We start from the raw sequence: 136066 nt of genomic DNA on the forward strand, positions 1-136066 counted from the left end.
GCCGATTCTTAACAGTGCTTGAGTACCTTTCTTACCAAACAACTAAAATTGAACTCTGTTTACATTTATTCATGTGCATCTACAATGTCCAAAGAAATCACAACTGGTGTGAAGGAACGGGACCAAGAATCGAAGGAACTAAGCTACATTGGTGTATATCACCTAATGCAATTCTTATTCAGAAAGTATTTTAATGTTTAATAAACACATTGATCTGAGCAAAATTACTGATCTAAGCACTCCTGTTGGTGACAAATGTACTGTCAAGTTTTTGATTGATTTTTATAACACCTCATGCCAGATGCAGTGGTCTACTCTGGTGTTAATGGAGGTGATAAATGTTTTCTATGATGCTGGAGGACTGGTATAGTGATTGACTGTATGCATATTGGCTCATGTCCCGGTTTCAGATTAGCTGTTGCTCACTGTAGGTGCACTGACTTACTGTGGGGGCAATCAACTGTTTGTCAGCCACCATGGCAGTTCTTCATATTACTCCAAACCACTTAGGCAATCCTCACATCTTCACTGCTCACCTGCCCTTCAATCTCCTCTTTCTTCGTAGCCCTGTTGCTACCCACTGAGATGTGCAACCTCTATCATCGCACTGCTAATTCTTTCCCCTTTGATTGCTCTCATTGCCAGCCTTAAGTCCACTTTCTTCTCTCCCTTACACACAGCCCTTGCACAATTATGCAAACATACTAACTGTTCTTGGTTAGAAAGGGAGTCCATTGAAGGAATGGATTAAGAATGATCAAAGGGCATGTGTGCTGAAATGTTTGACACAATTGTATTTAATATGAGACTTCTCAGAAGACAGCACTAACAATTTGCCTAGACTTAGTTAAACATCCTAAAACACTTCACAGAATTGCTATTGAACAAAATTTTCAGGAAGAGTTTTTGAGACAGATGGCCCCAAGCTTGTTGAGAGGGCTGGATTTTAAAGGCACCTTATTAAAGGAGAGGGAGGTAGAGAGATCTTGATGATTCAGGTGGTTTTTGCTGAGTTTAAGGACCTTGCAGGACTGGGTGATTACGAGTGTAAAGTACAGAGGAGGGCCAGGAGTTAATAGAATATAAACAGGAGAATTTTCTACAGCAGTTTGTTTCCACTTCAATGAGAAAGGAGAACTTGCTTGACCTAATTCTTGGAAGTGGGTTTAGCAAGTGAATAGCATCATTATGGGAACACTGATCATTGCATAATAAGATTTAGCTTGGCTATGGAAAAAGATAAAGTACACTCTAGAGCAAGAGTAATTAAGTGGGGGAAAGCCAACTTCAATGGCATAAGGAATAGAACTGGTCTAGATGCAAGTACCTCAGTTCTCCCTTTGCCTTCTAATTAACTTAATGCTTATATCTTTAAGCTGTTGATGGACCAATCTTGTACAAATTCAAACACTCCCTTGCCTACACCTGAAATCTCATTTTGTCAATTTCGTAATGATCTCAGACTCTGGTGTTTATATCTCTGTTGTTCCAAACTATTAAATATCTTTACGTAGATATTTCACTTTCTTTTTCCAAAGGAGTGAGCCACCACTCACTAAATTAATCCTTGATGTTAAGTAAATGTTTGCATTCTTCCACACAGTTTGTCATGCCTCCCACCATCAACCCATCCTGCATTTCTGTGCCTTGATCCAAATCTTTTCTAACAATACAAAATAAAAGAAGTTTCAGCCCAATGTAATGATGTTGCTCCTCTAACAAGGATAGGCTGTCCTTAGTTTTTTTTTCAGGAGATTGTAAAGACACAGTCTCTGAAATGTTTGGGGTTGATCAACTTGAGAATGCTTTCAAGTTTAAAAAAAACTTGTACAATGAAAAGGAGCGACCAGTTCTCAGATTTTCTCTCGTTTGGCTTTCGCAGTCTGGCTGTCCACTGAAAGCAGTCAGTTCAGTTTGAGGCTGCTGATCCAAGAGGGTGTGCCATGTTGCCATCTCTCTCTCTCTCCTGTAAGACTCTGTGTTTAATTTTACCTTTTGTGCCAAGGGGTGTTTACGGAGATTGTTGCAAGTATTTGGAACAGCATCATTAGGTTGGGATAATCTGTTGGGTTTTCAGGTATGTTAAGTTATTCAGTATCCTGTTTCTTTTGTTTGTGTTTCATTCAGCAATCTTGTAAATAAATTCTGTTTTGTTTAAAACTAAGTGGTCTGACCAGCTGCATCTCTCCTGGAATATCCACAATACACCTGCTTTAAAACAACAAGCAAAGTTAGGGTCTGGGTGACTTTCTTGAAATGTTTTGAGGGGGTCTGGCTTGGTCCATAACACCAATCTTTGGAAAATTCACTATCCATATCCATCCCATCTGATAAAGTTTCAACTTCTCCCCATCCATCTGTGTTGTCAAGCAATGATTTCCTCTCTAATGTTGCATGGCTGAACTATGATGAATTTCTTTTAAGAAATAGCTGTCGGAGTAGATCATATGATCCTTTGCCCTTCTCCCCTAGACAATACACTTTTCTGCCTCACTTGTCTACCCACTTTCCATATCTCTCGAATCCCTGAGAGATTATAAATTTGTCCATCTCCCCTTTAAATACATTCAGTAATGCAACATTCACAACCCCTCTTTGATAGAAATTTCAAAAAGTCATAAAGTTCTGACTGAAGTGAATTTCTCTTCATCTTAGTCCTAAATGATTGAGATTCCTTATTCGGAACAAATTCTGAAGAAGAGTGATGATGGACATTAAATTTCTCATTCTCTTTCCATTGATAGTACTGAACCTGCAGAGGTTTTCCTGTACTTTCTGTGTTTGCTTTCAGCATTTTCTGTGTTTGGCAATTCTTACTTTATTCTGAGACTGTTCTCGTTATGTTTTCTAAGCACAGACAACGTTCTTTCAGTATCTCCCCTGTGGCACCTACATTTACGTCTTCTGAAAATCGAGCCTGAAATCAACCATATTTATTTTAATGGTGTAAAGCTCATTTCCAATTCCCCATCCTTTCATTTCTGAACACCTTTTTTACAGAAATATTTAATATTCAGTCTTTTTTTTCAAAGAAAGGTTTGAGTCCTACCTGGCACATAGGAAGATGGTTGTGGTTATTGGAAGTCAACCATCTCAGCTCCAGGGTATCTCTGCAAGAGTTCCTCAGGGTAGTGTCCTAGGCCTGATCATCGCCAGCTGCTTCACCAGTGACCCTCCTGCCATCATAAGGTCAGACATGCAGACGTTCACTGGTGAATGCATAGTCTTCAGTACCATTTGTGACTCCTCAGAGACTGAAACAGTCCATGTCCAAATGCAGCAAGAACTGGCCAATATCCAGATTTGTGTTGACAAGTGGCAAACAACATTCATGCCATGCAAATGCCAATCAATTTCCACTTCCAACAAGACTGAGTCTAACCACTGGCCCTTGACATTCAATGTCACTACCATCAACATCCTGGAGGTCACCATTGACCAGAAACTGAACTCGACTAGCCATATAAATAAAGTAGCTACAAGAGCAGGGCAGATGTTAGGAATGCTGCAGTGAGGAACACATTTCCTGAATTCCCAAATCATGTGCACTATCTATAAGGCACAAGTCAGGAGTGTGAATAGAATACTTCCCACTTGCCCGGATGGGTGCAGTTCGAGAATCTTGGCACTATCCGCTAAACAAATACCAGAAGGAAAGAGAGAGAATGAGACGAGATTAGAAACTAATATTACAAAATCCATCATATAAATAATAAAAAGGTAATCAGACGAAGGTTGGAACTGATTACAGACTAAAACTCATGGTGGGGAATAGGAAGCAGAGGGGTGATGTTGATTGGCTGTGATACATAGAAATGTAGAAATTAGGTGCAGGAGTAGGTCTTCAAGCCTGCACCACCATTCAATATGATCATGGCTGATCGTGCACTCTTAGTATCCCATTCCTGCTTTGTCTCCATACCCCTTGATCCCTTTAGCCACAAGGGCCACATTCACCTCTTGAATATATCTAATGAACTGGCCCCAACAGCTTCCTGAGGAAGAGAATTCTACAGGTTCACAATTATCCAAGTCGAGAAATTATTCCTCACCTCAGTCCTGAATGGCTTATCCTTATTGTTAGACTGTGACTTCTGAGTCTGAACTTCCTCAAATTTGGGAACTCTATTCCCATATCTAGCCTATCCAGTTCCATCAGGATTTTCATAGAATCATAGAATCCCTACAGTGTGGAAACAGGCTCTTAGACCCAACAAGTCCACACTACCCTCTGAAGAGTAACCCATCCAGACCCATTTCCCTATCCTATTGCTCTATTTTCCCCTGACTAATGCACCTAACCTACACTTCCCTGAACACTATGAGCAATTTAGCATGACCAACTCACCTAACCTGTTCTTTCGACAGTGGGAGGAAACTGGAGCACCCGGAGGAAACTCACACAGAAACAGAGCTCATCATTCTTTTAAATTACAATGAGCACAAGCCCAGTTGATCCAATATGTCAGTCTTACCATACTTTGTATCTGGGAGAAAGTGAGGACTGCAAATGCTGGAGATCAGAGTCGAGAGTATGGTTCTGGAAAAGCACAGTAGGTCGGGCAGCATCCGAGGAGCAGGAGAGTCAATGTTCGAGCATAAGCTCCTCATCAGGAAGACCTTGTATCTGTCTTTGCCAAGACTTTACCAAATCTGGTGAGGCGGTTTTTAGAAACTATAAGTTGACACAAATGTAATAATCACATTGGCAAATGCGAGTTTTTGTTAAGGAAAGCCAGTTTGGATTTGTTAAGAAAACATTGTGTTTAACTTGTTTGAAATTTTTAATGAAGTAATAGAGGGGTCGATAATGTTATTATTGTGCAGGACGTGGACTTTCAAAAGGCATTTTGAAAAGGTATGCCACACGCTGACTTATTAGCAAAGTTAGATTTTATAGAATAAAAGGATATTCTATGGATATGAAAGTGGCTGAGTATCAGGAAACTGGGTATCGTGGTCCAAAGTTGTCTTTTCAGGCTGGAAGAAATTTTATCTGGGAGCTTCCCAGGAACTGGTGGTCAGACCTCTGCTATTCCTGACACATATCAAAGAGCTATTTCCCGGTGTTATTGGTGCAATTTAAGAATTTGTAGATGATATGAAACTTGAAGGTATCATGAGCCGTGAGGAAGATAAAGAAGAAATTCAAAAGGGCATAGGCAGGTTGTTGAAATAGGCAAAAATGTGGAAGATGAGATTTAAAGTTTAAATGGTTCATTTTTGTATGAAAGTTGTGGAGAGACAATATAAAACAGCGTGTACAATTCTAAACTGATTAGAGAAGCAAACCTGGGTTTGTGCATAAGTCTTTGAAGATGATAGAACAGTTTGAGAGACTGGTTGATAATAGTCAGATTCATCAGTAAGGGGCATAAAGTATAAAAGCAAAGATATTCAGCTCAGACCTTTAAATACAGGAGTTGGGGTTGTGCAGGACATTGGTGAGGCCTCTTCTGGCGTGCCATGTTCAGTTCTGTTATAGGAAAGATATTAAACTGGAGAGCAGTCTGAAAAGATTTACCAGGGTATTGCCAGAAATGGATGGTTTGAGGTATAAGAAGAGGCTAGGATAGGCTAGGACACTTTTCACTGGAGTGTTGGAATTTGAGGGCTGACCTTAAGAGGTTTGTAAAACCATAGATCAATAGAAAAGGAGAATTGAAGGTGTTTTGTCCTTGGAATTTCAAGACTGGAGGGCAATTTTAAGATAAAAGGATAAAGATTTAAAAAAGACAAGAGGGACCTTTTTTTTACACAGTGAGTGGCTCATGAACAGAATGAAATACCAGAGAAAATGTTGGATGCAGGTGCAGTTCCAGTGTTTAAAAGACATTTGAATAATCACATGAATAGGAAAGGTTTGGAGTGATGTGGACCAAGCCCAAGTGGATGGGACTGATTAGTTTGGGATTATGGTCAACATGGACAGGTTGAGCCCAAGGGTTTGTTTCTGTGCTGTATGACTCTATGACTCCAGGTGATGTTAAATTTGTATACAACAGTTGTTTGGCCTCAGTTGGAATATTACATCTAATTCTAGGCACCACATTTTAAGATGGATGTGAAGGCATTAGAGAGGGTGCAGAGAAGATTCATAAGAATTGTTCCAGGGATGAGGAAATTTAGTTACGTAGAAAGATCAGAAAATCTGGTCTCCTTGGAAAACAAAAAGGTCGGGAAATTTGTTTGAGGTGCTCAGAGTCATAAGGGTAGAGTGAATATGGAAAAACTACTTCTATTGTGGAAGAATTGAGAATTTGGACATTAAATTAAGAGATTTGGCCAAAGGCATATTGGTGACATGAGGATCTGCTCTTTCATGCAGTGAGTTGTCAGGATTTGGACTACACAACTGGGATCATTGAGGCCTTCAAAAGGGGATTGGATCAGTATCTGAAAAGGAAAAATAATTGCATGCCTATGAGCAAAAGGCAGGAAGTGTCACTAGATGAAGTGCTCTTTCAATGGGCCAGCATAGTAATGACAGGTTGAATGGCCTCTTTCTGTGCTGTAAACATTGTACAATGCTTTATTTCTGTAACATTCTCATTGCTGCATGACCCCTAATGGCAGAGATCAGCACCACCGAAGTCTATTCAATAACTGGTGTTTGTGAAAAGATATTTCAGTAACGGCATTGCTTATCTTGCCAACAGAAGGTGTCTTACATTTTCTTTTCACAGGAACATATGAGAAATCACCATGTCCTTTGAAGTCCAGATTGATACTTGATTACTGATTATTCTTTGCAACTTTCATGCACCATATTATTTCAATCATTTACCAGAATCACTGAATCACAGATGTAATACACCTCAGAAAGCTACTCAGTCCATAATGTATTTAAAGGCAAAGGTAAAGTCACCATATTCCTACCGGATAGAGGGTTGCTCTCTTGATAGAAAGAGAGAGAGAGAGAGAGAGAGAGGGGGCTGGTGGTGGTTTAACCTGAGGGTCACCATGCTTCAGGCAAGGGGAGAGGTTGAGAAAGAGAGTCCCTCGTGGTAACCTCAGCTGGTGTGGCATTTGGACCCACGCTGTTGGCATTACTTTGCATCACAACTGAGCCGACCAGCTCCCCAACAAGTGTCATGAATTCGTGCCATTCTCCACATTTTCTTCAAACCCTTTCCACATTGACTCTATTTAAACAATCAACTCTTGAATGCCTCAGTTGACTCTGCTTTCATCACACTCCCAGGCTGTGTAATCCAGACCCGAGCGCTCCTCTGAAAAAGACTTTTCTCACATCACATTTGCAACATTTGTAAATCACTCTAAATCTGTGCCCTCTCAGTCTTAATTCTTTTAGGATAAAAACAGTTTCTTTCTCTCTTTGCTCTGTCCTGTCCTCTCATAATTTTGACAACATCTATCAGAATTCCTCTGAGCTTCCTTCTCTCCAAATAGAGCAGTCCCAACCTCTCCAATTTATCCTCATGACTGGTGTTTCTCATTCCTGGAACCATTCTTGTAAAACTCTTCTGCACTATCTCCAATGCATTTATATCCTTCCTATAATGAGGCACACCGAACTGTACACAATACTCCAGCTGAGCTCTAACAAATGTCGTGTATACATTCAGCACAAATCCCTTACTCTCGTACTCTACATCTCTATTAACAATGTTGAGAATACTGTTTGGTTCATTAACTGTTCTCTCCACCTGTCCTGCCACCTTCAGTGATCTATGCATATGCACATCCTGGTCCTTCTGCTCTTGCACCTCTTAAGTATTGGTTTCCTATTGTCTATCCATCTTCTTCCAAGCAAAATGCATCAATTCAATCTTCTCTGCATTGAACCTCATCTGCTACCATACTGCCCACTCCACCAACTTCTTTAGTTCTTGTAGGGTTTTGTAATGCTATTCTCTCAGTTTCCAATACTTCTGAGTTTCATATAATCCACAAACGTGCCCTTCTGTCAAAACCTAGATCATTAATACATATCAGGAAAAGCTAGGATCCCAATACTGACACCTGAGGAACTCATCTACAAACTTTTCTCTGGCCTAAAAAGTATCTATTGACCATTTCTTTCTGTTTCTTAACAATCAATCAATTTCTTATTCCTTGATGCTACAGTTCACTTTTATTTCACAAGCAACAACTTTCTCAAAAATCTGTTGTTTGGATCTATATTGAATGCCTTTTGAAAGTCCAAGCATGTGACACAAAACCTCATTGACCTTTTCTGTTACCTCTTCAAAAGAAAACTCCAACAAGTTAGTAAAACCCATTTCAAGCAAAACTGATCTCCTTTCTGCAATAGTAAAGAGTGGGAAGTAACCCAAATAGAATATTTGAAATCTTTAAATTTTGTTGACAGAATTGAAATTACGCAGGGTGATAGAGTCATAGAGATTTACATCATGGAAACTGGCCCATGCTGCCCAGCTTTCACAGTGAAACTAGGCCCATTTGCCTACATTTGGTCTATATGCCTCCAAATCTATCCATTCATGTACCTCTCCAAATGTTTCTTAAATTATGAAATTGTACACACCTCCATCACGATGTCTGGCAGCCCATTCCAGACCCTCACCACCCTCTGTGTGAAAATTTGTCCTTTGCATCCTTTTGTATCTCTCCCCTCTCACCTTAAACCTGTGCTTTGTACTTTTAGACTCCCCAACCATGGGGAAAAGCTATTGGCTATCTGCCTTATCAATACCTCTCATGACTTTATAGACCTCAATATGATCACCTCTTTTTCTTTTCAAGTGTGTAGCTGCACAGGAGCTAATATCTTTCTAGTGCATAATCCACGTGAACATTCTTCATATCTTACCTGTTCACCCGTGAGCGCATTGACTTACATGGCTTCTTATTCAGTAATGTATCCAATTTAAAATTCTTATCTTTGCATTCATCTGGTTCCTCCCACAATATCTCCGTTACCTCCTTAAGTCTGACAACGTCTCAGAGAATTCTGGTTTTCTTCAAATTCCGGTCTCACAATTCGTAGCTGTGCTTTCAGTCAGTTAGGTGCTACACTCTTATATTCCCATTCTAAATCAATCTACGCTCTTTCTCCATCTGGAACATGGTCCTTAAAACCAATCTTTTTGGTTCAACTTTTGTCCACCTGTTTTCTAGATCAGTGCTGATTTTTCTTTCTGATGACGCACATGTGAAACGAAACGTAACATTGCATATTAAAGGTGGGACATAAAGCTGTTGCTGTTGAAGCTCAACTGCCAGTGAGTTAATTAGTTATGGAGAAAATTACAATGAAGCATAAAATGTACGTAAGCCCTCATTCAGTGTCTGTCAAAGAGCAACAGGCGTTTCTAGATAGAGATGGCTCTTATTCTGTTTCGAATCAATGTAATTACAACCTGTGCACCACAGTCCCAGCTGAGATCTGTGTTGCTGGTGGACAACTGAACCACAATGAGATTTTATTCAGTCACCAACATATTTCCAGGAAGTATATGGATCCTCTCAGAGCAAAGGTATTAAGAGATGAATCAGCTAAGTTCCTTGTAACCTCACAGCTCAGAGCTTGAGCCTGAAACTTCCCTGTCATTTACTGCCCAATTCCTTATCACAAGGTCCGCTTAATTCTGCACCCAACTCCTTCACCTTCAGAGGTGGAAGGAGTTGCTATCTCATATACTTCTTTTCTTCATTCAGATTACAAATTAACCGATAAATTACAATCTTAATTATTATTTTTGGTGCTATTGTATCCTGAAAACTTAATGGAATAAAGTTTCACCACATTTAGGGGGACACGCTGGCTCAGTGGTTAGCACTGCTGCCTCACAGCCGCCAGGGATCCGGGTTCAATTCCCACCTCGGGCAACTGCCTGTGTGGAGTTTGCACCTTCTCCCTGTTCTGTGTAGGTTTCCTCCGGGTGCTCAGGTTTCCTCCCACAGTCCAAAGATGTGCAGGTTAGGTGAATTGGCCATGTTAAATTGCCCGTAGTATTGGGTGCATTAGTCACGGGTGAATGTAGGGGAATGGGTCTGGGTGGGTTGCTCTTCGGAGGGTCGGTGTGGACTTGTTGGGCCAAAGGACCTGTTTCCACACTGTAGGGAATCTAATCTAGTCTAATCATTGCATAGTGGAGATACATGAAGCAAGAGCTGGGAACTTGGGAGGGTTATCATTTAGGGAATTATACAGGTTAGCTTTCGAGAGAGTATTGGAGAAGCACATGCACATTTCAGTTGAGACAAAGCTAAGCTGTATTCAGAAGTGTTCTGACTGGGAATGATTTAATGGATACATGGAGGTATGGTTTGAAGAAGGCGCTCACTTTTCTCATGTGGGAATAGAATATTGGTGCAAGACTTATGAAATGTTGTCAATTTTTAGCAATAGAAAACATAGGACTACTTTATGATCAACATTGCACTCCTTATTTTAATAAACTTAAATCAAATGTTAAAAAATAGTCAATGCTTACTTCAGCCAAGACCATCCTCAGTTTATCAAAACTGTGAGTTTTAACCTTCAGGGGAAAACAACGTTACAGACATAAAAGCAAAAATACTGCAGATTCTGGAACAAACACAAAAAGTGCTGGAGAAACTCAGCAGATCTGGCACCATTTGTGGAGAGAGAATCAAAGTCACCATTTCAAGTGTAATACAACTCTTCAGAACTTTTCTGAAGAAAGTTCACTATTACAGATATATCGAGAGAAAGGTAAAATAATGGGAACAAAAATCACACAATGCATAGTTTCTCTGAAACTTAAAATATATTGTATGTTTTAGTCATCCTAGCTTCAAAGCCCATTAATTTTTGCAACTGTTAACTCTTTTTCTTTATCATTAAGAAATGATGCATTGTTTATTTCCCTTTTGCTTCTTTATTTGATTTTCCAATTTCTGATGCCATATCTACTTTAACATTTGAATAGTTATGAACCACCTTACAAAGCAGTAACATGTATGAATCACTTGAGATGTCATTTCTGAGTTATTCTGCAGACAGGAACATAATCTTTAAAAGACTGAGATTCCTTCAGCATGTATTATCACAGCCTTTGTTACCTTTTGCTAATTGTTTTCTACGGCAATATCCTCCAGCTCCCCCATTACAATTAAGTCCAAATTATGGCCTTCTGGTTGCAACTGACTGTTCATTGCATTGCACCAAGTCACATCTTCAATATCTGCCCTGCATCCAGTGTGAGGATCAAAAAGTGTCTCAATATATGGCTCATTTCCCTGAACCCCTGTGCGCCCCATTTCAGTGTTTGTCCATTCATGTAAAGGTTTCCTCTTGTCTTGTACATCCAGGAGAATTGCAGGTGCTGACATTTGAGATGGTGACCTGATAGATGATACTGAGGTTAAAGGAAAAGACAGAAATCCAGGATATAACACATATGAATTATTAAAATAATCTAGTGATGTATTTTGACCTGTTGAGGGTATGGACACCTGGAAGTATTTGTCAGTTTCTGGGTCATACAGTGTCTTTGCCTGTACATGAATTGGGATATCTACAAAAAAATATTGGCCGGTTTCAGGATCTTGAAGCAATTTTCTTTGGCTTAATGGAAATGAATGTACAGATGCAATGGGCTGCATGCTATTTAATGCCATGATGTTGGGTACTGCTGGAATTACACATGAATCCATTGGCTGTGTTGGTTCTGGAGAACAAACCACGGGCGTCGGTGATATGGGGACGCATGGGGGAGACACTGGTACATTGGATATAGTTGCACTGGTTTCTGGGTCGTCGATGCTTTGTGTTTTCTGCTTGACATCAGCCTTTTTTCGTCGGGTGGCCAGCTTTTTGGCTCGGCGTAATGCTTTTTCAGACTTTGGAGGAACAACGGGAGGCTTACCCGCTGTTTTTGAATCGATGCTACATGTTGACTCTGGCCGAGGATATGCTGCTGCTGATCTTTCCGCAGAAATCTCAAGTTTGTCACACTCTGGGTTTCCTTCTGACAGGAACATGTTTGGTGTTTCCTTAAAGGTATTGGCTTCTACACCCTCAGGAACTGATGTGGGGATAGCTGGCTTCACCCCTTTACTTACTGAGGATGTTTTCACCATGTTGTCTTTGTTTTTAAGGAAACCAGACCTCGGTGAGTTTGTACGCCCTTGTATTTCTTGCTTTGAGAAAATGTTGTAGAATTTTTCTTCACACGTCATATCCAAGGGACTACCATCTTTCGTTCTATGCCCAGGTAAATCTCTTGCCATTTTCTCTTGCAGGTGACCTTGATTCTCCAGAAGTGAGTTTTGATTCTCAGCTTTCCTCCCAGAATTGGATGCTGTGTCACTGAGTGCATAATATTGCAACTCATTCTTTTCAGTATCTTTGCCCTCCTCAGCTGCAGGCCAACTATTCAAAAAGTTCCTTTTGGCATTGCCACCTGTGCCCCTTTCAGTCGCTACATCAACCGTCATGTTTTCTGTGTCTTGATAGCGATCATCACCTAGGACAAAATAGGACTGGTTTGGTGATTTTATGTCCTGTGTACCTTTGTCTTCTTTGGCAGAATGGGAAGATATCCAGTTATTTGATACATTCGCTTCCAACATTGGTCGACAGATGTCTCCTGCTGCTTGCAATGCCAACTTACCACCTTGCTCTCTGAAATGATTTTCTTTTGGACAGCCAGTTCTGCTCCTGTGGCTGAATGAGGAACACTCTAGTTTTCTACTGTGATGGAATCTACTTTTCATTTCATCTGCCTTTTCTGGCATCGCCTCTGCTTCCTCTGGGCTTTTTCTCGCCAATGCTGATGTTTTCTGGAAGGTTGTGGAAGGACATCTTGTCTCCTTCTTCTCATTGACCTTGTTCAGTTGAACCGCAAGCTTTCTGTCCAAGCTTCTCTCTGCATGAATTTCTGTTGTAACCATTGCCGAACGGGGCCTTGCAGTTCTTGTTCGCCAGTTGGGTTGCGTTCTGGCTTCACTAACGGTTTGTGGTGACCTTAAATTGAGATAGTCATCATTCTTCCACGAGTCTGGCTCAGCTTTATGGATAACTGTAGCTTTATTGAAATGCCCAGAAGGAGTAGTCACATTTTTGGCATTAGGCATTTTATCAGGTTTTTCCTGTTCAATGGAGTCAGCTATGTGGTTTTCCTTAATGCCTAGTCTTAAAGGTGCAGAAGATGTTCTTTCACTGGCTCGATGTATGTTTTGGAAAATATAATCCTTGTTCTTGCTTTGTTCAGAATGGTTCTGAGGTGTACCAGAATTAGAGTAGGTGGATTTTACTCGTTTTCTGACATCTTTGAGGTTATAAAGCAGGCTTGAAGCCTTGGATTTATAATTCTCACGATATTGGTAATCAGCACCACCTCTAGCTTCATCTCCCTGAGTCACAGAAAGTTGAATGACAGGAGGTGTCACTACAATTGGCTGTTGTGTTGACCTGTCCATCTCATTTGTATTGTGGACAATATTTGGTGTCAGAAGCTTTGAAATACTGAAGGAGGGACTCTCTTCTTGAGGGATTTGTTCAGCCTGTGTTGGAGCCTCTTTAAGGTCAGCTATAGGGTAGCATTCTGTGGAGCTAATATCTCCACTCACAAGCTCTGCAGCTGTTTGCCTATTATATCGTGGATTCCTTGAACTTCTCCACAGCTGAAAATGCTTTCCCTCATCCCCATTTTCTGTTGCACAACCACTATTCTTTTCGGGTTCAATTACCTGCAAACTATTGTGTTGCTTTACATTTGCTTTGACACTATACTCAGATGGCAATGAATGAAAATCTGAATCCTTGCAACTGGGTGAACAGTTCACCGGCCTCTGCATTGTGTTAACTTTAACTTCATTTGGGGACTGCACTTTCACCAATGAACACACCTTTCTACAACTGACTGTATTATCATCACAGAGGTTTTGCATCTCTGCTCTGGACTGAAGGTTAGCAGTCAATTTCTCAACATGATTATCCCCCTCAAATAGAAGCTTACTGTGATCGTGCCATGATTTGAATGCACTGCACTCACTGTGAAGGAAGTTGCTCTTTGAATCGGGTTTCTTCACTTTGCTGACTATTTCAGATAAACTTTTATCTAGCTTTTTACTCGAATGATTAGGAATTGCCACGTCAGTTATGTGGCCTTGCTTTTTGTACTGTGCAGTTTTCATGTAGCTCAAAATATTGGTTTTGTTGCCTTTCCCTGGTGGAATTTGCTTCTTGTTTGCCCAATATTTTTCTTGACAAGCAGCAGAGAAGTTAGATTTCTCTTTGTGCAAGTTGATAATAGCTGAAGAATCCCATTGTGCAATGTCCTTAATATCACTGTCCCCTGGTAATTCAGAGTGTCCACTCACAGTAACTTGTTTTGCACTCACCGTGATATCTCCTGTGAAATCATTATCACTTTGATCAAAAGCTTCAATCAGAGAAGAAACTTTTGACCTTTGTTTGCCCAGCTGCTGATCTGAGCCAATAGTTTCGCCTGAGAAGCCAGTTTGTGAGCCACCTTTGGCATCGTTTTTTTCAACAGGACACTGGACTGTTGATTCGTGGAATGTGTCAGGTAATTCTTTTGGTTGTTTCTGGAGTAGCTTCGATGACTTATTACAGTTTTTCAGTTCGCTCGTAGAATGCTTGCCCTTGACTGAACTTGGGTGGTCACTTGTCTGATTCACACTGACAGCCGATGGTGAGCTGGGAATATCCACGTCATTACAGATGCCTTCCTCTGCCACACACAAGCTCTTAAAAGCACGCTCTGTAAGCCTACTCACTTCTCTGTCTGCCTCATCCAAAATGCTTCCAGCGCTCGACGTATCACTAAAGCCATCCACGTATTTTGAACGTCCTTGCATGATCTTCGATTTTTTTGTACCCCAGTTATCCAAAAGGTCCATAATACTGGGCTGCTCACCAGTATCTCTTTTATTGACACACACACATTCAATTCTACTCTCCTTTGGGTATCTAAAATATTTGGCTTCGTACTTAAGATTTCTGGAGCTTCTTCATTCTTCATCCATTCAGATACCAAGTTGTGAAAGAAGGGCTTCTTCCCTGTGCAAAGAAACATACAGTTATTTCTTTTTATAACATCATAACAGTGAATAAGACCTGTACAGTTTGACACTGCAATTTAACACTTGTATTCTTATTAAGCAATACTACAGTACAGATCTTGCGAGCATTTTAGATTTTGAGATAGAAGATACAAACGATGACAAATATTGTCAATCTGTGATGCAATTGAATATATTGGAGCATGCTGCTGCTTAGACAGCACCAGTTGACAGAATATGGCCAATATTTCAGCATAGAACACTTCCTCATTATGGCTCATTACAGATGAACAGCGTTTAAAATTGAACAGAACAAGGTGAAAGCTAAGGAGAGAATGGATGTACATTTGCTCCCTAAGTTGGAAGGTTCATTTTCATACGTTTCATCACCATACTCAGTAACATCCTCAGTGAGCCTCTGGACGAAGCACTGCTGATGTTTCCTGCTTTCTACAAATCTTCTCAAAACTTGCTAAGGGAGACAAACATGTAATATCTACCTATGCAATGGAATCAATAGAATAACCTGGAAAGGTTTGGACTTAAGCATTTGTCTCTTCTTCAATTGCTCACCAACTGATTCAACATTGAAAATGAACTTGTTGGAACCTTCTTTTCCTTTGCAGAACTTCAGCTCAGGAATGATCAAACATTTTTGTCCTTTTGAGGTCATTTCAACAAAGAAAAAGAGACATTATGGCCAGATATAAACCTATCCACATTTGCTACATTTTCAGCTACTGCCTTTCTACTCTGTCTTTGTGTGCTTACCTCCACTACATCTGACAATGTAGCAGCACTTTGAAAGCTTCTGATATTACATAAACCCTCAGAGACTATAACCTGGTGACGTGAGACTTCTGACTTTGTCCACCCCAAAACAACACTGGCATCTCCACATCATGAGCTACTGACTGACATTGCAACATATTCTGTATTTAGATCTTAGCCCTACTAAAGACATTTAACACTAACACGTGGTTTCTTGAGCTTACCCTTTATTCATATTCTTCACTGAAATCACCCTTGACCTTAACTTTCTCATCCATTTTCCTTTCCCACCTTCTACAATCATTACTGCCAATGACAGCTATCTTCCCTGGTCACTGGTGTATTGAGGTGTCAGTCTGCACAAACTTGTCAATTTTGTTAACTTTCACTCTCTACTCTGCATTAAACCAGAGATATGGTGTATGGGGATAGGTCAAATCCATTGTAAGAACATTTGAGGAAATATGTCACATTCTTAATTGAAAACAGAGTGATATATAGAGAATTTTTTGATTCAACAGCCTGATTGATTTCTATTTAGTTTCTTCCAATTAGCAGCTTTGCACAAATTATTACAGTTTATGCAACTCATTACAATTAATAGAATTGTAATTAAAAAGTTATTGATTTTCTATTATCAGATATTGATAACATACACTGCCATTATATACCACGTTGACAATGTTCAACAAAATGTTTTTCTTTTGCTATTTATGTCTGTGATTTAAGAGTTGAATTGAATCTGTCCAAACTTGCCTTGAGTAACAGAAAGCGTGTTTTAATTTTTAATTTGTTATATATAGATTATAATATATTAATGAGTATGTTAATCTATCTTTGCTCATTTTATTGTTAAAAATGTATGTACAAGAGAAGCAGAATGGAGAACTGAATTATACACAGATTGCGATTTCATTTTAATTCACTCATGGGATGCAGGATTCATTGCCAGAACCAGCATTTAGTGCTCATTCCTAGCTGCCCTTCAGAGGGTGATGGTGAGCTGTCTTCTTGAACCAGTACTGCCCATATGCTGTAGGTAAATACACAAGGCTTCCCTTCCTTAGTGAGGGAGCTCCAGAATTGTGAACTAGTGACATTGAAGGGAAGGCGATATATGTCCAAGTCAGTATGGTGAGTAACTTGGAGGGGAGCTTGTGGGTGATGGCGTTCCCATGTATCTGCTGCCCTTGTCCTTCTAGAAGGCCCTATTTGTGAGTTTTGAAGGTGCTATCTAATGGTGCTATCTAATACTTGGTGAATTCCTAATGTGCATCTTGTAGATAGTACACACTGACTGAGCATTGGAGGTGGAGGGGATGGATGTTTGTGTACTTGTTACCAGCCAAGCAGCTGAGATGTCCTGGATGGTGTTATGCTATCTGAGTGTTGCTGGAGTTGCACTCATCCATGCAAGTGGGAAATATTCCAGCACACTATTGATGGATGGTGAACAGGCATTACAGAATAGGGAGGTGAGTTAATCGCTGCAGTATTCCCAGTTTCTGACCTGATCTTATATCCCTATATTTATATAAGTCCAGTTCAGTTTCTGGACATGGTAACCCTCAGGATATGATAGTGAGCGATGGTAATGCCATTGAATGTCAAGCACCGATGGCAAGATTCTTTCTTGTTGGAGATGATCATTGCATGTATTTGTGTGGTGTGAATGTTACTTGACACTTTTCAGCCCAAATCTGGATATTGTCCAGATTTTGCTGCATCTGGACATGGACTGCTTCAGCATCTGCAGGTACTCTCAAAATAAGATATGATATAGTACTATTTTAACAAAGTTACAAGTATTTGTGAAATAGATTAGTCCATAGGTCAGGTGAACTAATATAGATTTGATTTTAAATTTGATTTTGAAGTAAGACCATAATATTTGAAACATAAAACTTTTTTTTGGTCACAAACTGCCTTCTTATAAATCCTAAGAGTTAATTCTATGGTTCCTATAAAGAGTCCCATCTCTAGATAGCACAGAGAGGAGACAGGGGTTAAAACATTGCAGCCTTATCTTTGACCTGTGGGCGTTTTGACAGCAGTTTCCACAATGTGAGTCCTGAGTTGGCACATTTACTTTTATCTTCATAAAATCCTGTTTAATACAACAGTTCTGTCCCAGAGGTGCTGGCTGCTCTCCTGTATCTAACTCGGGGAACTGATATCTGGTGTAGTGCTTGACAATAAGTGACGAGTTAGCTAAGCTTGTAAGAGGGTGGTAGGGTGATTAGACATATGACATTTTGCAAATATTAAATGAGAGATAATCATGCTGTCAAATTGATGGTCAACCCTAAGTATCATTCTCCCTATCACTGGTTAAACAAAAAGAGAATGGAGAGGCGGAACCCAATAAAATCGCTGGTAATTTTAACCCTTTCACTACCCCACCCAGACTCCTATTTTGACCATGTCTGTAACATAGACTAACATCCATATTCAACATTTGCATGGTTAATGATAGTTAAACCAGGCATGATCTGCTTTTACAGTAGCCGTGGCAACAAGAAGTTTATATGTAGAAATAATCAAGAGATTGGTCCTGAAAATTTCAAGTGATATGGCTGTGACTATTTCCTTTGGCAGTTTGTTCCTTGTTGGATTGTCTTCAGGAAGAGAGCTTGATATTCCCTGTCTTGGAAACAATTAGTTTTTGTAGCTTGTCTATGGCAATCTTGTGCTCACTTTTTATCTGTAACTTCCCTTCAGTCCATTCCATATTTTATAAAATGTGATCAATCTATTTTCCTTCCATTTGTTGCAATGATTCCCATTTCATAATTGAGCAATAAGGCAAGAGTTGAAGATCCTGGTCAACTGTGGTGCATTGTTAATAAAGTAAGAAAGTAAGGCTTGCATTTAGTCGTGTGCCTTTCATTTTCTCTGCCTTTTCAAAGCTCTTCAGAACCAACAAACTTAGAGTGCACTCATTGTTGGTATGTAGGAAATGGCAACATCCAATTTGTGCATTGCAAAGTTCTTGAAACAGGGAATAAGCAGATAAGCTATTTTGGTGTTGGTGATTCAGGGAGGAACATTGGCTATGTCACTGGAATAACTTGGTGAATGAGGGAGGAACATTGGCTATATCACTGGAATAACTTGGTGAATGAGGGAGGAACATTGGTTATGTCACTGGAATAACTTGGTGAATGAGGGAGGAACATTGGTTATGTTTCTGAAATACCTTACCACTTCTCCTCGAACTGTTCCATTAAGGCCACTTGACAAAGTGGATGGAGTCTCAAGTTAACAACTGTTAGTTGTACTTTACCAACAGAATATGTACATCTCAATTTTCTTAGGAAGACACACTGGGGCTAATTTCATGGGTCATGATATTCAGAAACAAAGAAGGAGAGAATCTGGCCAGTTATCTCTTCTCCTTAATTCGTGGGCGGCACGGTGGCACAGTGGTTAGCACTGCTGCCTCACAGCGCCAGAGACCCGGGTTCAATTCCCGCCTCAGGCGATTGACTGTGTGGAGTTTGCACGTTCTCCCCGTGTGTGCGTGGGTTTCCTCCGGGTGCTCCGGTTTCCTCCCACACTCCAAAGATGTGCAGGTCAGGTGAATTGGCCATGCTAAATTGTCCATAGTGTTAGGTAAGGGGTAAATGTAGGGGTATGGGTGGTTACGCTTCGGCGGGGCGGTGTGGACTTGTTGGGCCGAAGGGCCTGTTTCCATACTGTAAGTAATCTAATCTAATCTAATCTAATTTTAGAGTATGGTGGCCAATAGCAACATTCCTATTTGCCTCCCAACTGATATCTACCAACTTAAAATCCATCAAAATGCATTTGATTGATCTGGGAGTATCCACTGTAAGCTGAGCATGGTCAAGAAAGAGAGATCACATCCGGAGTGACACACGGTCTCAGTGAGCATAGAGCGCAAAGAATTTGGAAGCAATGTGGGAAATCTGTGCAGAAGGGAAGAAGGGTTTTTTGCTTCCTATTGTTGGCTCAGAGCTATAAGATTTATTTTTAATAGAATAAATTGAAATTTAGGATTGGGGCTCAGCACAAAGGAGTGACATCAAAGATAAACCATAAATTCATTGGTTGGTGATAGTTACTAGTTTGACTGTCTATTACTGTCAGATTAAAGGTAAATAGGGTAAGTATTTACAGGCTATAAATTAAAAGACTAGTAAGAATTTTTAAAAACTCAAATTATAACTAAGTAATTAAATGAGAGGTGCAGGGCCAGGAGATGTGTTACATCTGTATGTGGGAGCTGGTAACTGCATTGTGGTTCATAGTGACAACATTTCTGGCAAGAGTTTGAGGAACTCTGGCTCAGATTTGATGAGCTAGAATCTGAGTTTTGAACCCTGTGACACATCAGGGAGGTGGAGAGTTACCTGGACTCTGTGTTTCAGGAAGCAGTCACACCCTTTAGATTAACTGTCTCGAATTCGGTCAGTGGTTATGGATAGGAGAGTGTGAGGCGGAGTTAAGTCAGGGGCCGAGAAAGCACAGCAGGTCAGGCAGCGTCCGAGGAGCAGGAGAATCGACATTTCAGGCACAAGCCCTTCATCAGGAAAGAGGCTTGTGGGCCGAGGGTCTGAGAGATAAATGGGAGCTGGGTAGGTCTGGGGGAAGGTAGCTGGGAATGTGATAGGTAGATGAAAGGCGGTGGGGGGAGAGAAAGGTGATAGGTTGGAGAGGAGGCTGGAGTGGATAGTTGGGAAGGAAGATGGACAGGTGAAGAGGGCAGTGCCGAGTTGGAGGCTTGGGATTGGAATAAGTTGGGGGAAGGGGAAATTAGGAAACTGGTGAGATACCACGTGGTTGCAGGATCCCAAGGCAGAAGATGAGGCGTTCTTCCTTCAGGTGTTGGGTGGTTAGAGATTGGCGATGAGGAGGCCCAGGACCTGCATGTCCTTGGTGTAGTGGGTGGGGGAGTTGAAGTGTTCAGCTACAGGGGAGTGAATTTGGTTGGTGCACATGTCTCAGAGATATTCTTCCACGTATACAGTAGACGATGTGTGTGGAAGTACAGGTAAATATCTGTTGGATGTAGAAGGATCCTTTGGGCCCCCCTTTGATGGAGGTGAAGGGGGAGGTGTGGGCGCAGGTTTTGCACTTCTTGTGTTGGCAGGGAAAGTGTTGGGTGTGGGGTGTGGGCTGGTGGGTGGCGTGGATTTGACAAGGGCATCACAGAGGGAATGGTCTCTCTGAAACGCAGACAGGGGTGGGGAAGGAAATATATCTGTGATGGTGGGGTCTGTTTGTAAGTGGCAGAAGTGGCAGAGGATGATATGATGTATCTGGAGGTTGGTGGGGTGGAAGGTGAGGACCAGATTGATTTTAACCTCACTTTCTCCTATGAATGAGGCAGGTAGAAGGATCCACGAGGTAGTGCTGAGATTATCTAACGGATTTGAGATTCTTGCTCCCTGTGGACCAGAGTGGGGAGGATGAACAAACTGACCATAGCACCTTGGCACAGGAAGCCTTTCAAGGGGGGCGAAGATACATAGTTGTAATTGGGGATAATATAATCAGGGGGATAGACACTGTTCCCTGTGGCCAGGATCGAGAGTCCCGAAGGCTGTGTTGCCCGCCTGGTGTCCAGGATCAGGATATCTTATCTGGGCTTCAGAGGAACTTGAGTGGGAGGGGTGGATCCAGTTCTCGTGGTCCATGCAGGAACCAGCGATATTGGTAGATAAAGGAAAGAGGTTCTGCTGAGGGAATATCAGCAGCCAGGGGCTAATTGGAAAAGCAGCACCGACAAGGTAATAAACTCCAGAGCTCTGAGCTAATTGGCACACAATCAACAAGGTTAAAGAGGTAAAGATGTGGCTTAAAGATTAGCGTGGAAGCAACCGGCATGAATTTATGGGACATTGGCATCAATACTGGGGAAGGAGGGAGCTATTCCGATGGGATGGGCTCCATCTGAATCAATGCTGGGATCAGAGTCCTGGCGAACTACATAACTAAGGGTGTGGATAGGGCTTTAAACTAAATAGTTGGAGGGTGGGTTCAGTTGCATGGAAGATTCTGGAAAAGGTAAAAATTGGATGAGCTTAGCAGAGGTTATTGAAGTTTCCAGAACAAATAATCAGACAGAGACTGTGGAAAGGGACAGGAATCTAATCTCAGGCATGACAGATGAGGGGACAACTACGAAAAGTGGGGGAGTAAATGCAGGACTGAGGGTGTTGTACTTAAATGCACGTAGTATATGAGACAAGGTACGTGCGCTTGTAGCACACATTGAAATTGGCAGGGCTGATTTTGGTATCACAGAGATGTGGCTGCAAGGGACCAAGGTTGGGAATTAAACATCCAAGAATATACATCCTATTGAAAGTACAGGCAGGTGGGCAGAGGGGACAGGGTTGCCTTCTTAGTATGAAATGAAATTAAATCAACAGCAAGAAATGACATAGAATTGGAAGGTGTAGAATCTGTGTGGGTAGAGTTGAAGGACCACAAAGGAAAATAGATCCTGATGGGAGTTTTGTACTAGCAGTAGTCAGGATGTGGTGAAGAAAATAAATCAGGAGATAGAAAAGTCTCGTAGGAAAGGCGCTACTACAATAATGACGGGGCTCTTCAACATGCAGGTGGATTGGGAAAATCAGATTGGTAGAGGATCCCAAGAAAAGGAATTTGTCTCTAGTTTTTTTTGGAGCAGTTTGCAGTAGACCCAACAAGTGAACAGGCCTGATGATGTGCACTGAGGCAGACTTGACTAGGGAACTTAAAGTGAAGGAAACCCTCGGGGGCAGTGACCATAATGTGAAAGAATTCAACATGCAGTTTGAGAGGGAGAAGATAGAATCACATATAACAACATAACATTTGAGTAAAGGTAACTACAAATGTATGAGAGAGGAGCTGGCCAGAATTTATTGGAAGGGGAGCCAAGCAGGGAGGATGGTGAAGCAACATTGACAGCGGTGTCTGTGGGTCATTCAGGAAACACAGCAGAAATTCATCAAGGAAGAAGAAATATATTAACGGGAGGATGAGGCAACCGTGAATGACAATGATAATCAGGAAAAATATACAATGTGATGATGATTAGTGGGAAGCAAGAGGATTGAGAAGCCTTTAAAAAACACTGGAGGATAACTTAAAAAACAATAAAGGAGGAGAAGATGAAATATGAGAGTAAGCTAACTAGTAAGACAAATGAAGATTGCAAGAGATTTTTTTAGATATAAAGAAGTTGAGAGAGAAGCAAGAGTTGACAGCTGGAAAATGAGGAATAATGGTGAACAAAGAAATGACAGAGGAACTGAATAGGTACTTTGCATCAGTTTTCACAGTGGAAAACACCAACAACATCAAGACAGTCAGGGATAGAGGTGAGTGTAGTGGCCATCATTTAGGAGAAGGTGCTGGGGAAGCTGAAAAGTCAGAAGATCGATAAGTCACCTGGAAAGGATGGACTATACCTCTGAGTACTGAAGGAGATAGCTGAGGAGATTGTGGAGACATTGGTGTGATCTTTCAGGAATCACTGAAAACAGGGAGGGTCTGAGCTGGGAACTGGCGAAGGTAACACTCCTGTTTAAGAAGGGAAGGAGGCAGAAGGCAGAAACTGTAGGCCCGTTAGCCTAACCTTGGTCATTGGTCAGATTTAAGTATCCATCATTAAGGATTAGATTTCGGAGTACTTGGGAATACATGGTAAGACAGGGCAGAGTCAGCATAGCTTCGTCAAAGGGACGTCATGCATGACAAGTCTGTTAGAATTCTTTGATGGGGTAATGAACAAGCTAGACAAAGGAGACCAGTAGATATGATCTATTTGGATTTCTATAAGGTCTTTGAAAAAGTGATGGACAGGAGGCTGTTAAATAAGATAAGACCCAAGGTTTTAGTGGCAGTGTTTGAGCATGGATAGAGGATTGGCTGACTGGCACAAGGCGGAGAGTGGAGATAAAGGGGTCTTTTTCAGGATGCCAGCTGGTGACGAGTGGAGTTCCACAGGAGTCATTGTTGGGGTCACAACTATTCATGTTATACATTAGCAATCTGGTCAAAGGAGCTAGAAGGCTCGAATACAAGAGCAGAGATGTAATGCTGAGGCTGTGTAAGACTCTGGTTAGACCACATTTGAAATATTGTGTGCAGTTTTGGTCCTTGTACCTAGGGAAGAACGTGCTGGCTTTGGAGGGGGTTCTGAGGAGGTTTTACAAGAATGAGCCTCGAATGAAGGACTTGCCTTCATGAAATGAATGTTAACATTGCATTTGCCTTCCTAATGGTCAACTGAACCTACATGTCAACCTTAAGAGGATCCTGAACTAGAACTCATAGGACACTTCATGCTTCAAATTCCCGAAGCCTTTCCCATCTGGAAAATAGTCTGTGCCTCTATTCTTCTGACCAAAATGCATAACCTCACACTTTCCCACATTGTCCTCCATCTGCAACTTCTTTGCCCACTGTCCTAGCCTGTCCAAGTCCTTCTGCAGCCTCCCCCCTAATAGAATCATAGAGATGTACAGTACGGAAACAGACCCTCTGGTCCAACTCATCCATGCTGACCAGATATCCTAAGTTAATCTAGTCCCACTCCCACCCTTTCTATCCATATACCCATCCAGATGCCTTTTAAATGTTGTAGTTGTACCAGCCTCCATCACTTCCTCTTGCAGTTCATTCCATACATGCTCGATCCCCTGCATGAAAAAGTTGCCCCTTAGGTTCCTTTTAAATCTTTCCCCCTTTCTCCTTTCACCTTAAACCTATGCCCTCTAGTTTTGGACTCCCTTAACCTGGAGAAAAGACCTTGAACTGTTATCTATGCTCCTAATTATTCCACAAACCTCCATAAGGTCACCCCTCAGCCTCCAATGCTCCAGGGAAAATAGCTCCAGCCTATTCAGCCTCTCCTTATAGCTCAAACCCTCCAACCCTGCAACATTCTTGTAAATCTTTTCTGAACCCTCTCAAGTTTCACAGCATCCTTCACCTTGCAAGGAGACACTACTGTCCCTCCCCCTTTATTTGTGTTACCTGCAAACTTGGAAACAATGCTCTCAGTTCCTTGGTCCAGATGGTTAATATCTCTGTCTGAATCCACAACAAATTCAGTAACCTCACCTGGGGTCTAGTTGTTACATTAGCTGTTAGCAATAGAAATATGAAGGATAATTTGAATGGTAATTCAGTGCCATATGCTTAATGCATTTTAGTATAAATGTATTTATCTGATGCACTTGAATAAAACACTTATTCATTAGTGTCATAATATAAAATACTTCATTTCAGTTTATTTATGAACAGTTGTATTTACTGCATATTTCACACAGGCACCCAATCAAACATTTATGTGTGAAATGTATCTGAAATATAAAATGACTTAGTGTTTTATGATGTAGAATGTCTGTTTTCAAACTTTTCTCAATCATGTGAGATGTAAACAATTGAATGAATTAATTGAAAAGCTTGAAATCAAACAGGGATTATCTGCTGACAACTGCCCCACCAGTAGAAGGCAGAGCGGACCACAAAGTAGAGAATCTCCTGACTAACTACTACTTACTGAAGTGTCAAAATACGAGAACATCTGAAAAAGTTTTGAAAGCATACTGTCTGAAACTGAATCCGTGCCCTCCCCCGGATCCTGCTTTGGTAACACCGATACATTGCATGTAATGAAAAGTGTTTGGAACAGGTGCTACAGGATCCCCATGTAGTCCCCTGTGGCTGTTTCTCTTTAGGTCCCCTCCATGGGTTTATTAGAGATTTAAGTCATTCTGTAAATCTGGATCCTGCAGGTATTTTAACCCTTTCCCTTGCAGGCCACCCTCCTTGTGAATTGCTGGACTTTTCTTAGATCAGCAACAGAAAAGTTCTACTCTTTTTGCTTGAAAACAAGAGCTCAGGTGCAATGGTTTTTTATGTCTCTGCAAATTAACTATGATTTACGATACCTGCATTCCTCCTTTAGTGCCTCCATCTGCAATGACTGAGCTTTGGTGACAAAGGAAGGTACAAATTGAGCTAACTTTGGCAAGAAGCACCGGGAGAATGTATATTATTGTCTGGACGAGAGTCATTAATTCCTCATTGATTGATGCTTCCTCTAGCGAGGTCAAATGAGCAAGCTAGTCGCGCCTTCCTCTGATGTGAAAGGCTAAGCTCAGCCTGGTAGATATTCATGGTTGTTGCCACTGCCGTTTCATGGACAACCACCTAGAGCATTCAGAAGCTTTTAAAACCCAGCCGAGTTCAGAGACAGAGGTCAGGCTTTGAGCCCGGAACTTTGGAAACAGCACAAGATGTGAGACCTTATTTTTATTTTCAGATCAATCAATTAAGTTTTCAATTGTAAATAGAAACATGGACCTTGTTAATAATGCCGTAACAGGCACTTTGAAACAGATGAGTAATTTGTGTTTCAATTGCAATGAATAATAAATAGCACACATTCATACATGACTGGCGAAAAGTTTCTCTCCTGAAACATACCTGCTGTGTCAGCTGTACTGGGAAGGCTTGTGTGCATTCCGACCAGGGTTCCTGTACATTTAAAGCCTCCTGTCCCACCTTCAGTTGGTCTCATTGCTGCCCATCTATAGCGAGAAGTTAAATTTAGTGCAATGAACTGGATCCTTTGCTAGTAAAACTTTGATTAAGCATAGCTGTGACCTTCAGCAATTTTGACATTACTTGAACTCTCTTGGTCCGTGGAAAGGGACCAAGGCAGAAATGCTGATTGCAAACTAATATACTGGACAAAAGTGATCACATTGAATATTAAACTGCTGATCTTTCAAATTCTTAATGTACTGTAAGCATATTAGCTTGTCCCTGATATATTTGATGATCCCATGTAGGGGCAGCTTCAAAATAGAAGACAGAGTAGAATTTACTTTTGGTAAAAGTACTTTCTGTTTTCCTTCCCCTTTGTGCGTCCCCTTTTATTCTCCTAAATTGCCTCAAGCTGGGCCAGGGCCACATGAATTGCAGGACCCCCTTCTGTCCCATGCATGTGTTGAAGCTGTCAGTGCAGACAGCCTGTTTGAAACAGAATAATATGACAGTAAAGCTGAGTCCTGATTTTAACTGATGATTGCACAATACTCACAATTTTTGACAGAATGCCTGCTGGTGATGGGACGCACATCTGGATCATATCCCTCTCCTAACTGCTCTGCCTGAGCTCTACTCACCCCACGCTGATCGAATCTGGAAACATTCTGATCATAAGGTCTCCAGTGTAATTGCATTAAAAGCTAAGAAATTGCTGACTCCAAGATCATAGCATTAATGTTAAGCAGGGTGTCCATAGCACTGAGCTCATCCACTGCTGTAACTGTTATCTGGAAATGGTTTACACGGCATTTCTATTTTGGAAAAAGCGACAGCAGGAGTGTAGAGATGGGGTGGACATGTTTGGTTGTAGGTAGGTGTTATTAAATAGCTGAATTTGTTTAAATTAGATTGTATAGGTCATAGAATGATACAGCATGTAAAGAGGCCCTTTGGTCCAAACAGTCCATGCTGACCATAATCCCAATCCAAACTAGTCCCACCTGCCTGCACTTGGCCTATATCCTTCCAAATAGTTATTTTTCATGCATTTATCTAAATGTCTTTTCAAAGTTGTAACTGTATATCCACCACTTCCTCTAGAGGTTCATTGCATACACGAACCACTCTCTGTGTAAAAAAATGTTGTCCCTCATGTCTTTTTTAAATCTTTCTCCTCTTGCCTTAAAAATATGCCCCTAGTCTTGAAACCCCCTACCTTAAGGAAAAGACACCTGCCATTCACCTTTTCTATAATCTTCATGATTTTATAAACCACCCCTCAAGGTCTTACACTCCAGTGAAAAAATGTCCCAGCCTATTCAGCTTCTCCTTATAACTCAAATCCTCCATTTCTGACAACATCCTGTTTAATTTCTTCTGAACCCTCTCCACCTTAATAATGGCTTTTCTATAACAGGGAAACTAGACCTGGTCATTAAAGGCATCAGGTCAGGTTCAGGATAATAAAACATACTATGTGTTGGATGTTATTAATAGGGCATAGAGTACAAGAGCAAGAAGATTATGTTGAATATGTATATAACACTGGTTCGTCCTCAGCTGAAATATTGTCTGTCGGGGCACTACACTTTAGGAAGATATTGGAGAGATTGGAGAAGTGATAATTTGCCAGAATTTTTCCCGGCATGGGCAACTGCAGTTGTGAAGATAGATTGGAGAAGTTAGGATTTTATTTTCTTGAAGAGAAGGCTGAGAAGAGATCTGGTGGAGTTATTCAAAATCATGAGGGGCTTGGGCAGAGTAGATTGGGAGAAACTGCCCCCACTAAGAATTAAGAGTAAAGGGGCACAGATTTAATGTAACTGTCAAGAGGAGCAAAACCTATATCAGAAAAAGCTTTCTCATGCAGCAAGGAGTTGGAGTCTGGAATGCAATGTCTAACAATGTGGTAGAGCTTCAAACAAGTTGGTCTGTTATTTGAAAAGGAACAACATGTAGGTTAAAGGAAGAAAGCAGAAGGATGGCTCGAAGTGAATTGCTCATTGGAGGGCTAGTGCAGATATGATGGTATGAATGGCCTCCTTCAATTCTGTGATTCTGCACAGTTGGAGAGTTGAATCAATGGGTCGAAGTGTTGGTCTATAATTGATGTGTAAAGTCAATGAAGGCCATGGGGAATTTTAACACTGGCTTTGTGCAATGATAGAGACTTGGAATTTCTGATCCTAGGAACCATTAGAGTGGAGCCTTTAAAGAGTCAACCACATAACTTTTAGTGGACTGAAAATCACACACATGTATGCAATTCAATTTCTGAGTCAATTTTTCAAAATATAAAATTAGGTAGGAAATCTGTCTGTTGTAGTTGTACTAATACTCTAACGATGCTGATTTACAATTGATATTAAAACTAAAATAAATTAAAAATCACACAACACCAGGTTATAGTCCAACAGGTTTATTTGTAGGTACTAGCTTTCAGAGCACTGCTCCTTCATCAGGTAACAAGTTACCTGGCTACTAGTTTTAAAGAGTGTGAAAGAACTTAGTGTTTAATTTATTTTATGATGTGGAGGAGCCAGTGTTGGACTGGGGTGGACAAAGTTAAAAATCACACAACACCAGGTTATCATCCAACAGGTTTATTTGGAAGCATTAGCTTTCGGAGTGCTGCTCCTTCACTCCTACTTCCAAATAAACCAAATCCAATGTGACCTCGCCCCTTGTTGGCCTGTCTACATATTGTGTCTACATCCTGCACACATTGGACAAAAACTAACCCGTCTAAAGTACTCAAACATAGTATTTCCAGTCAATATTTGGAAAATTAAAGTTCCCCATAACAACTCCCTGTTCCCCTCTCTCCTATCCAGAATAATCTTTGCAATCCTTTCCTCTACATCTCTGGAACTATTCAGAGGCCTATAGAAAACTCCCAACAGGGGGTGACCTCACCTTTCCTGTTTCTAACCTTAGCCTATGCTACCTCAGTAGACGAGTCCTCAAACGTCCTTTCTGCCACTGTAATACTATCCTTGACGAACAATACCACATCTCCACCTCTTTTACCATCTTCTCTGTTCTTACTTAAACATCTACATCCCGGAACCTGCAACATCCATTCCTGTCCCTGCTCTACCCATGTTTCCAAAATGGCCACAACATCGAAGTCCCAGTTCCTAACCCATGTTGCAAGTTCACCCACCTTATTCCGGATGCTCCTGGCGTTGAAGTAGACACACTTCAAACCACCTTCCTGCTTGCCAATGCACTCTTGTGACCTTGAAACCTTATCTCTAACCTCACTACTCTCAACCTCCTGGACAGCGGAACTACAATTTAGGTTCCCACCCCCCTGCTGAATTTAGGTTCGCACCCCCCTGCTGAATTTAGGTTCCCATCCCCCTATCTTGCCCTTTAAGAATTTTGTAAGTTTCAGCGAGTTCACCTTTCATTCTTCAAAATAGCAGAGAATACAGACCAAGTTTCCTCAATCTCTCTTAATAAAACAATCCTATCACCTCAGGTAATAATCCGTTAAACTCCTTCTGTGATTAGTATATCTGTCCTTGGACCAAGAGACAAAACTGTACACATTACTTCAAATGCAGTTTCATCAAGGCTCTATACAACTACAGCAAGGCATCTTTACTCAAATCCCCTTGAAATTAATGCCAACATAATGTATGAATGCCTTTCTAATATCTTGGTAAAACTGCACGTTAGTTTTACAAACTCGTGAATAAGGACATCATGATCCCTTTGAAAACCTACTCTTCCCAATCATTTTCACTTCCATTTTGTCAAGCATTATTTTTATTTCACAGATCCATGTTGACTATGCCCAATTTTCCCATTATTTTCCAAATGTTCAGTTATAGCATCTTTTATCATAGCTTAACATTTTCCTTTTATGGGAGTCAAGTTAACAAGTCTGCAGTTTACTACTCAGCCTCAATGTCTCCTCTTCAATCCTGCTACTTTCCAGTTATCAGGAACCTTACAAAAATCTATAGAGTTATGGAAGCTAACTACAAAAGCATCCATTATCTCTATTGCTATTTCCTTTCAACAGTCTGGGATGAAGTCCAGGAAATTTACCCTTTGTTCAAATAATTTTCCAAGTGCTACCTCTGTAATAGTAATAATTTATTTTCACTGTTCGATTACACAGATCCCTTGGTTACCTAATTCTTTGGAGGTAAATTAACTCCCTGCCATTTGCCTGTTGTTCATAGCTTCTCCTGTCTCCACATGTAATGGGCCCACAGTTGTGGAGTGGAGGGCATGCCCCTGTCTGCATGAGGTGAAGTGGAGACCGTCAAGTTCCTGGAAGTGACATTTACTACTTGTCTGTCCTGGTCCTCCCATGTTGACACTACAATCAAGAAAGCACAACAATATCTCTACTTCCTCAGGAGGTGAAGGAAATTCAGCATGTCCATAAAGATTCTTACAAATTTTGATAGATGCGCCATAGAAAGTGTCCTATCTAGATGCATCTCAGCATGGTATGGCAACTATTCTTCCTAAGACCAAAAGAAACTACAGAGAGTTGTGAACACAGCCCCATTCATTGACTCCATCTATACTTCCTGCTGACTTGGGATAGCAACCAGCATAACCAAAGACCCCTTGCATCCTGGTTATACACTCTTTCATCCTCTTCCATTGGACAAAAGATATAAAAGTTGGTGTACATGTATGAACAGATTCAAGAACAGCTTCTTCCCCACTGTTATCAGACTTATGAATGGACTTCTTTAAAGTTAGTGTTGGTCTCTGTCTGCACCTTCTTGGCAGCTGTAACATTGTATCCTCCGTTCTGTTCTGTTACCCTGATGCACTCGTATAGTACGACCTGCCTATAAGCATGTAAGACAACATGATAAATTAAATCAAATCAAATTATCCTTGCTCATCTTTATCCCTTCACATTTTGAGAGAAGTGTTTTACATTCTTCCTAGTTCACATTCATATTCTCTTTTCCCTTTCCATACTAGTTTCCTGGTGCACCTTTGCTCGGTTATAATCCAGGGCTCAGGTTTAGTACTGTTTCTTAGAAGCCACTTACTTGATTGTATGCAATCTTTAACTTCTTTCACTGATTCACCTTTCCCATTGGGTGTTTGTGCTGTAGAGGAATTACAATCAGTTGTAGGCCTTGTAGTGTTTGTTTAAATATTAGCCATTGCTTGTCTATCATCAATTTTTTTACAGCAGTTTCCTAATCTATCTGAGATAATTTTCTCAACACAACTTCATAGGTTCCTTTGCTCAGATTGAAGAAATGGGACTAGATTCATTTAGGATATATATTCATCATGGATGAGTTGTACTGAAGGGTGTGTTTCCGTACTGTACTCTATGACCTTAGTTTCAGAATGAAATATGTTGCTTTTGAACTTTATATAAAATGCTATCATATTGTGGTTGCTATTTCCCAAAAGCTCATTTACTGCATAGTGATTGCTAAGCCTTTTCTCATCACACAACACCAAATCCTCCGGGTGCTCTGGTCCAAAATGTGCAGGTTAGGGTGGATTGGCCATGCTAAACTGTGCATCGTATCCAGGGATGTGTAGGTTAGGTGGGTTAGCCATGGAAAATGTGGGGTTGCTGGGATTGGGAGGGTGGGTTTGGATGGGATGCTCTTTGCAGAGTCAGTGTGGACCCGATGGGCTGAATGACATGCTTCCACCCTGTAGGGATTCTATGATGTGAACCATGACCTTCTGCAATATAGGAGAAAGTGAGGGCTGCAGATGCTGGAGCTCAGAGCTGAAAATGTGTTGCTGGAAAAGCGCAGCAGGTCAGGCAGCATCCAAGGAGCAGGAGAATCGACGTTTTGGGCATGAGCCCTTCATGAAGGGCTCATGCCCGAAACGTCGATTCTCCTGCTCCTTGGATGCTGCCTGACCTGCTCCCTTCTGCTATATACCTTACTCTAGAGAATGTTCCAAAGATGTTCTGTTATATCCTCGATCCTTGCATTAGGAGGTAATATACTAACCTGGACACATGTTCACAAATGCCTGTCTGTTCTCCAAACTGAAGGAATTCCTCTCAGTATTGCCCTTCCAGTTCTTTCCACACAGACAGTAATGATACCCCATTTTTATTATAGCATATTCTTCTCACATTCACTGTCCTTTTTAAAAATTAATTCATGGGAAGTGGGTATTGCTGACCAGCACTTTAAGCCCACAGTTTAATTGTCCTTGGGAATGAGGTGGTCAGCTGCTTACTTGAACTCACCAATACTGTGAGAAATGGAATGCTAGGATTTTGAACCAGCGACATTGAAGGAACAGTGATGTAGGCCTGGACGTCCATCCTCAGGGTGGGTAAGGGGGGATGGCAAAATTCCCAATTTGGCTTCTAGGAGGGTGGATGGTTGTGTGGTCTGCAGTCATGCCAAATGATTCATGAAAATGTCTGGCGGCTGCGACAGAGGCTGCCAGGTGGGGGAGTGGGTTAAAAAACCTGTCTCCAATTTGTGGAATCTTGTCTCAAAACAGACAGATCCTCCAACCCTTACTAATGTCCTATCACCCCCTTACCTCCCAATCTACCTCCCATGCCACCTCAAGACCCCACTTACTCCTGTGGCCCTCATGTCTCCCCAATGTCAAGCAATGCTCCCACTCATTTCCATCGTTCCAGCGGACCCCCCAAGGGTAGGAATCTCAGCCACTGAAAGCTGCTGCTAACCAGAGGCTAGTTGTTCATCTTGTGCGCAGCAGCGCCACTGCTGTGGTGATGGCTGCTGCTGGCGTGATGCCCACCTGAGACCTTGAATTGAGATGGGACCCAGGCGAGAGATGAGTGCTGGTGGGATAGGGCTGGCAAGGTGTGTGTATGTATGTGTGTGTGTGTGTAAGAATATGATTGTGTGTGTATGTGCATGTGTGTGAGAGACAGAGTGTGACTGAGTATGTGTCCGTGTGTGTGTGTATGTGAGTGTGTGCATATTGGTGTGAGTCTGTTTGTGTGTGTGTGAGAGAGTGTGAGTGTGAGTGCGCTCTGGGGAAGAGGGTGGAGATTGGGTTAAATGGACAGTAGAGAGTCATAGAGTCATAGAGTCCGACAGCCCAGAGACAGGCCCTTTGGGCCCAACTGGTTGATGCTGACCAAAATGTCCATCAATGGTAACCTCATTTTACTCTCGAGTCATAGATTAGGATTTGGCAACAAGGGCTGCTAGGGCAGTCAGTGATCCTTGTCTTCGTTCCACTGGTTCTCTTGACCAGACACCCAACACCTTTGAACAAGATTGCTCAAGGCCTTCCTGCCATGGGTTTAATCGTCATGGTGGTACCAACAATCCCTGCCACCCTCTTGCCTAATTAAATTACCCCCAAGCCACCAAATCTTCAATGGTGAGGGAACAAGATTCTACCTAATGTTTTTTCATCTTCTTGTGATTTTTTTCTCCCTTTAATTCAGAGTTCTAATGCTAAAATAAAAGCTAATCTTTAATTCCTGGTGACTCCAGAGCAATGCTGGGATGTTTGAAGTCTAAGTCAGGCATAGGGGCAAATTCTAAACATGGGGAAGATCCCATTATCTTGTGGAAGCTTTTTCACTCCAAGTGTGTTGTGCTCTCCAAATAGTAGCACACATTCCACAGAAAGAAGAACAGTTAAAGCACAGTGTAAAAAAAATGCCAGTTTCCTTCTCTGACATTGTTCAAATCACAGACCAATTTAATACAAAACAGACAGCTAGTTTCCAATTAGGCAATATACTAAGTTAATTTTAGTTATAAGTACAAGCGCATTTTTGCAAGTGTTTTGAGTTTGGGATTCATGGCTGATGTTCATGCTATCTCTGCAGTCCGTGGTATTGCCAACATCTGCATTGATCTAAAGGGGACTTTGCTTTATATACTGCCATGAATGTGAGAGAATTTCACATAATGCATCATGGGAGTGTTAGAAAGAAACCGTGACACCAAGCCTCTGGCTCAATGATATCCTTACTTTGGGAAAGCTCTGGGAAAGATCTAGATCTTCTCTCAAACTCCATTTTCCTGGATTTCTGTGGATATGAAGATCAGTTTTGCTGCTCTTTCTTGCCTCCAACATGGACCTTGAGATGATGGAAGTTAAAACAATGGAAGAGGGAGATGGGAGGAGGAAGGGCAAAAGATGGCAGTAGATGCAACAAAGGATAGATATACACAGCGAGGAGCTCTCTCAGGAGCTAATTGTCCATGAGCCACCTTGGAAACACTAGCCATTCAGATCAGATCAGATCAGATCTCTTCCAAAACTTGCACACAAAGACCACAAGTAACACTAATAGTCAAAAGATTGACAACATGAGGCAACAAATGAATAAAAACATGGCTTTTATTTTTTTTAAGTAGATTTGTACTTTACATGTTAGATGGTTGCTAACTCAGTTATAGAAGTATATTTTACAGGTTCCTACACAGAAGTTTACGATACAAGTTAGGCAGATAGTTCTTATACAGAGGCTGCATTCACTTTCCACGTCTCATACCTTCTATCATTAATAAAGATATGCCCATGCTGAAGATTCCATTCTGAAGATTACACCTCACCAGTCCTAGAATGGATCTTGGATTTTTGAAGAAAGATCACAGATACCTTCTTAGTGCAATAATACGTTAGTCTTCACACAAAGCGGTGACAATGGGCACAGTTTAAAGTGCTCTGATGTGTCATATTATAGAGCCGAGGTTTGCTAGGGTTGGCAGATAGGACTAGACTCATAAAATCGAGAGTGTGTTGCTGGAAAAGCACAGCAGGTCAAGCAGCATCTGAAGAACAGAAGAATCGATGTTTCGGGCATAAGCCCTTCATCAGGAATAAAATACAAGTACATCTTAATTGAATGTATGTTGCTGTAAGTGTTTAGGCAGACTGTATTCCTCAGAGGATCTGTCATAGTTGGAGCAATAGCTTTGTTCACCGCTGACTTATCCTGCAATAATTGGGTGTGGCTTTGGATTCTGCTTTGACAGGTGATTGCAAAGAAGCATAAAAATTAGTAGAAGACGAAGAACAATAACAACTTTTCTTTAACATAGGAAAACATCTCAAGGTGCTTCACAGTGCGTAATCACACAAGAGGTCACCCCCACCCCTGCCACATATAAGATCAGGTAAACAGGAGACCAGTTAAAGAGCACCTTAAAGGAAGTAATGGGTGGAGATGCGAGGAGGGTTAAGAAGGAAGCTGAAGACAAACTACTAATGGTAGAGGGAAGGAAACAAGGGATGTGCAAGAGGCCAGACTTGGAGGGACGTAGAATTCTTAAAGGGTGGTAGGGCTGGCCAATTGTGGGACTAGGGTTATAAATTGGATTTTATGCTCTAATTGAGTTGGGAGTACATGATGGCAGACACCAATGTTTCAAAACTAACACACATTTATTCTGTGCGACATTTTTGGCCAAATAAATAGTGCCTCAATATTATGAGGCATAGTTTCTGAAAAGTGGGATTGAGTGTCATTTCAACAGATGGAAAGTAATAAATTTAAGGGCAGCTGATTCCGCCTGCTAAAAAAAAACTTCTAGTGATTTTAGGGCTTAATGTTTATGGAGATAGTGAATAGAATTGCATAGCATTAACAATCAGGGATAAGGAGGCAGTGGCATAGTGGCATCATCATTGGGCCAGTAATCCAAGCTAGTATTCTGGGAACATTTGAATCCTGCTATGGTAGCTGGCAAAATTTGAATCTAATATAATCTGGAGTTGAGAATGAAACAACGATTGGCTGTTGTAAAAGAACCATCTAATTCACTATTGTCATTTTGGGGAGAAAATCTTCCATCTTAACATGATCTGGCCAAAAGGTGATTTAAATATTGCAAAGAGGAGCCAAGAAGTTCAAACTTTTCATCTTGCACTGATCAGAACTAGGATTCCCGAAACAGACTTGAAAAATGCAACACTATTTTATAAAGAATGAGAAGAGGGTCTATATGATTGGGCTGTAAATAACATGAAGATGCATCAAGATACTTAACAGTCAATCTTAATAGTCAGTCAACTAGATCCTGATAAGGCAAGGCATTGCCATGGGAATCCAGTAGAGCTTGGCTGTCTCCATGATTCCTTTTATTTTCAAAAAGCATAATGTATAAACCAATTTATTACAGAACAGGGTCTTGAATACTTTTGTAAGCAGCTTTTAAAATGCACATCACACTGCAGGCCTGGCTAATGATCTTAAATTGGTTTATGGTGATTCTGTTGCAATGTGGTTGACTCTGAAATGACTGAAGGAGCCAAACAATTCAAGGAGGGATACCAATATCCTGGGCGGGAGTTTGCTAGGGCTCTTTGAGAGGATTTAAACTTGTTTGGCAGGGGGATGGGAACTGGAGCTACGGATCAGAGGATAGTTCAAATAGTTTGGATGAAGCAGATTTTGTCAGGTGTGCCCAGGAAGGGTTCCTCACTCAATATGTCGATAGGCTGACTAAAGGGGAAGCCATATTGCATTTGGTGCTTAGGAACGATTCATGTCAGGTGTCCGATCTTTTGATGGGAAAGCATTTCGCTGTTAGTGATCACAACTCGCTGACCTTTACTATAGTCATGGAGAGGAATAGGAGCAGACGGTATGGGAAAGTATTTAAGTAGGGAAGGGGGAATTACAATGTTATTAGTCAGGAACTGTGGAGCATGAATTGGGAACAGATATTCTCAGGGAAATGCTTGACAGAAATGAAGGTTGTTTAGGGGGTGCTACCAGTGCTGGGTAGGTTTGTTCCACTGAGGCAAGGAAGGGATAGTAGGGTGAAGGAACCCTGGATGACAAAGGATGGGAACATCTAGTCAAGAGGAAGAAGAAAACTTACTTAAGGTTGAGAAAGCAAGGATCAGACAGGGCTCCAGAGGGTTACAAGGTAGCCAGGAAGGAACTGAAGAATGGACTTAGGAAAGGTAGAAGGTGGCATGAAAAAGCCTTAGTGGGTGTGATTAAGGAAAACCCCAAGGCGTTCTACACTTATGTGAGGAACAAGACGATGGCCAGAGTAAGGGTAGGGCCAATCAGGGATAGCAGAGGGAACTTGTGCCTAGAGTTGGAGGATGTCAGGGTGGCCCTTAATGAATATTTTGCTTCAGTTTTCACTACTGAGACCTTTTCGTTTGTGAGGATAATGTGAAACAGGCTGATATTAAGTTTGATGTTAAGAAAAAGTATCTGCTGGGAGTTTTGAAAAATATGAGGATAGATAAGTTCCCTGGGCCAGATGGGATATTACCCAAGGTTATTATGGGAAGTGAGGGAAGAGATTGCGGTGCCTTTGGCAATCATGTTTGTGCCCACACTGTCCATTGGCGTAGTACCAGATGATTGGAGAGTGGCAAGTGTTTTTCTCCTGTTCAAGAAAGGGAATAGAGGTAACCCTGGGAATTACAGACCAGTCCATCTTATGTCGGTGGTGGGCAAATTATTAGAGAGGATTCTGATAGAGGAATTTATGATTGTTTGGAAAAGCATAGCTTGATTAGAGATAGTCAGCATGGCTTTGTGAGGGGTACGTCATGCCTCACAAGCCTTATTGAATTCTTTGAGGATGTGACAAAAGACATTGATACGGGTAGAGCAGTGGATATGGTATATGAGGTTTTTTAGCAAGGTGTTTTATAAGGTTCCCCATGGTTGGCTCATTCAGAAAGTAGGAGCCATGGGATAAAAGGACATTTGGCTATCTGGACACAGTATTGGCTGGCCCATAGAAACAGAGGGTAGTAGTAGATGGAAAGTATTCAGTCTGGAGTTCGGTGACCAGTGGTGTTCTGTCAGATTTGTTCTGGGACCTCTGCCCTTTGTGACTTTTATAAATGACTTGGATAAGGAAGTGAAAGGATGGGTTAGTAAGTTTGCGATGACACAAAGATTGGAGGAGTTGTGGATAGTATGGAGGGCTGTTGTAGGTTGCAACAGGACATTGATAGGATGCAGAGCTGAGCTGAGAAGTGGTAGATGGAGTTCAACCTGGAAAAGTGTGAAGTGATTCATTTTGGAAGGTCGAATTTGATTGCAAGTTACAGAGTTAAGACAGGATTCTTGGCAGTATGGATGAACAAAGGGATCTTGGAGTCCACGTCCATAGATCCCTCAAAGTTGCCACCCAAGTTGATAGGGTTGTTAAAAAGGCATGTGGTGTGTGGCTTTCATGAGCTGGGGGATTGAATTTAAAAGCCGTGAAGTTATGCTGCAGCTCTATAGAGCCTTGCTTAGACCACACTTGGTATATTATGTTCAGTTCCGGTTGCCTCATTATAGGAAGGATGTGGAAACTTTCGAGAGGGTGCAGAGGAGATTTAGCAGGATGCTACCTGGACTGGAGGGCATGTCTTATGAAGAAAGGTTGAGGGAGCTAGGGCTTGTCTCATCAGAGTGAAGAAGGATGAGAGATGACTTGATAGAGGTGTAGAAAATAATGAGAGGCATGGATAGAATAGATAGCTAGAGACTTTTTCCCAAGGCAGGAATGGCTATCATGAGGGGGCATAATTTTAAATTGATTGGAGGAAAGTTTAGGGGAGATGTCATAGGTAGTGTCTTTACACAGAGAGTGGTGGCTGCGTTGAATGCACTGCCAGCAGTGGTAGTAGAGTCAGACACATTAGGGACATTTAAGTAACTCTTGGATAGGCACACGTATGCTAGTAAAATGAAGGATATGTAGGTTAGTTTGATCTAAGAGTAGAATAAAAGGTCAGCACAACATCAAGGTTTGAAGGGCTTGTACTGTGCTGTACTATTCCATGTTCTATGTTCTACGACAGTTAGGAGTCAGCAACAAATGTTGACCTTATCAGTTTCCTTCAAGAATTGAAAATAAAAATCCCAATGATATATTTCGGCAAAGCTGGGGGATTCGAGCCAATATTTGGACATGACAGATGCCAGAATTGGAGTACCATGGGAGGGATCATCATCTCAAAGGTGCTTAAATCCCTTGGACTCCAAAGGCCAACAAATGGTTGTTGCAGAACTCTCTAATCGATGTTGACACTGCTGGCTATGATCAAGCCCAGTTTCTTTTGGTCAGGAGTCCCCAGCCACTTGACAAGCGTTAGGAAAGGGAATTATACACTGTGCCTTTACACCTCTGATATCATGGAAGCCACACTTTCATAACTGCAGGATCCCCAACACAACCCTATCCTAGTTGTTGAGCCACCTTGCCAAACATATACAGTACATGGGAAATGAGGGGAACAGAGACCACTGCAATGTTGGACCAAGGAACAAAAAGAATCCACAGCATCTGTGAGTATCAGAACAATCAGAAATGCAATATATAAAAATTTCTAGAATAACATGGGATCATAAGCAGAACCTGTCGACATTTCTTGAAAAAGATCGGCAAGAAAACACGTCCCCACAGCACAGTTTAGTTCATTTTTATTGTATTTACACACCAGCTGTGATTATGCTCTTAGATCTTAGGCTTCATTTATTTCATTTTATTCAACAGTGCCATCACACAGCTTTGTAATGCAGCAAGATATTTGAATTATTGTAGAAATTTAGCATTTCTCCTCTCAGCTGTCTTTCAGGTGGCCAAAATTAGGGTTATATAGATTTTATTTACACTATGAGAATATTACTGCTGGAGGATTCCCTACAATTTGTTTCAATCTGGTTAGTTGAGTTAAACAAGGTTAAAGACAAGGTCATGAGGTGATCTTTTTTCTTGACTCTAAATTCAGGCAGTACATGAGAGGTGCTGGAGGGAGGTTGGGATATAGAATCAGATTCCTTTATTCATTTGAGGGATGTGGGCATCGCTGGCTAGACCAGTAATTATTCCCCTTCTGTGGTTGTCCAGAGGGCAGTTAAGTGTCAATCACATTGCTGTAGGTCTGGAGTCACATGTAGGCCAGATCAGGTAAGGACGCCAGTTTCCTCCCCTAAAAGGCATCAGTGAACCAGATGCGTTTTCCCGACAATCACCAATGATTTTTGGTAGGCTCTTAATTCCAGATTTTAAAAAATTGAATTCGTTCCACCATCTGCCGTGACGAGATTTGCACCCTGGCCACCAAAATATTAAGTGTGTCTCCAGATTAGTAGTCAAGTGACAATGCCACTAAGCCATTGCTTCCCTAATTAAAGCTTTAATTAAGCATCTACAAAAATGTTTACTAAATAGAATAAAGTTCTAATCGGCAAGCTACTTGAATTGGACAAGACGTGTAGGACCAATAACATTATGTCTTGGTTGACGATCTAAATGTCTGCTGGGCCACGCATAACGCTGTATTCAGTTTGCTATGAGTGTAAATTAAGATTTTAATGTACAGATTTATGTCTGTGTTTTCCAAACATAAGTGGGGAGGTGGAGGGGTGTTAAATGTTGACCTTTGCCATGTGCATGCAAAAAGGCAAGCCGCCTGCGATATTCCATTCCACAACCTTGTAAAGGGTACTCACCAACAGGTGAATTTGCTCCTTAGGATATCTCCATTGACAAGGCAACTGAACTGAGGACATTTGGAAAGCTTTGGGCTTATGAAATACAGTCCAGATCTAGAAACAAAGGCATCCATTGACTAAGTCAACAGAATTATTACTGGTAACCTGTCAGAATGTTGATCTGGGTGTCTCTGATGCCAGTTTTTGTTGTTTCATTGAGTTTACTTCAGTAATCTCCATGATGCCTTCCATCAGTCAGAGTGAGCCACTGGACTTGTCTCATTCAGTTGCCTTAGCAGTCTGCTTGAGGAGTAATTGGTTATAGTTTAACATGATCACACATGTTCATTTTCCTTGAGCCTCCCCTCTCCTTGCCTTTGCAAATACTCATCACCAATGTTCATCACCAATGCATGATGCACCAATGTTCATCACCAATGCATGATGCACCAATGTTCATCACGAATGCATGATGTACCAATGTTCATCACCAATGCATGATGCACCAATGTTCATCACGAATGCATGATGTACCAATGTTCATCACCAATGCATAATGCACCAATGTTCATCACCAATGCATGATGTACCAATGTTCATCACCAATGCATGATGCACCAATGTTCATTACCAATGCATGAGCTTCACCTTCTTAAAACCATAATACATAGGAGCAAAAGTAGGCCTTTCAGCCTATCTGCTTTTCACTGAGATCACGGTTGATCTGATAATACTCATCTCAACTTTCTTGCCTTACCCCATAACCCTTGATTCCCTTACTGAACAAAGAAAAATTAATCTCAGCCTGAATATGCTTAATGAGTCAACTTCTGCATTAAAGTATTCCACAGATTGACTATCCTCTGAGAAAGGAAATTCTTCCTCATTGTTATTTTAAATTACCAAACCCTTACACTGAGATGATGCCCCCTGGATAATGATTGACGCACATGGGAAACAACCATTGCAAATCTACCCTGTCAAGACCTCAAAGAATCTTGTATGTTTCAATAAAGTCTCCTCTCAGTCTTCCAAATTCCAATGAGCAGAAGCCCAACTTTTAGTATAAGTTGCCATTTAATTGCCTCAGTTCTTTAAATGCATACTGATTGCTTTTATCCTCAAATCTAACTGCAAGGAATTGTCTCTTTACTTTCTTAATTTTATTTAATGCAATCAATCTTTCCAATTACAATATTTGTTGTTGTATTTTGTTTGTTCAACACCATAGTTTGGTCATGCAGTTTATGTTGCAAGTTGATTAGACAAGTTATCAAGGCTCTGTGTTCTCATCTATCTCCAAAATTCAAACTTATGAAGAAATACCCTAAGTTCGTCTCACCCATTTAGACATTTGCAAAATAGTGCATGTGGGCTCAATGTCATTGGCTCAGTCATAAGACTCATGGGACTAAATACAGTGATTGGAACCAGGTGGATCCCATTTACTGTCAGATCCTTGATTGAGGTTGTTAACCTGGGCCAATCAGGGGGACCTGGCTGACGACATAACAGGTGGTGGAGGGGAGGGGCTTGCTGGGTTTTTGGGGGTCTGTATTGTACGCATTATTTTTTATGCAATTGGACTGTCTTGTATGTATAAAATGTCATTGTTACTTTTTTGTAATGATTGAAACTGGGATTTGGGGTTTGTCCTCATTTCCTTGAAAACAGGTTGAACGGTAGGGTGTGAGGGCCTGGCTTTGCTGCTCCTCTCCCTTGTAAAATTGCTGTTTTTCTGTATACAGCTGTTAGTGTTAATTGTTTTGTAAACTGAATTGTTTAATTAAAAAAACAGGGAGATTCAGAGAGTCTCCTGATTTCAGGGATTGACACCTAGCTGGTTGGTCACAGCTAGTGCATTGATTGCAGGTAAATGAATAGTGACTTGGTGATGGGATACGGGGCTCTGTGCAGTTATTTCACTGAATTATTAAATTGTGGGAGTTGGTTATTCAATACTGATATTACAGGTTCAATTCCTGGACTAGATGCAATGGTTCATGGAGACCTTGCCTCCCCAACCTTCCTAATGATGGCAGAGTGGAGCTCCTTTTGCTGTACATAATTGAATATATCGCTCAGTCTTTCTTTCCCTGTCTATCTAATGGAGAGAGCTGTCTACAGTCCTTTGTCAACTCTAGCAAATTACGTACTTCCATTGGATGCCTAGTTAGTTATTCAGTAGCAGAGTGTCTGGTATTAAGAATGCAAACTAACAGAAAGTATGATTCGGAGATGCCGGTGTTGGACTGGGGAACCTGTTGGACTATAACCTGGTGTTGTGTGATTTTTAACAGAAAGTATATTTATGTGGTGTGTGTTTGTGTTGGTTCCCAGCCTTCAGCCATCCCATTGTGACTGTTTTAGTATGTAATTTGGATCGTTAATCTTATGCATTGTGAATGTAGTCATCAATGATTACAAACGTGTCTATTTGGATGGCGTTAAAATTCGAGTGGTAAAACAGAAATAGCACTGGTATTACAGGCTGCTGGAGGAATTGTAGATTAGAAGCGTCTGATTTGCATTTTGCTCATGCACACTCGATAGAAATAAGTGGGGTGGAAGGCTTCCATCTCTGAACTAACCAGACAGACATAAAAATAGTACTTAAAGAAAGAACAAGCAGAATGACCTCCGAAGGTATTTTGGCCTTGGAAAGGTAACTACTGCTGCCAGTGTGATAATAAGTGAATTGATATGTCAATAAAACTAATGCACATGATCTGATATCAACAGTCGCATGCTGTCATGACTCTGAGAAGAGAGAATTGGAAGAAGCTGTACAGGAATGTTGCAATCCGTATTTGTTTATTAGAATGTAAATAAAGATTTTATAGGATCTCCTGACAGTCAGGCGACAGTCACTCTTAGATAAGGTAGAGACACAGCAGACTCAATGTAGGGGGACTCTAGCTATGTAGAGTAACCTCACGGGTGCAGTACAGGCACCCAGTGACCAGACTGCATGGTATGCAGGATCCATGTGGGCTGAATAATGTCAGATTCAATTAGTGGGAGCAGTGCAGCACAGCACACGGAGACGGGGGCCAGGGCACAAGTCGTCAGGGTGACAAGCACTCGAGTATGAAATGAAGGACCAGCTTGGTCTCCAACTAGGCAGTGGGATGTCAGTTGGTAAGACAAGGGTGCAGGGATGGTGGTGTGGCTATGAGAACAGGCCAATGATAGAGGACATATCTGCATGAGCATACTGAGCATGCTTGAAAAACAAAAAAAACAAAGTCATGGGACCAACAGCATTCTAAAACAACGCAAGGCATGGACCTTAAATAAAAGACAGTCCTGGGAGTCACAATGCCTGCTGCACCTCTTTCTATTGTAATAGACAATGTGGGCATAGCAAGGTTTCCAAATTCACAATGGGGCCCATGACCAATTAACCAGCTTCAGTTGAATTGGATTGATGGATAAATATTGGCTGGACTCTGGGGAGAATTTCCTTGATCTGTTAATATTGCCATAAAATGGCTTTCAAGCACCTGTAATAGGACTAAGGTCTCAGCTGAAATTCACCGCTCTTTCACTGATACTCCTTGCAAAACATTCAAATTACTTTTCCAGCGTAACATGGGAGAAACTCTACAATGGAGAACAAGGAAAGGTATAGAGGGTTATGAACAAACACAAGCAAATGGGGATATTTATTTGGGGAAATCTGGTAGCGATGGACAGAAGGGTCTGTTTCTGTGCTGTACCACTCTGTTTATACAAGCAGGGAGCCCCTATTGGTATTGTAGTGAATTGCTGGGGCTTGAGTCTGTTTAAAGCAAACATATAAATTACTAGTAGAAGTCTTGCTCCATTTTTAAAATATTCTCTGACTCCATCTGCAGAGCGTTTTGGAGGCAGAGTTTCAAAGTGGAACAACTCTCAGAAATATATTGCCTTGTCTCTGTCCTAAAAGGGAAAGCCTTAGTTTTAAAATAGTTTTAACCTCACCCTCAAGAGAAAACATCCTTTCCACATTCCACCTTGTCAAGACCATTCAATCAAGTCACGCCTTACTCTTCCAAACCCTCATGAAAACAAATTGCTCAGGGTGTGGAAATTCTGCATGTCCACAAAGACTCTTTAAATTTTTATAACTGTGTCTTCGAAAGCATCTTATCTGGATATGTCACAGCGTGGAATGGCAACTGCTTTTTCCAAGACTGCAAGAAACTACAGTGAGTTATGAACACAGCCCAGTCCATCACACAAACCAGCCTTCCTTCTACTGAATCCATCTATACTTCCCGATGCCTCAGCAAAGCAACCAACATAGTCAAAGACTCCCTACCACCCCAGTTATACTCTCTTCCACCCTCTTCTGTTGGACAGAAGATATAAAAGCTTGAATAAACATATGAACAGATTTAAGAAAGCTTCTTCCCTGCTGTTGTCACACTTTTGAACAGATATCTGAAATATTGATTATGATCTCTCTTGGCATCTTCTCTACAGATGTAACACTGTGTTCTCCACTCTGTTCTGCTACCCTGATGCACTTTGTATCGTACAATCTGTGCCTGTAAAGCACACAAAACAACACTTTTCACTGTATCTTGGTACACGTAACAACAATCAATCAATCAGGTATCAATCTACAAAACTTCCTTGAATCACCTCCAGTGTATTGTATTCTTTCTTAATTAAAAGGCCAAAACTGCACACAGTATTTAAGTTTTGTCTCCCCAATGCCCTTTTAACTCACTAGTATGTCAGTTCACTCTGGCTACCTCAGCTTTCATGCCCAGATACTTACCCTCATTTAAAGTTAAAATACAATGTGAAGGCCTATGCTTCTTTATTTCAATCTGGCGGAAAATTCAGTGATATTGTGGTTTTTGTAATCCAGGGGTGACTTTACTCTGATGTCATAATGAGTCCTGTCTCATTACACAGTAGTTTAACCTGCTTTCTGTTTGGTTCCTGATAGTTTCCGAAAGCAGAGTGATCTTGAAAGCATTCTATGAACTTATTCAGGTTACTAGAGTCATAGAGTCATAGAGATGTACAGCACAGAAACTGACTCTTCGGTCCAACTCATCCATGCCGACCAGATATCCCAACCCAATCTAGTCCAACCTGCCAGGACCCAGCCTATATCCCTCCAAACCCTTCCTATTCATATACCCATCCAGATGCCTTTTAAATGCTGCAATTGTACTAGCCTCCACCACTTCCTCTGGTATCTCATTCCATACACGTACCAACCTCTGCGTGAAAACATTGCCCCTTAGGTCTCTTTTATATCTTTCCCCTTTCACCCTAAACCTATGCCTCTGGTTCTGGACTCCCTCACCCCAGGGAAGAGACTTTTGTCTATTCATCCTATCTATGCCCCTCATGATTTTATAAACCTCTATAAGGTCACCCCTCAGCCTCCGACTCTCCAGGGAAAACAGCCCCAGCCTAATCAACCTCTCCCTATAGCTCAAATCCTCCAACCTTGGCAACACCCTTGTAAATGTTTTCTGAAGCCTTTCAAGTTTCACAGCATCTTTCTGATAGGAAGAAATCCAGAATTGCACACAATATTCCAACAGTGGCCTAACCAATGTCCTGTACAGTTGCAATATGACCTCCCAATTCCTGTACTCAATACTTTGACGTATAAAGGAAAGCATACCAAACGCCTTCTTCACTATCCTATCTACCCACGACTCCACTTTCAAGGAGCTACAAACCTGCACTCCAAGGTCTCTTTGTTCAGCAACACTCCCTAGCACTTGACCATTAAGTATATAATAGTGCCAATCTGACATTTTTCCCCATTTATATGTAGATTAAGGTCATCCATAATTATTGCTATTCATTTAACATTTAGTTCTTCCAATATACTTTGTTCAAATTGTGGTTAAAGAGCCTGTAGGCCATTCCTACTAATGACTCCTTTCCCCATGCTATTCCTCAACTCCACCCAAACTGATTCCATACCCTGTTTTTGGAACCAAGATCATCACCAATTATTACATCCATGCTATCATTACTTATGTGTGCTACCCTTCCACCTTTACATAACTTTCTATTCTTCTTGAATGTAATATACCTCATAATATGCAGGATCCAATGCTTGTCATCAGTCAGCCTTGCCTGTGAAATGTCTATAAGATTGTATCTATTTACTTAATGTATGCCACCAACTCATTTACTTTGATATAAGTACTTTGTACAATCAAATACAAAGAGTTTTGACGTTTTGTTATCTTTGTAATGTCTAGTCCTGCTATTGATGTGTTCTTAGGTTAATTTTCTCTGATCTTCATTTTCAATAATATTATAAGACCATAAGACATAGGTAGGCCATTTGGTCCATCTGGTCTATTCTTCCATTCAATGAGATCATGGCTGATCTGATAATCCTCTACTCCTCTTTCCTGCCTTTTCCCCATATTGACTAAAAAAAATCTCAGTTTTGAAAATGCTCAATGATCCAGATTCTGTGGTAAAGAATTCTTCAGAATCACTATTGTTGGAGAGAAGAAATTACTCCTCATCTGTTCCTTCATTGAGCAACTCAGATTATGCTGTCCAGTCCACAACTCAATCATGAGGGGAAACCGCCTCGCTGCATCTACCCTCCTAAGTCCCTGAGAATCTTAAATGTCAGCTTTCAATCTTCTTAACTCCAATCAGTTCAGGTCAAACGTACCCAACGTTTTCTCATTCGAAAATCCCTTCATATTCAGGATCATTGCTCTGGACTGACTCCAATGCTGGTGTATCTTTCCTTAGATAAGATGACAAAAACTGTATCCTAGGTGTGGTCTAACTAGTGCCTTGTATAGTTTTAGCAAGACTTTCTTATTTTTATACTTCATTCTCTTTGAAGTATAGACTACCATTCCACTTGCCTTCCCTCTTACCTACTGAACTTGAATGCCATCTTTTTTTCTGAGTTATAGAACATAGAACATTACAGCGCAGTACAGGCCCTTCGGCCCTCGATGTTGCGCCGACCTGTTATACCAATCTGAAGCCCATCTAACCTACACTATTCCATGTACATCCATATGCTTGTCCAATGACGACTTAAATGTACTTAAAGTTGGCGAATCTCCTACCATTGCAGGCAAAGCATTCCATACCCTTACTACTCTCTGAGTAAAGAAACTACCTCTGACATCTGTCCTATATCTATCACCCCTCAATTTAAAGCTATGCCCCTTTGTGTTCGCCGCCACCATTCTTGGAAAAAGGTTCTCCATGTCCACCCTATCTAACCCTCTGATTATCTGATATGTCTCTATTAAGTCACCTTTCAACCTTCTTCTCTCTAACGAAAACAGCCTGAAGTCCCTCAGCCTTTCCTCGTAAGACCTTCCCTCCATACCAGGCAACATCCTAGTAAATCTCCTCTGCACCCTTTCCAAAGCTTCCACATCCTTCTTATAATGCGGTGACCAGAACTGTACACAATACTCCAAGTGCGGCCGCACTAGAGTTTTGTACAGCTGTAGCATAACCTCATGGTTCCGGAACTCAATCCCTCTGTTAATAAAAGCTAAAACACTGTATGCACTGTATGTTCTTAACAACCCTGTCAACCTGGGTGGCAACTTTCAAGGATCTGTGTACCTGGACACCGAGATCTCTCTGCTCATCTACACTACCAAGAATCTTACCATTAGCCCAGTACTTTGCATTCCGGTTACTCCGACCAAAGTGAATCACCTCACACTTGTCCACATTAAACTCCATTTGCCACCTCTCAGCCCAGCTCTGCAGCTTATCCATGTCTCTCTGTAATCTACAACATCCTTCGTCACTATCCACAACTCCACCGACCTTAGTATCGCCTGCAAATTTACTAACCCACCCTTCTGTGCCCTCATCCAGGTCGTTTATAAAAATGACGAACAGCAGTGGACCCAACACCGACCCTAGCGGTACACCACTAGTAACTGGACTCCAGGATGAACATTTCCCATCAACCACCTTATCGAATGCCTTGCTGAAATCCATATCAACCACATCAACCGGTTTACTCTCATCTACCTGTTTGGTCACCTTCTCAAAGAACTCAAAAAGGTTTGAGAGGCATGACCTACCCTTCACAAAACCGTGCTGACTAGCCCTAATCAAATTATTCTTTTCTCGATGATTATAAATCCTATCTCTTATAACCTTTTCCAACACTTTACCAACAACTGAAGTAAGGCTCACTGGTCTATAATTACCAGGATTGTCTCTCCTCGCCTTCTTGAACAGGGGAACCACACTTGCTATCCTTCAGTCTTCTGGCACTATTCCTGTAGACAATGACGATTTAAAGATCAATGCCAAAGGCTCGGCAATCTCCTCCCTGGCTTCCTAGAGGATCCGAGGATAAATCCCATCCGGCCCAGGGGACGTATCTATTTTCACACTCTGCAGGATTTCTAATACCTCCTCCTTGTGAACCTCAATCACACCTAGTCTAGTAGCCTGTATCTCAGTAATCTCCTCAACAACATTGTCGTTTTCTAGAGTTATGCACTAGGATACCCAATCTTTCTGTGGTGCAGTTTTTGGGGTCTTTCTCCATTTGTATAATCAGCCCCTCTTTTCTTCCTGCAAAAGTGCATAGCCTCAGATTTTCCCCCATTATATTCCATCTGCCAAGTTTTTGCCCATTCATTTCTGTTTATATTTCTCTGCTGACTATTTGTCATTCACATCACTTGCTTCCCACAAAGTTGGCAATGGTACATTCACTTTCTTCATCCAAGTCATTAATACACATTGTAAATAATTATGAGCACAGCACTGACTTCTGTGGTATCATTTTGCTCTCTTGACTCAATACTAGCCCTTGATTTGTTCCATCCACCTGTTATTTAACTTAATGGTGGCTCAGTGGTTAGCACTGCTGCTTCACAGGGCTGCACTGCCAGGGACCTAGGTTTGACTCTAGCCTCGGGCAACTGTCTGTGTGGAATTTGCACATTCTCCCTGTGTCTCTGTGCTTTTCTCAGGATGCTCCGGTTTCCTCCCACAATCCAAAGATGTGCAGGTTAGGTGAATTGGCCATGCTAAACTGTCCATAGTGTTCAGGGATGTGTAGGTTAGGGGTAATGTAAAGTAATAGGGATGGAAATGGGTTTGGGTCGGATACTCTTCAGAAAGTTGGTGTAGAGATGGAAATGTGTTGCTGGAAAAGCGCAGCAGGTCAGGCAGCATCTAGGGAACAGGAGAATCGACGTTTCGGGCATTAGCCCTTCTTCAGGAATGCCCGAAACGTCGATTCTCCTGTTCCCTTGATGCTGCCTGACCTGCTGCGCTTTTCCAGCAACACATTTCCATCTCTGATCTCCAGCATCTGCAGACCTCACTTTCTCCAGAAAGTTGGTGTAGACTTGTTGGGCCGAAGAGCCTGTTTCCATATATGAAATATTATGCAGTTTATGAGAACCCTGTACAGCTCAGTTGCAGACTGTCCCAAAGTTACATCCCCCTCTTTACCCAATACTCATCGTGTCTTTGGAAATCCTTGCCATAGAGAGCGATGGGCGCACAATCCTTATGTCTATTTAAAGCTAAAATTGAGAGATTCTTGATCAATAGGGGAATCAACGGTTACAGCGAAAGTACAAGAAATCTAACCCCAATCCTAACTCTGTTCCTGTTGCTTCTGGTTTTATAGTCTTCAACTAGAACCCACTTCTCCCATACCAGTCTTTGAGTCATGTTTTCATTTCACTCATCTTATGTGGCCTCTGCCAATTGGCATGTGGCTCAGGTGATAATCTATTATTACTCTTGAGACTCTGTTCTTCAATTTGATGTCCAGCTTCACATATTGTGTAAGCAGAACCTCTGTCCCAGTCCTGACTAATACCTTTGGCACCTATATAGATCATGCCAACTGGATCCTCCTACTTCCAATTCAAGTTATAGTCCAAAACTGAGCAGATGTCTGAAATCCTGGTAGGGAAAGAAAAAGAAAAATCATGCTGACGTTGGAAATCGGAAACAAAACAGGATTTGCTGAAGAAACTCAGCAACTAGCAGTATCTGGAGAGAAAACAATTCAGATTCATTGACACCTTTTCAGAACAGAATCCTAAACCCTGGTGCTGGATGAGCAACATAACTGTATAATATGCTGCACAGAACATTGTCAAAGACCTTACTTATTACTCCTACTGCCACTACATTCCTTTTACACCACCACATGAAAGATGCTTTGAATCAAGGTGCCCTGGTAAGTCTGCTTCTCCTTGCTACATACCTTGTGATCGTCCACATGGGAGCAAACTTCGCAAAATTGCTGGATGACCACATGGCCAAGGGTCTCACAATACAGTACACTCTGACCCCTTGCTTCATTTGGGGTCACACCGTCTTCTCCCTGCCCTATCCTAGAGGTCTTCTAGAATAAAGTGTTCGGATACCTCTCCCCTTCCCTGATGCATGCATCTTTTGGAAGTTGAATCTTTACAATTTGTGGACTAGAGATTACAGGCACCTTTTATGGAGGGATTATGTTGGTGGTTCTTTGTCCTATCCTGAAAAGGCTAAAGGGAACACTAAATGCAGCCTGGAATTATTTCATACTCAACTGCTGCTGCATTTAACTTCAAAAGCGAGCCCAGGAATAGGAACTGGAATCATATTGCTATGCTACTGCATGGCTGGCGTAATGCTCATTAGTTCCTTGTTTTTACCATTGCTATGTTGGATCCAAGCAATATGTAAACATTGTTGCAAACTGAAGTTCATAATTTGAGGTACCTACAAATTCATCACAAAACTTCAAACCCCGAGTAAACTCAGGAAGGTGAGACAGGCAAGAACAAAGTGTGAATGGGAAGGGGACTTGGTTTGGACTAGATAGGGATTGGAAGAGATAGGCTGACGTGGGGAAGGAATGGGCCAGGGTGGGGGTAGAGACCAGACAGGGGAGGTGGGGAATTGGCCCTGCCCATTCTCCCTCTTCCCCCTGCAGCTCCCACCTCTAGCACAGTTTGCTGTCTCCGCCAGCCTCCACTCCAATCTGCTCTCCATGCCAGAGACCCATCTGTTCTCTACCCCATTCCACACAGCACCATTCATTTTCCCTGACCCCTACAGCCTCTCCAATCTTCCTGAACTCTAACCCTCTGTTCTCCCTGATCTCCAGCCCTATCCATTCTTCCTGCCCCCCCCCCCCAAACCCGTCCATTCTCCCTTACCCCCCACCCACTCCATTCTCCCTGACCCCCACACCCTCTCTGATACCCCTGAAACTCAAACCCTCCATTCTCCCTGATCCCCCCAGCACTATCTATTTTCCCTGAACCCTCACCCACTCCATTCTGCTTGACCTCAAAACCCATCCATTCTCCCTGACCCCAAAACCCATCCATTCTCCCTGACCCCCAAACCTACCCATTCTCTCTGAAACCCCTACCCACTCCATTCTCCCTGAACCCCCTACTCAGTCCATTCTCCCTGACCCCCAGCCCTATCCATTCTCCCTGAACCCCCTACTCACTCCATTTTCCCTGACCCCTAGCCCTATCTATTCTCCCTGACCCCCAGCCCTATCCATTGTCCCTGACCTCCAGCCCTATCTATTGTCCCAACCCCCCAGTTACATCCATTCTTTCTATTCCTCCAACCCCATCTGATTCCTGTTCTGATGTCATGCCTGTTCTGTGCACATATACAATGTGGACATTGTGCATGACTCAATGACATACCGAGTCTGGAAGCGTGTGCATGCGTGTTTCAGAGTGAGTACGCACACAGATTGGTCCCACAACTCTGAAGTCAGCAGACAGCGCCCAGCATTCAGTATGTGATAGGCACACAGTGACTAACATGCATGGATACAAAGTCCTGGTCATAAGCAATCTTGACCATGTCATTGGTTGTTACAAATTGATCATAGTCATCTCTGAGAAATGGAAGTAATCACGGGCAATCTCAACGTATTACATATGGGCCACTATTCACAAAAACAACCCAAGGGCTTTGAGCTGCGCAAGTGTTGATTTCCTCTCATCTTGGTCTGTAAGTGTTGGACCATGTACTATGTTGCCTTTACTGGATGATGTAGGTAGTGGAAGTGAGCAATTTGAGTAATCCTATCACATTTACAATCTCTTACTGCATTTGCAATTACACAGCATGAGCTGTACTCATTGGAATAATGTTCCGTATGCCAAAGGGCCATGTCGAGATATTCCATGGCTCTCCTTGTTAGAGACCTTGATGAACGACTTATCTTGGACTATGTTAAATGTGGTTTGTGTGTGATGTGAGTACCGACTGCTCACATTACTGAAGTCATGTTCTGTTTTAGATATTTCACACACAGGTCATTGGAAACATGACCAATAGGTCCAGCCACAGCAGATGTTATCATCACTGTGGCCATTCTACATTGAAGACACAGAGAAGTTGAGGAGGAAGAATTGCTTCAGCAAGCCTTGGACCAGCAGTCACATCCAGCAGCTGCTGAACATGGAGAGGTTGCCCCTGAAGATCTCCTCAGGATTCAGAGGAAGTACTGGATGCTCAGAGTCTATCACCTTCTAGATAAGTGAAGGCTCTTTGCAGCTGCAGACTGAAGATCTGGTATAATGTTATGGAAATATGGCATCTACTGAAACAGGACTAGTGACCTAAAGGAGTGGCTGGCCGTCCTATATGACTGACCATCAAGATAACATTACACTAAACGTTTACATGGCTGATTATTTCCAAAGATCCACTGGGGATCTGTGCAGGACCTCTCAATCCTCAAAATATGTCAAGGCTGTTACCAATATATATTGTGATGGATTACTCCATTTCATCTCATTTCTCCATAATGAGATCAGTGCTCCAGCCCAGGCAATAGACTTTGCCGAGACAGCTCACTTCCCTGGGTTCAGGATGTTATGAACTGTACATATTGCACTAATTGCTATGTAGCTTTTTGTTTGTCTTCATTTTCCCTTTCAATAAAAATTAATGTTTTCAACTGTTTGAAGGTTTCCAACATGCGATGTCCCTACATTGAACAATGACAAGATGTTACATCAGACTGGGCATTAGGGAAAAGGTAGCACTCCCTTAGACATGTTCTTTGCAGCTTCAATCTTGTAGCTGCAGTTTGGAAATGGCATGAAATGGAAATACATTTATGAAGGTGCGATTCAGTTTCCAATTGAGTTGGTTTAGCTCTGTTGGACGGTTGGCTGATGAGGCAGTGTGATATTAACAGTGTAGTTCAATCCCCATCACTGACTGAGCGAACAATGAAGAAATCTCCTTCTCAATCTCTTCCCATTGCCTGAGGTGTGGTGGCCCTCAGGTTAAATCTCCACCACTGATCTCTCTCTCTCTCTCTCTCTCTCTCATGAGAGTGCAACCCCATGGTCTGGTAAGATTATGGCGACACAACATCAAAACCGAATCTTTCATATTTCATTTCCTTTCCATTAGGTGTACTATGAAGGGTAATTCAGCATTTAACCTGGTGCTTAGTGGAGCTTGAAATAAAAATAAACAGGGTGTCCAAGAGTTTAAGATTGGTGAAATACAGATATCTTAGATGGTTCCAAGGCTTGGAGGAGGTTAGAGAGAGGGAAGGTGGAAGTATAAGTCCATGGAAGGATTTGAAAACAAACAGGAGAATTTTAAAAGCAAGGCATTGTCTGCTGAGGAGCCAGTGTTAGTCAGTGAGATCAAGGGGAATGGGTGAATGAGACTTGATGTTATAGTTAGTATGTGAACAACAGATGAACTCAAGGCCATTGCACAAGCAAGAATCTTATCCAACCATTAATCATCATTGCTTATAAAACAACATGATACTCAGAAGTTTTAAACACTCAGTTACCATCCCGTGTTACAAGAATGTCAAACCATTTGAAGGAGATCTCTTCCTCAAACTGATATTTTACTGACTTTCTGCTCCGCATTTCTCCTGCGGTTCGATTGAGGATTACTTTGCTGGTGATCCATTGAGTATAGCTGTGATCCTATTCTGATGTTATTACTTGTCAAGGTCACATCCCAGACTGAAATCTGACTTCGTTGTGACAAGGTCGCTCAGTGGTTAGCATTGCTACCTCACAGCACCAGGGACCCAGGTTTGATTCCAGCTTCGGGTGACTGTCTGTGTGGAGTTTGCACACTCCACCGTGTGCTCTGTTTCCTCCCACAGCTCAAAGATGTGCAGGTTAGGTGGATTAGCCTTGCTAAATTATCCATAGTGTCCAGGGATGTGCAGGCTTGGTGGATTAGCCATGGGAAATGCGGGGTTACAGGGAGCGAGTAGGGGATGCGTCTGGGTGGATATTCTTTGGAGGGTCTGTGTGGCTGAATGGCCTGCTTCCACACTGTAGGGATTCATTGATTACTTTTTTAAATTTAATGAGATGTTTTACTGAAACTCAGGCATCTGATGTTGAAGATTTGGTTTTACATTAAACACCAAAGTGAAAGATAAGATAGAATAACTGCAAAGTTTCACCAAAGAACTGGAGACAGCACCATCCACACTCCAAAACCACTCCCATCGAGAATGTCAAGGGCAGCAGATACACAGGAACACCATCACCTGTAATTTGCCCTCCAAGTCACCCACCACGCTGAGTTGGAAATATATTGCCGTTTCTTCATTGTCGTTGTGTCGAAATCCTCAAATTCCCTCGCTAATGGCATTGTGGATCTAACTCCAGCACAAGGACTTCAGTTGTTCACCACCACCTTCTCAGGGGAAACTAAAGACAGACAATCAATACTGGCGAGTTAACGATGCCCTCATGCCACAAGTAAATATAAAAAATAATCAAACGATTTACGTACAAGACAATTTGAGAGATTTCAGAACACTCAGTAAAAATATAACCCCATCTATCTAATACCATCACATTACAGTACTCAAACGTGATAGAATGTTTGCTCTTCCATCACATCTATAGGCTTAACTAACTGTTTCTTTCAGTTCCTATTCTCAATAGCTTGATAGCAATTTTTTGTAATTAGCCACATCATTAAACTTAGACTTTTCTCAGCTTCAAATAGCCACTTCAGGGTTCTAACCAAACATTTTGAGACATGAATTTTAAAACTAAAAACAATAATTAATAATTAACCAACTCTTACACTGAGGTAATTTATTTATTAATAGCTGCAAATTAAGATCTTCCTCGAAAAGAAACTGTTTCATACATCGAACTTCAACCAAGACTCCCGAAAACTGAAAACCAAAGCACTCTTTAAAAAAAACTCCAGATCCTTCTCAACAGAAAGACCACATGACCATAAGACATAGGAGTAGAAATTTGGCCATTCAGCCCATTTGGTCTGCTCTGCCATTCAATCATGGCTGATACATTTCTCAATCCCGCTTTCTCCCTGTAACCCTTGATCCAGTCCAAAACCCACATTCCACTGGTTCCAAATCCAATCTCTGAACTAAATGATTTGATGGATGTGCAAATAGCATCATCATACATTGTTATCAGCAACAGGTAGAGATGAGTAAGCCATCTGACCAGTCCATTCAGAGAGAACCTCCAGTTGCTATTCACTGTAAAACTAGAGGTCTCAAAGCACCGAGACCATATTTCACTTCAACAATCAAAGAAATTTGTACCAAGAGATAGCAAATCTGTGATGAGTATCTACTTCCAACATTTCTGAATGGTTACATTGGCAGTTGAAGGAAAGGGAGAATGAAGGGATATAGGAACCAAACAGACACATTGGATTCAGACTATTACTCACTACTGCCCAGTCAGATATGTCAAAATAACCACATATTATAATTTCTATTTAATGTGTCTACAAATGCCAATTGAACACAATTTTTCTGCATTTAAATTCTTTTCAGGTTTCTATAATCTTCAATTGTGTGTGTTTTCAACAGATATATTGCTTTGCAGCACTGATTTCATTTTAGCTCTATCAAGTAGTACACGAAAGAAAGTGTTCATACACTTAAGTTTGAGGTTGATTTATTGTTGTCACAAGTACTGAGATACAGTGAAAAGTGTTGTTGCACCTTATATACCTGTAGCCATCGAGAAGGGTTTTGCATTTGACATATTACTGTTGCAACATGATTACTGCTGCAACATGTAAGCAAACAAAACAGCTATTTTAATACATGGAGAATGATCCCATAAAAGACCATCTCTGGGCTTAATTGGTAGGGTTTGAGTGGATTACTCGCCAGAAATAGGACAACCACATGCTCTTCTAAAGATAGTGCAACCTGCAGTTTAGCAGACAGGGCTTTGAGTAAACATCATACCAAAAGGACAGCATGGTGGCTCAATTGTTAGCACTGCTGCCTCACAGCGCCAGGGACCCAGGTTTGATTCCACCCTCAGGTATGTGTGGAGTTTGCATGTTCTCCCTGTGCCTGTGTGGGTTTCATCCTACAGTCCAAAGATGTGCTGGTTAGGTGGATTGATCACAGTTCTGGGTGGGATGCCCTTCAGAGGGTCAGAGGAGACTCAAAGGGCTGAATAGCCTATTTCTGCACTGTGGGAATTTTATGATTCAAATAGCAACACCTATTGCAGTAAAGTATCACTTGAGATTACAGTATGCCCAAACTCTACATTGAGGTCTCAAGTTTGACAAGTTGCTGGTTCAAAGCAGAGTGACAACAACAACTCAAAGCTGACACTGGAAAAACTATATGAGCAATAAAGTTTTGGAAAGAAAATTTTGGCTTTGTAACAGTGTTCAGAAGAGGTGATAGCTATTGAAGTGTCTCTCATAGAACTTGACCAATGTTCATTTTCATTCACTTCAGTAAACATCGGAAGATGTTTGTTGTATTTTAAGCCTGGAGATATGCTGAGAAAATGCACCAGTGTTTGTGCATGACAGGAATTCTATTCAATGCTTTAAAGTATCTGTTCTCTCCTAGTTTACAGGTGCTTTCTGCAGTTTCATTTTCTCACTCACTACACCCAAGCATAACTAATCAAAATCAAGAAACAATGAACAGACATCAGCAACACAAAGTCAAACACTGAGTAAGTGAACACTGCAAGATGCTAAACCTATATTTAACAGATTAATTGCTATAAGCTATTTTACAAAAACCTCTAAAATTACAATTTCCACCTGGTTGTTCCCCATTTTCCAACAAAATATAGTTGTATTAAAACGTATAATTTACAATCGAACTATTTAGAAATGTAGATAACATAATAATGAAAGCAAAAGGGGATGCTTTCTTTCATTCAACCATGTATTGAATATAAACGCATGTCATGACAGAGTCAATAGGAACCATAGGAAACTCTCTACTGGATGGATTCATACCCAGCACAAGGAATTCAGTTAGAACATAAAACACCTACAATGTGGAAACAGGCGATTTGGCCCAACAAGTCTACACCAACCCTTCAAAGAGTATCCCTCCCAGACCCATCCACTTAACCAATCACCCCACATTTCCTATGGTTAATGCACCTAACATACACATTCATGAACACTATGGACAATTTAGCGTGGCCAATTCACCCAACCTGCACATCTTTGGACTGTGGGAGGAAACCTAAGCAGACACTGGGAGAACGTGCAAACTCCTCACAGACAGTCACCCGAGGCTGGAATTGAATCTGGGACCCTAGCACTGTGAGGTGCTAACCACTTAGCCATCGCGTCATCCCAGTTGTTGTGTTGAAAGCCAATCATCTCTGCAGGAGTTCCTCAGGGTAGCGTCTTAGGCTGTACCATCTTCAACTCTTCATCAATGATCTTCTCTCTGTCATAACATGCCCAATGCTACAAGATCTCTACAATAGCCAGGCTTGGGTTGACAAGTGCCAGACAAAAGCTAGGCAGTGGCGATCTCCATCAATAGAAAATCCAACCATCACTCCTGACATTTAATTGAATCATCATCACTGAATACCCCATCTTGGGGTTACTATTGACCTGAAACTGAACTTTACTTGCTAGACAAAGACTTTGGCTATAACAGCAAGTCAGAGGCTAGGAATCCCACAGTGAGTAATTCATATACTATATCCCCAGATCTGCCCACAAGTCATGTGCATGATGGAATACTCTTCACTTGCCCGGATGAATGTAACTTCAGGAGTGCTCAAGAAGATTAACAATATCCAGGACAAATTGACTTGATTGGCACCAAATCCTGAAATATTCACTTCCTCCACTACTAATTCTCAGTAACAGTGCCGTGTACCATCCATAAGATATACTGCAGAAATTCATCGAACATCCTTGGCCTGCAACTTCTAAATCCATTACCACTACAATCTAGAAGGACAATGAGCGTCGGAGGCTGAAGGGTGACCTTATAGAGCTTTATAAAATCATGAGGGACATGGATAGGGTAAATAGATAAGGTCTTTTCCCTAGCGTGTGGGAGTCTAGAACTAGAGGGCATAGGTTAAGAGTGAGAGGGGAAAGATATAAAAGAGACATAAGGGACAACGTTTCACACAAAGGGTGGTGCGTGTATGGAATGAGCTGCCAGAGGAAGTGGTGGAGACTGGTACAATTGCAATATTTAAAAGGCATCCAAATGGGGATACGAATAGGAAGGGTTTGGATGCTGGGTGCTGGCAAGTGGGACTAGATTGGGTTGGGATATCTAATCGGCATGGACTAGTTGGACTGAAGGGCCTGCTTCCGTGTTGTACATCTCTATGGCTCTATCACCCTCGATACATGGAAACATTGATGCTTACTAGTTCCCCTCTAAGCCATTCTGACTTGGAAATATGTCATTGTTCTTTCACTGTTGCTTGATCCAAAATCCTGGGAGTCCCTCCTGAATTGTACCGTGGGTGTAAAAGTACTGCAGTGCTTTAAGAAGGTAGATCACAACCACTTTCTCAAGAACAATCTGAAATGGGCAAGAAATGCTGCCCAACAGCAAAGCCCACAACTCTGAGTGAATTTTAAAAAAACTATGCAGGACACTGTTTAGGCCGCTTTTTAGTTTTATGCATAATTCTGGTCAGCAAATTACAGGAAGGATATAATTATAGGAGAGAGAGAACAGAGGAAATTGACAAGAATACTGCCAGAACTTGAAAATCACAGGCATTTGGAAAGAAATGATAGGCTAGGGTTGTTCTCTTTAGAACAGAGGAAGTTGAGCAGTTGTAATTAAGTTGTAAACAATGAGTGACTTGGACAGAGTGAACAAGGAAGATCTGCTTCCCCTAGTGGAGAGGTCAGGGGGCACAGATGCGATGCGATGGATAGCAGAGTTAGAGGGAACAAAAGGAAAAACATTTTCACTAAGAGATAGTGGCTGGAATTCACTGCACAGTTTGAGTAGTTGAAGTGTGAACTGTCAATGTATTTATAAAAGAAACTGGATCTGCACGTGAAACTCTGTATGGATCAAGTGTTGGCAATTGGCATTTTTGGGCAGTTAGTGCACACATGATGGACTGAATGGCCTCTTTAATGTCTCTATGATTCTACAATCAAATTCACTACAATAACCATTACAAGCACAATCTTTTTAAACATTTGTTTGAAACACGGAAGGATAACAGGTGTTTACAGATTGGCAAAGTGAATGGGCAAATTGTTAGACAGCAATTATGTTCATGATGTACATAAAGCAGATTGCCCACAAATTTGACTAACAAAGCACCAAATCATGCTTGATAACTCTCCTGTGAAGTTTTCTATGAGGTTAAAAGTGTTCTATAGTTCACAACCAGATCAGTCATGATCTTATTGAATGGCGGAACAGGCTCTGAGGGCAAAATGGCTTACTCTTGCTCGCAAGTCCAATGTCCTTGAAAATATAAATTGTGAGACAATTTGATGAATTACATTGCGGGCTTTGCATTTAGTAAGTACCTTGAAGTAAGGCTGAGACTCTATTCTTCTCAGTCTCAATTAAGCCTTTGACACTGCGAATCCAAATTCCCAAACTAACAACATGGATCAAGTTAAGGAGTATTTCCGATGAATAGGCCTCTATAAGCATTTGGCAATGGGCTTTCAAACCCAAACCTGAACCACTGCAGTACCAATCCATTCAAATAATACGCTTAAATAGGCACCAATAGTTCAAGTGTGGCCTAGGTGGATTTTTCAAAGTGCCTATCAGGAAGTTTGTCAACTCCAGGGATCCTGTTCAAAGAACACCAGCTAATAGGTATGCATAGGTATTGTATGAGATGTATTGTGACAAATCCCTATATAAGGGCCCCCTATTCAATATGATGCAGGTATTTGGGGATGGATGTGTGGGAAGGATCCAGCTTCTCGTCTTTACTCAACCCCCTCCCCCCAATGGGTTTGCAACAAGGTTAACATAAAACAAAGGATTCCTTCCCCCATGGATACATTTACCAATTTCAAATTATTTATGTCTTAAAAGCAGTCAATTTGACCAGACTTTCTTGAGTTAAAGAAAGAGTGAGTTTGTTAGTTAACTAAAATGTGAGGAAGAATGAAACATAACATACATACACAGATTAGAAATAAGAGATGAGAAAAAAAATCTGTCACAAATTATGTGCATCACAAATTAATTTGGCTATGTGGAGGAGAAGAAGGAACATGTATTCGTTAAATTGGATAATTCTGGCAGCATCCACTCTGGCAGTTGAGCATTTGATTTGGAGATTTTGTAGATTAGCCAAAAGGAGTTGTCTGGTTTCCAGTTTGACTGTGGCTTCCAGATCAGAGGGTGAAAGAGACAGGAGACTTCCATTATTTTCCATTTCACTTGCAAGCGCAAGAGTGTCTAGTCGATATCCTTCTGCTTTACCTTCACAACTTACTTTATTCAGTATGAGCACACAGACAGTAAAATACCAGATATGCATTCATGCGTGCCTACACACACACACACACACACACACACACACACACACACACACTTCTGTCGTACAGATGTTATCATATAATATGCCCACAGTAAGGGGATGTAACTCATAGGAGATGTTTCATGTTTCTATATTGTTTCTCTCCCTCTGAAGTGGTCTTTCTGAAATTCCTTGATGCTCTTTCAGGTGTGACATTCCAGGGTCTCTGCCAAGGCTGAGTGTAATACACACAAGAATGTTTCAGAAAGTCACCGAATTACATTCTTAGCTATTTCTGGACTTTCAGTTTCAACAGAATAATCTGTCTTACTTCAAAGTTCAATGTGGCTGTAAGTAATTCAGGCCTATGATCCGTTGTCATGACAGCTGCAAATTCTCTTTCTGAGGCATGAACAAGCGGATCTGGTGCACTCAGAGCAGGGTAGAGTGAGACGATCAATCCAGACAGAGAATATGATTTCATAACTGCTATTTGTAGCATCACTAATGCAGCACTTTTAGCATCTGTTATACAAATTGGGAACTCAATGTGAAGAGTCAATGCTTATAATGGAGGAAACCACTAAGCCTAGAGAAGGGAAGATAAATCAGGACTATGTGATTGATGGCAAACTCCAGATTTGAGAATTTAAACTTTGCAGAATGACATCAAGAGTGGAGGCAAAGAGACCCTTGTTTCTTACAACTTAATTCAGGCTTTGCTCCTCCTCCTCTGTTCAGCAAAGCTGAGGATGTAATGCAATGTGCTTGCAAGTTTTTGGAACAGGTTGAAGTGTTACTGAAGTGGATGACTGAAATGGCGCAAATGCTTTAAGTGGAAGTTGGTGCAGAAACAGTTATAGTAACCAGTAGGCTACATGCACTGTCAATATTGGGAGTCCTGCTGTTTACAATGCAGATAAATGAACTGAAAGTGTAGCAGAAATAAAACTCTAAGTATATGGTAGCACTTACTGAGAAGGGCAATGGAAGGGTATGATGGAAATGGAATTGTGATTACTGAGGAGAGAGTGTTATAATTGAGGAGGACTTGGATAGATTGTCGAATTGAGCTGCTCAGGTCAAAATATCCTAATGCGGAAAAATATAAAGTTAAATTTGGAGCAGATAACAATATTAGTGATGCCACAATATTATACAGGAGAAAGCAGAGTAAAGGTGGGGATGTGGGGGAGATCATGGATGCAGGAAGTGGGCACAAAGCTACAAATGAAGAGGTCACAGCAGCCATCAATGTAGTGCAAGCAGAGAGCGAGCAAAGGGAATTTTGCAGTGTCTAGTCAGAGGAAAAGAGCAGACTTTTTAAGGAATGGTTGTTGGGCATGGATTTGACCATTTTTGGATTGTCTTGTATGTAATTCTGAAAACTGGATTATCTGGACATTCAGGCGTTAGACTGGATGCAGCAAAGTCGATAGCGTGTTGCTGGAAACGCACAGCAGGTCAGGAAGCATCCGAGGAGCAGGAAAATTGATGTTTCGGGCAAAAGCCCTTCATCAGCTCATTCCTGCTCCTCGGATGCTGCCTGACCTGCTGTGCTTTTCCAGCACCACACTCTTGGCTCTCATCTCCAGCATCTGCAGTCCTCACTTTCATATGGATGTAGCAAAGATCAATGCTGGGATTAAATACCTGAATCATGATCCAAGGTTACATCAGAGAAATAGTTCACAAGAGGGAAGGGGAAACGTAATTGTGCGCCCATTGACACATTTAAGATTCGGAAACGCAACAGGCGAGACTTCCATTATTATCAGCTATCCCTCATTTCAAGAGTGAACTCTGTGCAGGGTCATGTGCGTTTGCCATAAGTCTTAATGTAAATGAAGAGCTCGGCCAATTCTCGACCCCACAGATCTTTGAACACACGAGGAAGCTGTCTCACAAAGCAGTGAGCCCCTGTACAGCAGGATTGGCTTTCTCTCCTTTCGTTCTCTGCGGCCCTCTGCCTCATCATTAACACGTTATGATAGACCTAGCCTTGTGCAGGCTCCTCCTAGTCAACAGTATCAACATTCCCACACTTCACAATATTCCTTTTGTCTTCCCCAGAACTGTTGACCCTACAATGAGTGGATTGTTCCAAAGTTAAGAACAAGGTTGAAAATATTCACTATTTCATCCAGGGGTGGGAAAAACATGGAAAGACTACCAAAATTTGGGTTGATTGTCAAAGAGTAAGGGAGTCATAAGAGTACAAGGACATAAGAACTAGAAGCAGGCCTAGGCCATTCAGCTCCTTGAGCCTGCACTGTCATTTGATGTGACCGTGATTTCAATTCCATTTTCCTACTCACTCTCCATAACCCTTCGATCCATCAAAAATTAAAAATCTGGCTGCCTCCTCCTTAACTTATCTCTGCATCCTCTGGGGGTAGTGAACTCACAATACTTTGAGAGAAGTAATTTCTGCTTATCTCCGATTTAAATCTGCTACCCCTTATCCTCTGACCTCTCATTCTAGATTGCCCCACGTGAAGAAACATCTTACTTTGTAAACCCCCTTTAGCATCTTATATGCCTCAATTAGATCTCTCATTCTTTCAAACTGCACAAAAGTATAGGCCTAAACCACTCAATCTCTCTTCACAAGACAAACCCCTTATCTCTGGAATCAATCATCACCACCTTCACAAGGGCATCCAGGGACAGGCAATAAATATTGTCCAGTCAGTAGTGCCCACATCCCATGAATAAATATATTTTTAAAACTCAAGTAAATATCATCTAAACTGCCTCCAATATAACTGTGTTCCTCCTCAAGTACCAATATTATACTCAAATTCCAGGTGCGATCATACAGCACAGAAGAGGACCTTTGGCCTGTTGAGACTGCACCAACTTATTCACACTGATAGCACTTTTTGGCATATTGAAGGGTGGTTCAATCCAGCTCATTAAGCCTGTTCCACATTCCATAAGATCATTGCTGATTTGATTAATGCCCTTGTCTCTCTCTTAAAATTCTAAACTCCCTTTCCAATCAAAAAAACTGTCTAACTCAATGTAGGATACCTGTGAATAATCCAACCTTCACTGCTCTCTGTTTCCCCTCTGTAGGGAATCTAATACATTAGTCAGAGGGAAATGGGTCTGGGTGAGTTACTCTTCGGAGGGTTGGTGTGGACTTGTTGGGCCGAAGGGTCTGTTTCCACACTGTAGGGAATCTAAAGGGAATTCCAGAGACAAACCACCCTTTAAGAGAAGCTGGAAGATTCCTTAGTCTTAAATTGTGTCCCCTATTTCTAGATTTCCCCAGAAGTAGAAACATTCTGTCACTGAAAATTCCTAAATATCTATTTCCAAAACATTACGATCGGATAGATGGTCCTCAGTAATATTTCCTGCTCCAGTATATTGCCATGTTCTCAACTTTTGCTCCTGACATATATTAAGGTAGATGAGGAGGCTGTGCATCCTGCCTTAATTTCAAGAGTCTTAAGATTCTGAAGGATACTGTAGATTTTATTAATGCATCACAGGTTCTGCATCTTTTGTCTTAGTATATAACATTCCAACATATTTTGCATTATTAATATCAGAGTCAACAGAACAGCCAACTCAAATATGTAGAGTCATGTTTCTAGTATCGAATGTGCACTGGGAAGCATAGCTAACACCAGGGACAAGAAGAAAAAGTGAAAGGTTTGCTCTTTGGAAAATCACTTTCAGATGGAAGCAGTTTAAAAAAACATAAGCCAAGCCAGGTTGTTTTAAACAAGCAAATGGGCATTTGCTGATTAAATCAGTTCCTTCAAAGTTGAATCCAAAGGGAAGGGCTTGGTTTGTTGTGCAGTACCATCTTAACCATATCCATGAAGTTCTTTGCGGTTGCCATTTCATTTTGAATACATTTCTGATTTCAAATAGAAGGAATCTTCATATGCGTTCCCTATAAGCTGCACTAGTGAGTGACCATATTGCCATCAGAAATGTACCATGCAGGGAACAAAAATATATTCACTATAAGTTGCAGACATGTATAGTTGTCTTAAAGGGATTGAACAATTGTATACAGTCTAAAAGGGATTGAACAGCTCAATTAACTTGTTTAAGTGCACTTTCTGGGGAGGCGATGGCCGAGTGGTATTATTGCTAGGCTGATAATCTTGAGACCCAGATAATGTTCTAGGGACCTGGGTTCAAATACCATCATGGCAAGTGGTGGAATTTGATTTCAATAAAAACCTGGAATCAAGAATTTAATGATGACCATGAATCCTTTGTTGATTGTTGGAAAAACCCAACTCGTTCACTAATGTCTTTTAGGGAAGGAAACTGCCATCCTTACCTGGTCTGGCCTACATGTGACTCCAGACCCACAATGTGATTGACTCTTAACTGCTCTCGAGGCAATTAGGGATGGGCAATAAATGCTGGCCTAGTCAGAAACACCCTAATTCTGTTAATGAATAAAAAAAACTTGACACTGAGTCCTGAAAACTTAAAGGATATATGGAATGAATGGTAGGCCCCTAGGGAGTACTCAGGGACAAAGGGAACTTAAAACTGAAAGAGCTGCAGATGCTGGAAATCAGAAACAAAAACAGAAATTGTTGGAAAAACAGAGCTATTCTGGCAGCATCTGTAGACATAAATCAGAGTTACTTTTTTGTGTCAGTTCTAAAGAAGGGTCACTGGACCTGAAATGTTAAATCTGATTACTCTCCATGGATGCTGTCAGACCTGCTCAGTTTTTCAAGCAATTTCTTATTTTTGTGAACAAATGGACCTTGTTGTACAAGTTCATAGATCCCTGAAAGAATTAGCGCAGGGTGACAGAATGCTTGCCTTCATTAGCCAGAGTGTAGACTATAGGAGCAAGGAAGTCTTGCTTCAGCTTTATATAACTTTAAAAATCACACAACACCAGGTTATAATCCAACAGGTTTATTTGGAAGCACGAGCGCAAGTTGTCAACCACCTGATAAAGGAGCAGCGCTCCGAAAGCTAGTGCTTCCAAATACACCTGTTAGATGATAACCTGCTGTTGTGTTATTTTTAACTTTGTACACCCTAGTCCAACACTAGCACCTCCAAACTTTGGTTGGGCTACAGATGGACTACTTTGTGCAGTTCTGGCTGCCACACTATTCGAGGGATGTGATTGCACTGGAGTGGATGCAGAGGAGATTCACCAGAATGTTGCCTGGGCTGGGAAGTCTCAGTTTTGAGGAGTGACTGGATAGACAGAGTTTGTTTTCCTTGGAGCAGAGGAGGCTGAGGGGGGAAATGACTGAGGTACACAAAATTCGGAGCGGCATAGAATGGGAAGATTGTGAGAATCTTTTCCCCAGAGCAGAAATGTCTCTGATTAGAGGTCACAAGTGTAAGATGAAGAGTAAGTGGCTTAGAGGAGATCTGAGGAAATCCTTTTTAACCCAGAGGATGGTAGAAATGGAATGAGTGCTACTTGAGAGGGTAGTGGAGGCATTTAAAAAGCATCTGGGTGAGCACTTTAATTGCCAAGGCTTAGGAAGTTATGGCGAAAGTGAAGACTGCAGATGCTGGAGATTATAGCCAAGGTTAGAGTGGTGCTGGAAATGCACAGCAGGTCAGGCAGCATCCGAGGAGCAGGAAAATCAACGTTTCGGGCAGAAGCCCTTCATCGTTAGGAGGCTATGGACCAAGTGCAGGTAAATGGGATTAGTATAGTTTGGTGTTTGTTGTTTAGAATAGACATGGTGGGCCAAAGGGCCTATTTTTATGCCACATGACTCTATGACTCTAAACGAGCTGCAATGTTTGACATTATTGCATTGGAATTATACAATTCCTGGGCATTTTCTGCTTTAGTTTATCAAGTTCATAAATTTTTGTTTGTATGTGTTATTAAATTTAAAGACCCAGTCTTTCCAGATGTGCTTTTCTGAATATGTACATCTTAAAAGAAGAAAACTATGAGCCATTTCCAACTGGATTTAAATTATGGCATAATTTGTGCTAGAAACATCTGCTTTCACTGGCATAGAAAAACACACTGCCATCAACAACATAGGGAAGTAACTGGATTTTAGGTGGAAAATTGCCTTGCAAGCAGCAACAGCAGATGGATAAATAAAAAAAGAACAACACTTTGTGTTAGTGCGAACTTACTGCAATGAAATTTAAAAAGAAGATAAAATTACAAAGCTGTAGCATCGAGCCAAGAGTTATCACAAGTTTCTTTAGAAGGACAGCTGACTGATGGCAAAAGGTGATGTGATGACTGTCTTTTCAAATTTTGGTGTACAGCTCATGAGAAGTTCAAGGGGGGAAAGAAATCAATTCACTGCTATTATGATCCCATTTCTAAATGCTAATCTGTTCAATTATTTAGATCATAATCGAATAGGACAGAGTTGAATCGTTAATGCTTTCAGTCAGGTTTGTCCTTCCTGGAATTGTGGAAGTGCACCTGGTCACCATGGCTAACACTAAGCACTAAGAATGGAGGGGACAAATTCTGTTCAATGGCACACAAGTACAAGTCTTATCACATTCCTGTGTATCCCAACTACACTGGTTTGTATGCTGTTCACACAACAGAAAAATGCACATTTGTACCGTATATGTCACAACTCCATGTCTGAAAGCACTTCACAATCAATGAATTATAAACTTTTCAATATCCAAATAATGGAACAATTGCCCACACAGCTAACTCCCACACTGAAACAACAATCAGATAATCAGTTTTAGTAGCAGGCAGGGTCTCCGATAGTCATTAATTATTTAATTAACCATCGCCTTGATTTTCCACTGATGGGGCTTGGACCCACACCATTCTGACCAGTGAGTCACAACTGCCTGAATATCCTTTAAAAAGACCTTCATCTAAATACCTCTTCACTTTCTAAACTGCAGGGCTGATCGAACTTTGTGTAATCTCTCCTGACAATTTGAACCTTGGAGTCCAAGTATCGTGCTGGAGCACTGCTCTCTCTCTCTCTCTCTCTCCAAGATCAATATTTCAGTCGAAGATGTCATGCACAGAATGACTCACAGTATTCTAGGCATTGTTTAATCAGTCCTTTGTCTATTTATAGCATACCCTCTATTCCCTTGTAGTAGTCATCTAAATACAAATGGCAACATCCCAGTAGCATTTTAAGTTCATAGGGTCATACAGCACGGAAACAGACCCTTCAGTCCAACCAGTCCATGCCGACCATAATCCCAAACTAAACCCATCCCACCTGCCTGCTCCTGGCTCATATCCCTCCAAACCTTTCCTATTCATGTACTGAATCAAATGTCTTCAAAACATTGTAACTGGAGTAGCATCCACCACTTCTTCTGAAGTTAATTCCATACATGAACCCCTCTCTATGTAAAAATGTTGCCCATCATCTTCTTTTTAAATCTTTCTCCTCTCACCTTAAAAATATGCCCCCCCCCTCCGTGTTGAAATCACCAACCCTAGGGAAAATGCACCCACTATGTACCTCATCTATACCTCTCATGATTTTGTAAACCTCTATAAAGGCTATCCCTCAACCTCTGACGCTCCAGTAGAAAAGGTCCCAGCCTATCCAGTCTCTCCTTATAACTCAAATCCTCCATTACTGGCAATATCCTGGTAAATATTTTCTGCACCCTTTTCAGTTTAAAAATATCCTTCCTATAACAGGGCGGCCAGAACCAGACACAGTACTCCAGAAGAGGTCTCACCAACGTCGTGTTACAACCTCAACATGTCCCAACTCCGATACTCAAAGGTGTGAGTAATGAAGACATATGTGCTAAATGCCATCTTCACCACCCTGCCTACACGTGAAGCAAACTTCAAAGAATTATGTACCTGAACACCTGCATCTCTCTGTTCTACAACATTAGTTCTGGGCGGCATGGTGGCTCAGTGGTGAGCACTGCTGCCTCACAGTGCCAGGAATCCAGGTTCAATTCCAGCCTCAGGTGACTATCTGTGTGGAGTTTGCATATTCTCCCTGTGTCTGCGTGGGTTTGCTCTGGTTTCCTCCCACAGTCCAAAGATATGCAGGTTAGGTGAATTGGTCATGCTAAGTTGCCCATAGAGTTAGGTGCATTAGTCAGGGGTAAATATGGGGAATGTATCTGGGTGGGTGACTCTTCAGAGGGTTGGTGTGGACTAGTTGGGCTGAAGGGCCTGTTTCCACACTGTAGAGAATCTAATGTAATTACCCAAGGCCCTAGTTTTAACTGTATAAGTCTTGTCCTTGTTTGTTTTACCAAAATGCAACATCTCACATTTATCCAAAGTAAACACCATCTATCAGTTTTCAGACCATTGACCCAATTGATCAAGATCTCTTTGTAGTCTGAGATAACTTGACTTCCTACTATACATTTTTGTACTTGTCTGTGACCATCTTAGTGATCTGTGCATCTGTTTCCCTCTCGCACCCCACAGTCTGACTGTTCCCAGCATGTCACCATGTAGAATATGCTCTGATCTATCCTTGATAAATGACATCGCTTTTGCTAAAATTTAAATGACTAAATCCAGTCATGAATGGATGGAGGACATTTAAGTAACTCACTAGTGAATGAAACTCCTCAAATAGCCTAACCTTAGTGCTATGGAAGATAAACACATCGGTGTAAAAGGTCACGCTGAAATACTTACAACAACCTTCAGCCAGAAGTGCTGAGTAGTTATCCATCTCAGCCTCCTCTAGAGATCCTCAGTATCACAAGTACCAGTCTTCATCCAATTTGATTCAACCCATAAGATATCAAGAATTAACGGAAGGTACAGGATACTGCAAAGGCTATGGGCCCTAACAACATTCCAACAATGGTACTGAGGATTTGTGCTCCAAAATTCACTGTGTCATTAGTGAAGCTATTGGACTGGAGCTCCAATACTAGTATATCCCAAACAATGTGGAAAATTGCCCAGGGGTGCACTGTACACAAAAAAAGGACAATTCCAAACTAATTTATTAGCACCCCATCGGTCTATTTTCAATCAACAGTGAAGTGATGGAAGGTGTCATCAACAGTGCTGTCAAACAGCACCTGCTCAGGAATAACCTGTTCAGTGACTCCAGGGCCACTCACTTCTTGACCTCATTACAGCCTTGGTTCAAACATAGACCATAGAGCTGAATTCCCAAATGAAATGAGAGAGACTGCCCTTCACATAAAGGCTGCATTTGACTATCCAGCCCTAGTAAAACCAGAATCATTGGGAATCAGAGGGCAAACTGTCCTCTGTTTGGAATCATACGTGCTACAAGGAAAGACAGTCATGGTTTTTGGAGGATAGTCATCTCAGTTGCAGGTCATCTCTGCACAAGTTCCTTAGGGTAGTGTCCTAGGCCTAACCATCTTCAGCTGCTTCCTCAATGATCTTCCCTCCGTCATAATGTTTGAAGTGTTCACTGATGACCACGCAATGTTCAGCACCATTTGCAACTGGTCTGATACTGAAGCAGTCTGTGTCCAAATATGGCAAGATCTGAACAATACCAAAACTTGGGCTGACAAGTGGCAAGTTACAGTCATGCCAAACAAATGCCAGGTTATGACTGTCTTCAGCAATAGAGAATCTAACTATTCATCGTAGACATTCAATGGCATTTTCATCTCTGAACACCCCACTATCAACATCCAGGGTTCCGTTTGATCAGAAATTAACTGGACTAGCCATACAAATACTATAGAGGCTGGGGATCTTGCAATGAGTAATTCTATTCCCATAGCTTGTCCAACATCTACAAAGCACAAGTCAGGAGTGTGATGGAATATTCCTTGCTTGCCTAGATGAGTACACTCCAACAACACTCAAGGAGTATGACGGCATCCAGAATAAAGCAGCCTACTTCAATGGCAACACATCCACAAGCATCCACTCCCTCCACCACCAATGTTGAGTAACAGCAATTTGTACCATCTAAAAGATGCAATGCAGAAATTCCCAAGGTTCTTTAGACAGCACCTTCCAAACCTGCAACCACTGCAATCTAGAAAGGTAAGAACACCATCACCTGCAAGTTCCCCTCCAAGCAATTCACCATCCTGAGTTGGAAATATGTCAGTGTCACTCAATCAGTTTCCTGGAAATCACTCCCTTAGAGCATTGTGGGTATACCTAGAGCAAATGGACTGCAGCGATTCAAGAAGACAGCTCAGCACCACTTTATCAAGGGCAACTAGGGATGGGCAATAAATGCTGGAGCCCAGCCAGCGATGTCCACATCCCATGAATGAATAATAAAACAATTGTCTCATTTTCACACCGAACGTTTGAATTAACAATCTTCTGACATGTAGTAAAATGGTGACTGAATGATCTAAGACTGACATGCAAGATGAAGCTAACTTGCAGATGAAAGTTAAAAATCACACAACACCAGGTTAAAGTAGGAGCAGCACTCTGAAAGCTAGTGCTTCCAAATAAACCTGTTGGATTATAACCTGGTGTTGTGTGATTTTAACTTTGTACACCCCAGTCCAACACCAGCACCTCCAAATCATTGCAGATTAAAGTCATTGAACTTGTCAAGATGTCCCGATTGTTTGAGGTTTTCTCTTGGGCTGAGTCCCACTCTTAAGGCAGACCGAGGTCTTTTCCCTATCGTGGGGTGGGGATTCAAAACTAGGGGCCATATTTTTAAGGTGAGGGGAGTAGGATTTAAAAGGGACCTGAGTAGCAGCTTTTTCACACAGGGGTGGTTCATATGTAGAATGAACTGCCAGAGGAAGTGGTCGATGCAGGTACAATTGCAACATTTAAAGGATACTTGGTCAGGTACATGAATAGGAAAGCTTTGGAGGGATATGGGCCAAATGCAGGCAGTTGGAATCAGTTTAGTTTGGGATTATGGTCGGCATAGGACTGGTTGGATCGATGGGTCTGTTTGTGTGCTGTATATTCTATGAATCTCTGAATCTAAAATGCCAATGGGATGCTGCCATTTCTATCTACAGGACTAGCACAATGGACAGAGCAATCTGTTTTCGTGCTGTATGACTCTATGACTATTGGCCTAAGAATGGAATGAGGAGTGTTCAGAATATTTTGGCTGCCATCCTTCACTTTGAAAATTTCCTGGAGATTAATCTCATTGCTCTAAGTCGGGAGGTGGAGTGGGTTGCTGAATGCGGAGTGGCTGCAAGGCTTGTCTACAAAACACCAGTGACTGCTATCGGTTCTGCAAGGCTGTGACTTCGTGTCCTCTCTTTCCCCGTTCTGCATTCGCCGATCACCCCTTGATATCTCTTCAAGTGGAGCAGAGATGAAGATCACAAATTACTTCAATTACATTAGACAGGAGAGAAACATATCCTGCCTAGTGGACATCTGCCAGACTCAAGGTTAAAAGTATAGTACAAAGTAGTTTGCTGAATTTAAAGAGAGAGCTTTAGTCCAGACCAGTTATGCAATCTGCCCTAATTATATTCACTGTTCAAATATGCTATCTTCTAGTATTCCTGATCTCATTAGATCATAAGAAGTCCGAGTAGGTCATTTCACACATTGAACCTGCTCCACCATTCAATAAGAACATAATTGATATGGTAATGCCTTTAACTCCATAAGTCTCCTTCTTGTCCCGTTAATCCCTGACTCCTTTGTCAATCAGAAATCTGCTCTAACTCATCCTTGAATATATACATTGACCTCCTCTACTGTTTCAAAGAAAATTCCATAGCTTATTGACTTTATTACAGAGGAAATTTCTCCTCATTTCCATTTGAAATTCATGACCTCTTATTTCTAAACTATGCCTTCAATTTGAGACATCCTCCCAGCATTCACCCGGTAAAGACTCCTAAAATTCTCACATGTTTCAACAAGATCCCCACACATTCTTCTAAACTGTAATGGATAAATATATCCAACATCTTCTCATCCCTTATCCAAGGAATCAATCTCGTGAACCTTCTGTGAACTACGCAAATATAAGGTGATCATAACTGTACACGGTGCACCCAGAATAGTCTCAGCAATTCCTCGAGAGATCGACAGCAAAGTAAGACTGTTTGGTCCATCATATCCTTCTCTCAGTTATAGTCTGCTTTTATACTCCATTCTCTTTCAACAAAAAAACTAACATACTACTTGCATACTGACTTTGTGTGTTTCATGTACAAGGGACACCCACACCTGTCTATTCCGCAGCAGGCTCTCTGTCCCTCCATTGATATAATATTCTGAAGATGTTAGAATGCTGGAGGGTTTGGTTGAATATCAAGAGTCTAGCATTATCTGTTTTTTTTATCATCACCCACAGTAACTGGAGAGACCAAATGGTGCAGGACAATGAGGCTTAACATCCTGACAGTTCAGCTTACTGGAAATACGTATCTTCAGTTTAAATGTAATATGACTTACTTTCCATCTGCACATGTAGGAGACAGCATCAAACAGCTCCAGTCAGATAGAAAGAGCTAAAAGGTCTTGGGTTCCATTTCCCTCTGAATGTAGAGCACTGGGCCATCTATCTTGAAACTGTGTCTGAGCAATGCTAAGTGGTGGTAGCTAATCCAGCTAATACTGGTAGAACATGCTAGGTAAGATAATTACTGAATAAACCATGCATAAAGGTACAAAATATTAAAAAAGGCAAGTTTTCAGGGGAGGGCATGTGGTGCTGATGCTACGGACCTGGCACCAGAAGGGTGTCATTTCGTAGCCTAAGTGTGGAGTTTGCACATTCTCCCCGTTTCTGTGTGGGTTTCCTCCGGGTGTTCCGGTTTCCTCCCACAGTCCAAAGATGTGCAGGTTAGGTGAATTGGCTATGCTGAATTACCCCCATAGTGTTAGGTGCATTAGTCAGAGGGAAGTGGGACTGGGTGGGTTGCCCTTTGAAGGGTCGGTGTGGACTGGTTGGGCCCTAGAGCCTGTTTCCACACTGTAAGGAATCTAATCTAATCTAATTTATGAAACACAAGTTGTATAATGAAATTGTATAATCATAATTATTCTGATAATCTGTTGGGGACCATTAGGCAAAAAATATTGTGATAGCCACTGGACTGCTATTCAAAACTCAAGTTTGTCTCTTGCAACTCTCAAAAGAGAATTGGAACATTACCTGAAGAGAAAACGCTTGCAAACCTTCAGGGGATGGCATAACGGTGAATTGCTTCACCAGAGAGATAGGACCAAGGCATGTTGGGCTGAATGGCCAGCCTCTGTTCTATGACAATACATTTAAGATTAATAGCAGGGAGCACTTCTTCCCATAAAACCTGATCAATGTGGATGGGTCTTGCTGACAGGAAATAATTATGGATCAGGAATAGCAGTTTCAATGGCAGAAGAATGAGGCTTTGGAAAAGTTGATGAAGGGTTTTTGCCCGAAACGTAGATTTTGCTGCTCCTTGGATGCTGCCTGAACTGCTGTGCTCTTCCAACACCACTAATCCAGAATCTGGTTTCCAGCATCTGCAGTCATTGTTTTTACCTCCCTGATGGAAATAACTGCTAGTTTAAACCTTTTCGATTATCTTTTCGAGAATGATTTGTTTAAGATTTAAAAGGTGTTAAGATAGATTCTGTTTGTGGAGACAGTTTGTTTAAATGAAATGGAATTAAGGACTAAGGTCCCCATCTCAATGTATGGAAGGCCAGATCAAAGGTCAATGTTAGGAGCTGATTCCTTCTCAGAGTGAATAATGGACCTCTCAAATAGCCTCCTGAACACTGAACCACTAAATTTTATCGAGCCCAGTTATAGCTGCTTTGTGGCCAGACTGGAAATCAGCTTGTACAATCTCACTGATACAGTAGCCTCCTAGTTTCCAAAGGAGAGAAAGTGACGACTGCAGATGCTGGAGATCAGAGTCGGAGAGTGTGGAGCTGGAAAAGCATGGCCGTTCAGGCAGCATCGAGGAGCAGGAGAGTCAGCGTTTATGCTCGAATTGTCGTCTCTCCTGCTCCTTGGATGTTGCCTGACCGGCTGTGCTTTTCCAACGCCACACTTTTTGACTCCTGGTTTCCAAAAGCTGTTCAGCTCAGGCTCATGGCTTCGACTTTGAGGGCAGTATAATAATTGCGATCTGTGTCAAATGGATGAGCTGAGCAATAACCAATGGCCCAGCCAGGGAAGTCCACATCCCCTGAATAAATTTTTTTAAAAAGGGACTCAGAAGCCTGGGTTTTCCATTCCGGTCCATTATCATTCCATTTCCCAGTGATTCCAATAGAGCAGGGATAAAGGAAGTAGCCAAAAATATCTTTGACAAGCCCATCATGGGAACATTTTATGACTGGTGTTGCAATGAAAATTTGGGTAACAATATTAATACAGTAAGAGTGGGTGGAATCTGAGGCATTTTGATTGAGTAAATAAGGATAATCTGCCAGGAGGACTGGGCAGCAACGGATACTGATTTAAAAGAAAGGAAAATAGTGTGTGAGATATTGGAGATGGTGATGAGGATTATTTTTCTCCAAAGCTCATTCTGATCTGAAATACAGTCCTTGAAAGGGTGAAAACAGAGTTAATAAGAACTTCCAAAAAGAAATTGGATATGTAAAGGTTTTGGGGAAAGGGGAGTGGGACTCATTGGATAACGTTTGAAGAGTGAGTACAAATCCATTTGGTAGGTTGGCGTCTGATTATAAGGTTCTATATAGAAGCCTCAATGTGAACTCGGACTCCTGGCCTCAGTGTGGACTCAAACTCCTGGCCTCAGCATGGACTCAGGCGCCCAACCTCAGTGTGGACTCAGACTCCTGGCCTCAGTGTGGACTCAGACTCCCAGCCTCAGGATGGACTCAGACTCCCGTCCTCAGTATGGATTCAGACTCCCAGCCTCAGTGTGGGCTCAGACTCCCAGCCTCAGTGTGGGCTCAGACTCCCAGCCTCAGCATGGACTCAGACTCACAGCCTCTGCATGGACTCAGACTCCTGGCTTCAGGATGGACTCAGAATCCTTGCCTCAGGATGGACTCAGACTCCCAGCGTCAGCATGGATTCAGACTCCCGCCCTCAGTGTGGACTCAGACTCCCAGCCTAAGTGTGGACTCAGACTCCCGGCCTCAGCATATACTCAGACTCCCGACCTCAGTGTGGACTCAGACTCCTTGTCTCAGGGTGGACTCAGACTCCTGGCCTTAAGGTGGACTCAGACCCCCGGACTCAGGATGGACTCAGACTCCTGGCCTCAGTGTGGACTTAAACTCCTGGCCTCAGCGTGGACTCAGACTCCTGGCCTCAGCGTGGACTCAGACTCCTGGAACTATCAGCCTTGAAGTGAGGCTGGGCGGGGTCTGGTTTGGAAGGGCTGATATTCTGAACTCTCACTTCTCTATTGTTCTAATTCATTGCTGAACTTTTTATTTCCTTATTTTTAATAGCTTTTTCCTTAAGAATTCATACTTAAGAATTTGTACCGAGGTGCCTTGGTACCTGAGATGGTGCCATAAGTGACAACTGTAAACTTTTCGCTGTACTCATGTGACAATACAGCTAATTCTTGTAAAGGTTCTTGTAATTCAGATCGGTGCATATTGTTACACCATAACTGATAAATCACTCCCTCTCTAACACATAGGCACATGAAAGCTAGAAGAGCATCTCCCATTATTTTGAGATTGCCGTTCTGCAGAATACATCCACTCATTCGGTTTCTTAGCAGATGGTGTCATTGAAGCATGAAAGGAATAATTAGCAAGCTTTCATACTCCTTCTTTCTAATTTCCAATGTGGAATACAAAACCCTGCCGAATCTACATCCCCACATGCCAGCTAACTTACCGCACTCTACAAAAATGACTGTTCTTCAAGTTAGAATCTTGTCTGTGGGTTCAGCAGCACACTCAAGCAATGTAGCCATCGCAGTTAGCCCTGGCCTTGTTGGTGCCAGGGATCTGCACACTTTTAACATTCAGTATGCTGAGAGTAGAAGGAATCCATTTAAACACAGTGAATGAATGGCAAATTCAAAGGAGAATATATCCAAGATACTCAACACTGACAAGCTTCAGAGTGGTTTACTATCGTAGTATGTTCCAACTTATGCTGATACAGTGTACTTTGGACAAATCATTCCTTCTCTTGAGGTCATAGTTGCTTAGTCTTTCCCATCACAGATTGCATGTAGCTTGAACTTGGCACTGTCTTGGGAAGGACATTATGGATATCATCCTCCTCACCACACAGCATGACTCACTCTGGGATGTAATTTCTTGCTTGACAAACAGAAAGGATAAGAAGAACATCTGCTGGATCATCTTGATTCCAAGAAAAATAAGAATGAAATTGTTCATAAAACAGGGTGGCCCTGGCAATGCTCCAAATAAGAAAAGCTTTGCTTCTAGTATCTTATAACTGGGAGCTGTGGATCAGTTTAAAGTTATCAGTTTTTGTTGTCTTTGGAGTTTCAGAATATGGAGCATTGCAAATGGTTAACACTTAATCTTGTTTAATCACAAATTACAGTGATCGAAACAAAAGGCCTGTGTTTTGGATGAGCTTTTTAAGGGAATGTAAGTGAGACTACAGAATCTGTCAAATGGTTAGAATTAAGTTAACATAATGTTAACACAGTATAATGGAGTAATGCTAAAAAAAGACAAGTACTGTCAAAGTGTTTCATCTGACACTCACACACTAATTCAAGGGGAAACCACTAAGTATACTGCGTGTTGATTCTCTCCTTGACTTGGCATTCTTGCAAATTGTCCTGAGTGCAAGATGAAAAGTTTTGATAAAATGTGCCTTTTTTCCAATACAGTTCTCCCAAATGACTATTAATATAAGATAAACTTGTTCTAGAAAGCCAAGTCTAAAAAGTGCAAAGCTTAATAAATTAACAGTGGACACCAATGTATTATTGAAGCCTGTAGGACGTTGTGGAATAAAGACTGAATCCTGTAACAGTGGGTTTAAAAAATAGAATAATATGCTGGTATTACCAAATGCCCCAGCTGAGGATTTGAACCTGTCCTTTACTTCCATGCTGCTTCATAAACATTCACAGCCATCATAACAGGTAGGTTTTGCTGTTTGAACTATTGAGTTGTTTTCAGTGAATTTAAAACAATATAGACCCTTTCATTGCCTTTTGGAAACTTTATCAAAAGGCTGACTGAACTGAGCTCTTTCCTATTTTCTCATTAAAATCATAGTTTAACCAAAGCGTCGTAATACTCTTCATACCAAAAATGAACTCTGCCTTTAGTCAGTCACCACCATATGTTTCTGTGTCAGCTTGTGAAAACTGAAAATCCACTCTCGGTATAAAGGCACAATGATGTTACGAACAGTGTGAGTTAACTACTAACAGTAAACAAATGTGCAAGCATCTTATAACTTGTCTGCAAAAACAAAATAAAAGATAGAGGCTAACTTGTATTTCATCTAACCTGCCCACTTGACAGCTACCACCCATGTCCTTTCCTTGTGTATGGTTCTGAGCTGTTTGGTTGCCAACAGTACATTATATGCAGTTTGGACACAGCTCTCTGCAAGATGGCTATGACATGGCCAATTAATAATCAGGCGGTCAACAAAAATAAATATCCATCTATTTATTTATCTAAGATCCACAATGTGATAGACTCCTGTTGGCAAAGCATATTAGTTATACTCAGATTTGGTTTTGTTTACAATTCAGGCTTTTTATGCTGGAGATTTAGGGAGCCCTTTCTCCTCCAAAATTTTGTTACACGAAAATAAATCAGATTGACTTACCATCACTGTATTTTCATTTTCTCCTGGTCACAGTTGAAGTGCTTGCATTTCCAATCAGTTCCTCAGTACTTGTCTGCTGGCAAGCTATGAATGCTTTTCATACAGTTCAGGGCAGCTGTGGCGAAAAGCAAGTGATTTCTGTTACTCTTTCTGTGCCATCTTACACACTTTAAAATCGTTTCAAAGAAACGTACTCGCCAGACCTCCTGTGCAAACCAAGAGCAGGGACTGAAAAATTGCAGGGGGAGTCAGCATCAGTCAGAGGCACTTAAATAGACTCCATGAAAACAGAAACCAAAAAGAGTTGATCAGATGGGGAAGCTAGTACATGCATTGCAATGCTGTTGGTGTCAAGTATCACACAGATGAAACAAACAGACTGGTCAGCTATTTTTATATTTGGGTAGTTATTTTGACTGGCTACTTACTCTATCTTCTAGAATGAATGCCTCAGCTGCAGTTATGAGGTTGTGAAGCTCCCCCCCAAAAGCATTACAAGTGCTTTCTGAACTGGACGTACCTTATTTTCCAAATAACTTGTTTTTGCAAGCGTTAAAAGGAATCGAGGCTACGCACCACATGATGATGAGTTGATTTTTCTCTCCCATAAATAGAAACATTGCATCACCAGGTCAAAATAAGTGTACTCATACCTTTGCCAGTATAACAGTCATCTACTGGGACAAGATTTGAATTTTCCAGGGCAGCTCATTGCTTCATCACCTTGCAGTGAATTAGAGACCCAAGGTTAACACACAGTGGCTTGTGCTGTACTTTGATTTAACAATTCCACTATTATATTTCTGTTCTTTATTAAGGTGCTGGGCATTTGATATCAAACAATAGACTCCTGAAACAGATAACTGACATCAAATTCCTATTTTTAATCCTGGACCAAAAAACAACAGAGCTAAATTTCAAGGCAGTCTCCTGCGTGTGCTGTGTAAGCGTTTGGGGTGATTTAAAGCAGAGAGGAACATATGGGGCATCTGTCTTTAAGTTTCTGACACTTACCTCTCAGTAAAGAAGGTCAGAAGACGTGCAGAGGATAAGAGAACAGCACTTTCCAGTTCTCTGCTTGGTCTAGTAATCCCCCTGTAGCCTTATATGCAGACGAGCAATACTATAATAGGCGATGGATACAGTGACTAAGTTCCCAAAGGCTCTTGCTGTAGTGATCTCACAGTATGAGTTGATGGACAGTCACAAATGTATTGTAGGATTATGGGCTGGGAAAGGGAATGACAGTGATTAGACATCAATCAGTGATTCATGAACAAAAGCAGCTATTTATTTATCTACCCCTAGATCTCTACGGCAAGGGTTAGAATCATAAGCTGCTTCAGCTCCCAAATATCAACAGCAAGTTGGAATCTCTTAATTGTATGGCAGATAGTATATATTGAAAATCAATGACTTTCATTTATACTGCAGGGCCAGTGGATATATGGGCCATGACATTTCATCCTGCCTTTAGGAAAAGCAGATGTACTGATAGAGGGCTAGGAGAGGTAACTGAGATCTTGGTCAAAGAGTTTTAATAAAGGATAAAAAAGAAGGTATGTGATATAGAAAGACAGAGGAGCTTAAATGGGGAATTCTATTAAATAGATCTTGCCATTTTAAGGCATGGTTAGTGTTGAAGGGACAAGGAGAAGGTAGGTAGAGGTTGAGCAAGGTGGAGTTTAGATTAAGTGGAGAACATATCTGTTAACAGTCCTTTCTCCCTACCCATATAGACTGTACTATGGAGCGGAAGATCTATTGACATACTCTCAGCTATCCACTACCAATGCAATGCTATTACTGTTTCTCGAGAATTTCCACATATCTTTTGCCGAAACATAGCAGAGAAGCAAGACTCTACAGAAATTCACCAACTTGAAAATCGAAGATAAACAGTTATTCTAATTGAGGTGTTCGTGGATTTGGTAGGGTAGAGAGAGAGAAACTGTTTCCTTTGCTAGGGGCAGACAGAACAATGAGACAAACAGGTGTAGGCCATTCAGCCCATCAAGTCTGCTCTGCTAGTCAATGAGATCAAGATTGATCTGGTAATCCTCAACTCTGCTTCCCTGTCGTTTCTCCATAACCCTTGATTCCGAATTATAAATCTATCTATCTCAGTCCTAACACACTGAATGAATCAATCACAACAGTTGCCTTTGGAGAAGAATTCCACAGGTTCATCACTCTCCAAGAGAAGAACATCTCCTCACTTTAATCCCAAATGGGTGACCCTCAGTCTGAGACCATGCCCTGGTCTTAGACTCTCCCATAAGGGGAAACAATGTCTTGATACCTATCTCTCAAGCCCACTACCAATCTCATATGCTACAATAAGGTCACCTTTTGCATACAGAATGATTCTATTGCCAAATTTCCAATAACATTTAAAAATATCATCTTAAACTATTTCTTTGGTGCAGCATATAGAACAATGGGACATAACCTTAAAATTAGACCTTGGGCTGATGTCCAGGGAGCCACATTTTCTGATTAAAGATTGTGGAAATCCAAAACTCTCTGTCATTGTAATGATAGCTGTCAGCGTTTTCAAAGTGTTGAAGGGCACTGTAAGTGAATCACAGAAGTGCCACAATAATGTGAAGAGGCTGGCACATGTTGGATGCCAGATCCTCTGAACTTGAGGTGCATGTAACCACAGTCCTGGAGTGTCCATTGGTGCCAACTATTGAAGACGGCAGTCAGAAGAAGGAAGCAATGAGCTGGAGTTGCCAAGTACCCATTCTGACTTTCATATCGGGAATTCTCGGCATCTAGTTTCTATCTTTCCCACAGAATGCATATGAATGAAGTGAGATTTGCAGTTAATAAGAGTGTTAATAAGAATAATCCCTGTTAATAGGCCACCCCCGAGCAAGGGTCTCACTTTGATGTGGATGTCTGGAAAGCTGTTGGTTGTTCCCAATGTTGAGATTGGCCTTGCTTGACTTCTCCCAGATTTCTGGCCATTGCCCATGCCTTTCAAGGTCCCACAAGATTACATCCATTGTTTGTATCTTGTGGCAGTGTCCATTTGGGTTGTTGGGGTCTTCCCTAATGGCTGCTGGTATGCGCTGTCTGGCACGATATCAAAGTCTGCTCAGCTGACCCTGTTATACTATACCAGTGCCTTTGACTCTTTCCTTTAGTTGCATTGGCCTAGTCTGACATTTAATTTGATGACTTCAGCATCAAGATTCTTTTATGGTCCTGCAGTTGACCCTGTCTGTCCTGTGCTGTTTGCTTGTCCGTTCGTCAGTCGATGTGTCCTGAGAAACTCTGTTGATCTCCTCTGGAGAGTTTAGAGTTATTAATTTGAACTTTCAACTTGCTTAGGACGGCATGCTGGCTCAGTGATTAGAACTGCTGCCTCACAGCACCAGAGACCTGGGTTCAATTTCCGTCTCGGGCAACTGTCTGTGTGGAGTTTGCACATTTTCCCCGTGTCTGCGTGGGTTTCCTCTGGGTGCTCCGGTTTCCTCCCACAGTCCAGAGATGTGCAGGTTAGATGAATTGGCCATGCTAAATTGCCTGTAGTGTTAGGTGCATTAGCCAGGGGTGAATGTGGGGGGGGGGGGGGTTACTCTTTGGAGGGTCGGTGTGGACTTGTTTGGCCGAAGGGCCTGTTTCCACACTGTAGGTAATCTAATCTAATCTAAAAATCACACAACACCAGGTTATAGTCCAACAGGTTTAATTGGAAGCACACTAGCTTTCGGAGCGACGCTCCTTCATCAGGTGATTGTGGAGGGCTCGATCGTAACACAGAATTTATAGCAAAAATTTGCAGTGTGATGTAACTGAAATTATACATTGAAGAATTGATTGTCTGTTAAGCCTTTCATCTGTTAGAATACAGTGATAGTTTCACTTCTTTCATGTGTAAATCACAAACCCTTTTTTTTAAAGTTGCATTCTCGGTTAGCTAACCCGAGAATCAACTTTTAAAAAAAAGGATTTTGTGATTTACACATGAAAGAAATGAAACTATCACTGTATTCTAACAGATGAAAGGCTTAACAGACAATCAATTCTTCAATGTATAATTTCAGTTACATCACACTGCAAATTTTTGCTATAAATTCTGTGTTACGATCGAGCCCTCCACAATCACCTGATGAAGGAGCGTCGCTCCGAAAGCTAGTGTGCTTCCAATTAAACCTGTTGGACTATAACCTGGTGTTGTGTGATTTTTAACTTAGTACACCCCAGTCCAACACCGGCATCTCTGAATCATTATCTAATCTAGTTGAGTTGAGTGACTATAGTTTTGTTTCTAAGATCCAGAGTTCCAGATTTTCAGCTTTGCCAACGTAATGGGTTCTCAGATTAATTTGTCCTCTTGGGGTGAACACCATGCCATCTTAAAGCCTCAACTTTCCCTTTGACGGTTTCACTTTTGAATTGCCATCTGGTGTGACTTTACACAGTTCTGTGAAGCACAGAATTTTGCAGGAAACATCAGCATCAATATGGCACTGCATATTCACTCAATGCTCTTGTTTTGAGGTATTCACTGCAATAGTTGCAAATTATTTTTCCTATTTGGATTTGACACTTCTAATCTGCTCCAAGATGTAGTTTGAATCATCCGAAACTTCATGTGTTTCGGATGCACAATACAGCAGTCTGTTCAAAACAAGATCTTCATTGAAGTGACCTTAAGAAGTTCAGCTACAGAATGCGTGCCTCATGGTACATATAACTATGGCAGATTAGGACAGACATTTCTACATGATTGCCTTTCAATCCAAACAGTATAGATACCCATTGATGTAAGAGGAGGTCATGACCCACTAAAAAGATCTAGACCACTTCCATTAGATCCCTAGATGCTGTAATTATGATGACTTAGGAGCTAAATGACAAAGTTAGCAGGTGCTCAATATCAATTTTCCAAGAACTAAAATTGCATATGAGGAAAGGGGGAGGCAATGGCCTAGTGGCATTATTGCTAGACTTTTAATCTACAAACTCAGCTAATGTTCTGAAGACCCATATTCAAACCCCAGCATGGCAGATGGTGAAATTTGAATTCCATAAAGAATCTGGAATTGAGGGTCTAATGATAATCGATTGTCAGAAAAAAAATCCCATCTGGTTCATAAATGTCCTTTAGGGAAGGAAACTGCCATCCTTACCTGGTCTAGCCTACATGTGACTCCAGACTCACAGTGATGTGGTTGGCTCTTAACTACCCATTGGGCATTTAGGGATGGGTAATAAATGCTAGTGACGCACACATCCCTTGAATGAATATAAAACAAAAAGGGGTGAGAATGGTGGTATAAAACTTAGGAAGGCAAACTTGGCAGTGCAAAGAAGAATGTGGGAGAAGAGTTTATACGTTCAACGTTTGCTGACTGATGAACGGGAGAAGACTCAATGCTGCAGCTGAAAGACTTTGATGGGTTATAGAAATCACTATGAATGAGAAAAGCTTTGTCTTGCATTGTGGCAAGTAGAGAATCTAAGCTGAGCATCCAGTCAACATTTCAATTTTGTATTGAAACTGGAGGGAAGCAGAGGCTGGAATATGGTGGAATCCATTGTACTTAGAAGGGCAGCTGAAAGAACAGAGTGAACAACAACAAAGCAGTTATGGACCAGTGCGCATGAACAGCAAGAAGGCTATAACAGAGTTTACAAGCTGTCTATGCATGAACTTTTGCTGTGTGCTAGCTTTTTAATGAATGTAAATTGTACCATCAACCCTGGTGGGATTGAAACCCCATGTCCCAGAATATTAACCTGGGGATTCAGGATTACTAGACCAATAACATTACTGCTGCCTTCCTGGTATTTATTTATTGGCTTTGCAGGGCTTTAGAATGTCTGGAGGCTGAGATGAATGCTACATAAATGCAAGCCTTTCCTTTTGCAGTTGAAATGTTGCATCACTGGAAGAGGGAATGAGCCAAGCCCAAAAGCCAAATACATGAGAAACCGATGTTGGGATGGAGGGATTAAGTGTGTGAAAGAACGAAGGGAAGAATGACAGAAAGAGACAGCTGAGGGAACTTGAAGAGCTTAAGAACAAATCATATCATATCTGTGGTCAGTCTGGTTATGACAACTGACTAACTGATTGGATCATATTCCTGTTCATAGTTTTTTAACGTGAGTTCCCCTCTTCTGTTTAAAGGTGATAATCTCCAGTTAATCCTGGTCTTCCATTGCCTGTCTGAAGCTATCCAACACAAAAAACGTACAACTCATTAAAGACATATTATTTGTCCACATACGCATCATTCGTTCTGTCTAATTCCTGCCTGCTGTTTGGTAAATGCTTCTTCTATTAGATAAAGAGGCAGACGTTCTAAATTTACCACCATCTCTCCATAATTGACTTTGAAGATGAAATACATTTTTATCATTATCTTTCTCTTTAAAATTGAATGTTTCACCAGCAACCTATAGGAATTGGTCAAGCTTGACATATGGCTCATAAACTGTCAGTCACTTTGCATTTTGGATCAGGGGAATATTCAACTCTACTTTGTTAAAATAAATCCATAACATTCATTCCTTTATTGATAGCACAAGAAAGTTACCAATATTGATTTGTTTGCAATTAAGCTTTCCAGCATCATAGAATTCCTACAGTGCAGAAACAGGAAGTTCGGCCCATATCAACCCTTTGAAAGACATCCTACCCAATGTATGTAACCCTGCATTTCCCATGGCTAATTCACCTCGCCTGCACACCCCTGGACAATTTAGCATGGTCAGTACATCTAACCTGCACATCTTTGGACTGTAGAAGGAACCCAGAGCACCAGGAAGAAACCCACGCAGACACGGGCAGAATGTGTAAACTCCACACCAACAGTCATCTGAGGATGGAATCAACCTCTGGTCCCTGCTGTTGTGAGGCAGCAGTGCTAACCACTGAGACACCATGCCATCCACATGTATTCAAAATCCCCATGGGAGTTTAATGCATTCTATTGTATTGTTGGGTGTTATGAGCAGAACCCACTGAGGCTCCCCAATTTGTTATGATTCCAGAGAGAACGCCACCAAACTTTAAGCTTCTGGGTGAAGAGGGATGAACGAGCTCCCCATCTTTATTCACTTGCCATCTTGTGTGGTTGCTGGAAGGTTTATCTAAAAATAAATCCTTTCCCTTGTGGATAGTTTTGTCTCAGACCCAAATGAACTTATGTTTTATGAAAAGGCAATTTAACCAGGCTTTCTTGACTTAAACAAAAAGAGACAGTTATTTTTAATCGCTGCACACAAGAAGAAATGCTATCACAACACAAATACCTCCTACTTCTAATTGGCATGAGCCCAAATAGATAAGAGGGAAATGAAAAGAGATACAGATCTGTCTCTGAGGTGTTAATGAAGAGCAGATAGTTTCCATTGTGGCCATTGCAATGTAGGTTATCAGTAGCCTTAACATTGATCGGTGAACAGTCAGCTGCATGATCCTTAGTTAGGCAGATTGGTTGAGATTCTGTTGTTCTGATTCTTTTTGATTATGTATTTCAGCATTCAGGGTGAGAGAGAGAGAACTTTTTTTTGTCCTGTTTCCTTTCTGTATTTGGTTTGCAGCACTCAGAGTAAGACATGGTCTCTAGCTGCAATGCAGGGGTGATGAGTGGCTAATTCTTCAACTGTGACCACCACAGTGCGTTCATGTTTGAATGCAGGCTGTTGTATACAAGCATGTTCAGTATCACTAGCACACTCCAGTATAGAGGCAACTTTTTTAAAACTTCCTGTCTCTGCGTATTCTGCAAAGGGAAAAACATAAACTGGTCATAATCCGCAAGAAGTCACTTGTTGAGCAGGGAATCATTAGCCTATTATCTTTGTAGTCACAAGAGATCATGGTTCTGTCTGCTTGCAGTTTTTTGACACCTTTAGCTATTACTTCCTATTGGCCCCACATAGATGTTTTTTTACATTTGCAGTTAACTTGTCTCTGTAGCAATCCTTTCTTAAAAGCCATATTTTGGAATAAAAATGACCATAAGGTTTTGAGGTTATGATTGGTCATCACAATGAGAGGCCATTTGCACCCCTCTAACTCTATTGTTTTCTCTTCCTTTCTTTGACTGTAGGAAGTTCATGATTGGGGAAGTTATGCTTATAGAGTTGGATCTTTACATGAGCTAATTAACGTTTCCTCCATCCCCTTCTCTCTCCTAATATCAGGGTCAGATTCTGTGGACGCTCACTCTCCTCCAGTATCCCACCAAGTTATTCCGATCTGAGTATTGGAACTGCAGATTGCAGAGCAATGTGAGTAATGGAACTGCAGAGTATTGGAGGCAGGCTGGTGGAATTATCACTGGACTGTTAATCCAGAAACCCAGCGAATGTTCTGGGGGCCCATGTTTAAATCTCACCATGGCAGATGGTGAAATTTGAATTCAATAAATATCTGGAATTAAGTGTCTAATGATGACCGTGAATCCATTGTTGAGTGTCAGGAAAATCCCATCTGGTTCACTAATCCCCTTTAGGGAAGGAAACTGTCAACTTTACCTGTTCTGGCCTACATGTGACTCCAGATCCATAACAAAGTGGTTGACTCTTAACTGCCCTCTGGGTAATTAGGGATGGGCAATAAATGCTGGCTTAGCCATTGATGCCCTCATCCCATAATTAATAAAAAAAAAGGCATCCCAGCTGAGACTCAAGCTCTTGGAACTGATGCCCTCATTCAGATGTCCTCTAACAAGATTTATGGATTTCCGTCCCAAGTGGAAATTTGGGGTTGACTTTTCCTTCCCTCACCCAGGAAGGAATAGTGTGAATTATTATGTGGTGGTCAGATGATCAGACAGAAAACTGTCTAAAACCAGTCCCTCTGGGGTTGTTGGACTCTGTCACGTGGATGAGGTAGTCAACAGGAGAGGTGTTCCAATCAGGAGTTCAGGCTGAACTTCCACAGTCCCATGGAGGAGGCTTTGGAAGTTGATGGGGTGGGTGGTGAAGCAGAGAATGGGTAAGAAAATTTGAAATGGCAGACATCAGCTTCACAACAGGGATTCACTTTTCCTGTAAGTAAGTTCCCATTGGCAAGAACTACCCACCTCAGAGGGGCAGGAAGCCAAACTGAGGCATGTACGTCGGCAGTATTTTTACACTGAGGGTGTCTTTGGTTTCTCAATATAAATGAATTTGTAACCTTGAAACTCAAACATTCATTTAAATTCTATGTGCAAGCAGTTCCCAAATTGCAAACAGGTTCTATTCCTGAGTCTGTTCACAGGTTAACTTGTATACAAGTCAGAACACAATGCAGGACAATATAAAGTTTGTAAGTACAGGTAAGTTGTATATTTAAAATTACACCCCTGTGTGGGATCACATTGAGAAGTACCAGTGTTCGTAAGTCAGGCATTCATAATTTGGGACCCCTATTTTAGCGAGGATTTTGATGACTTGGACACTTCTCTCTGAAATGAGTTCACAGTCGAGTGAGCCTCGGGCCTAATTAATTCTGTGCCTTTTCTCTGGTTTCATCATAATGCTCCAACCTTCCTGAGAGTGGGCAAGTTTAATGGAAAAAATGGACAGTCTCTGCCTGTCCGTGTCATGTGTAACCCTGTGCAATTTCCTTCTAAAGCACCCATTAATCAAGTGAGGAGATTTGGAAACCACCCTGTGTTCGAACCACTTACTGCAGCTGAGAATGGAGTTACAGTGTGGCTTTAAAAGGCCCCACTCCTTTCAAATAGAAGATCAAAGATGGCAGAAGCAGCAAATAGTCTCTCCGTTTGGAAGGGTCCGGAGATTTTCTGCGGAGCTGCTGTTTGACAGAGTTGAGAGCTGAAAGGTTCTGTTCAATGAACACTCAGGGCTGGAGGCTCCAAAGGGGTTTTCAGAATGGAAGTAGTAAATACAGTCAGTTCAATCTCTGCCACTTTAGGAGCAGCTACATACAGGGATCAACGTACTCAATTTCGCTCAGGGCTCATGCTGAGGCATATCCTCCATCATTTAGAGATTTAATCACCTCCTTATCTATAATGTCTTTTTCTTAGAATCAGAGTGGATTTGATGGAGGAGCCTGTAAGAATGTATTTTACTCTGTTTAACACTGCAGACAGGCTGGACATTTATCACTGAATTTCGGTAGTCTACATTAATCTGGAAAACAAATGCATATATGTGGGCAGCATGGTGGTTCAGTGGTTAGCATTGCTGCCCCACAGCGCCAGGGACTTGGGTTCAATCCCAGCCTCGGGTGAATGTCTGTGTGGAGTTTGCACGTTCTCCCCATGTCTGCGTGGATTTCCTCCAGGTGCTCTGGTCCTCCCCTAGTCCAAAGATGTGCAGGTTAAGGTGAATTGGCCATGCTAAATTTCCCATAGTGTGCATGTTAGATGCATTAGTCAGGGGTCAATGTAGAGTAATGGGGAATGGGTTTGGGTGGGATACTCTTTGGAGGGTTGGTGTGGCCTTGTTGGGCCAAAGGGCCTGTTTCCACACTGTAGGGATTCTATTATCTACATGTAAATAACATGCAAATAATGCTGTCGCAAAAGTTCACGGAAGTGAAAACCTCATCAGAAACAATCACTGTTCGCCTTTCAATCACTATAAACCTATCAAGTGGACAGCTTCCATCATGTTTGAGAGGAGATTAATTGAATTAATTGCGATTTGGACCACAGACCAATGCAATTTGTTGTGATAGTCCAAACACAGTCTATTTACATATTTGTGGTTTCAATTGACATGTTCAAAATGAAACTAAGATGGGATTAACTTTAAGAAAGCAAAATGTCTGTTAGGCAATGTTTATTGTTTGCTAATTGATGATGGTCTTTTAAAACAAAAAAAGAATGCGCAGTGTAGGAGGAAAAGGTGGGAGAATGGAATGAAGTGAATTGTTTATTCAGAGAGCTAGCAGAGACAGACTGGGCTAAATGGACTGCACTGCTACAATTCCGTGAGTGTAAAGATTATTTAACATTTTTCAAGTTGAATGCTTCTATCACATAGGCTGGTTTACAAAGTAGTGCCTGATGTCCTGGGTTTTTAAAACAAGAGGAAAATTGGGCTGTAACTCAGGCAGGGTTCTTTCGGTCAGACCGGGGCTCAACAATTCAGCTTCCATGGACAAACAAATGAAATATTCAAAACACTCTTACGTTTTGTTCTCCTGCAGGACAATTTTAGAAAAAGAATGTCAAACATGAAGTGGGCTAAATGATGTGTTTTGATATTCTTCATGAGGGACATGGGAATACTGTCTGCAATTAGATTTATGACTCAGATCACAGACAGCCTGACAAATATGTTCAAGAATCAAATGTAAGAAACACATCTGCCATGAGTTAATCAGCTTATAATTATCTATGATTTAAGGAGTCCTATTGGCTACCATAATGCCCCACATATATATTGCATAGACTTGTACACTGTCATTGCCCTTGCAGTAACAGCTTATAAGTGACACACTTCCATCCAAAGATCATAAATCTTGGTGAAGTGCTTTAATTATTGGTGATACATCAAACAACAGCAGAGATATCAGGATAGGTGTCCAAAACCTGGTCAACAGGGTAGGTTTTAAGTAATGATTTAAAGCTGAGGGAAGACTTATTGATGGGATTTCAGAGACTGGGGCTGAGATAGGCAAAGCTGCTAACTGCAGAATGAATGAGATAGGGGATGCACAAGAAGCCAGAGGTGGAGGAGCGCAGAAATCTCTGAGAGAGAAAGACATAAGCACATAAGAACTAGGAGCAGGACTGGGCCATCTGGCCGTTCGAGCCTGCTCCACCATTCAATTAGATCATGGCTGATCTTTACATGGACTCAGATCCACTTACCAGCGCTCTCATCGTAACCCTTAATTCCTTTATTGTACAAAAAAATCTAGCTTAGCTTTAAAAATGTAGCATTAGCTACTTCACTGGGCAAAGAATTCCATAGAATCCCATAGTCGAAGACCGAGGGCTGGAGGTTCATCGTTCCTTGAAAATGGAGTTGCAGATAAACAGGGTAGTGAAGAAGGCATTTGGCACGCTTGCCTTCATTGGTCAGTGTATTGGGTATGACAGTTGGGATGTCAAATTGCTGCGGCACATGACATTGATTCAGCCACTTTTGGAATATTGCTTTCATTTCTGCTCGCTGTGCTTTAGGAAAGACTTACAAGGCTGTTGCTGGGGTTGGAACTACAGCTACAGCTGTTTGAGCGACAGGGAGAGGCTGAATAGGTTGGGAGCATCGGAAGCTGAGAGGTGACCTTACAATGGTTTATAAAATCATGAGGGCATGGATAGCGTGAAATGCCAAGGTCTTTTCCCCAGGAGGGGGGAGTTCAGAGCTAGAGGGCATAGGTTAAGATGAAAGGGGAAAGATTTAAAAAGGATGCAAGGGGCAACTTTTTCCACACGGAAGGTGGTGTGTGTATGGAACGAGCTGCCAGAGGAAGTGGTGGAGGCTGGTAAAATTACAACATTTAAAAGGCATCTGGATGGGTACATGAATAGGTAGGGTTTGGAGGGATATGGGCCAAATTCTCGCAAATAGGACTAGGTCAGTTTAGGATATTTGGTTGTTGCGGATGAATTGGATTGAAGGTCAGTTTCCGTGCCGTATAACTCTATGATTGGAGGAGGCTACAGACATAATCAGATTGCCTCTATGGTGGGATTTGAACATGAAAAAAGTGAGTTCTAAAACTGACCAAGTTGTTTTTCGATGTAGGTTAGTGTCACTGTGTTAATGGGTGAGCGGGACCTGTTGTGTGGTCAGATATGGGTTGCAAAGGTTTGCATCAAGTTCAAGTTGATAAAAAGGTTTAAGCTATCCATTTCTAAACTTTTAATCATTCATACAGAACCTACAACTTCCTCAACCAGTGAGAGATAGCTATTAATACTTCTGGCAAAGAGTCTGGAGACGAGACAATGATGATCACTCTTCAGTAGCACAGCAGCTCCTCAATTCTGTTCAGCAAGAACTGGAGAAAAGGCTTCTGGGAGTGGAGGGTCATCAGTCAGAGACCTAGTATTGGCAAGGGAGAAATACCCTCTGCAAAGGCTGCTGCATTTGGCCTTGAACCCTTGCTATAACACCCACCCTCTAACTCCCTACAAACCACCACTGACCTGTGGCCTGTACCTTCTGACAGTTCTGGGCCTGCAGGTGGGTACATTACTGGCAGCAGATAGACTAATTCAATCTACACTGGAGAAAGGCACTGAGGGAATGCCTTACTATCAGAGGCGGTCTTTCTTGACATTAGGCTAATTAAGAGCTAAACCTTAAATAGCCAACTTAGGTAGATATAACACCATTTTGAAGTGAGCAGATTAGGTCTCCCCGATGTATTGGCCAATATTTATCCCATAATTGAAAAACAGGCTTTTGACTATTATCACATTAATTTTTGTGGGAGCTTACTGTGTGCAAACCACCTGCAGTATTTCCAACATGCTGAAAAGATCCGTTTTGTGAAAACTTTTCATATTGCACATATTAGGACAGTTTTCAAAAAGTACTAATTTAAGGAGAACATTCACACATACATTATTTTATGTATGACAGGCAGAATATTATTTTGGCTTTACAGCAATTGCTAAACAACTCAACAAATAGGTGACAGTTATTCACTGGTTCATTCCTTCGGGCAAAGGTCTGACCAATCAGAGTCAACCTGCCTGGTGCAAAATTAAAACAATGTATGGCAGTTAACTGTCAATCAGCATTGATGGGTGCTTTTTCCATGGCAATTCCTTTACCAATAAGAGGATATTTGTCAACAAATCCACACTGTCCCCTCGTATTGAATAATTGTTGGTTTTCTCCTTGAATTGGTATTCTTGCAAATCGTCCTGATGAGTGCAAGAGGAAAAATGTGTGTTTTTATTAATTTCAGCAATACCATTACTATAATTCAAGAATTACTTAATCCATTGTAAATCACTTTGGGGCTTCCCAAGATTGTGACTCGTGCTGATTAAATACAGATTTTTAAATTTTAGGTAACAGATTGCATGAAAGGACTGTCAAAAATTGGTTTCAAACTTATTTTGTGCACTATAACAATTTGTATTCCTGATGGATATGTGCTTGTATCCTGATGGGAATGTTGTTGTGATTTCCAGGACTCAAGTCATGTTTCTGTTCTGTTATCTTATTTGTGTATAAGTGATCTTGGCCAGAGCTATAATAATAGATCCACAACACTAGATAGTCAACACAATGTAATTTATTGGACAAAAGCTTTAGCTCTATTCCTCACAAGTTTGCTGAATATCAACTTTTATAGAAAAAGCTACAAATTGTTCATCACTAAACTGCAATCTATTAACAGATGTAATTTGTTTTCAACAGTATATTGCTAGAACAAGCAGTAAGACAGTTGGAATAGCAATTAATACCAATCTATGACTTTGAAATACTTATTCATCAACTGAGTGCCAAAATGGATCAGAAGCTTTTTAATTTATTTTGTTAGATTAATAGGACAATCAATATAACCAAACAGACTTTAGGAAATGCAGTATACTCAACATTGCTCAGTTTTCAGTAGAGATAGACAAACTCCTTTCAAGTTACAGTCAAATACCACCATTTAATATTTTGCCCACAACATTACGTTAGCATATTAGAGCACCCACTGTGTCCCTTCAAAGGTCTAAGATTGGTGTTCAAAGGCTATGCTGCTGGCATGAAGCCTTACTGATGGCAAACAACATAGGAGTGAAATGAGACTCTCTTGGCTAAGTACCCAATTCATTCTATGGATGGAATGAGAACATGCTCAGGAATCTGCAAAATTGAAGGATAACTGAAGTGGGAATTAAGAGGAGGCTCCATCCCGAGGATTAACCTTGGGTCACTAGCCTGGGTTTGGATTGACTGTGAACGCAAGTTTGCTGCTGTTTTATAGTCATTGCTATCAAAGTGTTCCTTTTCTCAGGGGTTATGTTGCTCTCCTTTTGCATTGAGTTTATCATATATTTGTTTTTTTTCTATTTTTTTTAAACTGCATTTCTGCTGAAGCATTCAGATCATAAGATCTACAATTTATTGAAGACTTGCCAATTACTATTACATTACATTGAGCAGCATTGGGAGACCATAAATGCTTTTGGTTGTTCTTTCAGCTCTACCCAATTTGGATAAGGATTAGAAGTTCCTGAGGGCAATGAGAGATATGGGGTCCAAATACACGCTGTGCTTTCTTCATACAGTACCCAAAGATGTGTGATCAATGACTGTGTCATTGATTGTGGCTGACTTGTTGGCTTTTCCCATCTCTGTCTCACTGTGTGGTCAGAACATAAGAATGCTAACCAATTGTTCTATTATCTGGACTGCTCAAGTGAGGTGTAGTTTTACATCCTTGCTAAAACTTCCCAAAACTTAGCACTGTCTGCTGTTCACCATTGTATCATTAAAAAATGACATGCAGAGCAAGATTTTGGGTTTACTTGTTCACAGGAAGATGTGGATAAAACTGATGACACATTCATTATAAGATCGTAAATAGGAACAGAAATAGGTCATTCAGGTCATTGAGGCTGCTCCAGCATTCAATAAGATCATGACTGATCTGATTGTGACCTAAATTCCACTTTCTTGTCTGCCCTCTATAACGCATTTGTCAATCGAAAGTTCTCAGAACATAAAACAGCCGGTCACCAATCTTTCATCTTTTCACTCAACTCTCTGATCTTAAATGTTTCCAGGCAACGTCTTCATGACTTAGGTAGTAATCTAGAGGTTACTGTCTTTATGGTTTAGCCCGAGCTCAGGAGAACCTGTTTACTACTATGTTTACTACTACTAGTACTACTTATGTTGTTGGTACCCATATACTCCAGGACAATTGGATACCTTCCTTCTCATTCTAAGGTCCCCTGCAGGCTTGAGGAGATGTCCTTACACCCCAGCAAAGGGCAGGCAACATATTTTTTCAGGATTCTGATTCTCAGCTACAGGTAACTGTATCTATTGCTCTAATTCTACTGCACTCCAGCTTCACATGTATTCTTTTAAGTCCTCCACTTGAATGGTTCCCTGCACCATGGCGTTGTGATCAGTTTTCTCATTCTTCCTGCTCTGATCCATACAAGATGCAGGAATCTCAAACCTATTGGACAATGACAAAGGCTTAGCTTTCTCCATTACTACCTTCTGACAACCAATACTTGCTTTTCTTACAGTCAGACACTCCAGTACCTGACCACAAAGCAAACCTGACCAGCCCAGCTGGGTAATGTCAATGTCTCCTGGGATACCATGTCCAGATAATGTGCCCCTTTCCTGATGCATAGCAGTGTCCAAATTTCAGACTTTAACTCCGCAAGTCTGAGCTGAAATTCAGCCATGAGCTGCAGACACTTACTGAAAGTATGGTTCATGGGAATTAGACAGTTGTTCACTAGGTCCCATATGCTACACGTGCAGCACATCATCTACTTTACCCCCTTTATTTGGCTGCATTAAAATAGTTGGGTTTCAATTTTAGATTATCACTCCATGATTATCTGAAATTATATTATGGATGTAAAGTCACCCCATAAATTTAACATAACACTAGTATCTCCCCAGTATTGGTTTAAACTACACTTGGAAAGAATGAACAGCTTGCAACTCACAACTACCTCTCTGCTGATAGGCAGGCAGAAATTGGGACAAATTTTCAGACTGACAATTACATTGTATGCAGGCAAAAGTGAGGACTGCAGATGCTGGAAAGTAGAGTTTAGATCAGAGTGGTGCTGGAAAAGCACAACAGGTCAGGCGGCATCCGAGGAGCAGGAAAATCGACGCTTCGGCAAAAGCCCTTCATCAGGAATAGAGGCAGGAAGCCTCCAGGGTGGAGAGGTAAATGGGGGAGGGGTGTGGCACCACTAATCCAGAATCTGGTTTCCAGCATCTGCAGTCATTGTTTTTACCTCGTTGATTTTAACCCTACTGTGAATCCTCTTGCAAGGATGCCTGCCTTGAAGAAGTTTTCCTCCTCTCTCTACAAGCCACACTTCAGGCTCACTGCCTTTATTCCTGATGAGGGGTGTGGCTGCCATTTCAAGAATAGAATTCTTAAAATCTAGGTGTCAATGACAAGACAAATATTTATTGCTTATTTCTACTTAGTCTGAGACATTGGTGATCCAGTAACTTTCTTTTCGAACAGCTGCAATAAAGCCAATGAATTCTGGAAAATCAAAGTCAATGCATCTGGTTGGGACAAATGTTGACAAATCTCTTGTGCCTGATGACTTGCATGCTGGAATTTAAAAGAGGTAATGGATGCACTGGCTTTCATCTTTCAGAATTCTCTGAAAAACCTGCTGTTTATATAAGGAGGAAAACAGAAAATTGAGAATTTTTAGCCAGTTAGTCTGACATTAGTAAATGCTGCAATCTACCTTTAGCTATGTGGTAAGTGGGCATTAGTTCACTCAATCAGCTGCTGGCAATGTGGAGTGATGCCAACAGTGTGAGTTCAATTCCTGCACCAGCTAAGATTACCATGAAAGTCCGTGCCTTCCTAACCCCAGTCCTTGCCTGAGGTTTGGTGACCATCAGGTTAATCTCACCACTCGCTCTCGCTCTCTTTCTCTCTCTCTCTCTCTCTCTCTCTCTCTCATGGGAGAATGGTAGCTTTGGTTTCTTTACCTTCAACAAATATGAAGAAGGGCAAAGTCAACACACTTTTATGAAAAGGAAACCACATCGTTAGCAAATCTGTCAGAAGCTTCATTTTGAGGTAGTAAGAAAGAGAAGGGGAAATATGTGGGTGCAATGTATTTCCAAAAAATGCTTAATGAGAGTTTAGTGCACAAATTTCAGCCTCAAGAATTTGCATGCATTAAATGTTGTTTTCTGTTCATTGAACAGAGTTTAGGAATAAATAGGTCATTTTCGAGTTGACTGGAAAGAGCTAGTGGGACACCAGAACTTTCTCCATCTTGAAAACTTATCTGTTGACTTATCTAAATGAGTTGTTGTAGATTTTTGAACTTGATGAGCACAGGAAGAGTGACAGACTGACAACTAAATGTTAAACAGGAAGCCACCAGATTATAGGTAGATACAGTGCAAAATAAAAGTCAGATCATATTTCATAAGATGTTGGAGCACAAATAGGCCATTTGGTTCATCAAGTCTGCACCACCATTTGATCATGGCTGTGTTTCTCAATCCCGTTCCCTTGGCTTCTCCCCATAACCCTTGATCCCCTTACCAAGCGAGAACCTGCCTATCTCTGTCTTAATTACACTCAACGACTTGGCCTCCACAGCCCTCTGTTGCAATGAATTCCACAGATTCACCACCCTCTGGCTGAAGAAGTTTCTCCTCATCTCAAGAGATCAACCCTTCACCCTGAAGCTGTGCCTAGTCTCTCCTACTAGTGGAAGGACCTTCTCCATGTCTCCCTATCCAAGCTTCTCAGTATGCTGTAATTTTCAATCAGATTCCCCGTCAGCATTCTAAACTCCTTTTTACACCAAAGATCCAGAGTCCTCAACGGCCCTTCATATGACAAGCTCTTCAAACCCGGGATCATTCCTCTAAATCTCCCCTGGACCCCCTCCAATGCCAACACATCCTTCCTTGGATATGGGATCCAAAACTGCTCACTATATTCCAAATGCAGTCTGACCAGAGTCTTATGCAGCCTGAGCAGTACATCACTGCTCATGTATTCTAGTCTTCTTAAAAAGAATGTCAACATTGCATTTGCCTTCCTAAATGCTGACTGAACCTGCATGTTAAGCTTAAGAGAATCCTGAACTAAGACACCTATGCCCCTTTGTGTTTCAGATTTCCGAAACTTTTCCCCATTTGGAAAATAGTCTATGCCTCGATTCTTCCCACCAAAGTGTAAAGCCTCACAAATTTATCGTGTTGTGTTTTTTTTTAACAATTGGATCTATTTACTGATAATAATCAACATTCTCAAATAAAACTCATCACACTGCAATATCTTCTCACTCTGTTGCATATTGTGTGATGGCACCTTCAGATATATGTCAACAATCCTGGCTACAGGTCTTGCTGGAACTAGAACTCAGTGCTAAGTACAAGATTGTGAAGAATGGTGGAGAAATGTGGGCAAGGGAATAGACTCCTCAAAAATGGGAATTGGATTTCGAAAGAATTTAATCAATCAGACCAGTTTGGAGCAAGATATCTAAACTTTGCTTTATACTTCGGAATAGGGAGAGAGTGCAGTTGAACACGTGGCTGCAAGGATGGTGTAGGAGGGAGGGCTTCAGATATTTGGACAACTGGACTGCATTCTGGGGAAGGTGGGACCTATACAAGCAGGACGGGTTGCACCTGAACCAGAAGGGCACCAATATCCTGGGAGGTAGGTTTGCTAGCACTCGGCGGGGGGGCGGGGGGGGGGGGGGGGGGGGGGGGGGGGTAGTGATCCGGACTTGTAGTCCAGCAAGTAGGTTAGCTGTTTTTCATGATGTCCAAGGATGTAGGGAGGCTGTGGAGAAGGTAGCACTGACAGGGAATACTTGTGGACGCAGAGATGGGCTCAAGTGTGTATACTTCAACGCAAGGAGTATCAGAAATAAGGTGGGTGAACTTAAGGCATGGATCCGTACTTGGGACTACGATGTTGTGGCCATCATGGAAATGTGGATAGAAGAGGGACAGGAATGGTTGTTGGAGGTTCCTGGTTACAGATGTTTCAGTAAGATTAGGGAGGGTGGTAAAAAAGGAGGGGGGGTGGCGTTGCTAATTAGAAATGGTATAACGGCTGCAGAAAGGCAGTTCGAGGGGGATCTGCCTTTGGAGGTAGTATGGGCTGAAGTCAGAAATAGGAAAGGAGCAGTCACCTTGTTGGGTGTTTACTATAGGCCCCACCAATAGCAGCAGAGATGTGGAGAAACAGATTGGGAAATAGATTTTGGAAAGGTGCAGAAGCCACAGGGTAGGAGTCATGGGTGATTTCAACTTCCCAAATATTGATTGGAAGCTCTTTAGATCAAGTAGTTTGGACTGGGCGGTGTTTGTGCAGTGTGTCCAGGAAGCTTTTCTAACTCAGTATGTAGATTGTCCTACCAGAGAGGAGGCCATATTGGATTTGGTACTTGGTAATGAACCGGGACAAGTGATGGGCTTGTTAGTGGATGAGCATTTTGGTGATGGTGACCACAATTTTGTGACTTTCACCTTGGTTATGGAGAGATATAGGTGCGTGCAACAGGGCAGGTTTTACAACTGGGGGAAGGGTTAATACGATGCTGCAAGACAGGATCTGAGGAGCATAAATTGGGAGCATAGGCTGTCAGGGAAGGATGTCGTTGAAATGTGGAACTTTTTCAAGGAACAGATACAATGTGTCCTTGATATGTATCTACCTGTCAGGCAGGAAAGAGATGGTTGTGTGAGGGAACCTTGGTTGAGGAGGGAGGTTGAATGTCTTGTAAGGAGGAAGAAGGAGGCTTACGTAAGGTTGAGGAAACAAGGTTCAGTGAGAGCATTGGAGGGATACAGGATAGCCAGGAGGGAGCTGAAGAAAGGGATTAGGAGAATTAAGAGAGGGCATGAAAAATCTTTGGCGGATAGGATCAAGGATAACCCCAAGGCCTTTTATGCGTATGTGAGAAACATGAGAATGACGAGAACGAGGGTAGGTCCGATCAAGGACAGTAGTGGGAGACTGTGTATTGAGTCGGAAGAGATAGGAGAGATCTTGAATGAGTACTTTTCTTCAGTATTTACAAATGAGAGGGACCGTATTGTTGAAGAGGAGAGTATGAAACGGACTGGAAAGCTAGAGGAGATATTTGTTAGGAAGGAAGATGTGTTGGGCATCTTGAAAAACTTGAGGATAGACAAGTCCCCTGGGCCTGACGGGATATATCCTAGGATTATGTGGGAAGCAAGAGAGGAAATTGCAGAACCGTTGGCAATAATCTTTTCGTCTTCACTGTCAATGGGGGTAGTGCCAGGGGACTGGAGAGTGGCGAATATTGTGCCCCTGTTCAAAAAAGGGAATAGGGAGAACCCCGGGAATTACAGGCCAGTTAGTCTTACTTCGGTGGTAGGCAAAGTAATGGAAAGGGTACTGAGGGATAGGATTTATGAGTATCTGGAAAGACACTGCTTGATTAGGGACAGCCAGCACGGATTTGTGAGGGATAGGTCTTGCCTTACAAGTCTTATTGAATTCTTTAAGGAGGTGACCAAGCATTTGGATGAGGGTAGAGCAGTGGATGTGGTGGACATGGATTTTAGTAAGGCATTTGATAAGGTTCCCCATGGTAGGCTTATGCGGAAAGTCAGGAGGCATGGGATAGTGGGAAGTTTGGCCAGTTGGATAGAGAACTGGCTAATCGGTCGAAGTCAGAGAGTGGTGGTAGATGGTAAATTTCAGCCTGGAGCCCAGTTACAAGTGGAGTTCCGCAGGAATCAGTTCTGGGTCCTCTGCTGTTTGTAATTTTTATTAATGACTTGGAAGAGGGAGTCGAAGGGTGGGTCAGTAAATTTGCAGACAATACGAAGATTGGTGGAGTTGTGAATAGTGAGGAGGGCTGTTGTCGGCTGCAAAGAGACTTAGATATGATGCAGAGCTGGGCTGAGGAGTGGCAGATGGAGTTCAACCCTGTCAAGTGTGAGGTTGTCCATTTTGGAAGGACAAATAAGAACGTGGAATACAGGGTTAACGATAGGGTTCTTAGTAAGGTGGAGGAGCAGAGGGATCTTGGGGTCTATGTTCATAGATCTTTGAAAGTTGCCACTCAGGTGGATAGAGCTTGTAAGAAGGCCTATGGTGTATTAGCGTTCATTAGCAGAGGGATTGAATTCAAGAGTCGTGAGGTGATGTTGCAGCTGTATAGGACCTTGGTAAGGCCACATTTGAAGTACTGTGTGCAGTTCTGGTCGCCTCATTTTAGGAAAGATGTGGAAGCTTTGGAGAGGGTGCAGAGGAGATTTACCAGGATGTTGCCTGGAATGGAGAATAGGTCGTATGAGGATAGGTTGAGAGTGCTAGGCCTTTTCTCATTGGAACGGCGAAGGATGAGGGGTGACTTGATAGAGGTTTATAAGATGATCAGGGGAATAGATAGAGTAGACAGTCAGAGACTTTTTCCCCGGGTACAACAGAGTGTTACAAGGGGACATAAATTTAAGGTGAAGGGTGGAAGGTATAAGGGGGATGTCAGGGGTAGGTTCTTTACCCAGAGAGTGGTGGGGACATGGAATGCGCTGCCTGTGGGAGTGGCAGAGTCAGAATCATTGGTGACCTTTAAGCGACAATTGGATAGGTACATGGATAGGTGCTTAAGCTAGGACAAATGTTCGGCACAACATCGTGGGCCGAAGGGCCTGTTCTGTGCTGTATTGTTCTATGTTCTATGTGTGCTGGTCATCGGGTGAAAATTCAATACAAGATCCATGATAAAAGATTTAGAGATGCCGGTGTTGGACTGGGGTGTACAAAGTTAAAACTCACACAACACACAGTGTGCTTCCAATTAAACCTTTTGGAACATAACCTGGTGTTGTGTGATTTTTAACCATTTTAAAAGATATAGTTCGCAAAGATATTTGAGTAAAATGCTGCACCAGCCATCATTACCCACTATTACCAGGAGTCTTTATTACAAGGTGTTAGGGATGAACATTTGGATTGATATAGACTTTATGTTCAGAATTGGGTTAGGAAATCAACCTCCCAGACCACTGGGGAAATCAGTAAGGGATTAACTTCCCTTCCAAACCATCAGAACAATGGAAATCTCTGACTGAGATATCCTCTCACTTGTCCCACCTCCCTCAGCAAACAATGTGCTCAGAGAAAGTATTCTTTGTATTTACAAACCTAAAACATTAACAAAAGCATCATCAAAACTGACAGTTGTTTAGCACTGTAAATACTAATGCTGCAAAAACAAAACAAACAAAATTTCTGACAAGATTCTCTTTGTAACCTACTGAGTCTGGCATTTATGAAGCGAGTTTCAAATTGTTGCCTTCACTCAAGTGAACTATAACAACAATACAAATTAACATAAGGCTTCTGTGGTACAGTGACTGTGTCCCTCCCTCTCGTGAAAATGTGTTGCTGGAAAAGCGCAGCAGATCAGGCAGCATCCAGGGAACAGGAGAATCGACGTTTCGGGCATAAGCCCTTCTTCAGGCTTATGCCCGAAACGTTGATTCTCCTGTTCCCTGGATGCTGCCTGACCTGCTGCGCTTTTCCAGCAACTCATTTTCAGCTCTGGTCTCCAGCATCTGCAGACCTCACTTTCTCCCTACCTCTGGCCCAGCATTAAGTCCCACCTGCTCCAGAGCTGTATAATAATATCTCTGAATAGTTGTTTTTAAAGAAAATATTGACAGTTTACACATGTGCAATACAAATAGGGTCTTTTGGGCAGGAAGAGGACAAGAGTTGTCAATACTCGCTTTGAGACTGTTAATTAATGCCCTGCCCAATACCATTTCATGGAGGGTCTCAACACAAGAGCAACAAAGTGTCTTCATTCTCATCAGACCAACACGTCACCATTAAGAGAAAAGTTGATCACCAATTCCACTGCAAACTTCTCAAAGTCTTAAGATGAGTGGAAGATCTGGTTGCATCCTATATCTGTATCTTGAGCATGAAGTCTCACTTGCAATTTCTTGCATGATTCTGCCAGTTCCTACTTGCTGGTGTAATTTTGTTGCAATATGGAGACAAAGCTATTGCAACAACTAGTCACTGACTGATCACAAAATCTTTAGGTCAACACCATTACTTTCAATGCATTGCTCATGGAATTATACTTCAGGTGAATGTAAACATCAGTGCAAATGGCACCTAGCTCTCTTCATTTTTTCAGCTTCACTTTTCCATTCCTTCTCTGAATAATCCTTTCCAAATGAACCATTGATGAGAGACAAATGTTATTCATACAGTAGTAATGCTGTTAGACATTAGTAACACAATATTTACACAATATTACACAATTATTATCCAATAGTAATTATGCATAGTAATAGAGTAGTCATTGATAGGTGTTCACACAGAATTGGCATCAAGCATACCCACTTTGCCAGTGGGACCAGCCTGTGCCCAATCTGTATAAGAGCTGCCCCCAACTTCATAGGAGTCCCAATATCTACGCCATGTCCTACACTAACCTCAATATTTCTGTCCTTGACTGAGACCTAGGACTCTTGAGTTTTCAGAAGGTTTGTAGCTCAGGTTAAGGTTCTGGATGTAGGTTTGCTCGCTGAGCTGGAAGGTTCATTTTCAGAAGTTTTGTCACCATAGGTTACATCATCAGTGAGCCTCCGGATGAAGCACTGTTGGCATGGCCCACTTTCTATATATGTGTTTAGGTTTCCTTGGGTTGGTGATATCATTTCCTGTGAAGGTATAAATTTACTGGCATAAAATTCACTAAAGAGGAGGAAAACAGCAACAAACTGCCATTCCTAGATGTTGCAGTAGAGCGAACAGCCAATGTGGAAATTCAAACTTATGTCTATAGGAAAACATCACATACGGATCAAATGCTGAACTACAGAAGCAATCACCCCAATATCCACAAACGAAGCTGCATTAGAACATTGTTTCAAGAGCCACCACACACTGCAGTACAGAGGAACTATGCAGAGCAGGGGAAAGTCACCTATGTAGTAGATTCAAAAAGAACGGGTACTCAATGAACACAGTCCACCGATTTCTCAGCAACGAACCGCAACAAGTAGACAAAACATGTCCAGAAACCCTAGCCACTCTCCCCTACATCAAAGACATCTTGGAAATGACTGCCAGACTACTCAGACCTCTTGGCATCATGGTAGCCCACAAACCCACCAACACACTAAAACAACAGCTAATTAATTTGAAAGATCCTATACAGACAACAAGTAAAACTAATGTCATTTACAAAATACCATGCAAGGACTGTAACAAACACTACACTAGACAAACAGGCAGATAACTAGCCACCAAGATACATGAACATCAACTAGCCACAAGAAGATATGACCCACCCTCACTAGTATCCTTACATACAGATGAGGAAGGACACCGCTTTAACTGGGACAGCACATCCATCCGAGGACAAGCCAAACAGAGACACGCAAGAGAATACCTAGAAGCATAACATTCCATCCAGAACTCTATCAACAAACACGTTGACTTGGATCCCATTTACCACACCCTGAGAAAAAGAACAGAAAATGACATCATCATGGGAAATGACATCACCAACCCAAGGAAACCTAAACACATAAATAGAAAGTGGGCCGTGCCACCATTGCTTTACTCGGTGGCTCACGGATGATGTTACCTTGTATGATGATGAAACGTCTGAAAACGAACCTTCCAGCTCAGCAAGCAAACCTATATCCAGAGGAGAAAGTGAGGTCTGCAGATGCTGGAGATCAGAGCTGGAAATGTGTTGCTGGAAAAGCGCAGCAGGTCAGGCAGCATCCAGGGAACAGGAGAATCGACGTTTCGGGCATAAGCCCTTCTTCAGGAATGGGGAAAGTTTGTTCAGCAGGCTAAGATAAAAGGTAGGGAGGAGGGACTTGGGGGAGGGGCGTCGGAAATGTGATAGGTGGAAAGAGGTCAAGGTGAGGGTGATAGATCAGACTGGGGTGGGGGCGGAGAGGTCGGGAAGAAGATCTCAGGTTAGGAAGGCGGTGCTGAATTTGATGGATTTGACTGAGACGGGGGGGGGAGGGGAAATGAGGAAACTGGTGAAATCCGAGTTCATCCCTTGTGGTTGGAGGGTTCCTAGCCGGAAGATGAGGCGTTCTTCCTCCAACCGTCGTTTTGTTGTGGTCTGACGATGGAGGAGTCCAAAGACCTGCATATCCTTGGTGGAGTGGGAGGGGGAATTGAAATGTTGAGCTACAGGGTGGTTGGGTTGGTTGGTCCGGGTGTCCCAGAGGTGTTCTCTGAAACCTATATCCAGAACCTAGGACTCTATTCTTCCTTCCAACTGAATCCTCAACTTCATAATCACAGACCATAATTTTTCCCCAACTTCATTAAATTATGTTCGAATGGCATAGAATCCCTACAGACCGTTCAGCCCATTAAGTCCACACCAACCTTCCAAAGAGCATCCCTCACAGATCCAATCCCCTACCTTATATTCCCATGGCTAATCCAACTACCCTGCACATGACTGGACACTATGGGACAATTTAGCATGGTCATTCACCTGACCTGCACATCTTTGGATTATGGAAGGAACCACACACGAACACTGGGAAAATGTACAAATTCCACAATCGCCCGAGGCTGGAATTGAACCCGGGTCCTGGGCGCTGTGAGGCAGTGATACTAACCACTGAACCACGATGCTACCCTCATATGTGTATTTTTTTCTTAAAACAATGTCTCCATTTTAATTGTATAAAAATACAAATACTTCCCTCAGTGTATTTGTGAAACGTGGGGACAAGGATATTTTTCAGGTTCAACGCCTGTTCTAAATTAGTTGAACTCAACAGGGATATACCAGTTGACTTCAATTTGCTTGCCTCAAGCTTGCTGTTAGAATTAGTAATTTTTATAATTATTTTTGATGTAGTAATGTCAACACCAATAGTAAGGCCTGTAGCACTGGTTGCTTATCTCTAGTTGCCAACTACATTAGAGTCACTTGCTAGGACATTTTAGAGGGAACTTATGGAGTCAATCACATTGCTGTGGATCTGAAAATTTAAGTAGGTCCGGCCATGTATGGATGGCAGGGTTTCTCCCCGAAGAGCATTGGAAAACTTGATGGGCTTGTTAAAAACAATAATCTCATAGGTTCATGATCATTATTCATGAATCGAGGATTTAATCGAGATTCTAAACTGTATTCATACTCCCTGTAGTGTAGTCTTCTTGTGAAAGCCTGCTTATGATTCTATCCAGAAATGGCTGATGTAATTTTCTATCTGAGCTTACAAATGATTACTGAACAAAGAGACCTTAGAATATGGGTTCATAGTTCTTTGAAAGTAGAGTCACAGGTAGATAGGATAGTGAAGAAGGCATTTGGTATGCTTCCCTTTATTGGTCAGAGAATTGAGTATAGGAGTTGGGAGATCATGTTGCAGCTGTACAGGATATTGGTTGGTCCACTTTTGGAATATTGCGTGCAATTCTGGTCTCCTTCCTATCAGAAGGGTGTTGTGAAACTTGAAAGGATTCAGAAAAGATTTAAAAGGATGTTGCCAGGGTTGGAGGATTTGAGCTACAGGGAGAGGCTGAATAGGCTGGGGTTGTTTTCCCTGGAGTGTCGGAGGCTGAGGGGTGACCTTTTGGAGGTTTATAAAATCACGAGGAGCATGGTAGGATAAATAGATAAGGTCTTTTCCCTGGGGTAGGGGAATCCAAAACTAGGGAGCATAGGTTTAGGGTGAGAGGGGAAAGACATAAAAGGGACCTAAGGGGCAACCTTTCACACAGAGGGTGGTGTGCGTATGGAATGCACAGCCAGAGGAAGTGGTGAAGGCTGGTACAATTACAACATTTAAAAGCATTTGGATGAGTATATGAATAGGAAGGGTTTAGAGAGATATGGGCCAAGCGCTGGCAGATGCTACTAGATTAATTTCGGATATCTGGTCAGCATGGACAAGTTGGACCGAAGGGTCTGTTTCCATGCTGTACATTTCCGTGACTCTATGACTCAATTAAGAAGGACTGCTTGGTTGAGGCCCAGAGACAGGCCACCGCCATGGAACCATATCCAGCTTGGGAGAGGGAGGAAGACATTCAGAAGGGAAAAGCACCTTTTGGAAAAAGCAACGTTGTAGAATGATACATTCTCGGCTAGCTTGAGGGAATGAGAGATTGGTTGGTCGGCTAAGAGATGGATGGGTTGAGGTGGATTTAACAGCTGAGTTGGGCCTAGGTCTCCACAAAGCCAGGATGGCTTTACCATGCATGTTTTACAGGGTTTAAACAATAGGCAGACTGTGTGTGTATGTATGTGTGTGTGTTCTGTCTGTGTGTGTGTTCTGTCTGTGTGTGTGCGCCTGAATGAGAGAGAGAGACTATTTGACTTCTGAAATCATTGAATTGGACCAACCTCTTCCTGTTCAACCGAATGGTGGAGAAACAATAAGGGTCGATAGTAATATCCTTAGGCAAGCTCCATGCTATTTATATGACTGCTAGTCAATCCAGTGAAAATATTAAAATGCTAACATCGTTCTTCAGTAATCTCACAGGACAAAGTCACTCTGCAACTTGTTGCCCTCTGATTTCATTCATGGAAGATTACAAACCCCTGGGGAGATTTAGCAACCAAATGTAGAAACCTTTTAGTAACTATTATGTCACATTCCTGCATTTGTTGACAACAATATTCAGCAAACTATCTCGAGTATTTTACATTTCCCACACTGAAAGTGCAAAGTGTTAGGTTCCATTATGTTTACCTACTAGGAATTAACTGAATAGAAATAATTAGAATTTGAAAAAAAGCTTACATACAATTTTATTGCAACCTTTGTCAAGATAGCTTCAAAGTGAACAGGTGCAGAATACACAAACGAGGTTACAAACAAAATCTGGAAATTTAACAAATAAAGAAAATCAGGCAAATCAATCTGCAGGAACTTGACAGATCCAGCCTAACATTCAACCATTTATTGTTCATGAAATATTTGGAGATGTTTGCAAGGCATTGACGAGATTCCAATTTTTTTATTCTTTTACAATGTGCCCGCAGGTATAATTTTTAAAGAGGTGTCTCGATCTTTCGTTTGCCAATACTGCAACTAACATTTGAATTTTCCAAATGGTACTCAGATATGGAGACAAAGCTGAGTTCGAAGTTAGATTGTTATTCTGAATTAGCTGTTCTCAACAGAAACACCTCAGTTGTCTTTAGTTCCCCTGTTTCAGTTGTAGTCCAAACTAACCTATATTCTGGCTTCCAATCCAAAAGATGTGACATTGCCATTGATGAAAAGCGGCCTTGCAAACATTAGCCTCTTCCTCTTTCAAATGCTGAATGAATCATTGTACAGTTTTTGTCATTTTTGTCCCAGGAAATCTAAATGCAATGCTTAGAGTGCACTTTTGTTGATTAATGTAACAACACTTAACAATTAAAGCTCATTTCAAATACCAGTCTTGCAAGAGTTGCAAAATAACTGGAAGCATAATGACCAAAAAACAAAGAAGTGCAGTTGCTAGAAATCTGAAGCAAAAATGGACATTGCTGGAGAAACTTAGCAGGTCTGGGCACACAATGATGGTCTGTTGGTGAAGTGGGTTTGCAGTTTTCTCTGTTATTTTAGAAACACGTCACTTTCTTTCTGTCCTTTCCTTTCATATCCTTTCAGAGGCATGACTGATGAATTTTTTTAAAGACATGGGTTCACGAGATTCTTGACTGAGAAAGGTGTCAAAGAGTATGAGCGGTAGACGGAAAGTAGAGGCTCTAATCAGATCAACCATGATCATATCAAATGGCAGAGTAAGTTCAAGAGGTCAGCTGGCCCGTTCCTGCTCCTAATTCATATGATTACATGTATGTTCTTGTATATTATGCATTAAGCATGTTAAAGCGCTGGCTGTTTTAACTGTTTTAACTGTTTTAACGGTTTGATGCTGTCATATCTGCATTAACACACAGTTTTGCATGATTGTCACATTATATGTTTCAGTCCAGTGAAGGTTCTTAGAGGTGCAATAATCATATAATTAATTGCCTTTCAACAGCAAAGAATGCACTACAATATGTTTGTATCAAGAAACCACCTATAACACTTCTTTCATAAAGCAGCTGGTTCTTCATATCTGCAACACACCACAATCAATCTAATACAATTTTAATTTTAACATTACCAACCTTCTCTCTCTCCGTCTCTCCACTTCTGACATCATTGATGTGCCCAGTGCAAGCTTGAGAGACAGTTATTGATGTTGGAAGCTTGTTTGTAACTGACCTGAAATACTCAATGAAATTCCATGACATGGTTCCTGACTGATCAAGCGTGACATCAGGGCAGCCCTCAAAAGGATTTCGGGTTTCCTTGTTCACAGGCTGAAACAGAAGAGCTAAATGTTTGATCGGTTGCAGCACTTGACTGGGATTTGTTGCAGCAGACTAGCTATTCCATTATTACTCTATGGTTGCTGTGATGCAGATAGCATTCTGTTACGTCAAGCCTATGGGGATAGAGTGAAGGGCGGTTATTTCTTTTGAAGAAAGATTGTCAAAGAGTGGGGGGGGGGGGGGGGGGGAGGGGTGGTCTCATTAATATGCTGAAGAGTATTTGGCAATCTGTTAGGAGTTTCAGAGTCAACCCTCAGTTCCTTCTGACCTTGAATCAAAATCAGGTACTTTATTTTTAATTGTAAATTCACTAGATTACAACTGCGGTGGTTCATGCTTTTACTGCTGACTTAAGTTATACTGTTGGCTCCATATTGCTCTGTGATCACACAAATGGATGTCTGCTGGCACAAATGTGCAAGTCACTGCTCACTGACTCCAAACACTGATTACTTTCTTATGCTAGGAAACAGAACAATATCAAACATCAATATGGTGTGAGTTGATGTTCAGAGAGTTGGAATGCCTTGCAAGTTTTTAGATACCACTTAGTTTCATGATTTCGAGATTTGGACTGGGGTGTACAAAGTTAAAAATAACACAACACCAGGTTATAGTCCAACAAGTTTATTTGGAAGCACTGGCTTTCAGAGCACCACTCCTTCATCAAGTGGCTGATGTGGAGCAGCACTCTGAAAGCTAATGCTTCCAAATAAACCCGTTGGACTATAACCTGGTGTTGTGTGATTTTTAACGCAGTTTCATGTAAGTCAGCCACTGAAGTACAGTCACACCAATAGCTTCAGATAGCCTCGCTTCACAGGTTGAGAGGATGAGGCTGCAGTTAACATCTCTCCGGACTCCAGTCCATTCTAATCCACCCACTGACTATTACACTTTGCACAGATTGACAGTAAATATTCCTCAGTGTCAGTAAACAAGCAGAACTTGCATCCCATCCAGACTGATGTTCATTTCTGTTACCCAGTCTCCGGAGTGCAGCAATAGCTGGATATTCTGATCTTGCAGTTTCTGACATATGCATTATTCAGTTCACATCTGAATGAGAAAGGACACTAATAAGATAACCTCCATGGAGATATATATTTAAGGGAAGTAATGTGGCGATGGTAATGTCATTGATTATTAAACCAGAGACCCCAGGCTAATGTTCTGAGGACATGAATTTAAAACCTGCTCTGGCAACTGGTGAAATTTGAAGTCTATGAAAGAAAGTCTGACTCAAAAGCTAGCCAATGGGGACTTGATAACAACTGTCAACTATCATTAAAAAAATCTGGGGTTCTCTAATTTCCTTTAGGGAATCATTCCCATCTCGATAGACAAGGACAACAGATACATGCGAATGTTATCACCCACAAGTTTCCCTCCAAGCCACTCTCCATCTTGATTTGGAAATATATCACCATTTCTTCACGGTTGCTGTGTCAAAATCCTGGAATTACCCCCCTCAGGGCATTGTGGGTTAAGCTACAGTGAGTGGACTGTAGCAGTTCAATAAGGCAGCTCACTACCACCTTCTCAAGGGGCAACTAGAGACTGGCAATGAATGCTGGCCCAGCCTGTGATGCCCATACCCACAAGTGAATAAAAAAGAACAGCTATACATATCTGGTTTTGTCTACATGTGAGTCCAGGCCTTTAGCAATGTGATTGATCTAACAAGCCACTCTAAAGAAAGAAATCAGATCAACTGCCAGTATTGACTTGGGCCTGGAAACATCAACAACAAAAAAAACCCAGCAAAGTCCTCCCCTTTGGGGGTTGTGTCAAACGTTCGAGAGTCAACCATCAACTCACCAAGCATCAGCCTGACATAATCATACTCAGGGAATCATACCTTAGAGACAATGTCCCAAACACTACTATCATCATCTCTCAGAGTCCAGTGATATACTGTCAGGAGGGAGTTACTCTGGGAGCTCAATGTGGACTTCAGCCACCATGATATCTAGGTTAAAAATTGGTAAGGGGACTTCTTGTTTATTACCATTTAGCATCACAAATCTGCACCATGGCTCAGAATCCATTCTCCTCTCGGCTTCTTCTGGACTGTGTGCAGTTCTGGCTGCCCTGTTAGAGGGAGGATATTATTAAACTAGAAGGGGTTCACAGAGACTTCCCAGGATGTTGCTTGGTTTGGAAAGTTTGAGTTATAAACAAAGGCTGGATAGGCTGGGACATTTTTCCACTGGCGCATAGTAAGGTGAGAGGTGACCTTATAGCGGTTTATAAAATCATGAGGGGTATAGATAGGTATCTTTTCCCTACACTGGGGGAATTCAGGACTAAGGGCATATTTTTAAGGTGAGAGGAAAGAGATTTAAAAAAGACATGAGCGGTATTTTTGCTTACACAGAGAGGCTCGCGGGTGGAATGACCTTCCTGAAGAAGTGGTGAATGCAGGAGCAGTTACAACATTGAAAAGACATCTAGATAAATACATGAAGAGGAAAGGTTTGGAGGGATATGAGCCAGGATCAGGCAAATGGGACTCATTTGGTTTGGGATAATGTTCAGCCTGGACTAGTTGGACTGAAAGGTCTTTTCTGTGCTGTATGACTCTATGACTAGGCGGAAGCACTGAGGGTGGTGAGGGCACAGAATAGTCTAGTTGGGAATTTCACTATCTACAATGGCTCACCAACTGCACTATGATGGAGCTGGTCAACTGTAAAAAAGACATTGCCCCAGACTGAGTCTGTGTTGGATTGTTAGAGTCAATATGAAATGAATAACTCCACTGGCTGGAGTCTTACTTGCTTGTTGGGGGTTTGTCCTCTAAAGTCTTCTCAGCCACAGGACATCACAGCAGGAATTTCTTAGGGTACTGTCCAAGACAATGTTCTCTCTAAGCTGCAGAAATCACTGAAGCCCACTGACCTTGAAGGTCTGCACTGATGACTACATGGTATTCAACACTATTCTGGACTCCTCAGATATTGAAGCGGTCTTTGCCCAAGTGCAGCAATACATGAACAACATCCAGCTTTGGGCTGGCAATTGGCAAGATAGCTTTTGTGCCACACAAGTGCCAGATAATTACCATCTACAACAAGAGAGAATTAATCATCACACTTTGATATTCAATGGCATTACTGCTGCTGAATTCCCAACTATCAACAACTTACAGGTTACTATTGACCAGAGACTTAACTGGACCAGCCTTATAAATATCTGGCGACAAGAACAGGTCAGAGATTCTACCACCTAGAAGGACATGGGCAGCAGTTACAGAGGAGCACTACCACCTGTAAGTTTCCCTCCAAGCGACTCACTGTCCTGACATGGAAATATACCTTCCCTCATTTACTGTTACTGGTCAAACTCCTGGAGGTCCTTTCCAATGTCTTTTCCCGAGTGCCACAAGGATCGGTGCTGGGTCCTCTACTTTTTGTTATTTATATAAATTATTTGGATATGAACATAGGAGGTACAGCTAGTAAGTTAGCAGATGACACCAAAATTGGAAATATAGTGGACAGCGAAGGAGATTACCTCAATTTACAACAGGATCTTGATCAGAGGGGCCAATGGGCTGAGGAGTGGGAGTTGGAGTTTAATTTGGATAAATATGAGATGCTGCATTTTGGGAAAGCAAATCTTAGCAGGACTTATATGCTTAATGGTAAGGTCCTCGGGAGTATTGCTGAACAAAGACACCTGGGAGTGCAGGTTCATAGCTCCTTGAAAGTAGAGTCACAGGTAAATAGGATAGTGAAGAAGGCGTATGGTACGCTTTCCTTTATTGGTCAGATAATTGAATATGGGAGGTCATGTTGCGGCTGTACAGGACATTGATTAGGCCACTTTTGGAATATTGCATGCAATTCTGGTGTCCTTCCTATCAGAAGGATGTTGTGAAACTCGAAAGAGTTCAGAAAAGATTTACAAGAATGTTGCCAAGGTTGGAAGATTTGAGCTATAGGGAGGGGATGAATAGGCTGGGGCTGTTTTCTCTGGACCGTCGAAGGCTGGGGGGTGACCTCATAGAGGTTTATAAAATCATGAGGGGCATGGATAAGATAAATAGACAAAGTCTTTTCCCTGGGGTGGGGGAGTCCAGAACTCGAGCGAATAGGTTTAGGGTGAGCTGGGAAAGATATAAAAGGGACCAAAGGGGCAACTTTTTCACACAGAAGGTGGTGTGTATATGGAATGAGCTGCCAGAGGAAGTGGTGGAGGCTGGTACAATTGCAACATTTAAAAGGCATCTGGATAGGTATATGAATAGGAAGGGCTTGGAGGGATATGGGCCTAGTGCTGGCAAATGGGACTAAATTAGGTTGGGATATCTGGTCGGCATGGACAAGTTGGGCCGAAGGGTCTATTTCCATCATGTACATTTCTGTGACTCTGTGAAATGCACCATGAGTATTCCAACTCCCTTTGGCTATGTCACCTTCTACAGGACAATTAAGTATGAGCAACAAATGCTGGCCAGACTAGCGATTCCCACATCGCATGAATGAATAAATCAAAAACAGCAAACTGCTGTAGGTTATATGAAAGAACATAATGAATTTTAATGAATTCCTTTCCAATGCTTGTACTGCAAAGAACTAGGAATAAACTTTCTCTGTAGACATAGTTGCCACTTGCAGTGTACACAATATCAAAACTACCCTAAGTAACGTTTCTCCCCAAGCTTCTATGAAAAATTATTTATATATTGCTGATTGTCTATAAACAGTGCAATTGGACAGCCAACAAAAAAACCATAATTTCTTTTGAACATTCATTTTGTATTTTAAACATCACATGGCATATTTATGAGTAATAACTTGATAAACTTTGATTAATATAGTTAGAATTGACGTTACCACAAAAAAAATTGTTTTAAATCCAGTCACTGGGAGTCACCCAATATTGCATGCCTAATTAATGATTTTTAAAAAATCATTTTCCAGTTGGATTGGAACACTGTAACCAGTTCCTTAGAATTAAAAAAAAAATCTCATTCAAAAGCTTTGAATGCAGACCTGTTCGTGTCACTGCATCCAAAATTTCCAGTTCAATATTAAAACCCTCCAGAGACAACATTCAAAACAGTGCCACTCATGAAAAATTCCTTTGAGGATAAATTTCAGACTTTATGGATTAGGCCTGCTTCCAGCACAGAGTTTTTAAGGTGAGCACAGCAATTTGTTGATACTGTGTCAGTCACTTAACCCAATTTGTGCTCAGAATTCAGCAATCATCTGAGTCATTGACACTGATTTCAGATGGATTGAATTGTCTCAACAAAATCAATGCAAGTGAGTCAAAAGCATGTGATGTAATAAATAAAGCATCCTTATTAGTATTTTAAACTGAAACTCACTCTTCAGGTGAGTTGTCCTTAAGCTAATTCATCCAAATTGTTTCTGTTCCAATCCATGTGTACCCATGCTAAGACACAGGGGGGCAATTTACAAATGCTGGTTGATAATCTCGCAACTGAGGAACAGGCAGAAGAGGAAAATGGAATGGGCTCATCTGACCTCTACTCACTTGCTCCATCCTGATCCCTACCCACTTGCCCCACCCTGACCTCTACCCAGGTACCATATCCTTACACTTACCCACTTGCCCCACTCTGATCCCTACCCATTTACCCCACCCTGATCCCCTACCCACATGCCTCACCCTGACCCCTACCCAGGTGCCATACCCTTACACCTACCCACTTGCCCCATTCTGACCCCGACACAGGTGCCCCACCCTGATCCCCTACACACATGTCCTACCCTGACACCTGTGACTTGCTTGATTCCACACTCAGCTTGACTTTCAAAACTGGCAGTAAGCATTCCAGGCTAAGTTGACATATGGCAAGTGGGTTATTATGTCCCCCTGCAGCCTCCATTTACCTATGGGAGGAGTGTGATCCATGTATACTGGGCCATATTGTGCCAGATATCAGGCATTCCAGCCAATGGTTTTTCAACAACCTGCTGGATCTCTACTCTAGAAACCAGCTTGGACATTTTTGAGATTTTAGTTTATGGCTCAGTATGTAGTACCTCCTTTTAACCCAAGATTATATTAACAATTCTAGTTGGCTTTGGCTCAGTACCCTGACCTCCACCTCCTGGCATCCCCCACCCCTTTGTCCCCAGTTTGGACCATTAATATTGGTTAGTTTTGCATGGAGACTAATTGATTTTCATCTTCACCCATCCCACTGCCAAACCTCAATGTCTGTACAACTGGCTATCTTTGTACAAGTTGTAGAGTTGACCATGTTCCCAAACTAAACTAGTCCCATCTGTCTATGCTTGGCCCATATCACTCCAAGGAGAAAGTGAGGTCTGCAGATGCTGGAGATCAGAGATGGAAATGTGTTGCTGGAAAAGCGCAGCAGGTCAGGCAGCATCTAGGGAACAGGAGAATCGACATTTCGGGCATTAGCCCTTCTTCAGGAGAAGGGCTAATGCCCGAAACGTCGATTCTCCTGTTCCCTAGATGCTGCCTGACCTGCTGCGCTTTTCCAGCAACACATTTCCATCCCATATCACTCCAAACCTTTCCTATTCATGAATATTTCCAAATGTACTTTAAGCATTGTAACTCTACCTGCGTCCACCATTTTCTTTGGCAGCTCATTCCACACACAAACTACTTTGTGTAAAAATAAAAGTTGCCTCCCGTGCCCTTTTTTAAATCTTTCTCCTCTCACCTTAAAATATGCCCCTCAGTTTGAATCACCCACCCGAGGGAAAAGACCATTGTCATTCATCATATCTATCCCCTTTTTCATTTTATAAATCTCAATATGATATCTTATCATCTCTTGGCACTGTAATTACAGTTAGAGCAACTAACAATGGATGTTAATCCATGGATTAAAGGTGAACTTGAGAAGCAAAACCATCTTGATCCAAAAAGTATCTTGGAAAGAAATATTATTATAATTGTATCTGTTTGAAATGAAAGAACAGAAAATTATTCAGAGTAATGTGGTTATATGCATATTGAAGTTACACTAAATTCTTGGTTCTACAATTTAACTGGAGAGATGAACCTATCCAATGTCCAATAAATATTGGAGAAAAGAATTTTATAAAACACATACAACTCTCTTGCCATCTAATTTTATACCATCAGAGAATGACATTGAGATAATGAAACCTATAACCACATGGCCAATATTGAATGGTGATGACCAATCATTACCCATTGAACTCATCATTAAAGAGTTCTTGGACTCTTATCAACAAGCAAGCCTAAACTAGACAACCTCAGCAAGCATGAGAGCCTCCAACCTATACTGAGAGATAGGATGGAACAGCATATGAATGAGGGGAAATCCAATTTCAAAGACTATGCCTGATATTAACACTACATCGAATGCCTACTGCATGGCTACGGAGTATTGGACTTTGAGCCGAGAGAGAGGCAGTGAGTCACAGGTTAATGGTACAAATCCAGGCTGCAGTTCAGGATTGCAATACTATAGACAAGATCAAAGCTGTTTGTCGGACATTCCATAGAACTATTGTGTTATTGAACCATAGATGTTACAGCACTTTAAAGAGGCTAATTGGTCCATCAACCTGTGCTGGCAGTTAGAAAACGCAATTAGCTCCACTCCTGCACTCCCATCCCATTACTTTACAATTTCCTGCCGCGTTTGTTTAGAATTATAGAATGTTGTAATGTAACAGTGCACCATTTAGACCTTCATCTGTATCACCTCTATATGATACATTTGATCTCATTTCACTCCCTTTTTCCCATGCCTTTTCCCATCTATGTCCCCATTCCTATCACGCTGCCTTGTTAATGTTTGTTCATGAGACGTGGCCAACATTTGTTGTCCAGTCCCTAATTGCCTTTGAGAAGGAGGCAACAAACTGCCTTAATGGAATAAAAATTAATAACAAAATCTGTGACTGAGATCATGAAGTTATCTTTTTATTACTTTAGTCAAATGGAATCTTGCAATGTGTTTGTTTACACAAATACCAAGTTCATTTTCCAGAGCCAATTAAGGCCAGATAGACATTTCAACTTGAGATTGAAATATTATCAAAGTAAATCTTGCAATTAAACTTCTACGCAGAAAAAAAAGAGACAATGAACATTTCATCCCTGGAATTCATTTTTAACTGTTCCCAGCTGAATTCTACTCGAGGCAACCAATTAAATGCAATCATCAGTAATCCATTTGGAAATCCCATTAGCATGGCACCATGACTGTGTGTGTGGAGTTTGCACATTCTCCTTATGTTTACGTGGGTTTTGTCTAGGTGCTCCAGTTTCCTCCCACTGTCCAAAGATGTGCAGACTAGGTGGATTAACCATGGTAAAAACTCCATGCAGGGATATGGGGGTGGGGGCGGGGTGATGAGGAGGAGGGGAGTCCGGGTGGGATGCTTTTTGGAAGCCTAGTGAAGACTCAACGGGTGGAATGGCTTCAAATCTGCACTGTAGGGTTTCTACAATTTTATAAATATAAAAATGGTAATACTACAATGCTACAAAAGTACTGAAGTGTGATGCAACTTTGAATGCAACACCAAAAGGTTCTCAACAATATGCCTAACAGCAGTAAACAAAACTGCATTAAGCCCTCCTATTTCTCCTGACTGTTTCTTTATTTGAACCAAAATAGATGCCGACGGGTTGCTGTTGGAGCTTGTCAGATGGTGCTAGATTGAGATTATTATAGCTATCTCCATAGCAATAGGCACACTTCAGTTTTAACGCTTTTGCTTCTTGTTCAGAGTGCTATTTCAGTGCATATGATATGTAGTACATTGAAAAATATATACTAAAGTTGACAATAGTTTTAAAACGTGTACTGAAATTAGTTCTTTCTAATTCTGAAACTAACAGGACTGGTAACAGGAAGTTTGTCTTCACACATTGAATGATTAGCATTCTCGGGTATTAAATGTGCTAAGGGAGAATTAGGTACAGAATGCAGACAAGAGAAACTTGTTCCTCTTGTGGTAGAGTTAAGAATGGACAGATATAATATTTGAAATTATATGGAGGCTATTTGTGAAGGACATCAGAAAGCACTTCTTCACACAAAGGGACCGCCTGTATTGTAACTGCTCAAAATCTGAACTAAAAAGACCATAAAACACAGTAGCAGAAATTAGGCCATTCAGCCCATCAAGTCTGCTCTGCCATTCTCATCCCCATTCTCCCACTTTCTCCCCATAACTCTTGATCCCCTTGACAGTCCAGAACCCACCGAAAGATTCTGAAGGGTATGTTGGATTGACCAACAAATGGAAGCTTCAATGTGGACCTTCTGAAGAGTTTGTCTCTGAATTGCTTTGTTCTTTCTTGTTAATAGTGCTGACAGTGTTTTCAAACATTATACTGTCCACGTGCTTTCAATCGCATTGGCCCTCATCTAAGCGGTGCAGAATGAACAGAATTGAATCATGGCATGGTATCTGCATTTTTATAACTTCCTTGTAGAGTGGTTATCCCAAAGCACTTCACAAGGACAGAGACAGATGGTGAAACACCAATGAATTTGCATTTATATTCCTTTCTGAGGAAAGGTCACTGGACCTGAAACGTAAACTCTAATTTATTTTTCCAGGTGCTACTGGACCTGTTGAGCTTTTCCAGCAGCTTCTGCTTTTGTTTCACATTTATATATCACCTAGTACATGGCCTCACATCTCCCAATATATTTTGTGGTGAATGAGTAACTTGGGAGTTCACACACTTCATTGTGAAACATGTTGAGATGCTGGTGGTCATAAGGAGCTCTACATCAATGCAAGTTCTTTCGAAAATTTTAGTGACAGTGGGGAACTGCCAGAACATTGCACACTGTTAACATTTAAAAGAAGGTTTAGGAAGTCTCCATCCATTTAAGAGATCTTTGGCACCTAGGTCCTTAAGATACAATCCTACCAGGTAAAGTTTTGCACGGGATATAGATTCTTAGATATTGATATCACAGCAGGGGCCATTTGGCCCATCGTTTCCATAATGATCAACAAAGATCTGACTATACTCATTCCATTTTGTAGCTTTTGCTCCATAGCTAGGCAACATCTGCCCAGTGCAGCACTTTAGCAAGATAGGGTTGGGCATACTCCTGAACTTACAATCTTCGAATGGTCAGTCATTTATCTTGCTCTATTATCAAATCTTGTCTGAGGAGACCATTAGGAGCTGCAGCAGACCATGCAGAAATTGAGAGTAGTGGAGAGAGAGTAAATCGAGGTCCAGGCTTGTGGGAGTCTTTACTTTACAGAGGTTGGGACGGCATGGCGGATCAGTAGTTAGCACTGTTGCCTCACAGCGCCAAGGGCCTGGGTTTGTTTTCAGCCGCAGGCAACTGTCTGTGTGGAGTTTGCTCATTCTCCCCGTGTCTGTGTGGGTTTCCTCCGGGTGCTCCGGTTTCCTCCCACAATCCAAAGATGTGTAGGTTAGGTGAATTGGCCACGCTAAATTTCCCATGGTGTTCAGGGGTATGTGGGTTAGGTGCATTGGTCAGGGGTAAATGTAAAGTAATAGGGTAGGGAAATGGGTCTGAGTCGGTTACTCTTCTGAGGGTCGGTGTGGACTTGTTAGGCCATATGGTCTGTTTCCACATTGTAGGGATTCCATTCTATTCTAAGCTGGAACAGACCTGAGCAAACAAATTCAAGAAAGTGTAGTCACACAGTAACAGGGAAGGAAGACTGTGGCACTGTCCTGTCTCCGAAGTTAGCGAGTTAGTCTAAGCAGCTGGGAAGTTAAAAAAAAACTTTTTTTAAAACAAACCATTAAGTGAAGCACTCACTTTTTCCATGTTTGCACAAAATCATCAAACAGGCAGTGGGATTTTGGTGAGTCTTTCTCTCTTATTTGAAGTAGCAAAGATAATTTGCAGTCATACTAAGGGTTACTAGCGGTCAAAGGTTTATTAACTGATAGACAGCGGAACAGTGGGACAGCCCCATACTATTCAGTGCACGTCCTGTGTAATTTGGGGACTCCAAGATGCTTTCTGTTTCCTGAATAACCATAAGTGCAGGAAGTATTGTCAGTCACCACAGCTTATGCCCTGGGTTATAAGGACTGAACAGCAACTGGTGTTAATGTGGCACTTTCCTGAGGTTGATAACATTGTGAATAGCATGCATTTAATTGTGGATGTCCTGTGGTTTAAGAACATGTCAGGAGAGAAAGAATGAGGGACCACCAGGCAGTCAAGAAGAATTAGTAAGGTAATATAAGTAATATCATCCAAACATGGGCAGGTTAGGTGGATTGGCTATGCTAAATTACCCATAGTGTCCAGGGATGTGTAGGTTAGATGGATTATCATGGGATATGTAAGATTACAGAGATAGAGTGGGCGGGGGTGGGGGTGTGAGATGCTCTTCGGAGGGTCGGTGTGGACTTCATGAGCAGAATGGTCTGCTTCCATACTGTTGGAATTCTATGATTTAATATGGAAGTCCTTGGTTCAACTAGTACTCCATCCTAAATGCTAACGACAGTGACAATGACATTGGCTAAACAAAGGGGGGTGATGTCCTGTACTCAGAACTTCAAGAGCTAGCTGGATCCAAGGTTAAGTGGATTGGCCATGCTAAATTGTCCGTTACAGGGGTTACAGGGATAGGGGGGTGGGGGCATGGGAGTGGGAGAGATGTGGGTGGAATACTGTTTGGAGGGTCGATGTGGACTTGCTAGGCGAAATGATCTGCTTCCACACTGTACAGTCTATGATTCTATGAGCTCGATAGGAAATTTGGAAGCAGGACCTCAAAAGCAGGACCTCCACTATGTTCAGCGAGTATGGAAATAGGAGGGTGAAGCAGATAAATGTGGGGCTGGACAAGTGGCACAAGTGGGAAGGCTTTAGATTCTTGGGGTATTGGCAGCAGCTGAAGGAGCAATGGGACCTCATAAGCTAAAGCAATCATCTCTAAATACTGCTTGTACACATTGCCTCGTGGATTGATTTGTTAGTGCCGCTGGGGAAAATTTAAACTAACTTAGTAGGGGTGTGTGAGTCAGAAGGTAGCATCAGAGAATAACGCTAAGCTGAATAGAATATTGTGAGAAAAAGTTAGTAGAATAGGGAAAAGTGAGGCATCTGTTGGATTCTGAGTAATGGGGAAAATCATGAAGGAGGGCATGTGCCCGAAACGTCGAATCTTCTGTTCCCTAGATGCTGCCTGACCTGCTGTGCTGTTCCAGCAATAAAGTTTCAGCAAAATCATGAAGGGTCATGACAGAGTAGATAGGGAAAAACTATTAGCCCATGATGGAAGGATTGTAAAAGAAGCAATGGTGACATGAGGACACCCTTTTTAATAGGTATAGCGGGTAGGGTTTGGAATTCAGTGCTTGAGAGTCTGGTACAGAAAAGTTCTATCAAGGCTTTCAAGGGTGTATTTGATCATTTTCTGATAAGGAAGAACACTTAGGACTACAGAGAGAAGTTGGTGAATGGTGTTTCATTGTATGGTTTTATGCCCACATCCATGAGGTATGGTTAATGATGAATGAGTCGAGGTGAAAGCAAGGTCAAGAATGGTCTTCAGACTTTCGACTTCTTTCTAACCCTGTCTGTTACATATTTATAGAATCCCTACTGAGTGGAAGCAGGCCATTGAGTCCAAACTGACCCTCTAAAGAACATCCCACCCCACTACTCTATGACCCCACATTACCCATGGCTAATCCACATATATCCTAGACATTATGGGCAATTTAGCATGGCCAATCCACCTAACCTGCACATCTTTGGATTGTTGGAGGAAATCAGAGCACCGAGAGGGGATAATGTGCAAACTCCACACAGGCCGTCATCTGAGAGTGGAATTGAACCCAGGTCCCTGGCGCTGTGAGACAACAGTGCTAACCACTGAGCCACCTCAGCACAAATTGTTGCAATAAATGGTAATCAGTGTTATTCTATTCTTGCTGTTAAATTCTTGAAAGACTATACTATGATCACTACCGGAAAGTCTAGTCAATCTACTTCATGTGTTTTTCTGCATGTGTTCCTCCCATCTCACTTGTGAACTCCTCCCAGTCTGTAGTATTTAGGCCCTGTGAGGGAGAAGCTCTGTGACATCATTGTAAGATTTCTCCAGAGTCCTAAAGCCCTTTCACAATGAGTATCAATGACTGAATTGTTCCTTCAGAGGGCCAGACCAGGCACAACAGACTGAATGGCGTCCTTCTATTCTGTGACCATTTTATGTTTTGAAAGCTTAATGTAAAGCAAAATAAACACCTAAATTATTTTTAAGACCCCTGTGTCAGCTTGCCCAGGTTTTTTCATGGCAATATGTCTAAAAGGTGAATCTTTAATTCCTGCAGAGTCCCACTCAGTCTAGGAAGATTGACAAGTCTGTTTAAGGATCTGAACCAGCTTGATTCTCTGAGGACAGTCAGAAGCTGCCAGCCTTGCCCTTTGTGATTTGTGAGGTAGCTGAAGCCCTGACTTGTGAGATGTCCTACTACACACCAATTTATCCAGTTCCGGGAAGGATATTATTAATCTGGAGAGGGTTCGAAAGAGATTTACCCAGATGTTTCCAGGTATGGAAGGTTTGAGTTATAAAGAAAGGCTGGGTAGACAAGGCCTTTTCGACTGCAGCGTAGGAGATTAGAGGTGACCTTATAGAGCTCTGTAAAAATCATAAGAGGTATTTTCCCTAGGATGGGGGATTTCAAGAGTATGGGGCATTTTTTTTGTGTGAGAGGAGAGACATTTAGAAAAGACATGAGCAGTAATTTGTTTTACACAGAGGGTGGTTTGCATGTGGAATGAACTTGCTCAGGAAGTGGTGGATCTAGGTACAGTTACAACATTTAAAAGACATTTAGATAATTATATGAATAGGAAATATATGAAGGACTATGGGCCAAGTGCAGGCAGCTGGACTAGTTGTGTCTGAGATTATGGTCGGCATGGATTGGTTAGACTGAAGGGTCTGTTTCTGTGCTGTAGGACTCTATGACTCTACAAACAGCTGTTCTCAGGTTTCAGAAGCACTGATGTTGCCAAAGGTTACACTTTTTTCCTGGAGTCAATAGCAGTAGCAAGATCATATTTATTTTCTGCAGTTTACAATTAATGTTTAAAATATAAATAATTTCGATTTGTAATTTGTTTGCATGGGCAAGGTATATGATAATAGATTTTTAAAATCAAATGATCACACAATAATACTTTAATATAATTGTTTCAGTAAAACAGAATGAATATTTTGCTTAAGTGATTTGATTTTTACAATACACAGATGCAATCACTCTGCTCTGAGCTCTGCAGATGGGCTGTACATTAACAATACAGTTAAAGTTGTGTCATGGCATTAAACATTCATCAACAAATGAGAACACTTGCTGAATATCTTTTCCTTGGTGGTAGTGTTTCTCTAAGAGCAGCTAAAGGTTTCTCTAACATTGGAATTTTCATCCTCATGCCTTTTGTCATAGGACTCAAGCTGGTGCGGATTACATCACAGCATTGTAAACCCTTCCAAATGTGAGTGTGATGTAGATGTGGGGCAATGAATTTAGAACGTTTTGGACAGCTTGTCCCGAGCCATTGCTAGCAGAAGTAGAATCTTTCCAGTATTTTTTTTGACATGATCTAAAATTAGCTCTCTGAAAACTAACAGCTGGAGCTATTTCTACTGCCTTTTATTAGAGAGCCACAAATTCTCATGCTCAGAGAATTAATTCACTGGAATGGAACCATATCCTGTGATGTATAGAAAAACAAGAAACGATCTCATTGCAATCTATAAAAATTGTGTTTAGTAAGGTAGATGCTGATTGACTGCAGAATGTAGATCAAGGTACTTAATGCCAGGCTGAGGGATACAGGGCTGAGATGAGGCAAAATTTCTAAACTTAAGTTTTCTTTTAATTCATGGGACATAGACATCACTGAATGGGCCAGCATCTATCGCCAATCCCTCATCATCCTTAAGAAGGTGGTGGTGAGCTGTGAGAGGGTTAGGATTTGGATTAGGATTAGGGTCTTGAATTGTTACAGTCTGGTTGTGACAATGCAATTTTGGAGAAAGTTCCAGGATTTTGACACAGCGACTCTTAAGGAATGGGGATTTCCAAGACAGGATGGTGAGTGGCTCAGAGGGGAGCTTACAAGTGTTGGTTTCCCATGTGTTTTGAGTCCCTGTATCTCAGGAAGGGTGGCATTTGGGAGACAGATGTCCAAAGGGGGTTAACAAAAATGATCCTGGGGGTGAAGAGCTTGTCATATGAGGACTGGTTGAGTACTCAAAAGAGTTTAGAAGGATAAGGGGGTTTTATTGAGACTCCCAGAATAATCAGAGGCCTGGATAGAATGGACATGGAAAGGATGTTTCTATTAATAGGAGAGATTAGGACTCAGGGACACTGCCTCAAGGTGAAGGGAAGACCCTTCAGAACTGAGATGAGGAAGAATTTCTTTAGTCAGAGGGTGGTGAATCTGTGAAACTTATTGCCACAGAAGGGTGGAGAGCAAGTCATTGAGTGTACTTAAAAACAGATAAGTTGTTTCATGATGGAGAATGGCGCTGAGAAACATATCGGTCATGATTGAATGGCAGCGCAGACTCAATGGGCTGAATGGTCTGCTCCTATAGGTTATGGTCTGCTGCCCTTCTAGATGGCAGTGGCTGTAGGTTTGAAAGGTGCTGCCTTGGGAGCCTTGCTTAATTTCTTTCATGTATCTTGTAGATAGTGCACTACTGAGCATCAGTGGCGGAGGGACTGAATGTTTGTCGATGTGGTGTCAGTCAAGTCAACTGCTTTATCCTGGATGGTGTAAAGCTTCTCAAGTGTTGTTGGAGCTGCCTCCAACCCTGGCACATGTTAAATATTCCATTCCATTCCTGACCGGTGCCTTGTTGATGGTGGACAGGCTTTGCCAAGTCAGGGGCCCTCGCAGTATTCCGAGCCTCTGACCTGCATTTGTTCAAATGATTGTCAACCTTTGATATTCACTACTCCAGATAGCTTTGGATGCTCAGCCATTGAGTATGTATTGAGCATGAAACTGATAGATTTTTGGAACGAGAATCAAGGGATACACAGTTTAAGATATGAAAACAAAGTTAAGGTAAAAGGTCAGGTACATTCTTATTGAACGACAGAGCTGGCTTGAGGCATTGCATATCCTTCCTGTGCCCCTTCTTCATAGCTTCTGGTTGATATGAGATCTTGGAGTCACTTCTTTATAAATAGCTAATGCTGTTAACACTGGTGCTTTTTCTTCCCGTGTTCTGCTCTAAATACAATGATAGTTACAGACAAAAAAAAATGCTGGGATCCAAAATAGACAGGCGGGAGGTGGAACAACACAGCAAGCCAGGCAGCATCAGGAGGTGGAGAAGTCAACGTTTCTGGTGTAACCAATACAATGATGTACATTTACCTTCAGCAGTGTACTTGTGCCTGAGGTGACACTTTTGTTAGCTCCTCTAACAAAGGAACTGGATGTGGCAACATAGTATTGAAGGATCTAATAGACTTTCAATACCCCTCCTAGTACATACAGAATCACAGGCACTGCTGTGTGTTGCAAGGGCAATCAGTAAGATGGAGACCAAGATCTTAATAAAATAGGTCACGTGCTATGATAGTATGGTGATATCATGAGTATGTTCCTTAAAGGCACATTGCATACCAGCTGTAAAACAGAACTCAACACCGAAGATTGTAAGGGTTTGGAATATTTGCAAGTAGGAATGATAGAGAGGCATATATTAACTTATTACAGAAGCTGGTATTGGAACCGTAAATCCATTACACCGATATTTCTTGCCTGGTATTTGTGAAAATAACCACTGTAAATAACTAAAGAAGAGTCACTGGATTTGAAATGTCGTCTCTGCTTCTCTCTGCACAAAAGCTGCCAGACCTGCTGGGTTTCTCCAGCAACTTCTGTTCTTGTTGGCTTCAGATCTCCAACATCTGCAGTTCCTTGTGTTTATTTAACTCCATTTCCTTGGAGTGGGTTCATGTCTCCAAATATAAACTAACAACATCAATCAAAATTTCAATTAATCCCTGGCTTCAATAGATTTTTCGGGAGGCAGTTTCAGATTTCTATTATCCTCAAAAGTGCTTCTTGCCCTTTATTCTTGTGTTAACATTATGCCCAGTTATTCTAGATGGATATGGTTTCTTTTCTCCTACACTATCAAATCCTTTCAGCATTTTATATACCTTCACCAGAACTCAACCTCCCCCAACTATTTACATTTAATTTACACTTAACTTAGGCCAGGGCTACATAACCTGTCCTCACCCTATAACCCTTTTAGCCCTAGTATTGTGCTAGCAATGCATCCACTGAGTCCAATCTGCTCCTTCTTGAGGTGCAGTGCCTGAACTGAATACAATTCTCTAAAAGGGGTTTACCTCAAAGTTTTCTAGATTACGCAGCACAGAAAAAAGCTATTTGGCCCTAACAAGTCCATGCTGGTGTTAATGTCCCGCTTGAGCCTCCACCCATCCTTCCTCATCAACATACTGCAGTAATCCTTTTTTCCTCATATTCTTCCCTCACTTCCTTTTGATATGATTTGGAGGAGTCTGTGTTGGACCAAGTTAAAAATCACACAACACCAGGTTATAGTCCAACAGGTTTATTTGGAAGCACTAGCTTTCGAAGCGCTGCTTCTTCATCAAGTGGTTGTGGAGCAGGACCATAAGACACAGAATTTTTAGCAAAAGGCTACAATGTTATGTGGCTGAAATATATTAAACAAACTTAGATTAAGTTGTTGATCTTTTGGAATGGGTTTGCTAGTTTTGGTTTGTTAATGTGTAAATTCCAGAACTCCTTTTAAGTCACATTCTCAAGGTAACTTCAGGTTTTCTAACAAAAGGTGTCATCTCAGCTCGGACAACGCATTAAAGGTCTGAGGTCAAAATCTGTATCCCAATCTTGAGTCAGATCCGATCTATTTCTAAAGTGGGATTTATAGAATCTTACATGGATTGACTGTAGATTATGCATTTTTTGAGCAAACTAAAATGTAATTCTGCAATTACAAATTCACCCCATAAACTTATATGTGTGTGCATGTATGTGTGTGTGTGTGCAGGAGGGACAATGTGAGTGTGTGCATGTGAGTCAGTGTGTGTATGCTTGGTTAAGTATGCATATGAGTGTGATGGGGTATAAGCGTGTGAGAGGGTGCGTGTGGGTGTGAGTCTGGGGGGCATATGTGTGTGCGTATGAAAGAGGGTCTGTGTTTGTGTGTGAGTAGGTAAGAGTGTGTGTATGACAGAGTGTATAGTGTAGTGGGGTCACCTGTAGTGTGACCTGAACCCAAAGTCCAGGTTGAGGCCATCCCTATGGGTACCGAACTTGCCTATCAGCCTCTGCTCGGCCACTTTGCTTTGTTGTTTGTCCCAAAGTCCGCCTTGGAGGACAGTCACCCGAAGGTCTGAGGCTTCTGAAGTGTTCCCTGACTGGGAGGGAACACTCCTGTTTGAGGTGTCCATTCATCTGTTTTGGTGGTGTCTACTCGGTCTCACAATGTACCATGCCTCAGGCCATCCTTGCCTGCAGCGTATGAGATAGGCACTGCAACACACACACACACTCACCTTTCATTCTGTAATCTTTTGCTATAAATTCTGTGTCTTATGGTCCTGCTCCACAACCACCTGATGAAGAAGCAGCGTTTCAAAAGCTAGTGCTTCCAAATAAACCTGATGGACTATAATCTGGTGTTGTGTGATTTTTAACTTCCTTTTGATAGCATCTGTGTTAGACATCAGATTAGTACCTTGCAATAGCAAGTTCCAGATTCTTATCACTCTCTTTTAAGAAGTTGTACCTAAATTCCCTAATCGATTTCATGCCAATGATAACTTCAGATTTTGTTCCTCTCGTTCTCGTGAACTCCCTCTCTCTCTCTCTTGCTCCATGTTTGCTTTCAGAACTTTAAACCTTTCACCATTTTTAATTTGTCACCCCTTAACTTTCTTTTTCCAAAACAGAAAGCCAGGCTCTTTATCCTTTTTGAATAGGTATATTGTCACAGTTCTCAAATCTTTATGCCAACATACCCTATTTGTAACAAAACTGCGCAGTACTCCAAGTGAAAGCGAGGTTTGAAAGAAGTTTAGCATATGTGTTTTACTTTTTAATTCCATCCTGTGATCTGTAGTTTAACATCTGCATTCCAATTCTGTTGGCCAATGTCTTACTTGCCTGTTTAACTATTTTAGTCGGAGCAGTCCAAAGGTTTTTGGTAATTTTTTTTTACAAGGACCTCTTAATTTCTCAGCCCTGCTACAGCATGGGAGGAGTTAGAAAGCTGTGACCCCTGTTGAGAGGGCACTTGCTCTATCTGGGAGCTTGCTACGAAAAAATGAGCTGCAACATTAAATATCTTGCAACATTTCTAAGGCATTTCTTTGGCCGTGAAGTACTTGGGATGCCTGATATTATGAAAGATCCTTAATAAATGCAATTTTCTTGCAATTTATTTTCCAAGGTGACACAAGGGACAGCTGCAGTTGAGTTACTTCATGCAGAAATACCAAACACATGAATGGTACCAAAAGGAAGTGGGGAGAGGGGCTTGGTGTTGTTTCCATGGACAATCCCCTCCCAGTTTATTAAACACTACTCTTATGTTAAATTTCTTTCACCTTATATTCGATTCTGGTCTATCCATGAGATCGCACCATAAGAAATTTAGAAGTGTTATATTAAGAATGGTGGAATAGAGTTTGTATTTTAGGCACAATGGAGGAGTCTGGCAGAAAACTGGGCCTAAATTGCATCAACGTTAACAGGTCTTCTTTTATCCCACAAAGACACATTTGTGGGTGGCACGGTGGCACTGCTGCCTCACAGCGCCAGAGACCCGGGTTCAATTCCCACCTCAGGCAACTCTCTGTGTGGAGTTTGCACGTTCTCCCTGTGTCTGCGTGGGTTTCCTCCGGGTGCTCCGGTTTCCTCCCACAGTCCAAAAATGAGCAGATTAGGTGAATTGGCCAAGTTAAATTGCCCGTAGTGTTAGATGAAGAGGTAAATGTAGGGGAATGGGTCTGGGAACGGGTCGGTGTGGACTTGTTGGGCCGAAGGGCCTGTTTCCACACTGTAAGTAGTCTAATCTAGATAGAAAAACCATAACAAGTGGCCTAATGATATTCAAGATGTTGGGGAAGAAAGAGGACAATAAGTATCGATCTTATCATTGCTATCCATATCCAATGAATGAATTTTTTAAAAATATCTGAGAGAAATCTGTCATTATCCCATGAAATCTGGTGATACTTTCAATTATAATGTTAGAAAACTACAGCTGAAAATGGCTGGAATACACGAGAAACAAAACAGATTTCATCACATTGCTAACTTCAATGTTGAATCATTGAAAATGACTTTTAAAAAACACCCAGACTATTTCAAGGCAGAGGGAATGTCAGTAGACTAGAGAATCCAAACTGGGGCAGTGTGGTGGCTTAGTGGTTAGCACTGCTGCCTTCCCAATACCAGAGACCTGGGTTCAATTCCAGTTTTGGGTGACTATCTGTGTGGAGTTTGTACATTCTCCCCATGCCTTGTAGAATTCCTCCCACAGTCCAAAATTGTGTAGGTGAGGTAGTTTGGCCATGCTAAATTGCCCATAGTGATGTGCAGGCTAGGTGGGTGAGACATGGGGAATGTGTGGTAACAGGGAGGGGCTAGATCTGAGTGGGACATCCTTTAGAGGGTTGGTGTCTGTGGTGATTCTATGAATATTTTCTTGTGATATTTAGATGCAGTATCCAATGCCTTAGTAAACTGAGAAACAATATATTCAAAAGTCTTTAAAATCTATTAGCGTCCTTGATCACAAAGAACCACATTTTTTTATAAACACCTCGTCCAAGACCTGACACAATTAAGGGAAATTTGCAACAATGATTAATTCAATTAGGGCTAAAGCCAGTGATTTGAGGGTGGGGTCTGTTTTGACTGTGACATTTTTAGATTAAAATGTTTGCAGAAACTGTTCACGTTGGATGCAACTTGCATTTGAAATTAACAATCTTTTCAGGGTTTAAGCTGACTTTAGAGTCATAGAGGTCGACAGCACAGAAGAAGGCCCTTCAGCTCATCGAAACTGTGCCATTCAAAATCAACCAGGTAACTATTCTATTGCCATTATCTAGTACTTGGTCCAGAGCCTTGTCTGCCTTGGCATCACAATTGCACATCCAAATACTTCATAAATATTACAAGGGTTTCTGCCTCGACTACCCTCTGCAGTGAGTTCAAGATTCCCACCACTCTCTGAGTGAAAGAAATCTTCTTCAAATCCCCTCTAAACCTGCTGCCCCTTACTTTAAGTTGATGTCTCCGGTCATTGACCCCTCCAGCAAGGGAAGTGGTTCCTTCCTTTCTACTCTATCTATGCCCGTCATACTTTTATGCATCTCAATCAGGGTGGCACAGTGGATCTGGGGTTAGCACTGCTGTCTTACAGAACCAGGGTCCCGGGTTCGATTCCACTGTCTGTGCAGGTTTTTCTCCGGGTGCTCTGGTTTCCTCCCACAGTCCAAAGATGTACAGGTTAGGTCAATTGGCTATGCTAAATTGCCCATGGGGATGTGTAGGTTAGGTGCATTAGTTGGGGCAAGTATAGGGGAATGGGTCTAGATGGGTTATTCTTTGGAGGGTTGGTGTGCACTTGTTGGGCTGAAGGGCCTGTTTCCACACTGTAGGAACTCTAATCAATCAAGTTCCCCTTCAGTCTCCTCTGCCCCAAGAAAATCAACCCCAGCCTGCCCAATCTCTTTATAACTAAAACTCTCCACCCAGACAACATCTTGAGATATGTCCTCTGCACTCGCTCCAATGCTTACATGTCCCTCCTATAACATGGGTTCCAGAAATAGACTCAATACTCTAGCTTAGTGAATGGTATACACTTAATAGTAAGGTCCTAGGACATGTTGCTGAACAAAGAGACCTTGTAGTTCAGGTTCATAGCTCCTTGAAAATGGAGTTGTAGGGAGATAGGATAGTGAAGAAAGCGTTTGGTATGCTTTCCTTTATTGGTCAGAGTATTGAGTACAGGAGTTGAGAGGTCACGTTACAGCTGTACAAGACATTGGTTAGGCCACTTTCGGAATATTATGTGCAATTCTGGTCTCCTTCCTATCAGAAGGATGTTGTGAAACTTGAAAGGGTTCAGATAAAGTTTACAAGAATTTTTTCAGGGTTGGAGGATTTGAGTTATAGAGAGAGGCTGAATAGTCTGGGTCTATTTTCCCTGGAGTATCGGAGGCTGAGGGGTGACCTCATAGAGGTTTATAATATCATGAGGGGCATGGATAGGGTAAATAGACAGAGTCTTTTCCTTGGGGTGGGGGAGTCCAGAACTAGAGGGCATAGGTTTAGGGTGAGAAGGGAAAGATATAAAACAGACCAAAGGGGCAACTGTTTCATGCAGAGGATAATACGTGTTGGAATGGGCTGCCAGAGGAAGTGGTGGAGGCTGGTACAATTACAACATTTAAAAGGCAGCTGGGTGGATATATGAATAGGAAAGATTTGGAAGGATAGAGGCCGGGTGCTGGCAAATGGGAATAGATTGAGTTGGGATATCTGGTCGGCATGGATGAGTTGAACGGAAGGATCTGTTTCCGTGCTGTACATCTCAATGACTCTATGACATTGAAGAAACTAATGCAAACAAGTGGAAACCCTCTGAAATTACATAAAACTAGTACCAACAACAGCTTGGAACAAGAATAGAATGATAAGAAGAATCGAGAGGAGCAAAACAGTTGGCAGGGAGAAGCTAATTCTATCATCAAGAGGGCATTATCTGAAGGGTAACAGGTTGGCATGGTGATTCAGTAGTTAGCACTACTGCCTTACAGTGCCAGGGACCCGGGTTCGATTCCACTTTTGGGAAATACTGCGTGGAGTTTGCATGTTCTCCCCATGTCTGTGTGGGTTTCCTCCGGGTCCTCTAGTTTCCTCCCACAGTCTAAAGATGTGCAGGTTAGGTGGGTTAGCCATGCTAAAGTGTCCAGGGGTGTGTAGGTTAGGTGGACTAGTCATGGGAAATGCAGAGTCACACCTGAGGGGGTGGGTTGCTCTTCGGAGGGTCATTGTGGACTTAATGGACCAAGTGGCCTGTTTTTGCTCTGTAGGGATTCTATGATAACCCCTGAAATTAAAATGGAATTCTACACAAATGGAAATGTGGAACCAGGAGGTTCCACATCAATCCATATCCACCACTCCCTCTCCCGTTTGACACATGTCAAATTTGGATTGATTTCAGGTTTTCAAATCTTTAGGTATTTTCAGGAACAAAACCTTAATACTGCTCGGAGGAAAATGTAATGGAGAATTTAACAAAATTCCTCCTGACAGTCTTTCGCTGCTTGCCTTCCCTAATTTTGAGAAATATATTTGTATATGTCAATTCAAAGGCTGCAAAAAATTTACCCAGATATTACTGAGCCTGGAAGGTTTGAGTTGTAGAGAGAGGCTGGGGATCTTTCTCCCTGGGGCATAGGAGGCTGAGAGGCTGACCGCATAGAGGTTTATAAAATCAGGAGATGCATTCGTAAGGTGAGTAGCCAAAGTATTTTTTCCCAGGGAGTGGAGTTCAAAACTAGAGGGCATAGGTTTAGGGAGAGAGAGAGGGGAAAGATTTAAAAGGGACCCGAGGGACAACTTTTCATGGAGAGTGTGGTGCATATTTGGAATGGTGTGTATGTACCGGAGGAAGTGGTAGAGGCGAATACAACTACAACATTTAAAAGACATTTAGACAGGGATATGGATAGGCAAGGTTTAAAGGGATAATGGATCAAATGCAGACAAATGGGATGGGTTCCGTTTAGGACATCTGGTCGACATAGTCAAGTTGGGCCGAAGGGTCTGCACTGTGCTATATACCTCTATGACTCTGACTAATTAGGTGACCCAAATTTTCACAGGGAATACACTTAATATCCAAATGTCCACCTTGGCATGATTGTTAGGGATGTGTTCCCCATTTTTAACTCTTTAAATACTATGACTCTTCCCCTCTTCCCCAACAAAACCTGAACCAATCTTTGCCAGCTGTGGGCTTGTGTATCAGTAGAATTGGTCAGATATTCTCAGAGAGTAATGCTAACAGAATTATGGCCTGTTTGACAGAATGATTCAGTGCAGGAACCTCACCAGAATTTAGTCTATTGAGCTACAGTTCTCAGGCGCTTGCTAGTTCATTAACTTGACCCATGAGCCAAGAAGAGGGAAATGATTCAATAACGTAGCAATGAACATAAGGAAAGGCAAACGATGAAGATAACAGGCAAAGGAAACAGTTTATAGAGGCAGCAAATCCTTAAAAACTGACTTTAGCAGTGGTTCCATTGGGAATGAGTTTATATTAATACTGCAAAAGAATTTAATTGTTATGACAAATTACTAAGTATTAAGCAATTTAAATTTGTAATACATATTTTAAATTGATTATACACAGACATGGTATTGTATGTAAATGTGGGGATTTGAATTTAATAAGTTATATTTAAAGTAATGAATAGCATAGTCTGAGTTAATCAGTAGCACCAGAAACAGTGCATTCAGGGCAAGCATTATATTGCAATTAGAATATAGATCAACAGTGTGGATTATTAACAGGACACTAAGAAAGAAAAGTGAAAATGAAGCTTGTTAATGTCTGAGTATCAAAGAAGAACATACTACAGGTCAAGCTTACATTTTAATGTAAGTAAGAGAGAGGTTTTAGCCGAGTGGTATTACTGCTCAACTATTGATCCAGAGACCCGGTTAATGTGCTGGGGGACCTAGTTTTTAAACCCATTGCAGAGGGTGGAATTTGAATTCAGTAAAAATTTGAACTAAGAGCCTAATGATGACCATGAAACTATTGTCAGGAAAATCCCATCAGGTTCACCAACTGCCATCTTCACCTGGTCTGGCCAGACTGTGACTCCAGACCCACAGCAATATGGTTAACTCTCAACAATTCCAGATGGGCAATAAATGCTGGCCTAATCAGTGATGCCCACATACCTTGAAGGAATGAAATAAAGGTGTGTCAGAGAGAAGGAAAAGTCAATTTTAATTGTACTCATGAGGCTGTCTTGCAAGTTTTCAAACACATTTTATTTGGACAATCCTAATAACTCAAACATTTCTATCTAAAATTACAACTAATTTTCTCAGAACTTATCTCCATGTCCGTTGACGCTTATAATTGTAACACTCTCCATTCTCAAGTTTTCAATAATGCCTGTATTAGCTGTCACCCACACAGGCAGTTCACGGCTGGAACTGAAACCAGGTTCCTGGCACTGTGAGACAGTAGTGCTAACCACTGAGCCATTGTGCCACCACTATTGGTCAAGAAATAAAGTACCCTGGTGCATTTACTCACTTCGGTCTGTGAACACTTTGTGTAGTTCCCTTTCTGAGGCAACCTCAAGGTGACAATGTTATAGCAGACTCCTAATTAAGAAGGCAAAGTTCACATTTGGTACAATTTGTGATAAAGTGCTACTGTGACAGCCAGGCACGCTTCTGTAATACTCACAGTCAGCCACACAACCTTTCTATAGGATTATCCTTTAATTATAACTCAGAGTTCAGAAGCACTTAAACAGTAATAATTAAAGAGTTGTTTGTGATGGAGGAGTTTATTACCTTTTTTAATAATGAATAATAACACAAACTGAAATTGCACTGCATTCAGTCTTGGAAAATATTCATACATGCAATCTAATGTGATAAATCGCATATTATAAAAATAGAATTAATTAATCCTGATTTGGATTGTGAGCAGTGCAGCACAGATAACATAAATAAAAATTAGACAACACAAAGGGATAGAGGGAATGCAATTGAGACAAAAGGAGATTAAATGAGGCCCTTCTCTGGGTTAAACTTGGTGTTACCCAAAATATTATTGGTGAGGAATGAAAGAAGGATTCATCTTAAAGCCCCACACAAGATTCAATGCATATTGTTAGATTACATTCTCTACAGTCTGGAAACAGGCCATTTGGCCCAACAAGTCTACACCTACCCTCCAAAGAGTAACCCACCTAGACCCATTTCCCTCTGACTAATGCACCTAACACTATAGGCAATTTAGCACGGCCAATTCACCTAACCTGCACATCTTTGAATTGTGGGAGAAAACTGAAGCACCCGGAGGAAATCCACACAGACAGGAGGAGAATGTGCAAATTCCACACAGAAAGTCGTCCAAGGCTAGAATCGAATATGGGTCCTTGGCACTGTGAGGCAGCAGTGCTAACCACTGAGCCACCGTGTTGTCACCCCCCCACGATTGTGTCAGAATATTTTGTAATGTCAGATATATGGAAGGTCATCAGGGGGACTCAGCTTTTCTGTTCTGAGGAAGGGTCACTCGACCCAAGACTTTAACTCTGATTTCTCTCCACATATGCTGCTAGACTTGCTGAGTTTTCCCAGCAAATTGTATTTTTGTTTCTAACTCAGATTTTACTTTGCCTGAACAATTCTTTTTTTTGGAAACAGCATCCACTTGACCTGAAGTGTCATTCAGACACAATCAAGGTATGATCCAGTTGTCTGCAGGACTCAACTAACCGATAAGTGGGAGGAGTGGCAGGGAAGCTACCCATGGTGTCTCAGATGATTTAATTGAACATTACTGTGACATATACCATGCTTACTGCATTGGAATGAACTTTGGGATGCATACCTGCTTCTTCTGACAGGCTAGGAATCAGAGAAGAGCAAAATCTGGAAAAAGGCACAGTGGCGTGGCACGGTGGTTCAGTGGTTAGCCCTGCTGCCTCACAGCACCAGGGTCCCAAGTTCAATTCCAGCCTTGGGTGGCTGTCTCTGTGGAATTTGCACATTCTCCCCGTGTCTGCGTGGGTTTCTTCTGGGTACTCTGGTTTCCTCCCACAGTCCAAAGATGTGCAGATTAGGTGAATTGGCCATGCTAAATTGCCTGAAGTGTCAGGTGCGTTAGTCAGAGGGAAATGAGACTGGGTGGGTTGCTCTTCAGAGGGTCGGTGTGAATTTGTTGGGCCGAA

At 41.6% G+C, this 136066-nt stretch overlaps 1 protein-coding gene across 5 annotated transcripts; it reads right to left on the reverse strand.

Annotated features, from left to right (window-relative positions):
• Positions 1-10354: 10354 nt before the first annotated feature.
• On the reverse strand, positions 10355-108945 carry cunh10orf71 (chromosome unknown C10orf71 homolog). 5 transcript variants are annotated; one of them, XM_087982424.1, is made up of 4 exons: positions 108927-108945; positions 79047-79161; positions 26215-26318; positions 10355-14983 (listed from the first exon to the last, which is right to left on the reverse strand). In XM_087982424.1, exon 4 carries the CDS (start codon positions 14821-14823, stop codon positions 11023-11025), a length of 3801 nt encoding a protein of 1266 aa, XP_087838550.1. In that variant the 5' UTR covers positions 14824-14983; positions 26215-26318; positions 79047-79161; positions 108927-108945; the 3' UTR covers positions 10355-11022. The 5 variants fall into 5 exon arrangements, with proteins under 5 accessions (XP_087838550.1, XP_043534772.2, XP_043534771.2 ...); XM_043678837.2 differs by lacking the exon at positions 108927-108945 and adding an exon at positions 80061-80079; XM_043678836.2 differs by lacking the exon at positions 108927-108945 and adding an exon at positions 79250-79268.
• Positions 108946-136066: the final 27121 nt, after the last annotated feature.

The sequence above is a fragment of the Chiloscyllium plagiosum genome, unplaced genomic scaffold, assembly GCF_037043375.1.
Source record: "Chiloscyllium plagiosum isolate Xiang-an unplaced genomic scaffold, Cpla_swu_hap1 HiC_scaffold_43, whole genome shotgun sequence".
Lineage (NCBI taxonomy): Eukaryota > Metazoa > Chordata > Chondrichthyes > Orectolobiformes > Hemiscylliidae > Chiloscyllium > Chiloscyllium plagiosum.

Bases quoted from the DNA above. Each gene is read 5' to 3' on its own strand.
- cunh10orf71 (XM_087982424.1), bottom strand. From the start codon at position 14,823: ATGGACCTTTTGGATAACTGGGGTACAAAAAAATCGAAGATCATGCAA.